The sequence below is a fragment of the Erithacus rubecula genome (assembly GCF_903797595.1).
Source record: "Erithacus rubecula genome assembly, chromosome: 5".
NCBI classification, from domain to species: domain Eukaryota; kingdom Metazoa; phylum Chordata; class Aves; order Passeriformes; family Muscicapidae; genus Erithacus; species Erithacus rubecula.
In genome coordinates, this window is record NC_136687.1 from 19,996,503 (window position 1) to 20,119,389 (window position 122,887).

At 35.0% G+C, this 122,887-nt stretch overlaps 1 protein-coding gene across 1 annotated transcript; it reads right to left on the minus strand.

Moving 5' to 3' along the window:
* Positions 1-1,910: 1,910 nt before the first annotated feature.
* Positions 1,911-118,876, minus strand: ARAP2 (ArfGAP with RhoGAP domain, ankyrin repeat and PH domain 2). Its single transcript, XM_079305527.1, has 34 exons — positions 118,735-118,876; positions 117,764-117,829; positions 112,111-113,143; positions 106,238-106,308; positions 105,225-105,304; positions 99,988-100,070; positions 98,840-99,196; positions 95,708-95,777; positions 89,928-90,048; positions 87,118-87,299; positions 61,972-62,087; positions 60,614-60,813; positions 59,808-59,893; positions 58,947-59,129; positions 57,047-57,221; positions 55,458-55,592; positions 51,801-51,945; positions 49,495-49,597; positions 48,654-48,852; positions 46,565-46,628; positions 39,127-39,290; positions 36,917-37,129; positions 35,145-35,250; positions 33,154-33,301; positions 32,392-32,460; positions 30,075-30,149; positions 28,974-29,091; positions 24,398-24,526; positions 18,774-18,913; positions 14,386-14,468; positions 12,950-12,985; positions 12,404-12,467; positions 7,965-8,093; positions 1,911-4,751 (listed from the first exon to the last, which is right to left on the minus strand). The coding sequence occupies exons 3-34, from the start codon at positions 112,971-112,973 to the stop codon at positions 4,401-4,403; spliced, it is 5,058 nt and encodes a 1,685-aa protein (XP_079161653.1). The 5' UTR covers positions 112,974-113,143; positions 117,764-117,829; positions 118,735-118,876; the 3' UTR covers positions 1,911-4,400.
* Positions 118,877-122,887: the final 4,011 nt, after the last annotated feature.

Consider the following 122,887-nt stretch of genomic DNA (forward strand, 5'->3'; position numbering starts at 1 on the left):
GATGGTGGTTACCTGGCAGCACTCAAAGGAACTGTGCCAGCACTGTACCAGGGTGTCCAAGTTTGGGACAAATTTTAGGAAAAAGACCTCCAAAGGGTCCCCTCCCCCCCTTACAATTCCTTCCTCCACCAAGCTCGGAAAGAATTTTCTTCAGGGAAAAGTGGAAAAAACTTTTTTATTAACAAAATACAAAAGAAACACTTCCCAGCACAGACCCAGATTGCGATGAACTCGGCAGATCTTCGCCGGGAAGGGCAGCAGAGCTTCTTTGGCAGACTTCCAGAGGTGGTCTCCGAAGTTCAGATCCGTTTCCTCTGGAGCCGGTGCAAATCCTAGGGATGGGGGGGGGAAAGGGAGAGGGGCAGTTTAGGCAGCCGGGGGGGGGAAAAGCAGCTGAAGCAGCGGAGGGGAGGGGGGCAGGGGGGCAGCAGAAGCAGCAGCCAAAGCAGCAGAAGCAGCAGCCAAAGCAGCGGCAAAAAGCCCCGAAAGCCGAAAAACACCCGGCTAGATAAAACAGCCCGGGGGAGGGGCCGGCAGCTCCATGGTGGGGGGTAGGGAGAGGAGCTAGTCAAAACATAACCCATAACACAGGGGAGAGAAAAATCATAACAGTGAGATAAAATTCCTGTAAGTTTTACTCTCAGATAAACCTGTATCTCTAGAGCAGTCTAAAACTATCCCAAGACATGACAGCAAAAGGCACCCCAGGGGTGCTTCTGGCAGACAGGGCTGGAGGCATCCTAACAACTTGCCTTAGGCAGAACAGCCCAGAGCTCTTCCCAAGGAAGAAACAAAAATCAATGATATGGCCAACCCTTCCCCATTAACTGAAGAAATCTTTGGGGATATCTTTTCCCACTGGACAGATTCTCAGATAACGACTGCAAAATCTTTTAACTCAAAATTTGCATCTCAACCCAAGTCACACAGTAAAGATAAAGTCTGCATGAACACACTCTGTACATCCCAGCTGGTGAAATCAACCCCACACTAAAGCAGTCACTGCTGAGGCACAAAACCTACTAGTCAAACTGCTCTTTTGAAATGGCATCCCAAAATAGTACCTCAGAAAGAGATATGTTTTGAAGTAAAATTCTAAAATAGCAGATAATACCCAGCTCAAGTAAAGAAAAAGTAAACAAAGAATCTAGCTCATATTTCTTCTTGGGTTTTCGGTTGCTTCCCTCACAAACCCTAATAAATGTGAAAAAACCTACACACAAATAGAACAGAAGCATTATGTTAAATAACAAAAGCAATGGCTACATGTCAGCTTTACACCTACCTATCATGATTGCAGAAGTTGAACAAGGGAATGAACCTGAGATTTAGTAAGATTTATGAAGATATGAATCTCAGTCCTTTTACTGTTATAAACCAATATATAAAATATTGGTCTCCCATTTAACTTCATTTTGCAGATGAGAAAGTAAGCTCTTACCAGGTTATTCAAAAGCTTTCATATGGGCAGACAGAAATGTATTTTTTTTAACATTCTTACTGATTTTTTCTGAAAAAAATCCATCACCTAATCCTGACAAATAGCATTTATTCAATTACAATTCTCTAAAAATTACACTTTACCAGCCCTCAATATGGCATAGGAACAACAAAAGATCAGCAGCCACTAAGATATTGCAACAAACCACATTTATTCTGCAGGTCTTAGATCAATCCGAAACGTGTAGTGCAACAATAACCTGTTGGATATTTAGTTCAAAACTTTGATACCCACTTAAAATAATTAATTGCAAATTTAATTTCTACTACCCCAAAAAATTTTTATTTGTGTTAACACTGTAACCATTCAGTGTGCCTCTGTGAATGTGCACATAAATTTGTGCACACATATGTGTTTGCATATGTATACATACAATGCCAAATTTAAATACATTTCATTAAACATCTGGATTTTCATGGCCTGTTAGCAGCAGTTATACAGATATTTTACCTGTGACATGGTTCTGAAATAGAACAAGTGTTTCTGCATTCCTTGAAACCAATAAAAATACACAAACTATTTTCATCATGGATATATTCACTTCAATGCACAAAACCCTTCCACTGCTCCATTTATTCCATTAGTGTAGTGGCTTAAATTATGCATGAGGCTTTCAGCAGTGAAGTGAATGTCATTCTTAAGGTCCCAAAAAAAAGTTAAACAATATAAGAACCATAACTCAATACTGAGAAATATCTGCAAATAAAAGTACAACTGTAAATAGTACATTCAAGTCCAGCCTGACAGAAAAGAAAGCAATTTCTCCTGCTGGCATTAGGGCCCAATTCAAATCAGCATTTAAAAATGTGTTTATTAACATTAAGCACCAGCTTTAATCAATACAATTTTAGTTCAGGCTGATATGCTTTCTTGAGACAGGGCCTCAATGATTAGAAGAGGCTCAATTGCAAAGGCAGCAAAATAGTTAATAGTACACTGGGAAAATTAAAATCTACAAACTTGTTTCACTTTTAACAACTGGTCAAATAAGGTATGTGCAAATTCTGAAAGACTAGACTTGCTTTGTCAGTGCTACATTCCAGAATACTACTATAAAATATTTGAGTTTGATCTCATTTTCTCTGTGCTTCCTAGCAGAGTTTCCAGATACATTGAGTCACTCATCTAATTTCTTCAATCAAACAAATTATTTTTCCAATTAAGCTGCTCTATGTAATCAAGAATAGAAGTAAATGATGTGAGAAATGTTACAGCACCTGTGGCTACCAAAAATAGAAGAGGGAATAAGTGAGCACACTGCTTCTGTGCTTCCTCTCTCCTACTCCAAGAGATCTGGCCAATTCCAATCAAACACTAAAGGCATCAGTAAGTTCTTAAAAAACTGGTGAAAATTTGTGGCAATGTGACTAGCCAGACCACAAAAGGGACAGCAGCAAAAACAAGCAGATGCTCTCTTTAATGCCTCCCTTGAAGCAAAGGTGCCTTCTGAGCTCATTAGTGCTCTGGTCTGTTGGTCCTGCTGCTCACCCAGACAGCATCTACAACAGCTGGAAACAGCCTCAGCACAGCAGTGCCTGTTGCCATCCAGCTGTTATGGAACAAAGTAAAAGCAGAAATCTCAAGGGATAAGTGAAGATAAAACCTATAAAACAACTGAAAATTATTTTGTTCCTTGAACAGGTTTTGTTTTGAAAAGAACTGCTGAGTTATATATATGAGGAGCTCTGTGCCTAAAAATCGAACTAGCTGTTCACTACATCACTATCTTCAGGAACTGCCACCTACATACTCAGAAGGCAGCAAGGGAGGCTATTCTCTCAACCCTGGGACCAGCCCTCATGCTCAGAAGAGCAGTGGTAAAGTTGTAGGACAAGCATTTCCTAGTTTCTGCAATAGAATACTATTTACCTTTGTTCTCGTGGTAAAGCAAGGGATAAATCTCTTCCCCCATTTAGGATTTGGCACTTCTTAATAGAGTGTGTTGGTACCATTCTCATTTGTTTGCATGGGAACCATTTTTTCTTAAAGGAATTAATTTCTCATTTAAATATAAATATTCATGGGAGGTCAGCAACTGTGTTAGCACCAAGCAAGCTCTATCCAAAGAGCAATAAAAAGCCTGCCTTTGTCACCCTGAGCTGAGCAAGGCCTGTTTAGAAAAGTACTTCAGCCCACTGAGATGGGCTGTTCTTCCAATTCACATACCCATTAGATGTTGAAGACCTTTTTTTTTTTGTCCTCCTCAACACTCTCATTACTTAGATGTGATAATCAGATGCACACCCTAGAGACACAGTTTCAAGATACAAGATTAATACATTGTCTCATCTACTACATTTTTCTTCCTTTTGATTCTTTTGCATGATGCCAAATCAGAGGACAAGTCTATGGAAGCAAATACTAATTATCTTTTTAAATAAAAACATACAAACAAAAACAACACAAAATCAATTTCAAATCAGATATTACTAATTTTTATAGTGTTAGACAATTAAAAATACTGCAGGCCAATAGTATGAATTTCAGAGTATATCTTGTCTTTTAAAAATATCTCTCCAGTATTTAAAAGGTGGTACAAAGTATAACCAAAGCAAAAGCTTATAGTTCTTAGAATCCTTATATTAAACAAAATCTGAAACAAACAAGAACAAATAGACAAAATCCTGGTGTCCTTGCACTGCACAGAAAAACTTCCAATCTGCAGGAGTTTCACATAATCAGTTCTCCCAGTTCAGTCTTAAATTACAACATGGGGCATACACATATACAAAAGCAATAGCTGCATATAAACAAACTATAGTTCCTTATTTCCTCTGCACTGTACAAACTACACATATCAAAACAGACTACTTTTGAATAGAAAATACATACATATATATACATATAAATAAAACACGAGAATATATATATATAAGGACTACACTTCGGGCTCAGGAAATCAGCTGGAGGTTTCATGAAGTGCTCTGTTCCTCTGCAGTACTGTGTTTAGTTCCTGGATCACATTTGATGGCAATTTACTATCTAGTTCCAAAGTAGTTTTGCTTGTTTTGTTTTTGTTTTTCTTCAGTGTCTTATGTGATTTTTGGTGTAATTCAGTCATCCCTGAGCCTGCATCATCCTCAGAAATAAAGTTTCGATGTTTTCTTGCATGAGTTCGGACTTTTTCCTCCTTTCTTTCCAAACACTGTGCCACAATAGATGCTTTTTCTTTTAAGTTTTTTCTTTCTTCCAGAAGTTCATTATCATGATGTTCACCAAATCTTGATTTTCCAGTCTGCAGTATGATATTCTTACCAAACAAGGAAAGAGAAATAGGTTCATTCACACCATATTAAAAACGTTTAGAATGCAATTTTTGCTCATTAGTTCACATATATTTTAAAGGAAAAAAAAAATTACTCAAGAGCTGAGACAGTAAAGTCAGTTTTAAATTACCACATTTGTCCTATTATCATTTAGTAAGCATTTTTAGTGAGCAAATTCTCAATTAGTGATACTTCTGAAATTTACATAATTTATGCACCATGCCAATGAAGAAATTTATTTTCATATAATCACAACTTGATTTTTTATTCTACCACACTAGACTAAATTTTAGTGTTTTACAGAAGATCCATATACTCTTAAAGACTTACAATTGTTTGATGGAATGAATACAACTGTGTATATTGCAGTTTTGATAATATAATGACTGAGCAACATGAATACATGAGAGATAATTTTAAACAATCACAAACATTTTCAGCAGCTATTAAATACTAACTGATATGTTAGAAAGACTGGCTTCTTTTTCAATTTACATATTGGGCTGTTTTCAAGTTCTTAAGCCATACAAATTAAAGGCAAACCAGATGCTACATCTAAATTTGCATTATTGTATTCTGGCTACTATGTTGGTGTGGCAGTGGATAGAATATTCCTTTTGTGCAAAAGTCTGGTAGTTCTAAAGGAAATTTAGGTCCTGGAATACTTCTTTAATATAAGGCATCTTTCTTGACAATCAGAAGGTGGAGAAAGCTGAGGGAGACTTTGGATCTTTTTGTATTTCCTGTGTGGAACTTGTTCAGTTTGACTGCATTTTTATAGCTTTATTTATCCACAACATATAAGCAGCTTGGTCCTTGGTATCTTAATACCTCCTATATGATAAAGCAAACATTAAAAACGACTCAAAGACTAGGAAGGAGCTAGTTTAGATACAAAGAATGGTTTGGGCCCTCTTGCAAGCATTTCTTGTATGATCTATTATTGTAAGTCAGTGAGCTATTTGATCATGCTTGAAATAAAAGTGTTTTCCTAATTCCTCAGTCTTCTTGTATTTTGAAATAAAATCAAATACTTACTGCAGATACACAGAAATACACTTCTATTTCAATTAAATAATTCAATATGAGAAATATGCATATTCTAAATCCACTATTGTCATGTGCAACAAGAGGTGCAGATATAACCAAAATGTTTAGGTTCTAGTTGATATATAGGATTCTCAGTTATTGAGTCTTTCAAACCTCTGGTATTACACATTTATCTTGCTAACACACAATAAAACTGCTTCCAATGGGGAAAAATCAGACATACATTTCAGCAAAAAATATTAATATTAAACTCAGTTTATGGGTATCTTTGAGCTTATAATGATCTGGGGCTTTTCCCCCCAGTCATCTTTCTCTCACAAAGATATCATTTTTTTCACTGTTTGGAAAATTTTCAGTCTTTTTTCCTGCCTGTATAAATTGATGACATTTCTACTACAAGTTTATACATTGATCTGCAAATAGACCTCCATTTTCCATAAACCAGCATCTTTCAGAAAATGCATCTTCCTGGTATTACTTTCTAATGCTTTAAAACAGATATTCTTGCATGTTGGAGGAGTACTAAGATTCTTGGAAAAACTGAAGGCATGGCCTCACAATGGTAGATCTTTTTTTTAACTGACTGTTAACTGCTGTGCAATATTTTTCTAAATAAACCATATCATACACATACTTTCTACCACTATTTTACTGTTCATTCCAGTTTTAGCTTTTGATATAAAAAAAGCTTTAGTTTTTATTTTTCATTATGTATTTTTGTGTTAACCTTCTTAAAGTATGCAAATACCTTTTGTATAAAAATTCTATAGATCTATCATGGCATAGATAATAAAGACTGTAGATTTCTGATTTTAAGTTTAAATGCAGCCCTCCTCAAAACTGCATTGTACAAAACATTAGAGTCCCCCTAATATAGTAAATTATCCATAAAAAAATAAGATATACATACAGTACTAAAAGGCATTAAGGATTTTTTATCATGAAGCTCAAAATCCAATAAAACTTTTGTCCTAGAATGTCTAAATTTGTAATCATCTCAAAGAATGTACTAGAGGTTTCAAGTGTACTTGCATAAAGAACAGGTAAGAAAGCCACCTAAGGGTTATGAAGTTTTTTGACTGACAAGACCTATGATTTACTTTCATCAAAGAAGTTTGAAAATACAAGCATTAGAAAGAATTCATTAAAAATTGTAAAAATACTTTTTGAGAGAAAATTTAAAAAAAAAAATTAAACACAATACAAAGGTTTGTAAACAAATTACAAAACTCATATATTCACATGATTTTATACTCTTTAGTTAGGCAGAGCAGAAATTCTTTCTGGAAGAAAGTGTAATACAAGATGGAGTTGTCTTTTTCATAAATCACTATGCATCAACATGTTCTAAAATGTGCAAGAAATTATACTGCTGCAGTCAGAGTACCAAGCTGTTGTTTCAACAGCTACTGCTGCAGTCAGGCTAGTTGCCACTACTGTTCCCAAGCAGGAAAGTGCCTCCACTGATTCATCTCAGCTGGGAGCAAGGCAACTAAGTTCTCCCCACAGGCATCAATATCTCTATGTGGATACCAGAAGATACTCTCAAGCTAATATGATAAGGTTCACACATATCACTTGTGCATGTAATGCAGCAACAAAGCTCAGCCTATTCAAAGAGCTGTAACTAAAACATCTTAATTCTTCTTTGAGACTAATAATGGTATAACTTAAATGTATCTAAGTTAGTTCCATCTGAGCTTTTCCATTATATTCACAGAGCAGATAATTAAAACAGTGCAGATATTTTAGATGGAAGATATTGTAAGATATGCATGCATGACAGTTTTCAAGGATCTTACTAAATAAAAAACTCATACTTTAATAATGTGCATAATATTTCTAGCTAAAAGTCTTATTTATTCCTAATGAACAATCTCTACTCAAAAAAAACCCAAGCACAAATATAAGTCCATTATTATTTACTGAAGAGCCAGAGAGGTTATACAAGTTGAGACTACAATAGCTTTTCTACATTAAATTGTCCTCAATGACAATTTTGTCCTTTAATGACAAAATATTGGAAGAGGCATTGATAATAAGAGCATCTGCATTTTACATTTATCCAGCTCTGACGAATTCATTACTGGACTACGTATCACAGCATTGTGGTTAGAAGTTCTACAGAAAGTTTAAATCCCACTTACTTCTGTATTCCCTCTGATTTTGTAAGTGTTCTTCTGATGAATGGGAATTAGTGGTAAGCCTCTGATCATTGGACTTTTAGTTATAGACTGTTTTCTTGCTTTTCCAACAGGTGGCCATATATCTGCATGCTGAAGAACAAAATGATTCCTTATTTTCCATGTGGAATTCCATAAATACACAAAATTCTTTGGTATGTAAAACTCCCTTGGAAAAAGCTATATACTGCACATTACCATGCCCTCCTCTTGTGGGAGAAGGGGAAAAAAGACTATGATGCTTAAAATTATGTTAATATTTCTTAAGTGCTGCATGATGTTGAATATCTCTACGTAATTGTCATGTATCAAACATTTTCCTTCCTTAATATTATTCTCATTATCCTCAAAAAAAAAGGAAAATATTATGAATGTGGCATCATATTGACTTGTTTCACAATTTCTAAAATCCACAGAAGCATGCTTGCAGGAATCCCAACAAATAAGATAAAATTACCTCAATGTGCAAGCGTTTCAAAATGTGTTTCTTGTTGAGGTTCAAGACAAAGTGCAAGGTACAACATCCGAGTCAAAACAACCCCAGGCAGTGCTGTAGGCTGGGGCAGAGTGGCTGGAATGTGGCCCAGTGGAAAAGGACCTGCTGAACAGGAGCCAGGGTGTGCCCAGGTGGCCAAGGAGGCCAATGGTCTCCTGACCTGTGTCAGAAATAGTGTGGCCAGCAGGACCAGGGCACGGATTGTCCCCCTGTATCTGGCACTGGTGAGACCACACCTCAAATCCTGCATCCAGTTCTGGGCCCCTCACTACCAGAAAGATGTTGAGGTGCTGGACCGTGTCCAGAGAAGGGCAGTGGAGCTGCTTGATTCCAGTTTTTTCCCAAAAAGGGTAATTAGACATAGGAATGTCACCTGTCACCATCTCTGGAGGTGTTTAAGAAAAGACTCCATGTTTCACCATGGTCTGGCTGACAAGGTGGTGTTAGGTTATAGCTTTGACTCAATGATCTCAAAGATCCTTTCCAAAGTAATTGATGCTGCAATTCTGTGAAAATTTGTATTAATAATTTAGAGAAAATAATTGCTGAACCTATGATAACAACATGTGTTATCCAAAACATAATCTACAAATATGCAGATCTGGTTTCAACAGTAGTCTTTGCTTTAGCTCGACTGAAATAGGTCAGTTTTAAGTTTCACTCTGAGTGAAAAAAAAGACTGGGAAGAAAAGGGAAGTAAAAAACCATAAATTACTTACTGAACATTTCAAATTTGAGCACATGAGCTCACAGTCCTGGGGTAATAATGGAAAGCAGGAGGACAGATTTAAGGACAAGGTATTTCCAGAATATTTTACTGAAAAATCATCAACATGAGATTCTGTGAATCAAAGAGAATATCCAAAGCCTACAGCTAAATCAGCACAACTTTGAAGGAAACTGGCAAGCCAGGACTGCAAATTCATGAAGCAAGTCTCTCCAAGTCTGTATTAAAAAAAAAAAACAGTTGTGGAGCTATGATCATACTTGCAGATGATCTGCAAGTAAAAACAGCATTACCATTAAAAAGCCATCAGAATCAGTGATCATTCACTCATGATGGCTGACTAGAAATTGGAAGCCTTGATTCCAAATTTAGAAAAAGTATTTTATAGACTTGTACCTAGATGGAGTAAAAAAATTCTCATGCATGGTGTGACCAGGGTGACGCAAAAGTCTGTGATAAGATTTCTCTCCAGTGACCATTAAGAACATTTTCTTCCAATGAAATGAGAAAGTATTATGTGAAAGAGCAGCTCTTGCCAACCAAAATCAGTTTATTGTGGATCAAGATACAGCAAACAAACGCAATCCAGAAAGTGATGGAGAAACTTTAATCAGCTTCTGAAGAAAACTGTCTGCCTTAATTCCCAGCAAGCCTAAGGAAACCATCCCTGTCAGTTAAGCAGCCTGATTTCCCTCTTGTGCCTGTAACATTTCTTAAAATAGAACTTTGAGAAAGTATATCAGAAATACTAGCAACGTATTAGACCACATAAAAAATGTATTTATTCATAGTTTTGACCCCTCTGTTCAACTGCACCTCAAGGTAGTATAATGTACCTCCAGCTCCAGCTGATCAAAGGCAAGGAAACTGGAAGAATACTGTTGTGTCCATCTTCATACTAATTAATTACTTCCAACTATATGCTATGCATGCTCTTAAGAGATTTTGTACAGAACTATTATAGAATTCAAGAATCATGCTTTTCAGGATAGGTTTTGCATAGAACTAAAAGAAACATTGGTCCTACTTCAAAACACTTAGTACATACCAGGTTGAAATGGAAGATTAATAACCTCTGGATTAATTTGATCCCCTGTATCAAAGTACTCTAGTCACTAGACTTCAGCAATATCTACACTTTGTTATTTATTGTTATTATTCTGCAATATTTATACTCCAGGAATAAATACTATCAGAAAACAGGAAAAAATAGCAAGAGTACTACAATCTTACTGATATTAATAAAGTTTTATTCTGCTCAAGCACTGAGGAGCACAGTAATATTGGATTATGTCCCTTTTAATGGCACAAGATCATGAAATGTCAATTTCTTAATACTTCAAAACCAATTTTACACTATTTTTCAATTTCCAATCTAAGTTATTCCACTGGAAAAGATGTGCTGCCTGCAGTCTCCAACGTATTTTCAAATACAGTGACAACATATACAGTAAAAAAACAAACTGACTTCCCTGAAGATGATCTCAACTTGAAAATTCTAACTAGAAATAACCTCAGTTGACATTTACAGTTTTCCAGTTTAGAAATGGGATAATGTGGCAATAATTGTCTGCTGCTGTATGCTACAAGACTTTAGAGCTCTTATGGCAAGCTTTACTAATATGAGGCATGGAATTTTTAAGGAGATTTTTTCCATAAGGAACTGGTAGATTGCAATAAGGACAATACACTAAATCTGCATTATTACCACATAATTTCTCATGTAGTTTATAGACAGACAACTTTGCTGATATCCAGAACACTGGCAAAAAATAAAGAAAAAATTAAAAAAAATCTACTATTTCCACAAAAAAATCAAGCCAAACCAAAAATCCCTTTCAATGTTGTATTGTTAATTCACTGCACTATTCATTCATTAAGAAAAAATGAAAATTTTTAAAAATAATAGTATGATTTCGTAGCACATTTCTTTAATGTACATGAAATGATTTTTTTTTTTTTTTTTCTGTTAGGAAGAATTATCCTGGACATTGAGCAATGGCTCCCAGTTTTTTATCTATATTGTCAAAGGAACATTCTACATCTGTCTGAGCAGAATCCTAACAGACTGTCCTTCATTGTGATTTTATGTCAAAAGGACTTCAACAGTTACCAAGCTTGCATGAGTTACTTCTAAGTTTCCTATATCAATAACCTCTGAGCCTATTTGCTGTGACACTGCTCATGTTATGCCCATGAGATGTATGCCAGCAGTTTCCATAGAAACAACAATAGTCACTTCAGTTAGGGGAGCTGAATAAGACAAGAATTTGGAAGTCTTTCTTTCAAGGTATCCATTATACTTCTAGCACTGCTATCTATGAAAGTCAGATTCTGTTTTAAAAAGCTGCTAAGTCTGTATTTCAATAGTCTTATGCTCAGCCTACCTTATACAACACAAAGCACCCAGGTAATCATAAATCTAGCAATGTTTATTCACAGTGATATCTTGCAAAGCTCCTTGAATATCATGGGAAAAAGGAAAATATGACAGAGATACAAAATCCTATTAAAACCTTAAACTATGTTCCAGTCTCCTGTCAAGCTGAATTCTTCCCATCTCGCTTACTTCCACTTCTCCAGTGTAAATATTAAACTGCATTTCTTTGAATGTATTGTATGCCACTCAAACATATACCCTCCTTACAATGCAGCAAGCAGAAGAATACTTAATTTAGGATAAAACCTACCCACACAATGAATAGTCAGTGTTAACTAAGCTAACCTGGATACCAGAGAAATAGAGCCATATTGGCACAGCTCTTCAACAGTCTAGTTCCACTGAGCTTTTAAATATGATGCCCTTCTTTCATGACTATTTTAGCAGCATCCAAACTGGTGAGCAGAGAAATAGCACTCAGGTATTGTGGCACACAGAAACACCCTTTAGGCCAGAATTTCACCCACAAGAGCTTTCTGCAAAGGAAATTATTGTCCTTCCTTACTAAGCTTCTCTACAATACAGCAGGGTGGGGTGGGGTGGGGAGATGATGCCAGAATCTAATATTCTTGCTCACTCTCAAGGCACTCAGTCTTCATGGGCTAAGACACATATTTTGGCCTTTTTTTTGCATGAAGTATTCCAGAAACTTTGGCACTGAACCTTATATATAACGCATGCATATTCAATGGGATTTTCATAACAGCAGAATATGCTACATTTTTCGATCAGATTAATACCTGTGCCATAAAAATACTGATCATCCACTCCATCTGCACATCTTGTCCATCACAGCATATATACCTAGAATACAATACATAATTAATATCAAAAACAATGGAGACTCCTGTTACAGATAAACATACTAAAGAATAGGCCTCTAAACTATCTCAAATATTGCTTATATTAATTTATGCTGTCTATATTTATCATTAATAATCCCCCAAAAAATAGGAATATATAAACACTTCAAATTATCACTTTACCTACTTTGAAGACAATGACTGTGCTTTATTTTAAGCACATGAACATGATTAAAATCTGACTATATGACTATGACTATAGTTTGCTCTTTGTTCACAAAAGGAAACCAGACTCCTAAACCCAAAATACGAACCAAACGTATCAATTAAGTAAGTTTCTTTACTTAAAAAAGCAGAAATAAAATTCAACATGAAAGCAAAATAATGCCCATTAGTTTTCAAACATTCTTATTTTGCAATTGAGTATTTCAACAAATATTAGACATTGAAGTTAAATCAAGTGTGTGTTTCATGTTTACCTACCACTGGTGTTTTTCAGAAAATACTGCAAGTCCCCAGCTAAAAGAAAGAAGATTTTCAAAAATTAGTTCAATAAACAGGGACATATTTCTCAAACTGCAGAGATTAATTACCTGTATATAGTCCTTTTAATTAGAAAAAATAAATTTAAGTTGCAAAGTGTAAACGTGTACTGCAAATCCAGAATAAAGTTGTGGTTTTGAGGATGGATTTTGTTCATTTTCTCACAATTGATTCACAGTTAATGAACTTTCTGTTCTAGAGAAAGGGTTATAGCAAAGCACTGCAGATGACAGCTGACTATTGCCTCATTTTTGCCGTGGTTGTGCTTTCTAAAAGGTGCTGAAAATAAAACTGCCTGGTAAAGAGCCCACTAGAGTGTGGAAGTCACAGAGAGAAAAGAGCTATGCTGGTATTATAAACAAAGGGAATTGCATGGTTTTATAGGGATTTAATAATTGCTAGGGTAACGAAAAGGGAGTGGGTGCACAATGAAGCCTCTGAGGTGAAACAGACACTTCTGGAGATCCAGAAGAGACTTGGTAAACTCTGCTTTTGAAAGTAGATTAAAAATAAACCTCAAGGCAAAAAAAAAAAAACAAAACAACCCTGCAAAAACTTATTTACATAATCTTTTTATTTCTATTTTGGAGTAATATTTTACTCATTCTGCACTTGAATTAAAAAAAAATAAAACAAAAACTACACAAAAAAGCCACCAATTTTTTCTTTAAAATGGCTAAGCTTTGAAATTCACAGACCTTTTCGAGGTGTTTTGATTTGGCATCTGTAAAGGAAAAGTTCGAACAGATCTGTTTAAAGGCTACAGCCAACCTAGTCTCCCTCTGGGATAAGATCCTATGTGCATTGTCTCAGTATCTCAAAGCTTTGACCGAACAAGAACTGGAAACATCTGAGAAAAACAGGTGTCATTTTTCACTGCTCTTTTCCTGAGAGATAGTCACTGATGTTTGCAAAGGGCACTGTAGTCTTCAGCTAGCAGAAACATCAAAATAACAAAGATCCTGAAAAAGGAAAATCCTTTGCTGAACAACAGGAACTGCCAGTAAGGGCCATGACTAGCTGTTTTTTTCTTCTCTCATTTTACTTGGTGCAAGGAAAGTGTATCCACCAATGACATGCAGGACATATACCACAAAACTAAGTGAACTAGGAATGACCATATCCACAAGAGATAATAAATGCACTTTAGATTACAAAAAGCCAATCAATAAAGTAATTTCCTAACACAGATTAGTTAACATGGAACATGAAAACAGATATAGGGACAGAACAAATAATATTACAGGGGATAATTTAATTCAGCACACTGCTATAGGCTTCTTAACTTTTGCTTGTTCCACAATGTTAAGTGCTACTCTTTACTGATGATACCACAATACTTTTTACACAGTGATTATTTTCTTTTCCATTCTTACTTTGTTGGTGGCTTCATTTTCTTTTTCACTCCAAGATAAAGCTTCAGAGAATTGACAGGCAACACTTTTTCAGGTTTGTTAGCCTGCAAATAAAGTAAGATTCAAAATATTGTATCAGGAATGTGCCAAAGAGAAAATGCCACATAACTGATTACACAGATCTGTTTCCTCCATGGAGTGCACCCCTCTTTTCTAGCAGATCATTAAAATACTTTGTCTCTTTCTTTGCCATTAACAGTGTACCAATTACTATTGCAGGAAGCAGACTGATTAAGAACTTAAGGTTTGCGTGAAATCACAAAACTGAATAAAGAAGATGTGGTGCTATATATGAACAAAAACTCTTGAAAGAAATACAGGAAGATAGGAAATGGGATTTCCTTCTGTTAAATAAACTGTTCTATGGAGTCATGAGAATTTTCTTCAGAGAATGGTTTGGGTTGGAAGGGACTTTAAAGATTATCTAATTCCAATCCCTCTGCCATGAATAGGAATATCTTTCACTAGTCTAGGTTGCTCAGAGCCTAATCCAGCCTGGCCATGAACACTTCCAGTGATAGGGCATCCACAGCTTTTCTGGGCAACTTGTTCCAGTGCCTCACCACCCTCACAGAAAAGAATTTTTCCTAATACCCAATCTAAACCTACTCTCAGTTTGAAGACATTCCTTGTTGTCCTCTTGCATTACACTTTTCTAAAACATCCCTTTCTGTCTTTCTTCTAGGTTCCTTTCAGGCACTAGAAGGCCACAAGTAGGTCTCTTCCAGGTGGAACAAACCCACTTTTCTCAGCCTTCCTTTGTAGATAAGGTGCTCCATCCCTCTCATTGACCTGGTAGATTCCCTTGGACTCACTCCCACAGGTCCATGTCCTCCTTCCTGTGCTGGACCCCAGAGCTGATGCAGCACTGCAGTGGGGTCTCTCAAGAGCAGGGCAGAGGCACAGAAACCTCCCTCCCCTGCTGCCCACGGTGCTCTGGATGCAGCCAGGACACGTTTGGCTTTCTGCTCTGTGAGTGCCCATGGCTGGGTCATGTCCAGCTTCTCATCCAGCAGCTCTCCTGAGTCCTTCTCAGCCAGGCTGCTCTTGACCTGTTTATCCCCCAGCCTGTGTGGATATCATGAGTTGACCTACACAAGATGCAACATCCTGCACTTGATCTTGTTAAACCTTCTGAGATTCTCATGGGCTTACTTTTCATGCTTGTCAAGCCCTTCTGGATGTCATCCTGTCCCCCAGGTGCATCAACCACACCGCCACCTTGGTGCCATCTGCAAATTTGCTGAAGATGCACTGAATCCCTCATTTTGTGTCATTAATGAAGCTATTAAGTAGCACTAGTCCCAGTAAGGACCTCTGAAGGACACCACATGTCACAGATGGCCATCAGGACTCTGAGCCACTGATCACTACCCTCTGGATGTGACCATCCAACCACTTTCTTATCCATCTAACAGTCCACTCATCAATTCCTCCCCTTTCCAATTTAGAGAAAAGAATATTGTGAGTGATCATGTCAAAGGCTTTACAGAATTTCAGATAAATGGCACCTGAAACTCTTTCCTTGTCCACTGGCATAGTGAATTCATCATAGAAGACCACAAGGTTGGTTAGACAGGACTTGCTCTTGGTGAAGCTGTGCTGACAGACTCAAACCTACAATCCCTGGTTTAGTTAGTGCTTCATACATTAGGCCACTGGGATCACTAAATCAGGATGAAACGGAAGAAAATTATGTCTTTGAACAACCCACAGAAATCTCTGGATAACATATCCTGACTCTTAGGGGACAGGGAATGGAGAAAGCAAGGCTTTGTTCTTCCTGGTATCTTCAGAAAGGGCAGCCCAGTGAGACAGAAGGAATCCACCTGGTTTCTGGAGAACACCAGTATTGGGACTTTAAGAGAAAGCTATATAGGACAAAAAAATGGGACAAGAGGAATCTCATTAAATTTAACAATCATCTATCAAAGTCCTGCATAGGTGTAGAAAAAATCCCTTCAATGACAGAGAGTGGGAGGCAGTTCTGCTGATAGGCACTGAGCACATTGGTAGGAGTCAAGCTGGGCATAAACCAGCAAAGTATCCTAACAGCAAAGCTGCTCTCCTTTTCCTGAGTTAGCAGAAGCACAGTGAGTAGATGGAGGAGAGTGATTCTCCTCCTTTCCTCATTACTTGTGTGACCACATCTTTTGGGTCCTTGAGAGAAAAAAGAGAATAGGTAATTGGGAGGGGGTTCAGCAGGGGCCCACCAAGACAGCTGACCTAAGAGCAGCCCCCCAGCTCCTACAGGACAGTAATGAAGCAGACCGAGTGAGGCTTTTTATATTGTGAAAAGAATATATCTAAGGACAGACAAACTTTCCTCCATGAGGACAGTCAGGTACTGCAACAGGTGCCCAGAAGTGTTGTACAATCAGCCCTTGGGGTTTTGGTGACTTTAATTGATTAAAGCCATGCACAACATGTCCTGACCTTGGCTGCTATTCCTGCTGTGCACAGGAAGTTGGACAAGGATCTCCTGAGGTTCATTGCTTGCTCTTTCTTGAGCAAACTACCTTTAGTCAATCTGCAGCAGACATACACCCACCCCAGGTATGAGAACTGAATGTGACTGGAAGATGAAGTGCTGAAAGGAAACAATAAATGTACACTATTACAGAGAAAAACTAATATTTAACACAACACAAAAGCATTCCTTTAGTACTTTCAGGTCGAGTGTTTTAGCTTTCAATTTAGAAAAAGATACACCAAACAACTTAACAAATCTTATCATTCCAGTACACAAAGCTACTCCCCAGTGTTTACTGTCCCTGGATTCTCAATTTCCCATTCTGCAGCATTCAATTTCTAACACTCTAGTGTGGGAAAAAAGACACTTAAGAGAACTTAAGAAAACAACAAAACACAGAACAGTTTTATGGTTGGTATTCTTGTGTAACTTCCTGCTGAAAAGAAGGGTACTGCCAGGATGAAAAAATACCACTGCAGAATATACTATTAAGTTAAACAACTGCATACTTCTCACAATAATGCACCTTAAGGGAGCCATTCCTTTGTCTGTGAGCTTATCTCTTAGCAACAGGACATTAAAGGGGTAAATTATTTCAGTCAATTAGCACAATACAGTAGTTTAGCATACACTATTCATGGAAACTTTCTATGTTTTTGATAATTGCTCTTGAACAAGAGAAACACTGAACAGAATGTATCTCCACCTGCTTATACAAAGTTAATTTGCTATTAAGGAGAATTTATAAATTAATTAGTACATGTGGTCCTATTAACTACAATTTTCCATCTGCAATGTCAATCTTTCCTACTATTAATTTCTAAATATGACTAAAATAAAACCAAGATTATTAATGATAGATTAATATCTCTCAAAAGAAAACAAACTCATACACTATTTGATCAGAAAGGTATTGCCATTTGCATAAAAAAAAGGAAAGTAATTTAAAAGTAAGTGTTCAAAGTACCTCCTGAGTTGGGGAATTCAATTTTTTATAAATTAGAATGGCTGAAAAAAGGAGATTATAAAGTAGTACTATCCTGTCATAAATTCTTTCTAAGATACTTATTAAGGTTTATGGGCATAATAATTTATTCTCACATATGTGCCAATTTGAGTTTTAGCACTAAATTATAAGACACTATTTTTGACATTCTGGGGTCATTCTAATTAAGATTGTATCCACAGCTTCACAAGAAGACACAGTGCATTAGCTTACCTTAAATACAAATTGCATACATGGAAACACACTGTTTTAAGAAAACCCCCAATAAATATTTAAAACTGAATCCTTCCTGCTATGAATCATGACTAAATTCACTTCTATGGAATTCTGAGGTATATCTAACCTAATTATCAATACCAGTTTTTAAGAGGACTGAGAATACATCTGAAAATTGTTGTTGGGAAGCAGGGAAATATTTTCCCAGTGTACTGAGAGGTACTTTTCCTATAATCTCTTCTATCATGAGATGTGCATGTATAAAAGGCCTATTGCTTGAATTTTTAAGGCGTTTGTGTAAAATACCAAGAAAAAAACGGCATGCACTCACTTAAGTTCCATATTACTTCTGCTGCAGCCCTCTATAGCAGACTTTCAAATAATTTAGTGTCAGCACAAAGCACCCAAACATTGTTCTTATTTTAATTTTTAAAGCTTATAGTAACACATAACTACAATAGCTAAATGGCAAACATGCACAAACTCCTTTTACTAACACACCTGTGAAACAGCAAGACAAAAATCTTATAGGTCAAAACCAGATTCTAGAAGTTGCCATTTAATATGAGAAATGTTGATCTGTTTGCCTTCTTTCTCTTTTCATACAAAAAAGAAAGCTCAATGCAAAGTTTGTTGGAAGTTTGTCTGCTGTACCTTCATATCCTTATACAGAAGCAAGTTTCCTTCCCGTAACACAAAATAACGGTCCTGAAATTTGTTTCCAGACAGTAGTTTTGATGGTTCTTCCTTGTACTTCAGATTGCCTGCTTTCACACTACCTTTCTCATTTTTCTCTATCAAGGAAAAAAAAAAGCATTTTGTTAGAAGAAGTTACAAGAGTGGAAGCATTAAGTATTAATGCATATCAAAAAGCTATAATTACAAATTGATTTGGTATTACGCTATATATATAAAAATAATGATATTAATTTTATAAATACACACACATATATATTCACTATATTACATTTCAATACATAGTGCATATTAATATATTCTGTGTTCATAAGGAAGGCATTCTTAAATATGCACACCATTATTGTTTTAATTACTGGTGTGAAATAAGTCTTTTGTGTTTCACTTCTATGATAACATGAAGAATCTACCAATAAAATTTAATTCAAATAATGTTTTCAGAATATAATGTGTAGTTTTCAGCATATAATGTGTATAGTATGACATGGATACTTTTAATCTCTGTGCTTAAGAGAGGCAAAATATTTCAATAAAGATCTGGTTTTGTCATGAGTCTGTCCGGATTTTTTTTTTGTGTGTGTTAAAATACACACAAATTTGCATATATTTGGTAAAATTAATAAAAAACTCAAACAAAATACCACCTCCTGTAGTTAGTTTTATAAAGCATTCAACTTTGCACTGAGAGTGTTTTTTATTTAAAAAAGAAAAATAACAGAGCTATCAAAGGCTTTTAGTGTCAAAGATCAGATTTCTCAGTGCACTCTCAGCAATTTAAAATCCTAAATAAAATAATTGCAAAAAAGTATTACTAGCACATATAAACTACTTCACCACCACTTCTAGGTATTTTTAGGTTTCCTATTCTGCTCAGTACACATACATTTTTTCATTACTTTGTCCTCTTTTTCCAGCAAGTACCCTTCCCCAGCAAAACCTTCTGAGCACTAATTACAGTCATTGCCATGCTGCTATGACTCATGTATATAAAGTGAAATTCAAACTAAAATGGCACATTAATAATTAAAGTGAGGAAGAATAAAAGAAAAGACAATAATTCCTACTGTCTTTACTACAGAATACAGAATTCAGGAGAATTCTGAAGTATTCTTTTCTTCCTGAGGTAAAGAGTGCTGGAATCAGATTGAGGACATGAAAAGAGAGCAGGTGGGCAGACACAGCCTTCTCCTCCATTCCACTCAATATCATTTCACATTGAAGAGGCAGCCAGATTAACAGGGCTAATAATTCCTTTACCCCCAAACACAACAAGCCTATTATTATGCCATATGTTGGCTTTCACCAGCCATTATTTTCAACTAAGCATAGGTACTTCCTGTAAATCACTCATTTATTAGGAAATACAGAACCAACTTGTTTAGGAGCCAAAAGCCAAGTACTCCATAGGCGTTTTTAGACTTTAGACTTAGATCATCTGATATCAATACTGTATTATTATGAAGCAGTACATGATAAAATATCAGAGTAATAATCTAAATCCAGAATCAATACCTTTCAACAACTAAAACAAGAAATTACTTAGAAGTCCTCAGTTATAAGTGTTAATATACATGCACAGTTAAAAAACACTGATGTAGTCCCTCTTTGCCAACAAGAATATTTATTTCATGGTCAGCATAGAATATGAATCCTTATCCACACAAGCACTTTTTTCCTTTTTTTTTTTTTTTTTTTTTTTAACTATACAAAATGAGAGTAGCAGGATATTTCCATATCTGTACCAAGTTGGAAGATTTTAATTTTTTTTCTGCATACAGCTCAAAACATGACAAAAACTCATACTAAACTTTACAACACTCCTATGGTAGCAAATCTGGCAAACACTTGATATTTACAAAGATATCAGAATAGCCTGAAGGAGGAAAAAAATAATTCACTAAACTAATCAGAATGCATTTTTCAGACAGAAACTTTACAAAATATGCTAAACTTGCTAGAACTTTACAACTAGGCAGTAGGAACACTTAATCCATGCAGAATTGATCCAGCAATGTTTTAGAAGCTTGCATTTCAAAGAATATCTCTGAATAATAGACCCTGTTCGCAGAAATCAATACTTACCACTCAAATTATACAACACTCTATTGGAAAAATTTCAAGGACCTACATACACAGACTTTATAGTAAATTTAGCAAACAAATAGTATTTGGTTTTCTAACAAATAAAACTTTAATATGAGAAATTTTTAGTTAAGGAGAAGAAAAAGGTTCTTGAAATCAAATTAAGCTGTCCTCTGTGAGCTGTGTAGCTCTTACACCAAAATACAGTGCACACCTTGCCCTAGTGACAGCACTTAAAAGAGTGTGCCTACAACAAGCATGAAAAGCTATGCAATAAATTGTCAAGAATGAGTAACTAAAGAGCTGGAATAAAGTAGAAAACTCACCACAAATTTGCTGAAACATATCAACACAAATAAATTAAGTCTTTTTATCTTGAAAAGTTGGTTTCAAGAAAACTTACATCTAGACCTCAGTACAAGGGTTGGATCATAGAATCACAGAATAGTCTGAGTTGGAAGGGACTCACTAGGATCATAGAGTCCAACTCTGGGTGAATGTCCTACATGGGGCTCAAATCCACAACTTGGTGTTATTAAACAATTCTAAACAACTGAGCTCATCTTAGTTGCAGAGCACGAAAAAATAATTTAAAATTGACAAGATGATAGTAAGTATCAAAATTAAGAATGTACTATGAATAAAGGGCATGGGAAAAGTTGCACTGACAGAGAAGACTATGATAAATTGCCAAAATGAAATGAGGCTAAAAGAACTGTTTCTTAGGCTAGCTATTGAACCAACATTATTTCAAACAACACTACAGGCTCAGGAAGAAAAAGAAGAAAAGTTCTGAGACCAGAAATCTCTCATGTAATATTAACAGAAAAAAAAAAGAATCAGGAATATAATAATTAGTCTTTAAGATTATTATAAATTATTATTTATATATATAAATATTATATATAAATATTATATATATTATATATATTAATAATATATAAATATTATTTAGATTATTATAAATCAGAGAAGCATGGAATATTCATGGAATTAAATTATAAACATTATATGATCACAGTCCTATTAATTTTACTGAAAAGTAGAAAGACATCCATTCATTAAGCTGCCTATTTGTATGGGCTGAATCCACTTAAAAAACTTCAAATCACAGTGACTGGACATCTGGCCCCAGTCCTATTATTCAGTAACAAGGAGTTGTCCACATACAGAGTGTAACAGACAGAAAAGACTTCTTCCTTCAAGCTAGCAGTTATTTCTTGTGCACTTGGAGATGGAGAGGCCCACCATAACCATAAGTGCCTTGTACCCTAAACACTGGGAGCATCCCTTCCCCAGTGACTTAATTCTGTATATTTTCTCATTCTGACACTATGTAGTAATGGATTCACAAGATTACTCTTCCCAAGTGCAGTTTGCAGACATCAACACAGTAAGTCTGCAATATGGCAAAAATTTTCCTTTTCAAACCACTGAGAAAACCAATATAATTTATTTGATAAGGTTTTACTTATTTTAAAACAAATATAAAAAACATCAATAAATGTAAACACCTAGAAAACAGTGTGTCTACACCAAGATCAAAATGAATGGAACTGATGCAGACAACTACTGTGACAGGTTGGGAGAACAAATTTATGTAAAATCTAGCAGACAGGAATGAGTGCAAATAGCAGCAGATCTCTGCTTTACTACATTCTGTAAATTGACACTGACCTAATACTTATGTGTTCCTTAGAGCAGTGATTCACACAATCCTGATGACCCATTGCCTTTTCTGATTATATCTCAACACATACCTAGTAACTTGATGGGAGTTCATGTATCGAGCTTTTAATGAAATCATTCATGAAGGCCTTTTCTCTCCATTCATGATCTGCTCTCACACATTTATTGATAGTGAAACCCAACCATAAAAGTCATGAACAGCAAACTCGTTCACATTTGTGAAATATGCTTTTACAGGAACAAAGCATGCTGGAAGAAGATCATTACTTTCAAAATAAGCCAAATACCATAAATTTTACTTCTTGAAATAAAGGTGAGATATATAGAATGGAATTAACATTTTCACATAGGAGAAAGAGAGGAAAAGATAGATATATTTGAATGAGTCATTAGATGAAATAAGATGAACACTAAATCAGGCATCATGTGTTACCATCACGTATTATTTAGTGATAGCACATAGGACTTCAACTGCTTGAAAACAGGATATAATTCTTGAATTCCTAAACTTCCACTTCTCACAAATTACACAGGAGACTTAAAGCCAGGTATAATGTAGGGAAAAAAATAGACTGCAGCAATGTGTAAACCATATATTTTCATTATATACTTGATCTATATTTAAAATGTCAGTTCCCTTTTAAAGGCCACATACTCTGCAAATTATTCAGTTGCCTGAGTATGCCTGAGGATTCAAACAAGTACATAACTCAAATGAGTATGTCACTTGGGAAGGGGCAACCCTGGATGTACAGACAGAGTGGGGAATGAGATGCTGGAAAGCAGTGCCATGGAAAGGCACCTGGGGGTCTCTTTCCTCCACTAGCCAGCAGTGCCCTAGACCAGGGAGGGCCAACCCTGTCCTGGAGGCATCGGGCACAGCATGGCCAGCAGGGCAAGGGAAGGGATTGTCCCACTCTGCACTGCACTGGGGCAGTCTCACCTTGAATATTGTGTGCAGTTTTGTGCACCACAGTGTAAGAAGGATCTAAAGTTGTTAGAAAGTGCCCAAAGGAGGGCAACAAAGATGGGGAAGGGCCTTGAGGGGAAGCCCTCAAGGGGTGGCTGAAGGCACTTGGTGTCTTCAGCCAGGAGGAGACTGCAGTCTGCAGTCCCTTTGTGATGGGAAAGGAGGGGCAAACACTGATCCTTGCTGTGAGGTGATCAGTGTCAGCATAACAGAATGGTCTGTAGTTGTATAATGGAAGTTTAGGCTGGACATCAGGAAAGCTTCCACCAGAGGGTGGTTGGGCACTGGAAAAGGCTCCCCAGGGAAGTGGTCACAGAACCAGCCTGAGAATTCAACAAGCATTTGGACACCATATGCACTCTCAGGCATATGGTGTTATTCCTGGGGCTGTCCTGTGTAAGGTGAGGAGTTGGACTTCGATGATCCTTCTGGGTCCCTTCCAACTTGGAAAAGTCCGTGATTCTGTGAAATTAGCTTTGCAGCTTAGAGGCATCAAATTAGATAATATAAATTTCTATTAGCATACCATAGTTATATAAATATATTCAAACAATATGTTTGGATAAGAGCAGTTTCAAGCTTCACAGCAGAAGTTCACAAAGGGTGAAGTGACTGCAGACTCTGTACACTTTTATATTTCAATGAGAGAGCTTATAGCCTGTTGAAACAAACATCCATAATCTCTGTGTTTTCATAGGGAGTCACCACAACCTTCTGTAAATCTGTAATTTTTATGAAGTAGCTGTAATTTATTTGCTCTGGGACACTTTGCTCTATGGAAAACAATTGCCATGGTCATATTTCCATGTAAAATAACTAAGTAAAGAAAGAAATTACATACCACTGTAGAGATTCACCATGTCTGCTGTTAGAAATCTCTTTATTATTAGATATGCAGTGCCAGGTTCTGGTAGTGAACTCCAGTGAAGAACTTGCTCTAGTACATTCTCTGTATAATGCAGAGGACGTTCTGAAAAATGCCAAAGAAACAAACCACACAAAATAGAATTCAAATAAAAGAGAAAACCCAACATTATTGGAGGCCCTCAAGTTACATTTGCCTGTACACAACAAGGTCTCATTGACTTTGAGTTATAGATAAACACTGCTTTGAAAATAAGACAATTAGGCACTTCATTGACAATACTTTTCCTGGTGGTGTTTGCACAGGTAATTAATATAAAATTAAACAAGCAGTAGCCAAATGTTCAGCAACTCTTTTGTATTGTTACATATGTAATGTTAAGACACTAAAGCACTGCTTTCAAACTAAATACAAAAGTTAGGACCTATTACAGGGCATGCCTAAATATGATCAAACAGAACTGAGGCCTTCAGCTATACTGTGCCTTATTGGCCTATGCTCAATACAAAAATGAAACATCACAGCTACCAATTCTCTGCAGTCAAAGAACCAAAGAATTTGGAGTGATCACAGTGAAAAAAAAATGCCTCCAACTGGTATGGATTATACTGTCTGTTATTGATCAATGCATACTGAAACAGACTCCTGGTTTCATCAGATTCTTGTTACTAGAGGGGAAAAGCTTGTGGTCTTACTAGTTCTTCTCCCTGTTGCTGTGGTTAAGGAATATCCAAACTTGCACCTGTGTATTTCAATCTTGCACAAAAAGTGCAACAAGATTAAACTACCACTGAAGGCATGTATAGACTGTATGTGTGCCCTCCACAACTTCAGATGCTCAAACACATTTTTTGATAGGCATCATCTATCCTAGCAGAGAAACTCTGAGACCTAGCACAGAATTGAAAACTGCAGTGGTAAGAAAGCCCAGCCAGTTCTCCATACAAACAGCAGTTCACCTACCAAATGAAAGCAGAAAATATATAGAAAATAGTCCCTAAATCAGCATTACCAGATCTAGCTGAAGTGTGTCACATGAACAGCACAGCCTGACACAACACTGATGTGTGTGGGGGAAGACACACTCACGTCCCTAAAGGCTTTCTACTGCTCAGCAGCAAGCACCTGCTGTAATTCATGAACCCAAAAAAGCTTTAACAATGGCTTTGTGGATTCAAATGTAATTTTATCTCCAAAGAGATTTTTCCAAAATATCTGTGTTCCCATTTGCATGCCAATTTATGTGGGTCAGGCCTTGAGAAGAGCTGGGTATGGCTCCTGAAAAGTCACACCTCTGTGACACTGTCAAGTTGGGTCACACAGTCTAGCCATGTCCCTTGAGTACTGAGGGCAAAGTATGCAGCCATAATCTCATTTTTCATTCCTGCTACGGTAGATGAATATGAAATGTCAACAGCTGCTTTGGGACTCTCCAGCACTAGTGTCTAGCAGAAGGCATTTTCTAGAACACCTGAACACTAGAGCCTCAGAAAGCTCCAGCAACAAATAACACACTTAAGTGACAGAAAAAAACACCACTATTTTGGGATGCAAAAATACCTATGCTACCTGTAGAGCTGATACCTGATACCACCTATATAAAGATTTCATGATTCAGACACTAAACCAGCCTAACAAGAATATAATTCTGTACATAACAGCTCAACCCCAATTTTAGTAACACCACTTCTTCTGGCTCTTTTGTTTTAAATGGCCAAACTTCTAAATTTTTGGGAAACTGTGGACTCTGATGTGATAAAACTTAAACACTTTAAAGAGAAGAACTTTAAAAATCAAAGGCAGGAGACTGCCAAATCACCACATCTTCCTAGAACACTAGCACTCCCACAGCAAACACCTACTGTTTTATTTATAGTTACATTTAAGACCATCTGTCATCATGGATTACATGGTACATAAATCATCATGCAGAAAACCATTAGCTATTTTACTGGTAATACACCTCATTTACAAACTATCCATCAATCACATATTATTAAAAAAAAATATATACACCCTATTTTGCAAAAGCATATGGTATTAAATATTCTGCATTAGGTTTCAAAAAAACATCAGTTATTGCAACTTTTCTATATGCAAATAATTTAGCTGATTTTTTAATATTGCAATTCTAGTATTTTGAACAGCAAGCAGGCAACACACACATTCAATTACCCTTTTTTTCACTTAGGTCATCTATGCCAGTAAATATCCTAAACCAGTCATTTTCATCTTAAATGACATTAACTATTAGTAGAAAATCACTTTCTAGAAAATATGATTCTAATTTCCTTGCCTTCTCAGGAGTTGTTTTCCTGACAGTATATATTTAAAAGTAAAATAAAAACTTGAAAAGTAAAAAAATTCAGAGTTGAGTGTACCAAGCAGAATACCACCATGCACTGGACAGGTAGCAGACCATAGCAGGAAGAAAAGCATAAAATTATTTTTTATCAGAAAGACACTGTGATTACTGACGTACATTTGAAACAAATATGCAAACTATTCTCTGTCATTATGTTTCAGAATCTCAACTAATTTGTAAACCCCTCAGATGGTGTTTGTCAAATGACACTAGCAGAATCAACTTGGAGCAGCAAAGACCCAAGTAGTCTTTTGGTTTTTCAGTGCCACATTTGGACCAAAGATGTTATAGAACTTTTTCTCTGTGTTCCCACCCTCTGCAAACCTGTTAGGTTCAGCTATAGGATCTACCTAAGTGGATCTACAGGAGTCTACCTGAGTGTCTCTTTACTACAACATTTTATTTTGAAACAATAATTCACTTGTTCTGATGCACTGATTCTTCCAGAAAGGGATCCATGAAAAAGCCATTACATCAACACAATCTCTACTGAGAGGAGTCAGGTGATGAATTAGGACTTAATTTAGTTGACTTTTTGGTGTACCAAAAATTTCATTTCCACTTTGTTTTGGAAACTCCCAGTAGAATACACTCATATAAGATACACTCTTCCATATTTATTGTGTTATGCAGGGACTCTAGTGTCTCACTCAGCTTAACTTTTGTTTGTCTTCCATAGTCATTTTGATGCCCCACTAAAATATCAGTTGTTGCACCTAAATACTTCAAGAAGCTGTTTTGTGGTGGGGGGTCTGTCTGTTTATTTAGTTTTATGTTTTCTTGGCCATATATGGTTTAGTTTACATGTTCCTGTAAGCACCATATATCAAATTTAAGAAAATAAAATTCATTTTTTTTCCTATTATTCAGTCTAAAGAAATAGAATTTGTACTGCACTTGTAGGAATTATCAGGACTCTTCTAAAGATAACAGATGCTAGCATTCTTTGTCTGCTGTCACCCACATCTATGAATTTTTGGAAATGAATTCTGTATTACAATTCTATAAAGCATCACCAACAGACTAAGATGTGAAGAGGGCTCAGGATAATTTATTTTAAGTTGAAAGTGAGAATACACTTCCATTCTAGTTTTTTATACTGCCAGGCTCAAGACTAAGTAAATATTAGTAAAACTGAAGGAATTATTGTAAGCACATCTGAAAACTAACTACAATGAAACTAATAAAAAATATTACAACAATATTAAGTAATCTTCTTTAGTCCTTTTTTTCCTTGACTTGAAAATAGGTATAATCTTCTTTAGTCTTTTTTTTCCTTGACTTGAAAATAGGTATCTACACTAGAGAAATAAACAGATCCACAGTCCTCCTCTATAACATGAAAATAGTTAAGAGCAGAAACTTACTAGGAAATGCAAATAAATGTTTCATTTTTCCCCATGTGTTCTTCAAAAATTCCCTAAGATTACCTTAGGGAACATTCATCAAAATATGTTTTAATTTTAAAAATCCTCATGACTTTACATTATTTTAGGTATCTCTAACAATAAAATTCTCCAGCATTTTAAACATGCTCCAGCATGTATAAAGTATTCCCAACATTAAAACCTTTTCACCATTCACAAATATTGTGGCCATGTGACATTTGCTTTTGTTGGCAGCAGAAACATATTTCAAACAAATTTTTCAAGATTCTGCTAGATACACTACAATGCCACTTGCCAAAAACACACTTTAAAATGCGTAAATTATAGACTTTATATCACCTTTCTTCAGCTACTCACATTAAGTATTTGAATAAACAAAACAGAAGAGATCCTTTCTCCTAAGTATGACATGTATTTTCTCATTAAATTTTTTTAAAAGCATTGTTGCTTATAAAATCAAGTGCTGATATGCTTATGAAAACAGGGTTTTCCTCTAAGATTTACTGGCAAGACCTACTTTTCCATAGCTGATGATTAATGAACTGCAAAGCACTGTAATGTAAAGAACTTCATCTCAGCCCCTAATTTATAAGCAGTTTACAACAATTCATAACATCATTTCTGGCAAAGTGAAGAAAGAAAGAAATGCAGGTGCCACAACAAACAAATTTAAAACATTGGCATGAAGGCTATTTTTTTTTTTGTTTCCATAGTCTTCAACTAGGCTTTTGATGATATTGAGTATTGAAAAAAATCAAATAAAAACTGATTAACATGCATAAATTTAAGTGTCACTAACCTAATTCTCCATTTTCAAGTACTTCAAAAGCAGTCCAGACATCATCTTTGCTGGGAATAATATTTTTGATTCCTAAAACATCATTAGTTAATTCCTCTGCTTCCATCAAAGGTGATATCTGTAATACAAATTGAGTCCGTTTATAATACATGTCCATTACTGATTTCTGATATATTTTTTCAAAGTCTTCCTCCCTGATATTTCCCTAAGGGGAAAAAAAAAAAAAAAAAAAAAAAAAAAAAAAAAAAAAAAAAGGAAGCAGTAAACATATGATATATGAGCTGGAAATCCACAAAGTATCTATCAGATTCCAGCAGCTTCCTTATTTTGTTCCATGAGACTGAAGTTATGTTTCTAAGATAACTCTTAACTTGGTAGCTTTAAATTCCTTTTCTCTACCCCAGAAAAATTTGGAAAAAAACCCCTTTGATATATTTTCTTGGGTGTGGGACGATAAATATTAGAGAAACACCATTTTTTTAATCTTTGTGATGCATATTCCCATTTTTATTCCCATTTTAAAAAGCATGTCTCATGAGAATATGTCTATCTATGTATACCACATACCAGTCATATGCTGAACAGAAGAAAAAGGGAACAATACCAGACAGATGTAATAAAAAAACCCAGAGCACTACTACATGGAGATGCAGGTATTTAAATTTCTGTTATGGTTAGTAACAAGTTTGGTTTCTTAACACTCAAAGAAAGAAGAAAGTCACAGATAAAAATAAAGGAGGAATGACATTTTCATGACCTGAACTATCAAATTAAACCAACATTCATTATGTACTTGTTAATGTTCTCATGTGTTGCACATGTAGAGTTGGTAAAATTTATATTGCTGTATACTACAGTAAAACTAAAGTAGAACATCTCTGCTTTAAAATTGTACATTTTTCTTAAATTTTTTTAAAATTATTATAATCAGTCTTTACATAATTTAGAACAACACAGCAAATTCTAAAAAAAATATTTTAAATAATTTTGATAAATATAAATTCATACTTCATTGTGTACTTATACAAAAACATATTTAAATCTGATATACTTCAAGAAAAAGCACTTTGTAAAATACTGCATCATTTTTTATACACTAACCCTGATTATAATACTACAGTCTGGATCCTTCCTTTCCACATAAACTTCAATAAGCAAATCTCCAGCCTGGGAAACCTAAAAAGAAAGAATTTTTTTAAAAAATTGTTAAAAAATAACATTTTAAATAATGGAAGTACAATTATTTAATTAGTATAAGGAAAAAAAAATATAAAAGATTCACAGATGCAGGAGAAAAATACAAACCCTGAATAAATCTAACAAAATAATTTCAAACAAAATTAACATTAATTTACATATATACATTCAAGAACAGGAAACTAAGGGTGACATGCCATAAGTGGAAATTTTATATTTAAGATTACAAAGCCTAAGATATGAATGTATCTCAGTATCTTAAACTGCCAGAACCCAAACTCTGATTTGAAGGTTAGTCAGGCTCACTTCAGAATCAAAACAGATTAATAGAATTTAAAATCATGAAAAAGGACTGTAGCCCCAAAATGACTTAATTAAAAGTGAAATGAAAACTTATAAATAACAGACTATTTCAGCCACAAGTCATATGCACATATCAAGAAAATAAATATTTATTGCTAAAAATATCTTATTTATAATTCTTAAACACAATGAAACTTGCCATTACCTAATTAAAGAAGGAATTAAAACAAATGCTCTTGGTTCAACCTCTGCTAAATATAGCTCTTCAAATCTGTTGGAGTGAAGGCTAGACTTTACATACAATGCTAATGTGGAATAATCAGATAAATCAAATTTCTGACATATATAATAGTTTCATATACTCGATACTAACTAATGTTATTTAAGAATGTCTAACAACATAAAACTCAGAAAGAAATTAAAAAGGCAGTAAATCCAACATTGTATGATCATGAGGAAAAGTATGATTTATGAGAAGGGATGTAATATTTTCCATTGTAACTAGGTTTGCTCATCTATGGCAATAAAATCTTTATGGATGAGAAATTACTTTATTTTTCTAAAGTTAAAAATGTCTCATATTTTGCCTAATTCCCTAATTTTTGCTCTAATTCCCTTTTAGTATAGTCATAAGCCTCTTCAAAAGATTGCAATTCATCTCAGTCCAGAACCAAAAAATATTTCCTAAAAAATAAGTGATGATGAGAGCATAGGAAGAAAAATTAAGGCAGAAACAGGGACCTATCAGAAGGTGCACTATGCTATTAATAGGCAAATATAAAAAATTAATAATCAAATTAACACTAAGATAATAATTTGTGTCCTCATTTCTGAGAATGGTATTGATAGTGATGCTACTTATTTATACATTACTACAAGCAGAGGAAAAGGCTAATAAAATTATATAGAAATATATCTATAGATACATACATATAAGCAGCTGAGTTTTGGGATACGTTTTGACCAATTTGCAGAAGCTAAGATTGCATTTCTATAGAAAAATAACTGGGAGTGCTGAATTTTAAAGAACATTAACATTCTGAAAAACAGCAACTTTTAAGCTAGTTTAGCCTTTGAGAATAAAAAACTAATGGAAACATTTGTGAGGAAAAACATTACAAAGCTACTTTGAAGAAAGCTGCTTAATTATAGTGGCACAGACTCAAAAAAGCTCGTTTAGTAATAAAATTTGCTTTTCAGATGATATTACAGAAAAAAGTTGGAAATAAGAACGAAGCTGACACATGATTTCCACTGGGTTCATATAAACAACCGTATGGTTGGAGAAAATGTGATGTAAATTACTGCAACAGCTGGCATAAGTATATGGTGGACAGAAAATGAAAAGCAATTAATGAAGTGCCACCTGGAACAGAACTTCAGTGACATTTCATGTAAACTTTGAGTAATTCAGCAGAAATTCAGTTCAGTTGTTCTGTGAACATTCCACATCACCAGAGATAATGGTACTGTGGCAACCTATATATTCCAAAGTGTTAAGTATCTACATCACTGATTTTCCCACATATATGCACACATATCGATGCAATGTCAGACTATCAGTTGTTAAATGTAAAGAATTCTCACAATTCTTAATTGTAGCTGCTTGAGAGCTAAGTTGCCAATTACCCATGATGCTTACATGATAACAGCACTACTGTTACATCACTCAATTGCACCACACCATTAGGTTTCACCCTAACTGGAACCATGGGGAAAACTGCTGTGAACTAATGAGGGTGGCTGAGCAAGAACTTGAGCTGACCCACTTTATCTGACACTTGGATCAAGCATGACTTAGCAAGTGTGCAGTGCCTGGGGTGATGCTGTCTCAGTGATGAACAGAAGAGCACTCACACCTATGTACAGAGATGTTAAGGCCTCACCCTCTTTTATCCATGCCTAACTGAACACCTACCTGAGTGTCTTTCCACCTTGTAATAAAACTGTTCTCTATGTCCATTTGTTTGACTTGGTCTTCATTTATCTGTATAAATAAATAATTTTGGAGTGATTAATAATAATTATAGTAATGATTCCCAATACCATCAATCAGGTTCTTATAGAAGCAGATATACAAAATATTATATCAGACAGAAAAAACTCTTCATTGATGGGACTCATCATTATAAACTTCATAGACTACATATTGAAACAGAGATGAACTAATGAAAAACCACAAAACAATGTTATACTGTAAATGGTACTCCAACTCAACTCCAAAATGGCTAATGGCTAAAACTGCTACTAGTAGTAGCTTTTCTATCCAATTGGATTTAACATTATTTCTGGGCATAAGGAACAAAACAAATAGTAATCACAGCTCAGAGACTAAGAACACAAAAACCTTTCATGCTTCAGTTCTGAGCAGGCCCATAAAATGTGATTAGAAGCATTATTTTTAATAGTCATAATCATAAAATTTTCTTAATTTTAGTAAGCTTTTGATGACAAGGAGAAGGAGCATCATTTTGGAAAACAGTAGATCACAGCATCCCATAAACAGTCTTTCCTACATAGGCTAAACTAACTGGGAAATAAAATTTAAAGTAGGCTAAGAAACATATTCACTGAATTTGAGTTCAAAAACCCTGCAAATCCTCAGATTGTTGAGCTAGTACAAAGATATTTTTTTAATTATTAACATCTGAGCAATTAGGATACATATAAAGATACCTACATGAAAAAGTTGCACATAATTTTTAATTAGATCTTCAATTACATTGATTTCTTCACTAGTTTGGCCTTGAGTTTGAAATAAGCATGAGGAAAACACCACGGCTAAATTGTGAGGGTTCATTTGATTAATTTCAGAACACTTCTGCACCCTGTTGAAGGAAAAAACCCGTATTTAGACAGTTTCATTGTTCCTTTGATTCTCTAAGGCTTTTTTACAAAATATGGGGAGCACTTCAAAAAAGTTAACTCCAATTGCAATGAACTGAAATGAAAACATGTACTATTATTTATTTAATTTCTTTTATTCTTTATTTCCCATTACAGAAATGAAAACTTTTTAGTTCCATTTCAAGTGATAGGAAAATTATTTGGAATAGAAACAACAAAACCAGAATAGAATACCTGAGTTAGATGGGACCTACATCAAGTCCAGCTGCTGGGTCACTTAAGGGCTGACCAAAAGCTGCAGCATGCTGCTAAGGACCCTGTCCAACAGCACTGACAGGCTTGGGCATCCACCATCCCTCTACAAAGCCTGCTGCAATGTTTGACCACCCTTTCAGTATGGAAATGCTTCCTAATGACAAGTTGGTGCTTCTGTGGATGCAGTTTTGAAGCATTTCCATGCACCCTACCACTGGATATGAGGGAGAAGAGATCAGCCCCTCCCTGTCCCCTTCCCCTCCTCAGGAAGCCGTACAGAGCAATGAGGTCACCTCTCAGTCTGCTTTTCTCTGAAGCAGAAGAGCCCAGAGTCCTCAGCCACTCCCCACAGGTGATTCCTTCCAGCCCTTTCAGCAGCATTGTTGCCTTTCTCCGGGTACATTCAAACACCTTAACATCCTTTAATTGCAGACCCCAGAACTGCACACAGTGCTCCACCTGAGGCCAAACCAATGCTAAATACAGTTTCACTATATTATGGAATGTAAGTATATCCTACAAACTTAAGATCATAGATCAAACAAAATGTAGAAAGAAATTAAGTCCTTCTTAGTTCCTATCCCTATGCTTTCATACCAGTTCTGTTGTTGACATAACATGTTCTCTTTTAGAGGCAAACACTTTAAACAGCAACAGAATTTTGGCCGTTAAATGCATGAATTCACCCTACTTTCAGAACAGATGAAACATCATATTAATATCTCTGACTGGATATGCTTAGAAACTTCTTAAACACAATATGTAGTACAATCTTTGTCCAAATAATGGCACTAATCAATTTCATAATCACATAAATATTTTTAAATTACATCTGCTATGTACTTGGCAATGTAACATAATTTCTGAACACAGCATCCTGTAAAGAGATGTTTCTACACATTCTATACTCACTGCAACTCACCAAAGATATAATTTGACTTTTTTGATAAATGATATAATATAGAGCAGTACTAATTAACCATGACACCTCAGAATCATCCTGTCACATATTTTTTAGACATTTTCTTCCCCTTATTTGATCTAGGAATAAGTCACGACCTTTGGTGCTTACACAAGTTTGTATTTTGGATATTCTCTACCACTACCTCAGTTGTAAAATGAAGCACTGATGAAAAACAGAAAGGGTAGGTAATTCTCAAAGTTATTATGTGCAAAACAGATTGTGGAGAAGGACATTTTAACTGAAAAAAATATTTTAATTTCAAGAACCATTTGCAACAATCCTTTGGAAGACTAGCAGACTGGAGTAAAATGAAATTGCAGAAAGAAGCTACATCAAAAATTACCCTACTTGGAGACATACACTGGCAACCTTCTCTCCCTCTAAGGCTGTTCCAATCCATTGATTTTTATAGATACCTACTGCTAAAAACACAACCGAAGAAAAAACACATTATCAATTAAAGGAATTCAACTGTAATTAATTGCTGTAACTAGATAAGCTTTTTTGATTACTAGTTAATGAAACAAGCCACATTTCATATACTGTAGAGTTAGACTGAACACATTACAAGAATTTCTCTGCTACAATGCATTATTTGCAATGACCTGTAAAGATGTTCAATTAAGGCAGCCAAAGTTGCTCTATTGACTGGTGGAAGACTCCGAATAAAAGCTCTGTACTTCCTCACACGTTCCTTTTCATTCTGGGTATCTGCCAGAAAATAATAATCATTGAGCATTAATAACAATGCACACTAAAAACCAACACCAGTTCTCATTAACTATATCAGTATCATCTAGTCTTTTAAAATTACTATTTACCAAATCAACCTCTTCTTCATAAAGGCAATGCTGACAATATACTATTTAAAAAGTCTGTTACTGTACACCAGTTCAGGGAAGTACCAATAACAAGGGACAATTCTATATTCAAGCATCATTTGCCACCATTTAAGACTAAAGCCCAAAACTGCAATTGCATTTTCTCTCAGAGCAAATTTCATCTGTAGTTTGTGCATGTACACATGTGAGCGCAACTGCATAGGCACAAGTGCACATGTACTTATAAGAGTTCCAAGAAATGAGAAAGGAAAATACCTTTTCATATTTTAAATATTTACTGGAAAAGTGTCTGAAGGCACAAAGTAGTTTAAGGATATAACTGCATATATATACATACATACATATATATATATACACACACACACACACTATATATATATATATATATATATATGACTGATTAGAGGACAGCAAGGGGAAGGGGCTGGTAAATAAGTTGTACCAAGTGACAAACACCTGAACAATGGCAAGGCAAATGGAAGGAATTCCAGTTTTGGGAATGACAGATCCTGAAACACAACTACAGCTCTCTACCTTAAATCTGCCCTGTGGTGCTTATTCCCCCTTATGCTCAGGGCATAAACAAAGTTAATGCAGCTTTTCCCTCTCAGTCCCTTGCTTCTCTCAAGTTTCTGAAAAGAAAGCACAGAACTCTTCTGGCTGACTGATGGTGCTCTCCACCGACCAATGACAATGTTTTGGTTCCTCTGGTAATTGGAAGAAAAAGTAAATAACAAAACAACAGTTTAAAGGTCTTCTACTCTTTTTATTAAGTGCTTTCAACTTCCTAGAAGTACCTTCTGTATCACTTAAGAGGGCACGATTCTTTGTTGTAAAACTCAAGTAGAATTTTAGCCATGTGTACATATCAGGAAGGGAATCACTGTAACACTGTTACAAAGAGCTGACTTAAATCTAAACTGCCTCAGAACTTTTTCAGGTTTCTGGTGAGATTAAACATGTGGTAAGTGAACAAACTTAATATTTTTCCCTCTAGTTTTAGAAATTGAGTTTAAAGGTCAAAAATGGGTAATATTGATAATATTTTATTTTCTTGAAAGTCTAGAGGCCCATATTAAAGCATATTTAAACTTAAATAAAATCAGAGAAGAATATGCTTTTAATAGATTTTTTAAGACAAAATGTGCCACACAGTGAATATGCCTATGTGACTTTTATGCATTAAGACAGAAATTAATGTTTTGTCAGCATTTCCCATGCATCTCTTACTGCTGTGCCTGCAACTTCATAGCACAGTTTGGCAGGGAAACCACTTCTTTCTTGAAGTTTTGAAAATATTGCAATACAGAAACTAATATTTTCAAAGAACATTATAAAAATAATTATAAAAATCATCTCTGATAAAATGCATCTATTGCAGCCATATCCCAAATATTTTTTCCTCACTACATTGTTTTGCCAGTTATGAAATAACAGAGGTTGACACAGAGTAAGTAATTTAACAAACCTCTTAAAATTTATATTGAAAATGTACATATAACCTTTATTGTATTGAATGTTATTGAATACATTACCTAATGCAGAGATCCAGAATGGATAAAGTTCTTTAGTGAGAAGTGCATCATCTATTTGAGAAAGAAAACTTTTCAGTACATCAGTCACATCTTCAAGCTGATGTTTTCCTGCTCTTAGTTTAACACTTCTTGCATCTTTTTTGAAGCTTTCCAGCAGTTCAGCCACATTGGAAGAATCACCATTCTTAAGATAGATTTGCTTGCTACCTAAACCTAGGGCAGAAAAATACAGGAGAGAAAAATAAATGAATGCAAAATTAGGTATTCTTTTAAAAATTCCAGACATCATCATATGAAAATTATATGTGCCCACCAAACATGTTGTATTTTCTAACAAAATCTTTCTGATCTTTTACTCACTTTATTAGTAAAAACACTGCCAAGTCTTCTTACACCTAACTAGACCTCTTTGCAAAAACACTCATCATCATAGTAAGCAAGCCTGGGATCACTATTTCAAGTGTACTTTACAGGCATTTCAAATCCCCAAATCTCTTCAGGACTTTCTCAAACAGTACTTTCAAAAGGTACAGAAAAGCGAAGTAATTTTGATGATAAGTATTATATTACACATAAAACACAGCTGTTTTCATGAGAAAAGTCATTTTATTTTATTACTCTATGGATGAACTCAGCTTAAGACTCAAAGTATTATTGCATTCATCCAGCCTGAAATATTTTATTCTTAAAAGCCTCAAGATTAGTAGATAACATCCTTTTTTCTGGCTTTTCTTATGTTCTGGAAGACACCAGTCAGCTACTATTTTTATATGTAAAAACAAAAACCACTAAAGTCAACTTAAAAAGAGAATGTATAGTGAAATATAGTCATGACTACCTTCAATCACTGCATATGTTATTGTAGTCAAAACTTTTGTTTTTTTGAAACTTGAGGAAGCTTGGCATAGGTGCACAGTGCTATTTATCTTTGTGGAGTGATTTCTGCATTCATCTATCTAGAAAGAGGATGGTACTTTATGCAAAACCCTGCTTTTCTTACACACCTGTCAAATGAAATACTCTCTCAAAACCTGTGAAATTATGCCTAATGTTTTTACAGTTCACCTTTCCTGAAATGGCCACAAGCACTTCTATTTGGTACAGCCTTTGTGGTGTTACTGTCAGGAACAGCCCTGGACCACAGCAGCATCTGTCCTCTGTAGACTACAGCTAAAGACAGAATCTTTACAATGATGATACAAAAGATGTATGCATGCAAGTGATGCATACAAATAATTCCTTCAGCTTTCAATTGAGCATTTTAACTGCTACTAATGTTGATCCTGAAAACCAAAGCATATTTTTGATACAGATTTAATAGATTTAAACGACATTAGGAAAATGAATTTTAATTAAGACTACCCAATTTGTTCTAAGTGGCAGACATAATTACCCTGCTTTAACAATTCAGTGCATGAAACTGTATAGTTTACACTTGGAATAATTTCTATTGCTATTGATTAAAAATAATTCAGCAAAAGCTTTTTTTTCTTACCTTTAGATACTAGGTCTAACTCCATACAATTATTTACAGTAATACGGTTTTGTCATATCCAAATATTTTTTAGATAAACTTTAATGACTCAAATAGAAATTAGGTGCTCTCATACTGACAGAGATTACAGACACATTTATACCAAAGACAGATTTGTACAGGGTTGATATGCATGTAGCAACCTCACAAGAAAACTCATGAATTTGCAGTAGTAAAAGGACACAAACATCATTTGCATATAATCTAATGCCACAGAGAGTTATGCTGGCAAAATTTACTTAAATAAATGGTAGCCAACTATACATCCTTAGGTTGTTTCACTGAATAAACAGCAGCTTAAGACTGAACTCAACTCCACAGTTAATGCCAGCTTCCATAATGTGTTCAGACCACAGCTTTTCCATGTTTGCAGAGTTTATATTTTGGGCTGTCTGCACTGGGGCAGTGGACTCCAAGGTTCAGTTTCAAAAGGCAAACAACACAATATTTAAAATATCAAAGTATCTATACAGGACATTTACCAAATTGTATTTCTCCAAACTGGCCTTTCTCATATGTGTGGGAGTGTATTGCACCATCTCATTAAAGAATGGTTAGGCTAATGAGGGGCATGGTTTTACTTTTAATATATAAACTCATTCAATAGGATCTGGTACTTGGGGAGCTTAGGTATTATACAAATGATCTTAGCTTGAATAAAATCCACTCTACTTACCATACTGTGTAACAAACGCTATGCAGCTGTTCACTATAATAGGAACATCATTTTTGCTGAGCTGCTGATCTTGTAATGCATTACCATCTGTACCTGCTGCTTTTTCAATTGCAGTATACCAGACCATGAAATCCAGCTTTGTGTGGCCATGGATGTATAGCGTTCTGAAAAGTATAAAAATATTTTGAGTTCAGGAAAGAAATAAAAAACTGATGCTATTGTACCACAGCAACAAAGCAGATGTTCATAAAAGTAAAACAAAAAAAGCTCAAAAAACCCATACTTGGAGTAAGATATCAAGGCACCTTTCACCACTTAAAGCTGTGAAGGTGGTCTATTGTTCCAGCATCTTTTCTTTTTCCAAATTCATTTGTATTACCAGTGCCATAAAAAATGAAAGAAGATCCACAAACACTGTCACAAGCCTTTGAAAGAACCTGCCAACATTTTAATTACTCCTCTTCAGTCTTGCTCCTACATTATGCAGTCATATGTCGAAGCCATGGCTAAGCAGGAAACAAATTTAGAGACAACTTGCAGCACTGTAAAAAACTTTCCTTCTTTTGTATTTACTCCTAAACACCCCACATACCCATCAGCCTCTTCTATAGAGTAGCTGAGACATACTGAATTCCCTCCTACACAAGTACCAAAATGATCACCCACTACCACAAAGCCAAGGAACATACATGAAAAAGCAAGTTGAGGCAGAATAAGCTAAAGCAACATTTTGCCTGTATGTCAAAGCACAGCCTTGTTCTGACTCTTCCATTTAAGCATGCTATAGTAATCTCCTGTGTGCCACCCTGACAAGCAAACTTCTGAAAAAGAATACCAAAGTTGAAAAGTTTAAGGGGTTATGTCCAACCATACGCACATGTGCAATAAACAACTGTTCAAAATGTTAAAATAGAAAGCAAACTTTTCTACATAAGTTCTCTTATCTCCTACTAAAGACATGTAAGGGATCAATTTTCTCTGATGACCATTTATTTGCTAATCAGAAAAAGTCAACATGTCCTAGTGAACTTCTATTAAAACAGTTTCATCAAAATAGAAAATAAATTTATTTTGATTATTTCGTTTTTGGAGTGGGGAAGAAGTACTTATTAGGATGAGGGAATACTTAATTTCATTTATTTTTGTTAGTATCTTTCAATTTTGCTTTTATAAATGTTTCCATTCTAGCATTCCTATCTTGGTAGGAAGTGGGGATGCAGACAATGTATTACATATACACAGCCAGGATCTGAACTCTTCTCAAGATCCACCATACAGACTGAGCCATTCAGCACCAGAGTAGATGACACTAAAATATTTCATCCCACTGAATCACGTTTTTAGGAAGTCTTTACTTCCTGACTTCAAAAGTTACACTAACTACCATAGATGCCTGTATAGTAGAAACACAGTTTCTCTCTTCCACTAAGGAAAAAAAAAAAAAAAATTTGCATATGTTCTCCTATTTTTGCACCAAAATGAGCGAGCCTAACTCAATGCTGTCAAAAGTTTCCTTAAGACTAGTCAATGCCTTCCAAAGCATACATCACCATATTTTCTGGTATTGCTACTGCCATACATATATAAGGAAAGTAAAAAGTTTGAAGCGAGTAGAAAAAAAAGTTTGACAGTGGATGATACTCCACTCATTTCTTACTATTATTCACAGATCAGAAGAGGTTAGGACAATGATTTATAAAAGATTTATGGTGCTTTCCAACACCAACAAGAAATGTACATATATATGCATATTACTGTGTGTTTATTTCCCCTGCAGAACAGCAGGATTCACATTATGGTATTATGCAAAAGGATAAATGGAAATCTCAACAGATTATTTTTTATCCAAAGAATTACGATATATACAGGAAGCAGCATACTGTAAAGTGAAAATATTATTACTTCTAAACAAGAAAAGGGCAACTCTGCTGCATATCAATGAATTGATACCAGAGGAGGAGAGAAAAAAATACCATACTGAACTTCAAAGGTCGTATAAACTTATCAACATTTTTGACAGAGATACGAAAGTCTAAATCATGTGCCTGTCAATCAATTGTTGTGATATATGAAATACCTAAACTATGTGGAAAAGATCACCTTGTATTTCATGTACTTTCCATCTTCCCATCAATGCATCACATTAGAAAAAAGATATCAGAAGCACAAAGTGCTGTTATCATTGTTTTCTAAAATTTGAGAAGTTGTTGAGTTTAATTCAGTTACAGAGGAAGAGGCTACTTAATAATTAGTAAAGAAAATGTGGTATTTGTTTAACTTGCAGTCCCAAAGGACCAACACAGTCATGAAAATGAAGTTGCTGGTAAGAAATATAAATGTGAAAATCTGGCTGCTATCATAGAACCTGGATTGTTCATAGAAGGCAACTAATTATTTTGGAAAAAATTACAGTTGCCTAGTCAAAAATCTCCAGAGAGGCGGGATTAAAAAATAAGATAAATCAGAGATGCATTTTCACTGTGATACCACAAAAGTGAAGAAGGGAGAAAAGGAAATTAAACCAGTGCCAGACACATTTCAGAACTCAGTCAATTTCCCATGGAAGTGGCTTAAAAAGCTCATCTCAAACCTCAATAATGTTTGGCTGAGAGAGAACACACCTGGAGTAAATTTAAATCAGAAAAACATAAAACAATTTAAAAATAAGTTGTTTAAAGCAGTCTTTCTCAGTTTAGTCCTTTTGGACAAACTTAATAATATTTTTTCTTTTTTTTTTTTCCCCAATTGGAAATGATTTTTTTAATCTCCTTCAACCTGGTAGTAATGAAAAGGAAAGGAGAAAAGCAGAACTTTCCTCAAGTACAGTATAAGTCTACAGAACTTAATGAAGCAATGGAGATAAATTTGCAGATTTAACCTCTGTGTTCAACACTTTCACAAAGTTTTCAGACAATTAATAGCCAATGCATTTCTCACTGAATTAATTGTAACTATAAAAATATAAAGTTATGTTAAATCCAAGGTTGAAGACTAAGCATAAACACAAGCTGAAACATAGTGATGTCTCATGTAGCACAAAACCAAGGAATTAAAAGAGTTTCTAGAAGTAATCACATTTGAAGGAATTTGTACTTAATGTTTATGAAAATCTACCATGCTAATTGCCAACTATTTTCCACAGACTCAAGCAAAATGCATTCCTTCAATACAAATGCACTGCCTTCTATAGTATGTTTATTTATGTGCTATTTTTCAGTTCTAAGAATTGATAAAGATCTCACATTTTATAACAAATAGCAACAACGAGAAAATGGTGAAAAATTGCAGAATTTTTGCTATGTTGTGTGAAATACATACAGTCCATAGCCAAGAAATTAATAATTTAAGTTCTCAAACAAACAAGGCAGCCTGCCAACGTAGATTTCTGCACATCCTTCTGCCCCAGCAGTCAAGACAGACAACATACATGACCACACTTCATCCACAAGAGTGCAAAGGCTTCTTTTTAACCCAACCTGCAAAGTCCACTAGCTTTAGCTATATCAGCTTTGCTGCACAGCTGTGCAATGGGAAAGCAGTGGTACTAGGTGATTTTGGGTAAGGTGGGCAGGGAAAATGAGAAACAGACATCAGCACTACTCAGTGCCTCTGGTAATTCCCACATGATTTTAATCATTTACCTATCTGAAAACAGAGTTACTAAGAATGTAAATATTGATATTAGGTTATTTTGGAAAATAAAATTGCAACTGAAGCATGCATGTTCCATTAAAAATTACTGTTAGATGTGACCAAGCAATATTTCCTCAAGGGACCCTTCAAAAGGTCTTGCATCCAGCATGTAGTATTAAAGCAATATAGTATTAAAACAAGTCATTTTACCTGACTCTTAAGTTTCTATTAATTCTGGATTTTAGAATTTTGTGCCCATAACTGCATTTTATGAGAAAACTTACTGCTATCATCAAAGGGTGAAGAAGAAAGAATCAGCCTAAAGAACTTGTTCCAGTGTGAAGGGAAGGTTTATTGTCCATAATAAGAGCTAACTACATCAGAAGCATAACAGGTGAAAAAAAGCACCATCTGGATTACATTATGGCCTGGAAGTATTCACTGACACCTAAGAGAGAGCTTAAATTATTTCACAAAAATATAAGAAATGTGCGAAACTGAATTATCTGCACAACTGTTTATTTAAAGTGTAGCACTGAAGATTTTGCATTAAATTCTGCATATAGAAGATATATTTCAAAACTACTGTATACAGATGTTTTCAGACAAATTTCCTCTTTTTATTGGGCAGATCCCGCTGTTGGTCTCGGTTGAACTACACAGGAGTAGCTGTTTCACCAATATGCTACACAACTTCTGTTTGGATAGCAACAGGAGGTCAAGTATCACCAGTCACTTCAAGCATTTTAAAAATACAGAGATCAAAGGAAAAAATCCAAACTGAATATGGATCAAATCAGGGGACACCTCTGTATAACAAAGCGAAGCCTCAAACACAGAAAACTTTAAAATGGTTTGCCATTTCTAGTAAGAAGTCAAGAGGTATTTTAACTATGAAACTAGAATATTTGAACTGAAAGTAAAAAGCAAGAAGAGGCAAATAGCCATCTGATTAGGGTGTAAAACTATACACCACAGTGTTGTGAGAAGTCAAGATTTCCAGCTGAGTTAGATACAGTTCTAGCAGCCCCGACAATATGCTCCAATAGAAACCAGAATGCAACAAAATTCTAGTAGGTGATTTACTTTAGCAAAGATACACAAACACAAATGTCTGAGATCTGAAAAAATAGTAAGTTAGAATTAAAAGTCATTTAGAATTATCGTGAAATTTACATTGAGCTTTAAAACACTGAGTACATTGAGCTTCAAAAAAGACAACCATCTTCAAAAGAGAAGCAATCTTGTGATTCAGTTTCTGATGATATGCTATTACCTGGTATGATTGCCACCTCTTATTTCTGAGCTGATAGATGTCATCAGCTGACCATGTCATACAGATAAAAAATGAACAGCAGGGTGCCAAGCAGAAAGCAGGGTAAAGGAAGAGGGGGCAAAAAAAGAAGAGGTAGGAGTGGATTTAATTAATATCTAAGACATTTTGGGAAAATCTCACATGCCTTTTTTGGTAGTATTGTATCTAAATTATTATATTTAATACAAGCTAGAAAGTATTATGTACATTACAGTCCAAAATCAATTGCAAATTCTTCTTCTGAGTAGATACGTATCAGATGTATGCTAATTTTTTTGTATTCCAAGTTGATTATGTTTTTAAGAATAAGAATTCATAGATTCATTACATTGTAATATGAAGTTTTTATAGTTTCTAAAAATATTTACTTGCATATGCAATCATTCTTAAGTAAAAAGTCCATTTGTAACAACTGAATTAATACTTTTACCTACAGTAATTAAAAAAAAGGTGTGAAAAAGAAAGATATATGAAACATGTAAACATGTGACTTTTCCTAATTAATCAGCCCAAAGACTGAGACTTGAAAAAGTATCATAAGTATAGGGCATAAGTATTTGTAAGAAACAGAAAGTCAGTAGAAAAATACTTCAATGAATTTAGATAATATTTTCTAATAAAATCTAACCAGTTACTTTAAGACATTGACCACATTTATTTTTTCTGCAAAAGATGGTGGCTTTTTTTGGTTTGGTTTATGGTCACTGGGTTGTTTTATCCTCCTAAACTTTTCCTAATTCTGGGAAAAATCTTACTTGTTTTATTTAATTCTTTCGATACTACTTTTTATTTATTTTGTAATTTATCCCACATTTAAGTGACAATAAATTAAGAAGAAAGTCATCAGCTACACAGAGGCTCTTCCAAGTGATCAGTCTGTGCCAAAGTTGACATTAGATACACATATAAAATAAGAGACAGAACAGGAATTCCTAGAAACTTTGACATTTCATTTAGTTGATGCTGATGACATCTCAAGGATATTAATTTATCTAGATCTTAGAGGAGCACAAAGTAGATGAGTGACTTTACTTCCATTTACAGTAATTGAGTCTAAAGACAAAACTGATTTTATATTTAATCATTTTACACACAGTTTAAATTGCTTATCACTTTAAGATGCAATCTTATACAACTGTACTGCACACCTGGATAGTTTTGAAGAAATATCCTAAACAATAATCATCATGGCAATGCCTATACACCTACATGGCTTTCAATGTTGAACATAATTTGAAGATCACACATTTAAATTCTTTACAGATTAAATTAAAATATATTCATATCCACCTTAAATCAGAAAGTGTGTCCCTGTTGGAATTATTTTCAAATAGTTCAGAATTTCCCTTAAACTATTAAAGTGGTTCAGGGAAAACCTAGTCTCACTTGACAGAAATATTATGATGAAATAAATATTAAACCCTGACTTGGAGCTAAAAGTTTTGCTCAGCATTAATACCTATAAAATTATATGCATAGTTTATATCCATCTTTTGGACAGCTCCTTGAATAGATACCTCAGGCTGCATAGTTGTTGTATGTAGCTTACTTAACACTGCATATTTCAATATGCTTTTTCTAAAAAATCAAACAAAACCAAAACAAATCAAACCAACAAACAAACAAAAAACCAAAAAAAAACCCCCATAACAAACCAGAACCCCTCCCAAAAAAGACAACAAAAACCATTTCCTGCTAACCTGTATAGCCTTACTCAGTTCTGAAACATACAATATCCTAGAAAGAGTTAAAACTCAAAACTCACAAGTTACAATGCATTTCTGACAAGTTATTTCAACTCTGAATAGATGTCAAAGGTGTCTATTTCCTTTGCCAAAGAGAGAAACACTCTCCAGTTATTAACCCATCATTGGCTTTTCAAAAGACTGTATAAATACTGCACCACTTAAGAAAATATTCTTTCTTTTCCCCCTATCACTACAAATATGACACAGTTATCTCTGCCAAATATTACCTACTTGGAAGCAGATATGGATGATGCTTGTTTCGTAAGTATTGCTTTTTCCTAGATAGGATATTGTTAGCTGAGAGCAGGTTATTACAATAAGATTAACCAGAGGTCTCATTCATATTCTCTCAAACCTGACCTAGGCAGATTGAGACACAGAATTCTGAGACATAAGAATGATTAAAAAATCAAGGCGGTTTGTAGTAAATGCTCCAAAGGGGTATTTTTTTTCTACAGGGTAAAAGGAGTTAGTTCTTTTTGAAGAAATCATTATTGGCAGACTAATCTGGGGATAATTTTCTCAGTGGGAAAACTGTTTTTAATTAAATAGTCCTTGTTAACATTTCGTGACACAGACATAAAATGTAATTAATGTACAAAGATATTCCATCCTTTAAAAAATCTGCAAATTCACTCTTTCACTAGCAACCCCAAGTGAAAAAACTGTTTAACTAATCAATTACAACTGTAAGATATCAATATAAAAACAGAAAAAAGATTTTTTCAAATAGGAACCTTACCTTCCTTTTTCAACAAGAAGCAGGACATCTATTCTCTCGCCATTTTGCATCACACTACTGGTTGCTGAAAACAAAACACATACACATTCATATAGTTTTCACAAACACATACTTATGACAAACATATACATGCATAGACATATAGACATGTTTTTTTCAAAATTATGTGCTATGGCAAAAGAAGTGTGAAATTCTTAAACTTTGCAAATAAAGAATGCTACTGATAATAGAAAAAACCTCCACAAAATAGCACACCACATTTCCATTAAAAAAAAAAAAGAAAAAAAAAACTAACACAAAACATCATCAAGAAAGTTTAAATATGTACTTTTTAATGTGAAAGTATTCTACAGTGGTTTATTATGCTAAACTTGTAAATACAAGTCATAGAAGACATGATGCAGAAGTAAGCTGGATTTTGGAATCCATTAACTTTTTACACCTTAGTGGCTGCACATATTTACAGTAAGATAATGCAAGTTATCTGTTTAGCATAAAGATCAGTGCCACCCTTGTTTATGTTGCTTTATGCTATCCCTGCTAATAAAAAGCACCCTTTAAAGCACCTACATTATACATAACACAGCAAATACACTGGATAGTTTCCAGTTGCACTGCTTAAAATACCATACTGTGTACTGTACTAAAACCAATATATTAAATGTAACCTGCTTACTAAATTGAAATTCTGAAAACTTAATTTCTAAAAGTGAGTGTCATAGATAATCCACACCTTATTTCAACTAATTCCCAAAGATAATAAAGTCCTAAATACCAATGAAACACAATAAACACGTTGCATGTTATATGATGTTTTTGTACCACACATACTCCTAGCCTCACCTTCATTTTGTGACTCAAATATCAAGAAGGCATGTTACTATACTTCCACAAATGATTCATTATTTTTCAAATTTCATTTATACAAATCAGTATTAATAGTGGAGAAGATATATTCTGGAGAAAGCAGAAATCAAAGAAAAGAGTATGGATATATAATACTTCCAAGAAATAAAACTAATATTAAAAATCCCAAGCAAAACAAATTCTCAACTGAAAGTCAAAAGTGTTTCATTTTTGTACATGAGATATAATATACACTAATTTTGCATGCTCTTATGTTTCTGGCAGAGGCAATTACTGTTGCATCATCAAGAAAAATATCAGGAACAGTTCTCTTCCTGTCTAATCCTTTAATTCTGAATTAGGATCAAAAGTATTCACAAGTTAAAAGACACCTAGAGGCATAAAAACATTACTGATTAAAAACCACCTTCTTGTTGTTATTCACACCAAATATAAGGTGGCAGTAAATAAACAGTAGAAAGCCCAATGGCATATATAGGCAAGCTCCTGCAAAACCATCCACAATCTGTCAGCATTTATAAAGAGGATCATCAATAAAGAGCAAAATTCTCTTCTCTATTTTACTATATTATAAACGTCAAATCATATGTATTTTTCTATATAACAGACTGCCTTGTTCAACAGAAAAACAAGCAGAGCAGACATACTTAAAAGAGGATTCAGAGCATAATTACAAATAATGATTGGTCATAGAAGATAATTTGTACAAATATTCTTATCTCTCTACATCATGATATTAAGATAATATATATTTATTTTTTTTTTTTTTCTGGGAAAAAAGTCTATTAGTCTGTGAAATAGCTTTCCAAGAGAATTATAATTTTCCAGTATGTTTGAGTATTTTAAAACTAGACCTGTCAATCATCTGAAGAATATGTTCTGCAGTGAGTATTTCTGCCCTGTCAAAAATATGAGACAATAATCCCAAAAGGTTATATAATATTATTCAATTCTGTACTCTTGTAAGAAAGATACTGCTGCAACTAGAATAAAAATTGTCATCATTCATTTTAAAGCTGTGAAAAATTTCTCTGGCATAGGCCAAAAAGTAGGAAAAAAACCCCAAGACAGAAATTAACCAACACCATATTTAGATAAGACTTGGAAGAACATCTGACATATGTGAAGAATAGTTACTGAGTTTCCCAATATTTATTATTTTGAAGTGTAATAGAAATGTCCTTAACAATGAATCCATTTTCTGAGTACTAGATGTTCTTACTTAGTTCTTGCAGCCTCCTTAGATATATGGATTCTTCTTCTGCATCCTCCATTTCAAGACAAAAGTAAAGGCTCGACTTCTCTATAGCAAACCAGCCTTTTCTCCACTGGTCCAGGTTATGGCAATCTTTGTAGTACAGCTGCCCAATAAGGTCAGAGTCTCGCTCTAACAGTGATTCAGCCGCCGGGGGAACAAAATGCTACCAAAGAAAATGGGGTGAGTCAGATGAAGAAAAAAACCCTCTGCCCCTAAAAACAAAATCAAAATATTGCAAATCTATAGGATTCTACTGGTCACAGTAAAAAAAACCAAAAAAAAAACCCCAAAAATTCCTTTGATTATAAAACCCCCACTCATAAACCCATAGATATACTAAACAAGTGCAACATTTTTCCATTCATGCTCTACAATTCAAATATTTTTGTTTTTGAACTACTATTGACTTAATTAGTAATGTGATTATTACCATTTCAAACAGTATAAAATACAGTATCGCTTTAAGAATTCCATTCCAGAAAATAAATTCAATAGAATTGCAACCATAAAAACTTAGCTGAAATATATTCATACAGTATATGTCTTTATACTAGAGCACATTTAATATATTCTTAGGGTTGGCATTAAAATGCTGCTTCAATTCCTTTCACATTTTATTTTATTATCTTGTTTCAAACACTAAATCACAGAAGTTATTTCTTCCTGCTGTACAAGAAACTTTCACACACAGGAGAGATCAGTATTCATCAATAATGGCTTCTCAGAGGTTTTAAGCTAACAATGGCACTTTATTATTTGTGCAGAGGTTCCTGGCCTAACTGAAAAAGATAATTATCAGTATTACCTTAGCTATTGCTGAAGTCCATTTTCTTTGTGAATATGCTGTTTCAGCTCCAAATAGAAAAACACGTTCTGACATTAAGTATATTTCAAATGTAAAGATGTCCCTAAAGCAAGCAAGAGAAGAAACACAGCTATATTTAGTCTTCAAAAGAGTAGACACACGAGTTTTATTTCACTATTTTTTCATTCTGTCATACATATAGAATGGAATCCATCTGCATTTATCCTCCAATATTACAAGTACAGTTCATCTAATAATAAAGCACTTTACAATATAACGGGATCATAGAACTTTGCAGGTCAATAATACATGTTTAAAGGGTATGGTATAATAGTTCTTTGAATAATTTCAAAATGCATTAAAATGTTTACATATAGTCATTAAAAATGCATAGGGATTTTTTTGCTTTTGCAAGCTCATGTTATTTGATCAAGTATATTTTTGTGAAAATATTTTCCTCTATGTTTAATAAAAGCAGAACAACTAGTTGAATAGGAAGTTGTAAGTTGAAATGTTGGCTCATAGGGACTTTTAGATGTCATTTGGTCTAATCTCCTGCTCAAAGAGGGATTATCACAATGAGAAGCTTTGAAAACAGTCAAGTATGGAGTGTACTAGTCTTGTCACTAACCTGCTCTTGCCCTGTACCTGCCCTCTAATTGAAGAAGCTTTTCCTGTCAGACAGCATCAATCTGCTGGGGTGAAATTTGTGGTCACTGTGTATCACCTGCTATCACCAAGATGAGTAGAAAGACTTTGAAGTTGCTGTAGCTCAAGAAGCTCTTAAAAGTTTTCTTAAGCGAGGTTCTTGTTTTTGGTTTGTTTTTTTTTTCTTTTAAAAACTGTACCGCTATTTAAGCAGATGAATCCTTTTTATTCAATTTTTAATAGACAAATAAGGACAGTCAAAGAAAAAGCAAACTAGTTTAAATTGGTGTGCAATTTGGAAAGTAAATATCACATTGAAGCTGGGGTTGGTCAGTCTTGAAATTACAAATGATGGTTCACCAATTTATAGTAAGATTTTGTCTGTGATCTCTCATTAGATGCCAAACAGACAGAGTATGATTTTCCTTTCAGTGCTGAAGACTGAGATTTATCTAAATGTGGAGAACTGAGCATGAATCACTTCTATCATTTTCAATAGCCACTTGGAAAATTATATAAACACTTAGTTCTGACTAACAGAATAGGCATTTTTAAGGACCAGCAGTTTCACTACATCAAATATCACATCTAAATAAAATTTCTCATAAAACTCCTCAATCACAGGTAAAGCACAACAGGAGGTTAGTAATTTCCAAAGAGTGAAGTATTCAGCCAACATGGTATTTTAATTTAGGTATTACCCTAAAATGGAACCATTTGGAAAAGCAGCAAGCAATAGGTTAGATTTGAAGACAGAAGAAAAAAGTGATTTTTTCTGGGTATCACAGAACCACTGCAGAATAGTGAAGGTCATTTCTCTATACTTGATAGCATATTGAGACATCACCATGTTCCAGATTTCACTCTCCTGTAGTAGTCTAAGTCTTTTATTCCCACTATTTTTTTCAGAAGCTTCCTGAATAGATTATGCTTTCTTTGCAGACAATTTTGTTTTGTAACTAAAACCATTACAGTATTATACTATAGAAAGTTATTTTTATTTTAGGTCCATATACATGTCAAAAAATATAAAGAATGTGTTATGCAGTCTGTTAGACAAATACAAAGTACATTTTAAACAAAAATGTTGCACTAAAAGTAATTGAGTATCACTGGAATCAGATGCAGGTCAATCTCCACGTGATGTTTTTCATGTACAAATGGGATGTGAGAGAATTATAAAAGAAAAAAACAAGACCCTATTAAAAAAAAATTGAAAAATTAAAAAAGCAAGCTGGTTTCTTGTAACTAAAAATGTTCATCAGTTACACTGCTGTCCTCAGCTACAGTACCTCTGTGACCAAATCCAGAAGCATCGTGAAGTGCTGTATCAAAAGGAAGAAGCAAAGCAAGAATTTTGGCTTGAGGCAGAGGTCAATCCCAGAAAGAAAAATGAGTAATAATTGTCCAATTTATGTAACCTTTCAAACACTGAGAGTGTACATTACAGATTTAATAAGAAACAGATGTATTGAATTTAAGCTGCTCTTTTAAATTATCCCAATATTTTCATTCTATCACTTTGAAAAAATCCCTAAATATCACATAGCACTAATTTCTTTATGTCAAATAAAATCAGCTTTTTTCCTAAATTTCCTATTCAAAATTCAAGAAAAAAGGAACAGTTTGTTTACTAAAACATTAATTCAGGAGCTTACCCTCTATTTAAAAAGAAGTCTGACTTGTGTATTACAAGACAGATAACTTCATTGATGTCAATCATACCATTAGGAGTGGTAGTTTTATCATTTTCATAGTAGCTCAGAAAGCCACTTTCCAAAGTGCACCATCTTTTGTTGCAATCTGTGATTAAACAAATAATTGAAAGGTCAGATTTTCTTACTTTAAAAAAAAAATATATAAGCAAATGCAAGATGGAGGAAAAAGTCTGCAGAGCAACTTCAATGAATTATTTGGCATATTTAATTCCAACTAAATGTTTACTCCCTCTTATGACCTAAAGTATAAATATAACACATTACATAGCATAGTAATGTCTATTTGCTACTGAAAGTAGTCATGAACTAATTCTAGCTTATGTCTAGATTTTAGAATAAAATTTGAGGCGCATCTCTTTCCACTACTGCAGAGAAGTAGATCCTAAAAGAAAATACTCTTTTTATTTTCCACAGTCTTAAAATTCCTATACAGCTGGCACAGTACTTCTAAGAATTTGGTAAAATAGATCAGGCAAAAAAAAATTCCACAAAAATCAAACAAATAAAGAGTTGCAATTTTCAAATACCAACAATGCTATCTGATATTCCATCCAATTACTTTTTCTGTTGTTTTCTATATGGTTTATATAAGTTTTATAAAATTTTGACACTATTTATTAATATTTATTTGTATCATACTATTTGCTGTCTAATACTATCTTGATTCTGTCTAAATACACATGTTAAGTACTAAAATAACAGATAGGTTGACAGGAGCTGAGCATTAAATTTTAAGGTTTTGAATGTTCCCCCAGCTTTCTCTCATCTTCCAAAAACCAATTCTACAGAACAGTTCACTACTTCAATATTCATTAAACTATTAAACTCTCAAGGACAATTTTGGAATATCAAGGCTTTTTAAAGGGCTCCATAAAACCTTTTACACTAGAAACAAAAGCAAAAAATCAAACTTGAGCCCCTAATCCTCTAAGCTTTTCTTTTAGTTCCACTACATCAGAATACCAACAACATTAGAGCTCTCTTCCTGCTGATATCAACAGCTGTTAATTAACAACAGCTGTCCTCAAAATTTATGCACCCCTGCTGAAAACACTGATGCTGCTGTCATGAGAAGTACACACAGAGTTGGCTCTCTCCTGTACTGAGATACACATAATGAAAAATGAGGCTGTGTTTCCAGGCATTCCACCTGGTTGGTATAAAACCTTGCTTAACTCACAGCACTGAATGATTTCTTCAGTGTCCTTTTCCCATTAGGGCCAAGTCTACAAAGGGGGAACAGTTTTCTGTGACAGCAAGCAAGCACTTTCAGCCCTTGGGGCTGAAGGCACGGCTGTCTGTCAATTGCCTCAGAGATTCCTAACACTGAAGAAGAATTTAATTCTGTCTACAGCTTCATAGGATTCTGAGTTGGAACCCTAACCACACACAGCATTATTAAAAAAAAAAAAAAAAGCCCTAAATTTGTCTAAAGGCTGTGAGAGAATAGTGGTGCTCCCTCTGTGGTCTGCAGAAGCCTCATTTAGTTCACAGCAAGTCAGAACTGCTGGAGAACAGAACTTCTCTTCTCTAGAACAAGATAGTTACGTCAGATTTTTCAGGTAATATAACCTTATTGGATATCTACGGGCAGAGGAGGAAACTAAAATTTTCTCCCACATATTCATACTGTAACCCTCAAATTGCTTCCTAAAGAGAGTATGAAGGAAAAATATTGCCACTTATTCAAAATAATTTGCAATATCAGTATTGCTCTATGTTAGTGAGATTTAGAAACAGTTCTGGATGTAGCCAAAGAAGAGAATAAGAAAGACTATATATTTTATGTTTTGAATAGCAAGAAGTATTTCTGTCATAATTCTTCTTAAATATAGCAGAGATAGATTAGATCCCTAAGGCAAGTTTCTCATTCAAAGTCTCAGGTTTTTTTATTCATTTTGAGAGGATGTCATTAAATCTCCCCCCCTTCTTCCACTGGTCTCCTTGAACTGCAAATGGTGAAGAAAACCTATCTTCCTATGTATGTGTAAAGAGCCCATCCCAGAAATATCAGCTCTGACAAACCCATGGGTAATTCAACATCAATACAAAACCAAAACAAACAAACTCTCACCCTCCAAAAAGCAAACAGTGGAAAGTCTACCATCAAGACACAATCACTTCAGAGAACAAAACTTGAGCTAAGAGAAATCTGGTTCTTTTCCATTTATTGTATGTTCCCTCAAGTAGCAAGTGCAGTGCTAAGCAACAGACTGCAAACTTTCAAAGCAGATTCATTTCTGTCCACTAAAGACTTGAAATGGAAGACAGTCAAAATTTCTTGCCTGAGGGCTTTCCTCATAAATTTTAAGACATCCTACCAACAATGCACAGTTGCAGTGCATCTTCCCCAAAAAAGGACTACAGAAGCCATTCTGTGAGCACTTACAGCCAAATCTTCAATCTATACAGGTATTTACAAACATACTGCTCTTCTAAAATGCCATTGTGTCAGAAGAGATTGCCTTCTATCTGCTCTCCACTTGGCTAAGCACTGACTTCTTGCGCTTTCAATAAGTTCTTTATGAAAATATACAGATACCCACAGCATGGGAGATCAGGCCTGAACTTGGAGCAAGTACTAATGAGGTTTGCAGTTATTACATTGTTTCCCTAATAAACTCAGTGCAATTCCAGAGCAATCCCAGAAACTGTGCTATCCTGTTAAAACAGGCATCTTTGTTAAGCACTGCAAAGTAGTTGGGAAATGCCTGTGATCAAGCATTAGCTCAGTCATCACCCAGTGCTTTCAAGCATTTGGGGCCACAAACATATGGATTATTCACAGGCATATTTAAACAGGAGTTCTATGCCTTAAAAATGCTTTTAATGTCCAATAAGGATCTTAAAGACATATGTCATGAGAATATGGACATAATCATACAGAATTATTTATACACCAGTGCAGGATGCCATATAAGGATTTTAGAAGCAATAAATTCAATCATCACATAAATCACCACAGATTTTAAAAATCCATGTTATTTTTATAGATGGAAGAAAAATATAGGAAGACAAATGGGAAGAAAAAGGGGAAAATTTATCTGATAACACCCCTCTCTCTCAGAAAAAAAAAGCAACAGAAGACTGATATGAACAGGAGAGCATGTATATCTACTGTGATATAGATGCATTATCATGCCACAAAGCTCAAGTTCTCATAGAGTTGTTGTAGTTGCTCATTTTTTCTTAGAAGATTCTGTAAACTGAGCTTGAGAAATACTCTACTAAAAAGTCAGTGTTACTTGTAAATGATTTCTGTAATAGAATCATTTTAGATGAAAATTAATTTTTGGCATTAATCTAAATATAATTAGAGCAAGTAGTATTTCTATTTGCCTTTTATTTATTAATTACTGTGTTAACTGAACAATTTTTCAGAAGTTCAGACTTCTTCCTCTGTCAACTACTGAATGAAGAAATCAAGACAAACAGTATTTTCTTTATCTGAAAGAGATCTACTGAATCAAAAGAGGACATGTCATATCAAATACATTTTATCTCAAAAAAGAAATGCAAGAAATTAAAAAAAATAAAATTTATCCAGATCATACATATTCATGTGTTATGCAAATACATAAATTAAAAGTTAAATACCTTCTTTTAATTTCTTCTCTGTAGGAAGCTTAGCTGCATTAGAAGAAACTTTGTACAAAAATTCACAAAGAAAGGTGGAATGTGAAGAAACTTCAGAGAAGCCACTTCCAAAACAAGGATCATAGTTTGGGAAATCTATTCAAAAGAATAAATAACATACAGATCTTGAGTTATATCTTCAGTTAAAGCCATTTTTCCACTTGTATTTCTAAATGCATGTCTGTAAATATGTAATTGCTCTGCAGTATCTTTACTATAGCACTGATAAAACTTACTGGTTTTATTCTTATAATTAGAAACATATTCATTTAAAAAAATTGCTTCACATTTTTACAATGTTGCCATTGTCTACCACTGCTTGCCAAGGTAATATAAAATATGGTTTCTCATGTACCAAACTTGGATTTTCATCCCTTGTGTAGCATACTTCAACAGAAGGAGATTGCCTCTCTTGAGGGCTATGTAGAGTTTACCAGCAACTCTGGGAGCAGATGGACAGTGACTCTGGGAATCATCATCAACATGCACTGATCTCCCTTTCCCTAAAGACAAAAGCATGATGCTGCTGCCCTGGCTGGAGGACCAAAAGTAGAAAAGACAGGGACAAGACAAAAAGTCTTCTCTCTCTTAGGACCAACTTGAGACCATGGCTAGCAAAAAAAAAACACCTGACTGAGCTCAACATCCTATGAGCGAGTGCATGGCACTGGCCTGAGCAATACTCAGGCAGAAGTTCAGGCACTGTATGTCCCCTTGGAAGCCTTAATTCATCCCTGTGTTTCCCACTAAACCTTTTTTTGCTCAGTATCACTTTGCAGAGTGACACAAGCCAATGGAAAGTTTGTCCAGGAGCACATCCACATAGCGGTTTTATTTTCAGTGTAGATCTGCATGTGAACTTTCAGCCCCTGATGGTTTCAGACACTTCCAGAGCTTTTAAAAGAAAAGCTCAGTAGTACCCATGCACTTTAATATATTTACTGTTAAGAGCAGCTTTCTGTTTTCAAGAGCCTTGTAGCAGCCACACACTGCAAACAGAACTGTTGACTTCCATGCCAAACTTTATGATTGACACCAAGCTGCAATGAACCTCTGATGGGAAAAAGGGGTTTCAGGGATAGATCATACTGCAGGTTCAAGAGGTGATTTTGGGAGGAGAGTTTGTGAAAAAAAACAGCTTGGTCTGTGTGCAATAGGATTAGATATAAATTTAAATAAACTTTAAGAAAAAAAAAGCACTAGATGAATTCTTCAGACATAAATTAAAGTACCCATTTTTTTTCTGGTAAAAGATTGATAATATTGGCAGAGAAGATGATGGGGTTTTTTCTGTGCTACAACTAAGGATATGAGATCTATGACTTATCACTGTGCATTCTGGGGATTTTATAAGTCCTAAACATGATGTCTGAGCAAAATAGCAAATCTGCACACAATTGAAACTGCACTAATAAAACACAGGTAATGCCATCACAACTGCCCCTTTGCTATACCACTATTTGTCAAAGCAAAGCCAATTTTGCTTTTGAATTTTTTCCTTCCCTTTTTCACAATATAAAATTAGATCAAAAGAAAGAAATGCATGATACCTGAGAACTTGTTATGGTACAGGAATTCCATTTGCAGTCTTTGCCCAGCTTTCTTGGCTAGTAAGTATGGGGTGCTGTAAACAGGGTCTCCAGTGGCACACATAGCATCAGCCCCACTGAAGAGCAACATCAGAGTTTCCAGCACATCTTGCTTGACCACAGCAGCACACAGGGCCTTATCATAGAGAGGGCAATTAGGAAGTCTGTCTAAATTAGAAAGTTACTGGCAACAAATACATGTAATACAGATGTAAATCTGTTCACCTCTGACATAGCTAAACCATAAGCATTGATAAGTATCACAAATCATGAAGTATGGTCTGAATCTAGAAAAATGCAGCAACAACAACAAAAATATCACAAAATATCAACCCAAACCCAGCAAAATGTTGCTTTTAAAAATTTCACTTGGAAAGGATAACATGAGTAAATACAGTTGAAGGGGAAGCTTGCTGTTTATTAATAATCAAACTACTAAAGAAAAACTATTACTATTTCAGACCTCAGAAGTTCAAGCAAAGAGATGACATTAGATTCTTAAATTCTGTTCCTAGGACACACACTGAAATTGTTCGGTAGTTTCCTTAAAAACCACAGTCAGTCAATAAGGCAAACTACTCTTTTTAATAAGACGTATGATTAAGATATATTAATATGATTATTATTACATACTAAGATTTTTAACTGTTTTTATTAAGATGTATCTTGATATACTTGCTCATCTTCCTTGAAATTTAAACATCTCACCACATTCTAAAACATGATTCTCCTTTTATTTTTATATACACAAACATAAACATAATATACTTCCTTTCTTCTTTTACACAATTGGTCCAAAACCAAAAATAGCTACACACTTACAGTAACCTTCTCCATTAAAATTTCTATTTAGTTAATGATTGAGTTTTTCTTAAGTGATTAAAGCAAATATCACTCAAAAATAGGAAGATTTACTCCTATAAAATTTAGCTGTTCCAATAAAAGTGTAAGTATCCAGGAAGCACAAGATAACAGAGAAAACAGTTCAGCAAAAATTCTGGAATTACTTGGCAATTAATGTCTTATTATATGGTAATTTCATGTCTCTATGGAGAATTTGATAACTTTTTCAAGTATTTAAATTATTATTTGACATATATCCTTCCCCACAAAAAACAAACCCCACAATCTCTGCAAATCCTTTGAGACAATTTGACTCCTGTAATTGATTGCATTAAAATTGCACAATGCATTAATAGTCTTCTTAATATTCATTATCCCTGAAAAATCATGACTCAAACCATCAGATCTTTAAATTTCAGTCAAATGGACATCACTTCATCTACTTCACAGAGATATAGATAACTAAAATTCTCCATTTTACAATTGTAAAGAATTTGTTATTTTTGGAATTTTTTTTTTTTTGTAAAAAAAGTAGAGAACACACATTTTCCATCATTAATTTTATCTTTTTCATTTCCAGTAAGATACAAGCTACTATGTAAGTGTATGAGCTATTTGCACAATTGATAACAATGAATCATCTACTGTATTTAAATGTTAAATGTCATACATGTGGGATATAAAATAAACTCATGTAAACAAGTAATCTAAAGAAGTGATGTGGAACTTTGCATTCCTAGACTACAGCTGAATTAAAAGTCAATATCCATATTTTGATGGCTAAGGAAAACATAGAAAGAGCTACAATAACCTTCTTCAAACAAACTAACAGGAAAAACAATAAACTAAGTAGTCATGCAGTGACTTCTGCAAAGGCTCCTAAATAACCCTTTTCAACTGTGTCAGAATGTCACTCAGGATGCTGAATTAATTTCTCACTAGTTTAACAAGATGATCAAGTTGCACACAGATACAATACAATCCAGAACATAGTATGGGCTTCATCATGCTATATTACCTTATTTAACTGTTCCTTGGTTTTGTAGTGAAAAGGTGTTTTCCTGAATTTTCCCTCCTTGTATTTTTGTGTAATGAATGCTATCCTTTTTTCTGCAGGGTCATCAATGTGCAATTCTTCATCTGGAGGAAGATTTCCAGCCCAAAAACTATTTGCCCTCTTATTTCCAATGACGATAAAGAGCTGGTTGAGATGCAGGGAAATAAATTAGTAAAATAGTATGAAGGACATGAAGCTAGCCTCTAAACAGTTTTCAGCTGCTAAAAGTTGAAAAAAGTTATTAAAGAAAAGAAAATTTCCTGCAGGAGACAGAAGCCTCTCTCAGTCACTGACTATGGTCATCTATAAATGAATAAAAAACCTGCAGTCATCATTTACCATCAATAGCAACTAAGTTTTACAAGGCTAATCAGTTATAACACTTCATTACATATTTAGTAGTTAAAATTTAGAGAAGAGTAGCATGTGTTTTAAAAAAATCACTGATGGCTCCTATCCTCTCTATCAGGACCACTTTTTACTACCATCACTTCTTAGCATCCCAAGCAGCTAAGCAGGCAGTGACAAGTTTCCTCTCTTTTCCACTTTCTTCATCATGAGTGCTCTTCAAAAGCATTTTTTCCCCCCAGAATATTAGATACTTGGATAAATAACAAGAGAAATTGTCCATTTTGTCAGAAAAACAAATGAATATTTGGAATTACATAGAGGTACATGATGCACAGAAAGGTCAAGCTTACTGTAACAACACCACATTGCTTAGCAGTTATATGTTGATTTCTTGTGAGTAAAGCACTAAATACCTCCTTTCCATGCAATAGGTTTCAAGATGAAAAAGAGAGTTAGAATATCACAACATACCTCAATAAGTTCATTGCTCCAAATGCTGGCATCCATTTTTAGACTCCGGACTTTTGAATCTCTTGGTCCTAAAGATCTATGCTGTCCTGAAAATCCAAGAGCATTACTTAACTAAGGCACTTAAACAGGGTTTCTCTTCTACTGAGTAAAAAAACAGTGTTGAGGCCAGATTTATAGCATCAAAAATACACCTCTTTAAAAAAAAAAAAAAAGTTAATTTAATTTGACAGTAATGAATAAACAAAGTACGCAGTTTCATATAGACTATTTCTGGAAGAGTTTGATTTGATGGTTTGAAAGAAAGCCTAGAATTATAAATTATTTCCTTGAATCTACCACTTAGGCACATATTTCAATATCAAACATGACAGAACTGTATTTTGAGTAGTATCTGAAAAAGCTATCCCTATTGGCAGTAAAATATGTGCAGATGTAACAAAATTAATAACCAAAATTTATATACTAAAAATTGTTATTCTTTGGCATCCAGCCTTCCAAAAGCCATTCCTTTACCATGAAGTATTATTGTGTCTTAATTTCCACTAATTGTAAAAGATGATTCATCTGAGAGAACTCAATCACCACATATATATCATTTATGTGTGGAAGTGCTTTAGAATACGGATGCTCTCAGTATTAAAAAAAAGTCATGCAAACATTTTGTTTCTCAAAACTTCCACAAGGACAACACTTTAAGAATTAAAAAAAAAAAAAAAAAAAAAAAAAGGTGCCAATTCAGGGACATACATAGATATGCAAATATGACATTTTGTAGAACCCACATAGGTTGCCATTAATTACTCTACCTGCACACTTCTTACAAATGACAACACAGAGATTGATGGATGCCCAGTCAGGACTGGGAGCTCTACAGTCAGCGCAGCTCCTGTTGGACTCATTGAACCAAATCTTCTCAGCTACTTCATAATCAGATAGAGTTTCTGCTATTGATTGCTGGAGTGCTTCAATCCAGTCTTGTTTCTCTTTTTCTGACTCTGCTGTAAAGCTGAAACAATTGACTTTTCTGTGTTATTGATCTTTATTTTAAAGCCCAATTAAACATGGTCTGTAGTATCCTTATTTATTACATTTACACCCGAAATCACCGTCAAAAATCTTCCTCCACACAGACATAAATCCTAAGATGAAATGTATTATTTTGTATTTTTAGTCAATGAAACTCCCTCTGTTTTAGTATTGTTTTCAACAATACCACTACTAGTATAAGCTACATAGCTTTTATAACATTCATTTAACATCCCTGAGTTAATTTATGTTACCAATTACCAAACTTAAAGACTGAAGTGTAACAAAAGCATAGAATGTCATAAGGAAACATGGAGAATTAAATGAGAATTCAAAAAAGACTGAGAATTAAAAAAAAAATACTTACTTTACATTTCAATTTATCTTTTTAAAAATTACATACTAAAAAAGCATCAGCATGGTCATATCTTAAGGAAAAAATCAAAGAACTAGCTATCTGCCAACTAGCAACAGATTGAAATTGCTGATCAAGACTAATTTACCTGCTAGTTGACTGAGAATGAAAGTATTTGCTAATGTTTAACAAGTCCAGGAGAAAAAAGAAATTTCTTTTTCTCCTTCATTACGACATTTTGTTTAAGAAACACTACAACACTTACAAAAAGGCTTTTATTAGCAGGTACTTTCATTTTCTTAAAAATCATTACAAGTCTCAACAATCAGCCGAAGTGAAACTTTCAACTGCTTTCAACCAAGGATTTCCACAAGGAATAGCACATTAAAGCTTCTTTTCAAATAAAATGCATAATACTAAATGGATGCAGCACTATTTCACTATTGCAGTTTATTATTCTTTAGGATGAAGTCGATTTGTGAAAGTGGAGGAATTCTCTTTTTTTTTCTTTTGCCCTTGCACAGAACAAAGAAAGAAGGCTACATAAAAGTACAAACCTGTGGGAATAATATGCCTAGCCAGGAGCTAACAGATGAAGCACTAAACAAATCAAACTACTAAACAAATCAAAGAATATCCTCCCATTTTTCTAAAAACTTGTGGAAAATCCTAAATAAAAGCATTACCTTTTCATCCAAACTAGCAATGGCTAGCATGAAACCAGTATTTCTTTAGTGCCTTAGTTAACTGCATATTTTGTAAAGTAAATATAAAAGTTCTTACCTAAAGCTTTTATAAGGAGTAATTATTTCAAAAGATTGCTTTGCAGCCCGATCCACTTGTTTTACATTTGCCACATTCATAGGGATTAAAGTGATACCAAATCCTGTTTTAAAGTCCTACAAAAATGATAAAAAAGTTTAGGAGGTTATCATTCAAGAATCAAACATGTAAAGAATTATTTCATCATGGTCCAAAAGAACAAGACCAGAAATAGATATCTTTGCCATAACATGTAAGCCACTTCTAATTTATTAATGGCTAAACAAATGTCTACTAAATTTTGTCCAACCACTAAGTTTCCAACAGCTAGAATGTCCTTACCTAATTATTGGTAGGAGGAAAAAATGTATGCTCAAACAATTAATAAGAGGAAGAATAAAAAAAAGTTTAAACAATAGATTGCATTTAAATGTGAATGTAAAATTATGGAAGGATCTAGCTTAAATCATGCTTTAGTGCCTAATAAAACTTTATACATCTAAATCCTTCTCACTGACAACAGTTTTTCTTGCCTTAAAACTGAGTTTTTAACAAACTAAACATGTATAAAATTCTTTCTTAAAACTTTGGTTCCTCATGATTCTGATGTAGCATATGAACTAAACATGTCTTTGAAAAAAGGTCCTACAGAGAAGCTAAAATAGGCCAAGGGTAAGTTGTGACTCAATTATAAGAAAGCATTTTTGCCTTAAACCAAGCAAAATTGTTCTCTGCTGCAAGGAAAAAATGCACTAAAAATAAAAATAAATTTTGTATTGACAGAATTGGGAAATAAAGTTTGAGCTCACGCTGAGCTCCTGTGAGGGTCTCTCAAATGTATAGATTTTGGAAAAGCAGATTAATACATATGTTATTTCTTATCTATTTGGAATACCATCAGCATTTCCTTCTTCAAATTTATTTACATGTTCATCTCAAGGCAGAGGCACTTCCAGAAATTTAATTTCTGGAAATATTAGCATACTTCTTGAAAACAGTAAATAAATCAGAAACAAAAGCAAACTATGTTACCCAAGCAAAAAGCAAAATTCACATATCACTTGCATGTTCACTGTTACCTTCAGGTAACAAATACTTGGGTACAGACTAATAAAAATAAAAGCACTGAAGGGTAAAAGCTTCAGAGTTGTCTGCCTCTGAAGAGAGGATTGTTTTTCTAGTTAATACATATTCAAACCTTCATCACTGACAATTTTCTCCTTTTAAGATTTACAAATTTTTGAGCACTAAAGCCTACATAGAGAAAATACTTCACAAAACTCTTTTAATTTTATTTCCCTGTTTCAGGTATAAGCAAATAAAAATATTGTTTTAGCCAGGATTGCTAAGGCTAAATCTGACAAAGGACACACATATATGTCTGTGTCTATGCACAAGCAGCAGTATCAATTGTATCACATGAGGCATTGAACAGAATAATGCCCCAAAAAGCACAACATCCATTACAAGATGAGATTTTTAGAATGACTGAATTCCCACTACTAAATATACTGTGAAATAAGGTAGCTAATGTTTCCTTGCCAAACTTCTTATAAAGAATTTTAGGGTTTTTTTTTACATGCCATTACCTCTGACAGTAACTGTGGGCAACTAGGTGTGGATTTCAACACAAACCTTTATGAAAAGTAGAAGCTTTTCAATAACTCACTTGGTTTATAATTCCTCATATAATTTATTTTAGAAAATTGAAAATAATAGAATTATTTTTAATTATTTATACTTCTACATTCTTATCCTGTAACCTAGACACTTTTGTCCTCTCCCCTCATATTCAGCCCCTGCTCCATTTTCCTATAAGTCAAGGGGTTTCATACTGGCACACCTGCCTCAGAAGAGAGCAGAAAGTTCTGTTAAGCCTACACAGTCCCTAATTCACCCTCTATGGTAAAAGAGTGGGCAGAATAACCTTTTTTTGAGTGAGAAGTTGACAGTATCCTCTGTAGCAGTGAAGCATTCTTAACTTCACATCACCAGTGAGAAAGAGTATGAAACAGTTAAAAAAAAAGAGACAAAGGATAGAAAAATACAAAATTATTTCTATCAATGAAATGGAAAAAAAAAAAAAGAGAAACCTAACCAAAACAACTCAAAACCATTAACTTTCTAAAATTAAATGGTTAATGCTTCTGAGATGTAAATTGGATGAAATTGTCATTTTTTGATTCAAATAGTTCAAATTATTTTAAATAATTGGCCTTAAGAAATCCCAATTTTCAAAGGAGAGGTAACAAGCCCATCCTCAAACCTGCACAGACCATTCTTCGTTTATTAAATAACAGCTGAATAAACACCAGAAGCCATTTGTTAGAAGGTGTTCAATATACTTCTAGGTCCAGATTAAAGTTCACTGAAGGTAGATGATTAACAAAGATGACCAAAATAATAACTACCTCATTGAGATAGATCAAAAGTTTCCCTGCAGAGTAGCTTCCCTTTAGGTACTTGCTACTGGTGAAAGTCATAAAAATAATGCAAATAAGAAAAGGTACATGCTCATCTTCTCAAATAAGCTTCCAGCAATCTAAGCACTTAAAAGGCCCCTAAAAAAAGTTGCAGCAAAGAGAATTATATTTAATAGCCACTGACAGACACATCCTCAAAGAATTAAAAAGCCCAACAACAACAACATGCTTTGAGGTCTCTGCAGGATCTTACTTCACAAATTTCCCAAATACTGGTTGTGAAAAAAGGAGGCCCTTTTGCATATGTATATTGACACCTGATAACTGAAAATTTTCAATTTTTTGCATGAAAACTGAGAATTTCATTACATAACCTAAGGGGAAAGAAATGCTAACTAAACTTCATTCACCTACTTATTCCATAATGTTCTTTCTTGAAAATATTTATAATATATTCCTTTCAGTCTCTTTCTTATGCCTTCAAACAGCTTGCTGCACTTCCTTTCCTTGGAGCAAAATGGAGCAAGCTGCATGGAAGCAACCTGCCACACAAAGATCACACACATAGTAATGTCTCTGAAAAAAGGCACCAAACTGTTGCACTACATTTAACAACACAGAGCCAAGAAAGCAGTCTAGAAACAAAGTACATTAATTTGAAAGCCTGTACCTCTAGGTGCAGCACCAGCCCTCCAAAATTTGCACACATGCCCAGTGTCTGAACAACCCCATTAAAGAAAGAATAACTCATTATGCCTTACATTCAGCAAGGGCATGAGAATTTACAATACAGAACTACAGTGGAATGTCAGCAACATTAAGAAATTAGAACCACTTTTCAGAACAGAATACGTGGCAAATTAAGCAATTTAATTGGTACATTGGAATGAAGTTATTTCCATAATGGTCCAAACAAACTCCTTAAGGAAACTGCACAACACTTGGCATAAATCTGGCTTTGTGAGTGACAGGTACACTAAAATCTAATTTTCAGACCTCAGAATTATATGCTTTCAAGAGTGCAGTCTTCTTCTCTACTTCAGAAACAGAAGTGGGAATTGGTATAGGGAAGAAAGAAGAGCTCCACTTTGAAAGATGAATTCATCCACTTTGAGTGCACAGAAGGACAATAGGGCTATTCAAGAACTATACAAAAAATACAGACAGCAAAAGCAAGCAGTATTTTTTCAGAATAAGAATTGTCTTGCTTCTACCCACTGAAAGCGCATTGTTTCTGATACACTGAACTGTGCTAGGTTTTCTGACAAAGGAAGAAAAGTTTAAGATTCAAAATGCACAGAGAGAGATGAGAGTTTGAGTTTTTTGGGATTTTTCTAAATTTAAATATAGATATGACTTAAATGTCTATAGTTAATACTATCTTCATGAATTCTAAAAAAGGTTGAAAAATGAGCTGACAATAGGAGCTTTAAAAAAACCGCAAAAAATTCTTTATAGATATAATAATAGATCAAAAGTATTCACTAAACATCACAGTTAACTGAAAGCTAAAAATACTAAGATGAGTACTGGCTTTCTGATTAGCTGTTGTTCCTTCCTGAAGGGTGAATAATTACAATGTGTGAGCATTCCTGTCATTATCACCCATCTGAAAAAGACAGAACCTATGAAAACCTGTCATCTGTCATATAAACCATAAAATTATTTAACTTGTGTTTTTAAACGTACCTTTAACATGTATCTATAAAGCACCTCTCAGTGTACAAAACTGCCTCCTCTATTATGCTTTATCTTTTCATAGGCAAAAGCTGCCCTGTGACAGGCTTTGCTAACATCTATTCTATTTTGGATGAAATTCAAGGAGATTCAAAACTAGTCCCATACCTTTTCCAATATTCCACCAAAGTTTTACAGGCACAAAAATGAACATCAGGGTTAAGTATATATGTACAAAATCATGCTATTATATCTGAACAAGTGAAATTTTCAGAGCTTCTGGATACCTAACTTTTGGCACGTTGTCTTAAAAAGACAGATTTGGGCACCTGTCTGCATACAAGTTATAAATAAATTTGTAATCAGAGGCTAAACCCTTGGACTCTCAGTGAATTTCTTCACAAAACAGAACTTCTAAAAAAATGTTCACCTATCTAATTATTTTTATTTCTATTTTTTCCCTTACACTTGATTTTATTCCAGTAACACTGGGGCTGGCACTCTTAATGGTTTAGTCAAACCAAAATTCATCTGCATGCAGGAATTCTAGAGATGCTACTTTTGTTCCTCAACTTTTACTGTTTCAGCAGTTATTATCATTTCTTTGGATGCACTGTCTTTCATGGATCTAACATTAGCTCCCCAATGTATAAAGTTGCTTAAAAAAAAATCCTTGCATCAGGAAAACACCTCCAAGAAATGAAACCAAAAAAATCCAGCCACAATTGTAACTTTACCCATACTCCTCAAATAAAAATAACTAAAAATAAAAGGTTAAGTAACTCTTATTTTCATATTAAAAATATCAATCCCTATTTCTATCTCTTTTGGTGAAGGACTAAGAGGATAACAGCAACAACAGAGAAAAAGGAAAATTGCTGACATGAGTTCAAGAGATTGTGCCTCTACATACTCACACATGCATATACACACAAAGTATACGCCTTAATACATAAATATATGTTCATAGCTTATTTTGAAGTTAAAAAAATTACAGAAGTACAAAACTCTGAAGTAAAGAAATAACACTGATATATGCTGGGAACAGAGCACTTTTGGAAATTCTACATCAACAGAGTAGTCTCACTGCCCATCAGTTTCCTTCCTGTGCATTTGCTTTTTTTGTCCTTGGCTGTCAGATCTTGAGGACATGCAATATTTAAGTGTGTGCGTGCACACACAGAGATATATAGATAGATATAAAATAAAACTCCATCAGTCTTAAGAGGTAACAGATCAAGAACATTATACTACATATAAAGATATACTACATATAAAGATATACACACATAAATCTCTATGTGCGTGTTTATAAATGCATACTTTTTTGTTTCCTTTTTAACAGCTATCTTTCATAACAGCCTGACACTAATTTATAAAGACTATTCATATTTCTGAAACTAATCTTGTCCTCCTACCCATACACAGAAAGTCTTGACCTTTAATCACAATATCTCTGATTAGAGTTCAAAAATAGGACTTTATATGTTCCTTGAATTTACCATTTAATTTGCATCAGCTCTTTAGATTTACCTTGGGGAAGTTAAAATTAAGCTTGTGACAATTACACTACTCCTGCAAGATCTGAAAATTCCCTTAACAATTTAGCATGATTTAGTCTTTTCCTTCATTCTTAACCCATGGCATTTGATTCCTTCCAAACAATCAAATTATTCCAGAGAGATGAAAAGCAGTAACTAGAATCATTCAGATGAAGTATTCATATTTTCTTTCCTCTACTCATTATTTGCAGGCATTATACTTCAGCCTTTTCAACTATTAAGGAAGGCTAATTTCTGCAACAAAAATATGTGAAAAAAATGGCTTATATATTAATGAAAAATTAAGACCTTTTTTTGTATTAAAGAGTTTGAGAAAGAGTGACTAGTAATGCTGCAATTGCTTTGATGATATTAAGTTTACACAAGTTTGTATTGGTTTCCTCTCCTTCTATACATACTGAGCTTAGCACCCCCAGTCATTTTTTATCAGGCTTCTCTACATCCCTCATCAGAGATCAAAACCTTTTAATATAGATTTCCAGTGATCTTTACATGTTGTGGATTGTAATACAAACCACAACATATGTACTCTGTCTCACAGAGTCTTCTAATGAGATAAATAAAATAACACAGTTAAGTATTCAATATATAATTACACACTCAAAAAAAAAATGTTACAATAACATGAAGGTTGCTAACTCAAACCCTGATGAGCAAGGAGATGCTAGAATTCCACTTGTCTGTGCATGTTAACTCTGTAGCTGGATGCTCATCTATTATGATACGTTAGGTAGTCACATCATCAGTTTTAAGTTCTTCACTTAACTAAGCAAAATTATTTCCCCTATTAGAGAACCACTTGAAAATAATTCACGCTATTTTTGAAAAAAAAAAATTGCAATGATAAGCTGTCATCCAAAATTTTGGAGGTTACAAAGAAGGAAGACAGCAAAAGACAAGAAGGCAACTTAGACGAGCTCTAGTCAGGGCCATGCAGTAAACTTGTCTGCAATGGAGTATTTTGCATATCCTGCTGGAGTACATCCCTCTCTGTATCATTCCACATAATTAGTTTATTTTAAAATGTAATATCTGTTCTTTGAATGATGAAATCAAATACAGAAAAAGTGGGAACAAGTAAGAGATTACTTTAAAAAATGCATTCCTGATGAACACTCTAAGGTAGTAACAACCTTAGACGTAACTTCTCATTTAAGTTACAGATCTCTCTATTCACTTACTACAGGAGCAATCCAGAATCCTCACTTCAGCAGCTATGTGTATGTGTTTAGCAATATCAATACAATTTTATATTGCTTGATTATGCACCATCAGGCCCATGCCTTGCTTTTTGTATGGGATGGATCTAGGACACATGAAGATGAAAGCTCCCTTCCTTTATGGGCTGCAAAATACAAAAAAAATAAAAAATAAAAAAAATGAGGAGGATCATATAATTAAAGTGACTGAACACTATACTGGAGAGTTAGCTCTTATCTTTACCTTTTCCAGTTTCTACTCAGTGTAAATCAAAGCCTTAGCATACAGTCATTTCACTGCACATTTTTCATTTCCTGGTATCTGACTTTATGCTCTAGGGTTTGATTTGCAGAATTGCTGAGCAATTGGACTTTCAGCCAAGACCTATGAAAGCAGTATTTTGAGCAGGTATAGTTTGACAGAGAACTGTTCCCTCCCAACCACCCATAAAAGACTGGAAAAACAGAGAATACAAAATATATGGATATTTGAATCCTTCATTCTATTTCTCAGAACTGTATGATCATACAGAGGAGACAATCCTGTTCGTTTATCTTACAGGAACTGATGAAAAATAAATTCCTCATAGCTTCACAAATAAAATTTCTTTTTCAGTGAAGGAATCATTTCAATGTAGGGCACTTTTCAACAGTGTGGTATAAAAAAGTAGCATGGGCTATGTCATGAAAAGAAATTAAAATTTGCAAACAATTGCTAAACAGACAATGCACTGAAAGAGGTAATGATCCTGTGAAAGGAAATATATTATAATACTGTGGAGTAGATACTTTAATCAGGTGAAATTAAGAAATAAGACTTGGAAATAAGACCAGTTTTCCCAAGATTAGTAGGTGCAAAAATCTGTAATTGAGGTAATGTTATCAAAGGTTTTTAGCTGAGTTCTTAAAAAAAAATAGGTTTACAGAACACAGGAACATCTGTCTCCCCATGTAAGACCAAGTAAGCTCTTACTCTAGACAGATCCTTGGCTTCAATCAATTTCACCATAATACCAGCAATGAATCTTCAGGTCTTAGCAAGATTTAGGGAAATCAGAGATCAGAACAAAGAAGACAGAGTCTATATTTCCCCACTTCTTTACTGCCCAGTTCCATAAGAAAGGCTTTAGTGCATGGTCTCAGTGAATTGAGACAAGAATTGAGACAATCTGGAAGAAGATTTCAAAGTCAACAGCTACAAACACATAAATTCTAATCTTCTATTTCTTAGTCTTCAAAAACAAAGAGAGAAGAAGACAACGGAGTAGAGAAAAGATCATAATTCCAAATATTTATAAGTTACTCACTTGTGCTGAAACACGCTAAAAGGGAAGGGGAAGAAACACTCCATGCTGCAACCATGCCTTGCCATTACAAATAATTTGCATGTATGGAAATTACGTACTTAAGAAGCAACATGTGCAAGTTGGTGCATCAATATAAGAACCTGAATTATACATAAAGATGTCAATTTTAACACAAAGCAGGTAAAAATTATTAGTGGAAAGATTTCTTTACTTAAAGGTACCATAGTAATTTGCATTCCTGCTTTAGAAATATACCGAAGGACCTGAATTCTTCAACTATTCTACAATTCAGAGCTCAGCTTTCTGAATCACAGAAAGTGTGATTCAGACCATATTCCATTCTTCAGACAAATGCTTTCTTTTTCCTGTCACTCAACATACTAGGAAAGCAAGTGTCTTACATCTGAGGCACACAAGACAGAACCAAGCATCAAAAGCAAGCTGGTAATACTGCAGACAAAACTTTCCTTGCCATTTTCCCAAATGTCCTGACAGGTATCAAGCAAGAGAGACAAATCTGCTTTCTGTGTTGTGTCCCCCACTCCCCCACCACACACACAAAAGACAAATGAAGGCGAAGTTCCAATGTGAACAATAGCAGAAACTCCCAGCAGGGCTTCTCTGCAGCACGGAGCTCATTCAGAAATCAGCATCTTAAGAGCTACAGAGGCTGAAGCACTGCAGCTGCCTGGGCTATCATCTTTACTTTTGCTGCTTTATGAAAAATTGTGAGATGACATGAAGATCAAACAGCTAAATAAATATGTAAATAAAAGTCAGAGCCTGTCAGGAGCAAGTACCACCTATATTCGAGGCTTTCACCTTTACTTTTATTCCAATAGCTACTCATAACATTGTCTCCTATTTAGAGAGGCAATCATGTTCCTTAAGACCCACGACTTCTGACACACAGAAACTGATTCCATTATAGAGTCCATTTCTTGCTACTCAATTCATATCTTTTTCATGCCAAAGGGATACAATTTTAATATATGCAAATTCTAAAATTACATGGAAATGCCTTAATTTCCCTCACTTTTAGTGTTTGAACCCTTCTACCTTTTTTTAAATTTATCTGAAACAGTTATCCCTACAGTCACCATCTCAAATTCACACACCATTTTAAACATTTCCCTGCAATAAGCACCCAGAGAAACTCCTGTTCATTCAAGGATATTTTTAAGCACAGATATTACTATTACAATGTTAAGTAGCCATCTGGACTCTTCTTTGGAAGCGCTTCACAAATGGAAACCTTCTTAGATTTAGCACGACTGTTCTCTGGAGACCAGAAGGATCAGTGAATTTTAAGATACCACATATAGCTATAATTTCCTGAATTTATATTTTTATAATCTTCTTGCCAAAGCTTTACATACACACCAAAGATCTTGTTATGCATTCATAATCCAGAAAAACTGGTAAAAAAGCATTTGAGCTCTTACAGGATGGCCAGACTGTCAACATTTTTGCAATACCATAAAATCTACAACATGCATGTCATGCAAAAACGACAAAAATTTTTATAGGACTTCTAGTACAGTTGTCACTACATAAGAGAGAAAACTGTTATGACATCTCCACTTCCAAAATTTCCCTAATGAACCAAGAAATCCTCCAAATAATGGAGTGCCTGCTTTCCTCCAAAATTTGCCCATGGAGATAAACAAATATTATATTGACAATAAAGTATCATTGACCAAGCATAGTACTTATTGACTACAAACAGTAAAGTGTTAAGATAAATGCTCCTCACAGTAAATATGAAGACTTCTTATTTTATTTACTACCTACTTCTTTAACAAATTGAATTTTAATTCTATTATGTGATATCTCACATGGAATAGAATAATTAATAACTAGCATAATTCATAATATTTCAGTAACCACAAGGAAAAATAAAATTTCCTGATGGAGAAAATTTTCCAATGCTTTTTTTTTTTTTACTCACAAACTTAATTTCCAAGTAATTTGCATGACTTAAAATATTTACAAAGGGAAATTAATTTTAAAATAAAGTTTTAACAGTTTTTGAAGTACCATACAAATAGGACTACTTATTATGGACATTTTCATATCTTAAAAGAAAATGCATTTATGACTATCTGAATATATTACATTTTATCATAGCTAAATCTCTATGGGATTTTTCAGCTGATGTTGATAAAATGAACAGTTTAGATTTCTGATCCTATCAAACTGAATTACTCTTCTGAGAGTATATTGCAACAAAAGACACACACACACCCCTTATAAGAATAAATGAATGAATTACACGAATTGTAGAGAGCTCTGGATTGTGCTAACTACTTTTTCCAGCTTAGGAAATTTTGGACACCTTCTGCCTAGAGAGCCATGTTCTACTTTAACAGCTGACATTATGATCTTAGATTTAAAAGGAAAAAATAAGCTAAGGAGAGTACAGATCCTCACAAAAGTTTTTGGCCAGTCAGTATAAACTCTCATCTACTTAATAAATATTCACCTTTGCAGGAATGAAACCTCAAAAGCCATAAAATTTCAGATTTGCTTAAAATTTGACATTTAGAAATTTTTGGGCTACTTGAAACAAAAAGATAATGTTGGTTTTTTTTTTTTGTGAAATACATAACTACATAGCAGAAGATTTAAATTTTGAGAGTGTTCATACACATTCATTAACTTTGAAGAATATGTCAGGTATCAAAGAGGTTCAGGCCTTTTCTGAAAGCCAACATAAAGTATAAACTTCTCACTAATGCCTAGAAACAGAAACCTAAGGAGACCAAATTATGATTTGTAAATTCTTCCCACTTCTATAATACTTATTCTAAAACAGTGAGGGGACAGCAGCACCACCAGTTTTGCCATACATTCTCCTGTGCCTGGACCAAGAGAGAGCTGATGCCATAACAACAGCAACACTGCACCTCAGGTTTTTCATAAGACAAATCTTTCCTAACTCACTCAATTCAGTATTACCTCTCCTGGGAAGACATCCTCCTTACATTTAGTTCAGCCAAAAACAGAGTGGGGTAGGTCCGGGGTTTAGTTTGTTTGTTCTGATGGATTGGTTTCTTTATTTCTGTTTATAAAGAAAATATTTTCTTCTGCTGGTTTTAGATTCACTTATTATAATTTTCCTCTATGTGACAAAGTTAAAAATAAAAGATAAATGCAGAGAAACTGTTTTGCATTTTTGTAAAGCAAAATCACTTATGGATACACATACAGCTATTGCTTCGCAGCTATTCATTTTCATACTTGCCTAGGCTTCATGCCATGAAGGTAGTGATTTCACATAAAAAAAACAGGTAGTATGAAAGTAAACATATAAAAGAGAGTTTCAAGAATCAATACAGTTTACAAATAAGCAACTCTCACAACTTAAATACTGAAGTGGTTACAGTATTAAGTACATTCAGAGATTACTGAATTCCTAGTAAATCCATTGTAAGTAAGTTTTATCATGAGTAAATGTAAAAAGCTATTGCCATTGGATTTTAGTGATTAATTTTTTTTAAATTTTGATTTTACAATGATCAAAGAAAAGATGGGCAACTATCAGAGCTAAAGAAGGATCCAGTTGTAAAATATATGTACTATAAATATTTTTCATGACTGAATGTGGAATTAATATACACTTCCAAACAAACAAAATGCCTTTGTCATAATGAACACAATCTAATTTTTAATGAACATTGCCTCCCATCACAGATTATGAACTAGACGCACCTTATGTAAAATAAAGTAAATTCAAGCTTTCAATTAAATTATTTTCTGCTAATGAGGAGCAAAGGCTGATATCTAACAGAAAAAGATAAATGAATGCAAAAATATGGAGCAACCATTCTCTAAAAGATTTACTTCAACAGATCAGAAGTTAGAAGCCAAACAAAATCCTTAAAAAATCCTCTTCACATACATCTTTCAAACAACCTTTATACTCCATGTTACTATCTAGATAGCTATTTAATAGAAAGAACACTAAAAATTAAATCTTCAACAAATTATCTCCATTTACACATTTATCTTCTGCTTGTTTCATAAAGCTTCCAGTTATCATCCACCGAACAATACAGTAGGATCCACAACAAGCTACATGGCTCCTTTGTAGCATACTGATTCCATCTGTCTATCACATTCTTTTCATTTCTTCAGTCTATCACTTATGCCCAAATCCTTGCGAGCAAGAAATGATTCTCACTTACCTGAATTTAATGAGAAACTTAAAAAAAAAATGTTTGTCAACAGCAATGTTAACTCATGATTTAAAGCACATTCTTGGGTAGAGGCAACAGGCCTAGATTACAACTTATTTCTTTCCTGAATGTTGTGTAGAAAAGCCTTCAAAATCACAGTATTAAAAAAAAAATAATGATTTCTGAAACACATTGCTATGCTCGCATTAGTCAAGATGCTTTACAAATCAGTCATTAGTGAAGAGCAGCACTTATAGTGGCAATTTGTTCATGGAAAGTGACCACAGCAAACATGGAAGCACTGATTTGCAGGCTGATCATACAGCAACATCCTGACCTAGACAGCAGCAAACTGAACCCACTTCATGTCATGGGGAAGCACAATGATAAAAACACTATTCTGGCTCATAACTGAAACTATGCAGATGCATCTCACCACACACAAGTTGCACCAAAATTGCAATGACTCGATCAAGATAACACATAAAAGAGAATCTCACAAACAGTAAAAAATACCTCGAATTACAAAATCACTCCAATTTAGGGTATTCAGAAACCCAGCAGCAGCATTTTGTACCATTTGTGGGTGGGAAGGGCTGTAACATGCTACAATGATTTTTGAGAACAGGAAATCTACCAAAAAAGCCCTTCTATATTAGTAGAAATGGGCAGCTGCAATCTGGAAACACACTGAAGTTACAAGAAGGTATTTTTTCTCAGCATGAACATGTCATTTAAGAAACTAGGATGAAGAAGAATTCAGGAATGAAAGAAAATATCACACTAAAATGGAAAACTGGCAATTGACATGAATGGCAAAGCTCCAACTGACATTCAAAGAGATGGAAATTCACCCCAGGTATCTGTGTACAGATCCTACAAGAAACAGCTTTCCTTATACAGCCCTATAAATATTGAAAATGCACCACATCTTTAACTTTTCTATTTAGAAAGACAAGCAGCTGAAACAAAATCCATACATGTCTTTTCAGGTTCATTTTTAAATAGATCTACATGCAGTATAGGAGAATGAAATTCAGGTGTGAGGATAAAAGACCTGCACAATTAAAAGACCTGAACCACAGAATCACATAGAACTGTGATAACACCCTCTGGTTTTGTATCTACAGTGCACTCTATTAACCTTTACTTTTTCTTCTCCCTGTAAAATTCCCCCTACATCTCCACTTGCATATATTAAGAAATGTGTTGCTGATATTCCCTACCACATCAGTGAGAGATGGATGAAGAAACATTTTGTGTAGATGCAACCTTTTCATTCCTACATGTAACGCTGTCATTTCTACATCACCATTTATTGTTGAAAACACCAATAAAGACAAGCTTCACACTGCTAATTGTACATATCTACCATAAGCAAGTATCTAAGGATCATCCAACTGCATATTGTTGTTAAATAAAACCAAACAAGTCGTAGATCATCCCTTTTTTAGCTGCAGCACACAGAGAAAAAAGAACTGATGTACTTATTCAGGCTGAAATAAACCCTTTCTAGGTAAGTCCCGTAAAGAGGTTCCTGCCTTCTGTTGTGTGGTTGGCTTGTTTTTTTAAAAAATAAGATGAAAGATCATAGAACCCCATTGCTTCTCTTTGTGAAGAAAAATTAATTGCAAGGTGAAACAAACCAAGTCAGAAACCATCTCCCACATGGGCATCGGTGGTGACCAGTCATAGTACTGTCTCCTTCTCTTGTTTTATTGCTACTCAGGACTAATGAATTTTGCCTTGATCAGTTTCTCAACTTTTGCTATGACTCCCATCTCCTGTCTCATCAGTTTTCTTGCAGCCCAGTAAACTGGCAGCTGCTCAATTCCTTCAGGGGAAAGAAGCAAGATCCAATTGTAATAATGGGCTGCAATTACTCCTGTGTTGCAGGAACTGAGCTGCTGTTGCTGACTGCTGTCATTTTATCTGCCTTTGAACTTCTTTATTACCCCATGGCAAGGAATAACAGCCCTTGGCTGGAAAAAGCATCATACATGCAACATCCTGCAGAGCCTCTCAAATAAGTGCCAGACAGGCTAATTGTGAACCAGGAAGCAGGACACAAAGCCAGATCTATTATACCAATGCAGCCACTCTGCTTCAAATCTTTTTTAAACCTCACTCATATATCTCTAACACAGGTCTGTATACCGGTCATAAACCACAGACAAGGGTAAATGTGGGCAAATGCAGGACAGTGGATACAGACTCCTCCCTGCCTGCCTCCATCTACAATTTAGAAACATTGGCTGTCAAGACAAACAATTTTTGTGATAACTGAAACAGAGTCATATCCACAGACAGCAGGAGTTTTTGTACTATTTTTTTAAATAGCCTAACTCAAGTTAAACAACAAATGGACATATTGTCTATTTAATGTAATAATTAAATATTACATACCAGAATACCCAAAAGGATAAGCAAAGTCAACAATGAAAGTGTTTATCTCCAGAAGTAAAACACACTCTTCAGCCTTTACATTATTTCGCTCAGCCTTTTTTTAAAAGCAATTTTACTGAAAATGCCACGCAAGTACAATAAAAAGGTCTCCCAGGAGGAAAAAATGAACCAAGACAAACAAGGCAAACCAAATAAAAGTTGTTTGAAATGCTGAAAACATACTAATGTACATCACTAGGCATGACTCACAAAACAAGCAAGATTATTTCTACATTTATTTCCTGAATCATAGCTTTCCATATATTTTCCTGGATATGTTTTTCTTTCAACCATTGTCCTGTGCAAATGCTTCTCTGGATGCTCACAGCCAAGAGTTCTGACAACCTTCTATCCTAAGTGAAGTTAACAAAATTTGATTTTTTTCCTCTTCTACAATGCATGTAAGATTTTACATATGTTTTTTTTTAAAGCATGAAATATCAGTCAATCAATCAGTCAATCATTCTGATGAATCTCTGAGGGGTCCTGACCCATATGCTGAGATGGAAGTAACTTTTGAGTGAAGTTTTCTAAAAATACCCTTAAGATATTGATTTTTAAAGAATGAGATTTAAACATGCCATCCTTAAAAAATGTTACTTTGTATGCAAAATATTTAAGAGCAAGAATTTAATTTAATAACCATAATGTTAAAGTGTTTCATGTAGTACGAACTCAGTCTGAGTTTATTAAGTTCAAATTTGTTGGTCTAGCAATTTATTAACTAGGGACAGAAGTTATTGCTGGGAAAGCACACTGGGGTATTCCTCACATTCATACTAAGCTGTAAATAATAAATTAGCTTCCTTTTGCTATAAGGATGGTTCATTTATTTAGAATAAAATTTCCAGATATGAGATTGTGGAGTAGAGAAATATTGTTTATTACCTGAACAATACCCTACTTCTCCAAACAACATACAGAAACCAGCACAGATGAAGAAAAATGAAATATTTATGGCCCAAAACTATTAAAATGTCACTTGAGCTACAATGATATTAAAGATCTTAGTATTGTAAGGATCATCTCTATAATTCTTATTTTAAACCATTCATTTTGCGTAACTAATAAAAACTACAATAGCTTAATTATTTTAGTAGTCCAATGGCAACTCCAGTTCTCTCTGCACTGTCATCAAAGCTACTGTTCCCATTTTCAGCCCATGCTGTGCAGAAAAAAAACCAGTTTTGGAGCAAGTGTCAATTGCTGAATTAAGCATTTGTACAAAAAGGGGTGGAAGCTGAAAAAGTAGGAAGAGGAAAAAAGAGAGGGGGCACTACAAATTCTGCGTGTTTTCAAAGAGTTGCAATGGTCCTTACTCTGATGAACTCCAACAGAGACTGAAGTAAGAACACCCAATCTTGAAAATCACCACTGAGTAACTAGAGAAATCCATGAATGCCAAAACTGCTTTCTTTATGAACACTGTGCATTTCCTGCATGATCAGTTATTGCAAGCTAAATGCATTATGATCAATCACTTGCTTTTAAGTGCTTGGAGTTCTAAACATTAGTGTCAGCTACAAGGCACATTAATGAATTGCAGACATATTCTTTGGTCTCCTGCTGGTGCACACAAATCCATTTTATTTAGTTTTGCAGCCAAGGGGAAAATTTTAATCACCATAAAGTAACTGCCAATGCTCATCTGATGACACTTGTCATAGATTAGGCAAATCCTAGTCTTAAGCAATATTGCTTTTCTTCCCTTACACCCCTCAGACTGGACAAAAGAATAGCCCTACCTGTTACCTTGCACCAAAGAGTATCCATACAACTTAGCCCTTTATCATATAGGCAATGTACCAGAAGAGAAAAATATCCTTTTGTGACATTACTTGTCTGAGCTCTTACACAGAAGTATAGACTGAATTCTGAAACCACATCTACAGTGGAGCTGTAATGGATTTCAAACCTGGCAAATTGATAACAGAAGATATATACGAAACAAAAATTTGAAATAGCATATTATGGTATTTTTAACTAATTATGACATGTAATTCACATACAGTAGCATGGAAGTCTGGTGACAACAGATGAGAAGACTGAGATTTAAAACAGGCAGCTTGCCTTCATCAAGGGAAAATCTTGCCTAAGTAACCTAGTGGCTTTCTATGATGGAATGACTACATCAGTGAACAAGGGTGGAAGACACAGATATAATTTTTCTGAGTTTCTGTAAAGCCTTTGACACAGTCCCCCACAACACCACTTCTCTAAACTGCAGAGACCCTGATTTGATGAGTGGACTGTTCAGTGGATAAGGAATTGGTTGGAAAGTCAGTAAAAAGGTAATGAATAACCAGTAAATGAAACCAAATGTGGCAAATGCATAGAAATAGAGAATGGGAAAAATGTGTTTTACATTGTTTGCAATTTAAAATTAAAGCAATTAAGAGAAAAAAAACAGACCAAAACTACTGATGTTTTTCAGCATGTTTCCTATGAGAGCTGACTAATATGTTTACAATTAAACAGAAATCAAACCATGTTTCAGCTGTATTTAATTCTACAATTTAATTCTAAAACCCTAAATTGAGCTATGGAAAGACATTTTTCAAGTGTTCTTGAAAAATACTTTCTTTTTCAGTTTCATTGTTGCCTCAAACCTTCTTGTTGCACACACATACAAAAAAAGAGGACTTTGTTATTTAAGTGTGTGTATACATACACATATATGTTTATTATACAACTTTTAGGATTAACTGAATGCAGAAATAACCTTTTAATATTATTTAAAATAAAAAGATAAATGCAAACCCAGTCTACAATTATAAAAGGAAGTTCCCATAAAAATGCTCTGTTTCCTGTATTTAGGGCTTTTGATCCAATACATTATTTTGTCATGGGATTTGAAGCCAAGCTAGTAGTTCTTAAAATGAGCAATGTATATAGGGATGGACAATGGTCTTGGGAAATTCCAGTATTCCTAGAAGTAAATGGATTTCCCCAACATTGCACTAATAGTGCTAAAGCCTGAAACCTCCTTCAACTGCTAACGTGTGTGCTCTGCCACTATGTAAAATCTTCATGATATTCAAACAAATCCCACTTCACTGTTAATTTTTAAGTGATTAAGGTAGCTGGCTATATATGTATTAGTCATCCATAAAGTTTGATGGAGCATTACTGAAAAACTGACAACTTTACTCCCAATCAGATAAATCAGAAAGCTTTCTATCATTATGGAAGCAATAGGCTCTTTACCATGCTTTAGGTGTGCTTACATCTCAACAAGATTTTAGCATTAAAAAAATGAACAGGAAAAAATCCTCAAGGTATAGCTGCATATAGAAGAGTTTCACACTAACTCTTACATCTTTTTTGGGTTTTTTGATAAAAGTTCTGTTTATGCCCTTCTCTGTGCTCTTTAATATTTTCCATAACCTAGAACAATATCAACAAAATTATTTTTTAATATAAAATGCAGATCTTCCCAGTAAAGGTAGTCACTGACACATTTTTCTTCTTTGATTGAGTCACCTTACCAGCATATTATTTTAAATCTATTTTTTAATCTTTTTTGAAGTAGGGATGCAATTAGTTTAAAACTGAAGAAGTAACTGTCATAAAAAAACCAAACGTTATCCCCACTCAACATGATTTCTTGCAGTCATTAATTTTGCATTATAACAAGAAAAAACAAAGGATTTAAAGCTTTCTTACCCAATTCAAGTTATCTCCTGTTCAGTTGTTTCTTATGTCATGCACAGCAATTGATCATTGCTATGTTTTTGAGTGTGGAAAATTGGAATGAACTTCTTGAAAGGAACTGCTAGAAAATTAGGGATATGACCTTAATCTATCATCCCAACCACAGCTTGATGCAAAAAACTGTATTTAAAAAAGGCTGGATCATTTGATTCTACTACAAGTCACCAATGCAACAGTATATTTGCCTTAAATCACTTCTTCATATTAGTCTTTCCCCCTCCAATGTATTTGGTATGTTTTGGGGTTGTTCGGTTTTTGCTTTTTAACATTTGCTACAGATTCGTATTGTTATGAAGGAAGAGCAAAGCCAGAATGAATCAAACAACAAAGAGCAAATGTTATTTTGTTTTTCTGTTACCTCCACCTATTTAAGGAATTCCAGGATAAGCTCAGCTGTATGTTTGTAACCATGTTTGATCACAGTCTATATTAGCAATCAAGTACAGCACAGTTTCTTTAGAGTTTCCCAGCTATTACAAACAATAGTTTTTTATCATAAAATCTCTAAAAACACACATATTCATGGGGCAAGGGAGCTGAGGATGTGGGATGGGGAACTGGAGAAGTACAATTACAAGGATTGTGCTGCTTCTTGTTTTATCATTCTCAATAATTCCTCCTTCCACTGTCACATCCTATGCATATCAGGCACTTCTCTCTCCTCCTCTATCAACCATCTGAATGGTCTTGTTCCTCCTCCTGCTTTCTTTTGTTGCCTTTAGACCCCTATCTTATTCCCTAGCCTCCTTTTCAGAACTCAGTTGCTTTTCTCAGGGTTCCTCATTAGATCTCAAAACTTGTATTTTCCTTTCTGCTTAATTTGCATTCAACTCCACTCCCAAATTTTTTTTCATATTACCGTGTCCATCACCTTGCACTTATTATATTCACAAATATAATCATGATGATACACCAAAGAATCTACATACATTAAAAATAGTTTTTCATGATGCTTGAGCATGACAACCAATCATTACTACTCATCTTCAGGACTGCATTTAACTGCTCTTTGGTAACCTTCCATTGTTAAACACTTTTGACTGTTCTTAACAGATCCTTTTTTTTTCAAAGGATTTCTCTCCCATTCATCATGTTCTTGATTATTAATCAGAATTCCATTTTCTCCAGGTAAAACCAGAACATTTCCTAAAGAAAAATCCCCTTTTCAGAGTATCATTATAAATTCCCATTGCTGGATACCAAAAGACTTCCAAGTCTGCCCCTGAATCCCAACCACAATGTCTATGGCACTGCATTTCATAGTATCATAGAATGGTTTGGGTTAGAGGGTAACTTTAATCATGTAACCCAAACCCCCTGAAACACATATCCAACAGGGGCATCTTTCACTAGCCAGGTTGCTCAAAAATTCTCCCCTTTAAGCCTGTGTTTCTTAACAGAGATAAGAACATATCTCTGCTCTTACACAGAGACTCATGCACACATTCCTTCTGCTTCCTTCCACTGACATTCACACTCATAGTGTGAGTCTCACATGCAACAACCATAAAGTCAGTCAACTTCATTCTTTCTAAATGGAAGAGCACCTCAGTGAAATACAAGGTCTCAGAAAAGACGAGTGCTGTTTGTATCTTGATTTTGTTCCTCCTAAAAGATGAGTTGTGAACTCAAATAAACATGCTGACAGGTCACCTATTCATTACAATAACCAGGCCTGAGGATTTCAGTAGATGTAAAGAGTACTGTGCTCAGCTATGAAGACCAATTTCTCTCCTTGATGCTCATTCAGCAAAACACATGCTGCAGGCTTAAATTCAAATGACACTTTTGGTATCATATTAAAAATCTAAATCATTTATGGAGTTCTGTTATAGGTACAGAACATCATAAATCCATAAATGGTACCATGTTTGTGGTGGGTTGATCCTGGAGGGATGTCAGATGCCCACCAAAGCTTCTCTATCACTCAACCCCTCCCTCAACTGGACAGGGGAGAGAAAATATAACAGAAATATTGAGGGACGAGGTAAGGACAGGGTGAGATCACTCACTAATTACTGTCATAGGCAAAGCAGACTGCAGTTGGGCAAATAAGTTTAAACTTTATTTTATATTACAAATCCAATCAGAGCAGGATAATGATAAATAAAATTCACCTCTCTTTCAAGATGCCAGTCTCAAGCATCAGCTTTGGCTTGTCCTTTCAGCTATCCTTGTATCAGTTCTCAACATTATGCCACCCTTTGCCATTTTGTGCCTATTTAATATCCTTTCTCATGATGCATCCTTTGGTGTTGTCCAGTTTTGCTTTAAATGCACCATTAGCATTACAGAGGAAATTAAAATTACTAGGCACCCTTAACTGGTTCATTCAACATGAATAAACATTTCCATCTGCCACAGAGCAAATCATTTCAATCTTTGACAAAACAAAACACCCTCTGAAATCAATAGGAACATTGAGCCAAAATGAAACAAGAGGTTTTTAATAAGCAATGTATATTGTTGCCTATATATAACAGACAGAATACACATCACCATTCTAGCTTTAGCTTGCAGTCAGGCATGAAGAAAATGTCACAAATTATTAGGGCACACAGTCATACCAGACCCCTATCTTTATATTTGGCAAAGTTCCCACAAATATCCCAGGTAAATACATCTAGCCACCCAAACCAGTAAAAAGAAAAACCTGATTTTCTTTTCAAAGCCAAATTCTAGTACAAACACTCTGATACCAAGGCCCTCCCTGATATTAAATACCAGTAAATCTAACAAAGGATCCCCTTTATATTCAAGCAGACCAGACAAGTATTTGTCAGAGCCCTTCTGATGGTAACCAAGAAAAGGCTGACACAGGCACTGCCACTTCAGACTGACATTTCAAGCCAATGACTGAACTGCCATGAATGACCAGATTACATGTTTTTATTTAGGCATAAATGACTTTGAAACAGAAATGGGAATTTCAGCAAGCTGCAGGTTGAACAAATTGATTCTGTATGATTTACTTTTCACTTTTGCTCAAGAGAGGAAGTTTAAGAAATTTACACTACATGAGTCAAAGAAATTGATGGTTTCGTACTAGCACTATATCACTGCCACAAGTTCAAGCTAAACCAATCACTTTTTAACTAGAAAGAGGCCTGAGACATGATGTTCTGATCTCAATCTGAACTTCACAAAGTTCATGATGGTTATGTTACGATTTGGCATTTGGCTTAGGATCTTCTCCACTTTTAACACTGAAGAAATTTTTTTTTAAAGTAACAGCAGACTCTCCTCTATCAAGTTTATTAGAAATCAATGAATAAGCTCGATCCAATCTCATTTCAACATTGTAAGAAGTCTAAATAGGTGTCTTTTAGCACTGCAGTTATAATAAACCCCTCTAAGGCTCTCCGGGAGCCTGGTATGGATGTGAATTCCAATATGAACAGGATTTGAGGACATCCCTGGGCAGATTTGCTTGATAATTACTGGCTCAACTGCAAACTTGAGATAGGGAAGGATTTTTAGATCAACAGCGCCTTCTAATGGATTAGTGCTGTATTGTGATGATTTTCTTGAGTACTGCAGTAAAAATCATTCTGTTTTCCACTAGAAATTAAAACACAAATGTAGCCAAAGAATTGCATACTTCAAAAGCCTAAAGACAGAAGCTATTTCTTCTGATTCACAAACATCCAGAAATTGCATGAAGAAAGAATACTGTTTAAATGCAGAATTGGAAAAGAAACGTCTTAGGACCATTTCAATTTTCTGGGGGTTAGAAGAGTAAGCTTTGGGAAGAAAATTGCTTTGCACCATTATTTGCAATATTCATACACACAAGAGGAGTTAACAGGCTGAAAGCACATCTAAACATTCTCTTTCAGGGCTTGATTTCGGCTTGCCTTCTGCTGCACTGCAGTCAGGGATCTTTACAGAGCACCCACTTGATGTGAAAGAGGGTCCTTTGTTAGGGTATATTTAAGACATATTAAGATTTAAGATTTACTGGTATCTAACATCAGGGAGGGCCTCGGTGTCAGAGTGTTTGTGCTAGAATTTAGGATTGAAAAGAGAAGGGGACAAATATCTAGCAAAAGGGCTGTATAAGGATGTGCTTTCATGATCAGCTAAAGCAATTCTGAAATGCATGATGTTGAAGGGCAGAGCAGATATAACCTGCCACATTACAGCACAAAAATTAGAACCAACACACGTGTACATACCAAAAAAAAAAATTTAAAAATCTGTAAAAATATAAAGGGATGGGGGATGGGAGCAGTCTTAGAATATCTGAATCATATAATCTGTACACTGAAAATGCAGAAAAGAGCTATCAAGAGCCCTTCAGGAGTAAATGGCTCTGTTTTGTATCAACATACAGCCAGAAAACAGACTCAGCACAGTGGGCAGAGCTGCGAATGCCCCATATCAACACAGGAAGTTCAAACTCAAGGCAAGAAAAATGCTCACAACAGTTATATCGAAGTAGAGAAAAAACAAAAGAAAAAAGCAACAATTTGATGCCTAGTACTGCAGCTCTCAAGAGGGACATAACTAATTGCAAATGACCTATCACTCTGGAGAGAAATTCCTCCACAAGTCTGGATATCTATGCTCCTCAATCAAAAAGGTCAGAGCATCCACAAGTACCACTCAAAAATATTCAGAGACATAAGATTAAAAAAGCATAAGTTCTGAAAGGAAAAGTGGCTTGCTAACAATGAATATCCACAAAAAAGATGACGTTCATGGATGAAAATGCTCTCCATGGACCCCCACTAATAAAATACCTGGAAATTCCATGATGGAAGAGTAACATTGAGCACACTCACAGTCCTACTCTCACAAGCAACTACCATGAAGTCAATCAACTTCATTCTTTCTAAATGGAAAAGCACCTCAGTGAAATACAAGGTCTCAGAAAAGACGAGTGCTGTTTGTATCTTGGTTTTGTTCCTCCTAAAAGATGAGCTGTGAACTTAAATAAACATGCTAACTGACAGGTCACCTATTCATTACAATAACCAGGCCTGAGGATTTCAGTAGATGTAAAGAGTACTGTGCTCAGCTATGAAGACCAATTTCTCTCCTTGATGCTCATTCAGCAAAACACATGCTGCAGGCTTAAATTCAAATGACACTTTTGGTATCATATTAAAAATCTAAATAATTTATGGAGTTCTGTTATAGGTACAGAACATCATAAATCCATCATGTTTGTGGTCAGTTGATCCTGGATGGACGTCAGATGCCCACCAAAGCTTCTCTATCACTCAACCCCTCCCTCAACTGGACAGGGGAGAGAAAATATAAGTATTGAGGGACGAGGTAAGGACAGGGTGAGATCACTCACCAATTACTGTCACAGGCAAAGCAGACTCCACCTGGGCAAATCAGTTTAATCTTTATTTTATATTACCAATCTAATCAGAGTAGGATAATGAGAAATAAACCGAAATCTTAAAATACCTTTCCCCCTCTCTCGCTTCTTCCTGGTCTTAACTTTTTCTTGATTCTCTCTGCCCCATCCCCACTCAGCACCTCAGGGGGATGGTGAAGGGGTTTGTAGTCAGTTCACACTTTGCCTCTGCTGGTCCTCCCTCCTCAGGTTTTCCAACCAAACCCAATTACAACATTCTTGATTAGTTGGCTGTTGACTGACTTCAAAGAGTGTACCTAACAAGTAAAACTTCCCTGAAGTACAGTAAGTAGAAAGAAAAACAGATCTTCCTCAGTCTCTAATTTCCTGCCATACTCTGGGAAAGAATGATAAGATTTAATATCAAGCATTACGAGGACCTTCAAGCACACCAAAATAATTTCAAACAGAGGATAACAGGAGAGGAAGTGAGATCAACTCCAAGAGAGACCATTCACATTTGAGACAGGGATTTGCCTGTACACATCTTTGAAAGAAACAGAACAAGGCAAGCATGTAAAAACACTTCCCCCAATTCCACCTCAGGTTCCAGCTACTTCTGGGTAATCAATGGCCTCACAAAGAAATAGCACCTGCCATTTATTGCCCAGCAATAGATTTTTCTTCCACTAGTTCACACAATTATTCACTGAACCCAACTACCTCCATTTATTCCCTGCCCATGGCACTCTAGAGAGTTCCTCTTTATATTATCATATAATCAAAACAAAACTAAAAGCCCTGGATTTTGGAAGTTGAAAAGATAGACCTATTGCACATTTTTAATACTGGATTTGTTTAAAATATTACAGTGCACAACAGAATCCAGCCAGTCTCTTCTTGGAAACAAAAAAAATAATTTCTGAGCATTTCCCTGAAGTATCAGTCAAATATCATGATATGTTTCTGTATAGCACATTTTCCATGGCACTGTATTATAAAATACTGAAACCAGTGCACAAAATAAGCCTTCTGATTAAGTTGAGTGCTTATGGCCCACATTTTAAGAGTGAATTAATCCCAGCCCTAACACTAACATGTTTTGACACTCAGAGCTTTTCACTTCACCTCACTATATATTCACTTTTTTCTATTGTACAACAGACATAATGATTCTTTGCCTGCTTTGTGAAGCCCTCTGAGAATTGCAGCAATAAAGTATTACATATAAAGAGATATGCATTTATATTGAAATGCATCTATTCACAGAGCCATCAATTTCCAACTTGCTAGTTAAACTAGTTTTACAAGCCTTCATTCACAAAAAAGCACATGAAAAATTTACCTGCTCATTTTTGCAGATCCATACAGTACTCCCCTGAAGTAGAATAAAGATTTTGGTTTTGTATCCTTTCAGCTCAAGATATCCACTTTTCTCAGGGGTGGCAGAAGTTCGAGACTGGGAGTTATTATCAGACTGCAATTTCAAGGCATTGAGCATTGTATTAACCCAGTCATTTCTTTCTTCTAAACAAGAAAATAAAATTGTTCAAAGACAGTTAGTTAAGCAGCAGCATCATTCTTCTCTACACATTGGTTTTCCCAGTATTGTTGCTACATTGGTTGATGGTATCTATGCCAAATAAGAGAGACCATTCACATTGAGGAGGAGGTGTAAATAAAAATAATGAGAATCTGTATCAGTGGAGTTGTTAGAAGGACAGCCATCCAATTAAATCCCAAAATCAACACACCAATCCAAGCAAATTGATGATCAAGATTGTTAAAATCATGACTACTAGTTCTGAGATACTTTATTCCAGACAGCTTAAAGACTGAGGTGGCATGTTCACCTTCTGGAAGGCAGATCAATGGGAAAGAATTACAGCAGTTATGTAAGCAGAAACCAGGGAGCCTAAATATCATCAGTCACTGAAGAGGCAAACCATCACCAGTGCTATTCCATGCTCTGCCATGCTTTTAAGAAAAAAAAAACTTGGTAATTTACAATCCATTCCATTAAGGTGTGCTGGTTAATCTTGATATTGTCAAGGGTACTGAGTAATTAAGAAAATGCGTGTTTGAGCATCTTTGCATGCATTATTAATGTAACACCTTACAAATACATGAACACAAGGAGGTGAAGTAATAAAGTTTTGCTCAGTCTCATTCACTATGTTCAGACATTTCACGGGACTAAGATCAATATACTTTAATGCTGAGTAGTCCGAATGAATTCTGTTTGCCGTATGCCATTGGAATATCATTAATATTTCAATGCTTTGCTCTGAAAGAGTCAGATCACAAAAATATATTGGGGGGAGGAGGTGGGAGTGGGCGAGGGAGGGATTGGAAGTTCTATACACGGTATGTATAAAGATGAAAAATTAGAGTGGAAGACTGCAGGGACCACCACAGAAATAACATCGTGTTTATTTCATAAATGGCATATGTGCAACACGAAGGAACAAATACACAAATTTAGGTATCGTAAAATATTTTGCTGAAAAGCAAGATAGCAGCCTGACAGATTAGCACAGGGAATGTGATCCAAGTGTTCCTGTAAAAAATGTTGCTTTAAAATACATATATGCTGTCTTGACATACCCCAGTAATCTTTTTAAAGTACTTTAGTATAGCTGAGGGCATCAAATTACTCTAGAAGTGGTTTTTTTCAATGGTATTTCACTCTGGTGAAGCAAAATCTCACTGCATCTGAGCAAGTTATGCTCTAATTCACTGAAATCCCTTGTTTGGTTATTTATTTTGCCCCCAAAAGCCCTTAAACTTTCCAAACCATTATATATAGTGCTTTTCCCTTTAGATATTTAAGTCCATCCAAAAGAAATGCATTTCTGATATTTCAAAATACATATAAAAGTCTCCATTTCAACATCTTTGAAAAAAGTTAAGTACCCTTTGAATAGTCCCAGAACAATTCTCAACCACAAATCCACAGAAGTAATAGTATCAAGTAACAGTTTTGGGTTTTTGCACATAACAGAAATCAAGCACGGTTATTTACATACTTTTCTGGGAATACATCATTCAGTTCTGGATACAGTGAACAGCTTTACAGACAGGTTACTATGTCCAAAGATGGTTATACACTATATGAAAATGGAATTTCATGTATAACAAGTGGTTGCTCTGAATATATTTTATAAGTCAGTATAAGTTTTTAAATTTTTATAGTATCCAAGGCAAAGGTCCACAAAACAAATTTCAATCCTCCAAAATGTATTGTACCAAGATGGTCATATTCAAATTTATGAAAAAAAATTAAAAATAAATTGGGAAGAGAAATGCAAAAAATAATAAAGAAATACATACTTTTGAACTCAGCTAAGAGCATAAAAATGACTGAAATTATTTGAGCCAAACCTGATAAGAAGGATTTGTTCACTGATGCTGCACTCCTGTAACAGCCTGCAGCAAATGTTTACACCCAACTCTAACCCATAAAATTGGGATTTGATAATGGAAATGCTGAGAGACCCTTAGCTATAATAGCTCTGGCATGTACTGCTGTAAATACATACTGCACAATTCTTTTTTTCCTAGGCATTATTTTTCATTTTATTGTTTCCATAAATAAATCATACATGCACTGATATTGATTCCACATATTACAGCGGTAGGTTGATAAAGCATTCAATTAGAAGGCATACTAACTTCCTTGCTACAATTTACATTTTTAATCTCTATCAATACCTGAGTGAAAATACTGCATAGGACAGAAAAACCTCGGATTTCCTTTGAACACAGCATCACATCCCAGGCATCTTTCATTGTCTTTTTGTCAATTTTTTATCGAGTGGTGACTCATAGATGTCTGACAGCACACAGGCTGTAAGAGCTGCTAGTGAGATTTGAGAAATGTTCAGACAAATTAATCTTTGGGAAGGATGAGGAGGAGGCAGAAGAGTTGGGAAAATAGTCTTCTCATTTTGATATTTCAAAAAGCCATTGCCCAACAATTTCCATTGCTCTTACAAAGTTTAGAGTTATCTCCAGTTTCACAAAGGAGCTTAAAGTAACTGGATTCCAAAAATATTTCTCATAATATAACAAGTTAAATTTCACAAACAGAATTTATCAACAGTGGTTACACAGCTTTTTGGCAATTTTCAGAAACACACATCTTCTACTTACCTTCTTTATCCACACGGAAAACAAAAGTCCTATGGGATGTGACAACTTCAAACTTATTCTCCCCATGAACTCTTACTGTTGCTATTGCAGAGAGCAGTATTATTCCTTTTGAGAACACTTCCTGTAATAAAAAGGCAGCAAAAATATTTCATTCTCATGGAATTTTAAATTCCTCTGATGTAATATTACTTGTCATGATGTTTAGGAAGTTCACCACACTTAATAAAACTGAGTAAGTGAACCCTTTCACTATTTACCTATCATCAACTTCACTGTCCTGGATCCATGCACATCTACTATCTTCTATATCTTCCTGTAGAGTAAAATCCCATGATGAGATAGATTGTGCCTATTTGAGATGCAACTTCTTAAATTATCTCATGGCATTAATATTACAAAACACCACACTTTAATTTACAATTTCATGCCAAAGTAAATTATGTTTACAATCTCGCAGAAAAATAATTTTAAAATATATAATTATTATGTTTGCATGATAGAATCAGACATGGGAAAAATATTATACTTTCTTCAGTCAGAGAATTCCAAATACTTTTGCTGTTCCCCCTCCACCTCGCCACTTCAGTGGGGACCTAATAAGAAAAGTAAATTCACTGATTTTATCCCTAAGTTTGAAGAAAAGAAGGACATCACATTGGAAAAATACACTGTCCTGTCAGTGCTAACAAGAATGCCCTAGTTTGGATGAGGTATATGCTTTTCTGCAATATGTGTGTGCTGTTCTTGGCTGAGACACAGTTAATTCCCTTCCTAGAAGCTAGTATGGGGCTGTTTGGTGAGAAATAGGGCACAGGGATGTTTCAGCCATTGCTGAGCAGAGCTGACAGAGTCAAAGCCTTTTCTGCTCCTCGCCCCACCCCATCCCCGAGGAGGCTGGAGGTGCACAAGAAGATGGGAGGTGACACAGCCAGGACAGCTGGTCCCAGCAGACCTGAAGGATATCCATACCACATGGCATCATGCTCAGTACATAAAGGGGGGGGGGGGATGTTCTCAGAGATTGTCTTCTCAAGTAACCACTAAGCAGAATAGAGTCCAGCTCACGTGGGGATGGACAAACATCTGCCTGCCCATGAGAAGTGGTATATGAATTCCTTGGTTTGGTTGTGCACAGCTTGTGCTTTAACTCCTCAAGTGTCTCCATCTCAACCTACAAGTTCTCATGTTTATTCTGATTCTCACTCCATCCTGACTGGGAGAAAAGTGAGTGGGTGTGGGGGATGGTTGCTGCTGAGATTAAACCACAATAATTGTGCTGCTGAGGTCACAACAAATTTTCCCAATATTTTTATATTTCCAACTAGGTATTAGGATAACTGAACAGAACACAACTGCAAGATAGGAAAAAGGGACTGCTACAAGCACAATTTTAACCTAATTAACCAAAAGGTTTGGGGTGGGAGTTGGCAGGAAGGAAAGCTGAAGCAGATGTGCACTTCAGAAACACATTTGCATTATTTCTGGATTCCACAGTTAATGCTGTTCTTGTCTCCACTGTGCTTTCGTCAATTCATCTTCTGACCAAGACAACTCAGATATAATGATAAAATTTATGATTCAGACACAGTAGAGTCCAAGAGTCAGCTGCCCATAAAGAAATTGTGCTGTAATAACTTCCCTCCCAAAGTATAAATTATTATAACAGACTTCATACAAGCACTCGAGGAACATTGTAAATGTAAAGCAGGAAGAATCATTTTTTTGTTTACTGAGTTTAATATACTAATGTTGTTTCACTTTGAGGTACTAATACATGTCCATAAAGGTAGTTTAGTGGGCAAAAAATAAAAATATTGAAATATAGCTGATGCAAGCATGTCACTACAGTTACACACAAGGAATAGTCAGAATGACCATAGATAGAATTCCATAGCTATCTCCATTATGGCTATACTTGTTAAAGAGTGATTTTAACACACATTAACTTCTGATCCTTCCATGGTAAAACATAATTTTTACATATACTGTTTCTGTAGGTGCTCAGTTACAAATATGTTACGGTGTTTGCAGGCATCTACTGGCTGTATTTGGTACTACCATGAGAGAGTAACTGCTGGAAGTTACAATTTTAATTTGCTCAAAAAAATAAAAAGTCAGTTTTCTTTTCAGCTGAGCATAGTTTTGCTTTGCTATTTAAACAACCATCCATCATCCTTTTTAAAGCTTTGTTCTCCAAGGCATACATATTTTCAAATACAGTTTAAAACATAATAATTTATCAATCTATCTTTCTTGTGCAGCAGCTTTTCTTTCATGTGCAAAAATAATGCCTGTTAAAAAGCTCTTGTGGATCAAGATACAATATCACTCTTTGAAATACTCCAGATTAGAAATTAGGTGAATTATTTAAGAACATAAAAAACAAACCCAAACAAATGCAGCCAAGAACTTCACAGCTATTTATTCTGTTACTGACTGGTGTAAACTACTTTGAGAGCTGCTAAGAATTCTCTGACAAAAAAATTTTCTAGCAGGGAAAGCAAAATGTTTGGGTGGGTTTTTTTATATCAGCTGGTTCAACATAAACATTTATTTTTAAACAGAGCATCACTTCTTGACAGTTGTGATTCAGAGATTACCTAAATGATCCTGAAATATACCATTTTAAACTACTTTGGTTTTACTTCCACAACAGATTAAGTATGACCTATTTCAAGAATGACATCTGTTTTGCAGTGAATTTTGCTCTTTGTAATGTTTACTTGTACTGTGACACAAAATACTGAAGTTCTCCACTTGAAGAGTAAAATCTTTTTCCTAAATCAAAAATATATTTCTGAGGAATGCTAAGCTGTTTTAAATAAAAACCTTCAACACAACTAGAAGCTTTTGACTTACTATAAAGTGCATGGCAAAACAGTTCTGCCAAAAGTAGGAAGAAATTTGAAAAAAAACCTTGTGCATATAGGGTAGCTGAAAAAAATTCTCCAATTCTACCTTCCCCTCTTCAGTTAACCCTCCTCTCTGTTGAGACAAAGCTACATGGGATGTTGCTCTGATTACAGCAGCTTTCTCAGGACCAGGAACAGAGAAGAAATGGGAGCAACACAGATTCAACCCAAAACCTTCCCTAGGTCAGATGCTGCTTGTTAAGAGCTGAATCTTTTTTCAAGTATGCAGATACAAAGTAAAGAAGAGATCTCCATCAGCTGATACACAACTAAAACAAGGTTAGAGAAATAGTTATAAAATTGGTGTTTAAATCATTCAAAGAAGCATTCATATGGGCATTTTCAGGAATAACATTCTGTGTCTCTCCTCTATAGTCTCCGGTTATTTCACTCTTCATTAGCCATGTGGTACACTTCCCCTTCTTGAGAACCTCACTCCTCTCTAGTTCCTAATTTGAATGACAAATAGAGCTATTTAATATTGGCAGTGTTTCTGGGTAAAATAAACAGTTCCATTCCACTGCGTCTAACCTTCTCTGCTTCTAATAATAAGAAAAATATCAAGTATGGTTTCCTCCTGAGAACTTACTTTAATTGATACATGAAACCAAAAGTATAATTTCTTTATAAAATGCTTGTCTGTGTAGAAACATCCTAAAACAAACACAGATTAGAACAGACAGAATATACCATTAAGTTTTAAAATTAAAACAACTTCCCCACTTAAATATACAAGTGTCCAGCTATGTAGGTAGGAAGGGGAATATGCAAGGCCTTGCAAGGAGCTCAAGTTGCATGCAGGTCTTGATGGGTCTGCAAATAGTTATTTATAATGTCAAGGTAACAATACACAAGCAATAGAAGGAAAATGCTGATATCTATCTCGCATGAAATATGAACACCCAAACACCATAGGTGTGGAGATGGTGATATAGCAGAGACCACTGCACCAAAAACTCATTTTCCTCATTCAACACAGTCCCATTGGACACAAAGAAATACTGTTTTCCACCTATCTGCAAGCCAATTTGAATTTCACCAATTCCTCAGTCCCCAGAATTTGCTTCCAGCCTTGCAATTCTCAAATATAACATTTCTTCATGTACATGACTCATTCACCAAGTTAACAAGTCAGATTTAGTTAAACTGTACAAGCAGCATCTCCTTCAATAACCAGTGAGGCTTGGACTCAGATTCCAGGAAAAGTGAGACAAAGAGACTTCAACACAAGTGTTTGCCAAGCCTCTGATAGCCTAACCTACCACACAGACCTTTTAAATAGAGGATGCAGAACTGGCAGCTTCCTACGCATCGTGACACACTAAACACTCATTTCAGGAGAAGGGAAGACTTTTGGAATCTCTTATGACAAACAGATGCATAGCAAGTGCTATTCTAGCACAATTGACCTCCAAGTAACAGTTTCAGTGATTTCAAAAAGGGGGGAAAAATATTCCCAGCGCAAATACAAGACTTTAAATTCTTCTTTCCCTAATTATTCTATGGATAGTGTTAAGGAAATCCCATTGCTGTATTTTTTTTTCAAGTCTTTCTTAATGATTAACCCTGCTTTTCTGTTCCTCTGAAGTTGTGGGATCAGTAATGCAAAGGGGTACCATTTTTTGTCACTGCAATCAAAACATTACTTATTCTACTGTTCACCTACAAAATCATGTCTTCTACTATAAGTGAAGCAAAGTAAGCAAGTAAAAACAAATTGTTTCAAGTTTGCAATCAGCAGGCACAAAAATCAATGTAAATAATTTTTGAGCTTGTTCTTAGCTCCCCAGCCCCTCAGAAAACAGTCTCATCCTATTTCAGTTCTTACATCCTGACCCCATCATAAGACATCTACAAGTCTCTCACCACCAATCAGCAGACTGTTGCAGAACTTTTACCTGAAACCATATTTTCTTCCGAATGCAATATGCAACTTCAATAGGAAATGGTTTCCAGCATTTAAAATAACACATATTCATGTGAAAGGAAACCTCAACTTCCCTTAACACACATACTGTACTATCATTTATCACTTTTAAGTCTAAGAAGAGGAAAAGTCCAGAAGGAAAAATTAATTAATAAACCACAGAGCAATAGAAAAAGAATTTTGCAATGCTCTGAAGAGTAATTACATGGAATTACAAGAGAATTACAAGGAATACACGCTTTGTTGAAAACCATGATTTACAAATGCATTTCTGTATCACATCTATGAAGTGGACTACTTGAATCAAGGCAGCTCATGAGTCTGCAAATGTTTCAGCAAGATGCAATCCTCAGGTACAGAAACAAAAACAACCACATACATTGTAGTACTGTGCTGTTTTTGAACACTCCCATTCAGACCTAACCTAGTTCCATGACATGCAATTATTCATAGAAGACAAACAGGAAAAAGACATTTTTAATCAAACAGTCAACAAGCATATAGGTTTGGGTTGTTTTTGTTTTTTTACATGGTCTTCCACGCTACTTTTAATTTCTCTCTCACAATCTCCAGCATGCTAGGTTCTCATGACGAGACACGTTGCAAACACCATCAAAATAACCTCCCTCAAAAGTGTTTAGCATGATCCTGTTCTGAAGGCAACAGCAGTGTCAGTCTCTTACTAAAGTAAAAAAAAAAAAGCTGATGAAATCTACCTGGAAATGTGAATAATACAAGCCCTTTAGGAAACAAAATAATGAAACAACACATGAATATAAGGACACCTTAAAATATTTAGTTTCATCTCACTCTAGTATTTTTTAATTGAAAACTAACTTAAGATGAATATTCATTCGTAATTATTGAATAATTTCTTTAAAGTACCTTGTGTATTACATAGATGCATACTGTTCCAAACATGACCAAAACAAGCCCCTTACCTTTTCATTGTTGTAATAAGAAATGCTGTCTCCATCAAATTTAACCCAGCGCTTCTGAAACACACATTTGCTGTGAATCAAAAATTAACACAATTAATGCACAGCTAACACCCGTTCTAAGAATGTCTCGATCACAAATTTACAGAAAGGTCAAATCTTGTTGAGCTTTCTTTTCAAATGAATATTTTGAACACAGAGCATAACTGTAAATGCTACAAGCTCTATTAAGATATTTTCCAAAATTGCAAGCTGAGAACCTTCAAATGACCTTCTTACTGTCATGCTTATGACAAGGACATCTCTGTTTACAGGTTATGGTCCCTTCAGTCATTCAACACATCCCCCCTAGACTCTGTTTTCTGGCCAATGAACTGATAGCAGCACACCACATCTCCCAACAAGTACAACATGAAATTTAATTTTCAATGTGTGTTATCAGCTGGACATCATTAATGAGAAACTTTCAGTGTGCCATTAACTCAAGCTCTATAAAGATCTAAAAATATATTTCTACATCAACCTGAAGTAGTCCATTACACTCATTAAAAATGCTGACAGCTTGTTAGTTATCTATAAATGTCTCAGTTCTAAAATCTATTAAACAAGTTAATTAAGCAAGAACAAGACCCCACTAATATCTTCTCCCAATATTATTTCCTTTCCTTTTAAATGAGTGCTCTTCTTTAGGATTAGTAGACTGTGATAGCTTATCAAAACTTTAATCAAATAGCAGCTCTGGCTTAATTAACTTATATTATATGACTACAATAAATCATCATTTTTCATAACCTGGAAGGGCCAATGCACCATCTATTTTGCATTAAAATGTCAATAAACTTCAAGACTATACAGGGACAAGTACAGGGAAAAGTACCACATATAATGGGAGCAAACTGAATGGCTGTACAATTTACAGTGAATTAACTAAAAAAAAAAAAAAGAGAGGCCCTACTCTAATGCATGATTTGTAGCAGTTTAAGAAAACAGTATATATTCTTTTCCCCAAGGAGCCACAAACAGTTGGGTGTAAATTGGAGCTTTATAAAAAGAATGTGAGGAGTAGAACAGAATGAAATATTCTGTTGATGGCAGCTGAAATAAAATATGACAGTGCTTCAATAGATTGGAAAAAAAAATCTTTTTAAATTTTGGTTGGCTTTTTTTCATTTTTCAGATGCTTGTAAAGTGGTATTGTAAGAAAATAAACAAAAATGTATCATTCACTGAACTGCCCCTGAGAAGAAGTCCTTGAAATGTAGCAGTGGAGTGTCACTGGATCAAGGATAAAGACCATGCAACTGTTCTACTCAGTACTAAACACTACTAATTTTGTGGTCAACTCATTATCTTTTCCAAATAATACATTCTCACACAGCTTTTTCTTGAAGTTTTCATAGCTTGTTTTCAACTCTATCCTTTCAAATAGAGCAAGACAAGCCAGCTGGATCAAGAACTATACTTTTCATCACTGCTAGCTAACTGCCAGAAGTGTTGTTTAAAAAAAATTCCTGTAAGTAAAATAGAACAAAAAGTTACAACTGTCTGCAGCTCTCCAAGAAGTCAGTACCCTAATAATTCTGAAAAAAAAAAAAAAAAAAAAAAAAAAAAAAAGAGAAAGATAGAGACAGACAGAGAGAGAGAGAGAGAGAGAGAGATATGTGGAAATACATTGTGTATAATTATTCTTTGATTCTTTAGAAAAGGTGATCAATGGCAATCCACAAATTGGATGAAACTTTCAAAATAACTTAAAAAGGAAAGAAAATAGTTTTGAGCACATTGAAATTCTGCAATGGTGAAAGTTTGATTCAGCCTATTATTTCAACTTGCTAATTACTTTCAATAACGTATCACTGCATCAACACAAAACTAAAATTCAAAAAAAGGTATCCTGTCAAATCAGATTCCCTAGAAAGGAGAAAGAAAAAAAATGGAAATTGCTATACGACAGAGCTGATTCCAGTGAGTTCAAATCAGATTGTATTCTAAAATAATTTAATCACATAAATTTCTCACTAAAAAATATGTATATATACTAAATCATGTTGCTGGTGACTATTATGGCAACAAATAATTACAGGAAAGGCCAAATGCTTTAATACCTTTCAGCATAGCTTGATATACAGTCCTAAGAACAAAGAACACAGCTCTACTAAGGCATGAATACAAGTGCAGTAGATGTATTACAGCACTAACAAGTACAACAGCTTTAATTTCTAGATGCTAAGTCCTAGTGAAGATTACAAACAGACTTAAAAAGCAAAACTGTGCCACTTTCAATACAAAAAAGGATTTATAGACTTCATAAGAACTTAAGTCATAAGAACAAAGTGAAACTGAAAACTACAATTTAAAAGGAGGAAGTCAGAAGAATTTCATCAGAGTTTTATGATGGATGATCTGCTAATGAAGCATTCTTTAGTGAAAAACAGTTTAATAACTGCTGGAGTTTAAAATCAGTTAAAATAAACCAAAAAAGTTATAACAGAAATTAAATGTAATATTTGTTGTTGTTATAGTTGTTGCCATCTAACATCCAAATGTGACAGAGAGAATTCACTTTCTGTTGTGGCCCCTTTCTCTTCAGTATTTGGAATCTTAAACTTGAGCTCGGATTTCTCACATCAAATTTTAGACATAAAAATAAATTAAACTAGGAGGAATTCACCCCAGGTGAATTCTAAACTCAAAGCTCAAGTAACACGAACAGAAAGCAACAGGGCTTCCCGTCACACTAATTATTAAATTATAATCCATGGTCAAATTAGTAAAGTAGTTTTCAGAATCAGAGATTATTTTCACTTACTTTGTGGCCCATAAAATATCAGCAAAAATGTAGCTACTGGAAATACTGGTACAAATTCATTCTATATTTTGCCAGTATAGCTCACGAGTGGTGCTCAACAATTTCAAGAAAAATATTTTTCCTGAGCGCATCTCCTAAAGAAACTTTAGGATGGGTAACATCACTAAAACATTTTAAATTTCACAAAAGCTTGGTGCTCTTTCAATGAAAACAATTCCCTTTCCCCTTCCATTACAAATATTAAGCAGTGACTAAATACAAACTTAATATCTCTCATGCAAGCATACATTGCCACAATTACACAATAAGTACTGCAAATACCATACCCTTGAGGGGACAATTTATCCAGCCATCCTGCTTTAACCTTCTTCACTGATGGTCCATAAAAGCAAGCATATGGTGCAATTGATTCATTTCCAATCAAAGTTTGATCTCCACCAAATTGACAAGAGTTCATTTGTTCACTGGCCAAGAGATCAGAATCTCCACTCTGTATCACACTGCAAGATGCTGAGTGTGTTTTGGTTTTACTTTTCTTTTTCTTTAAAGACAAAGAATGTTGTTCCACAACAGAATATACAGATTCACTTTCAGATTCTTCTGGTGTTAATGATGGGTCTTCCTGAGACAAGGATTCAGTTTTTGAATATTCTTTTGTCTTGTCTTTCTGATTATTAAAGTAACTGGAAAAAAAAAAGTGAATTTTACTCTTACAATGTATTACAACAATGCACAAATACACAAAATTAGTAATTAGAACAAATACTGGTAAGGTATATTGTAAGTATGTTTATAACTTGTATAATCACAGTCATAACCACAGACATGCTAAACACAACGTATGCTAATAACTATGATCATCCTGAATCCTACTTTCTCCATTCACCAGGAATAGTACCAAGATAAGACTCCTTTGGAAGCCTGAACAGAAATTTAAGATTAATTTCTTCTTCCTCAGAAAACTAGCTTTGCTCTTTAGAATAACTTCAGTGACTTGCAGTATCACCTCAACAGGAGCCTGGTGCAGCTGGAAAACTAAGAAGCACATTAGCTCCCATTTCATCGAGCCACTGGCCACTGTCTCATGAAAGGAGTGGTGAATATGATTTAGTCTTGTGTTTGTTTGGATGGCTGGTTTTTTCCTAATGATGAAGTAAATTATGAGAGCACTCAGACACAGTTAGCTATGAGACATACAAAAATGGAATTTCAGCCCTCCTTATTCTGACTGGGGAAAAGAGGGACACTCAAATGCACAAGAGATTCTGAAACCTGATTTAAACAGTCTCAGAGCAGCCACAGTGCTCTGAGTCAGTGCACAGATTTGCCTCAAATAGGATGAGGTAAAACCTCAAATAGAAGAAAAAAAATTTAGTCATAGTTGTGCCCTCAGAGCTAGAGATCCACTTGTGCCATCGGTAAATAGCATTTTCTTCTTCACACTTTGAGTTTCTCAATAATTCTTATTTAATACCATAGATTCTTGGAAGAATATTCTTCATTCATTCCTAGATCCAATTTATTTTCACAAGCCAGGAATTCATTTCCATGAAGTTCCTAGAAAAGAAATATATTGTAACTAACATTTGTACTGAAGCAGTAAGTGATATTTAAATTACTGTAGATACGAATCACACAAACAGCCTAACTAGCAAAGCTGTTCTTTCCCACATTTTCAAACTTGCACTTGAAAGCTGATTTTTATATTCTAAAAATGTTACTTTGAACATTTAAACAAGGCCCAAAACACCTGATACAAACAAATCACAAAGAAATTCACTGCATAAAAACACCGCTGCTCTGATTTTTCTCAAGGCACCACTGCCACCCTGGTTTTGTCAGGGAGAGAGTTAACTTTCTTCCCAGTAGCTGGTACAGGGTTGGGTTTTGGATTTAGTCTGAGAATAATGCTGATAACACAGTGATGTTACTGGGCACAGTTTACTCTAAGTCAAGGACTTTTTAGGTTCCCATGCTCTGCCAGCAAGCACATGCACAGGAGGGTGCAGGGCCAGGACAGCTGACCCAAACTGGCCAAAGGGATGTTCTATCCCACAGACCATCATGCTCTCTCCTTTCCACTAGAGTTAGTATCAGCTCTAGTATTATTATTATATTTTGCTTTGTTGTAATTATTGAACTGGTCTTATTCCCCCATCTAAGATGTCACCTGTTTTCCAGTTCTCCTCACTTTGGTGGGAGCAAGCAAGTAGCTGTGCTCTACTTACCAGCTGGTATTAAACCACAACAACTGCATATTTTTTTAAGCTCAAGGGCCTCATGTTACATGCAGCTTCAGTATAATTTATGATTTGCCACTGCTAGCCTATCTTTTATAACAGTATTTCTTCTAGGAATAAATGTACAGCCTTCATAGAACACTAAAGATAAAATAATAGCAAATTCAAAATCCTAAAGCAACACTGAACTCAGCAATACTGAATGTATACCGTTGGGTTTGGGGGATTTTTTTGCCAAGATCTTTGTAAAAGGCTCATCTATTTATTAGCTTTTGCTTAGAAATCTTTATCACAAACTGCTTGAAGTGTACAAAATGTCAAGGTTAACACTGCTCATGAACACGACATTTCACACTTCCTAAAGTTAATCTGACAATCATATTGCACTACTAAGCTTTTCAATATGTCTTTCTTTGTAAAAAAACATAAAATTAAGCACTTCTGTCAGAAAGCATGAAGATGCTTCATTCATTTCAGATTTTATGTGTATGTAACAAAGGTGAACAAAAGCAGAAACAAAGTGGATAAGCTTTCACAACATTGCCATTTGTTTTCTGAGTAGCAGCAACTAATCTTGTACTTGAGGACTGTACCTTGGCAACGTGGAAAGACTAAAAAAAGGACTTAGTTCAAAGCAGAGGAAGTCTGCAGCAAAAATTTAGAAATCACAGTCTGATGCTAGGATATATCTGGGTCAATTGTGTCTTCCTCTGTCAACCAGACCCATTATAAAAATAAAAACCCCCCAAAACCTAACCACACATCACATCACACTTTGTGTGTATGGTGCTGCAGCAACAAGGGCTGAAAAAAAATTTACAAAAAAAAACTGAAACAAAACCTTCAAAAAAACACAATACCACTCCCCCACACATTAATAAAATCAACCAACCAAAACCAACAAAAAACTAAACAAAAAGCATCAATATACCTTGTAAATAAATTAAATAGAAAACTCAAAAGCAATCTATCCACTGCTTACCAAATACTTGCATTGCCTGGAATATTCCAAAAAAGGGGCAACGGCCACACCTCTGCACAATAGTCAAGAGGCTAATATCACAGTGTGTGAAACATCTTGAGAGTAAAAATAGTTAGCATTCTTTATCTTCTTTATCTTGTTTATCAGGATACAATTGCAAACCATAACCACTGAAGGTACATGGTAGTACCTCTTCCTGCCTGTCAGGAGCCACTATAATAACAGTTTGATGTCTGCTTATGCTCACTCTATAATCCTCAGTACCTGAGCAACAGAATTCAGAGAGCCAGATAACTTCCAAGCAATAACTAAGAAATTAGTTTATATTGTCAGTAGAATTTAAAATGCAGAAATCCACAAATGAAGACAGGTTGTGGGTAAAGAAAGTTCAATTTGCTCACAAAAATCTATTTCAAACAAATTAAAACCCAAACATTTGCATTGTCCTGTTTACAGATATACCCTGCAAGATGCTCAGGCTCAATACAAGACAAAATCCATACCTCCTGCAATACCTCCTGAGGTATTATACAAAGATAGCAGCATTTCTCATGCAGACACCTTTATAGAGAGAAGCATTTCTTCTCTGTAGGTACTGTTCTTATGCACAGGAAGCACCTATTGTTAAGGAAGAAATATGGCTTCTGGATGCCAGGCAGATGGAACTGCCTACTCTCAGGCCTGTAAAAAACCCTCTACTTTTGGTCAGGAATTATTCAGATATACTTATGGTTTTAGCTTTTTCTGACAGGTAAAAATCTTTCTGATTTCAACAGCAAGACAGGAAGCCTGAAAGCTAAAACAGAGACTGCACAAAGGGTACGAGCACTGAGCCTACATTAAATGAAGATACTGACATTGAGGAGAGGAATCTTCCTCAGGAGATACCACCTAAGTCTCCTATCAAAGATACTGTCACATAGTTCTCAGGTAGATTCTTGAATCATGGTCTGGCAATATAACTTTGTAATGGGTCCATGAAGATAAAGCCCTCCTTTTAAAATATTAAGGCTTCTCATGTTAAATTGGTAAGACTTGTAATGTGGTCAGCCTTCCACAGTATCCCAATGCTCAGGAGCTCACACAATTTACCAAGCTCAGCTTGCATGTTTAATTTAGTCCATCTACAGCAAGAAATAAAGCCAGTATTTAACTCGTGAGGCCTAAACTTATTAGAATTCAGTCTTGCTCTGGAGGAATTCTAATATATTTGACTCTTTTAGTTAGGCACAACAATGAAACGTCTCTAAAACACTTGGATTTTTGTGTTATTCTAAAATCAATATTAAAAAAAAAAAAATTGTTCCTTCTTCAGGTTGCCCTTCAGAGGTTTCTCTTTCTACTCATCTTTCTTCCTGACCCAAATTAAAGGCATATTTTCTTTATAACCTTCATTGCCCTGTTCTCTCATGCTCACTTACTTCCAGACTGTAGTGACTCATTACCTATTTCTACAGGCACTCCCTTCATAAAAGCCTACAGAAGCCTTTTCTTTACACCAGTGAAACAGAAACAAGGTTGATGGCTAACTTTCAAGCCCTTAGAACAAATTTCAGTCAGTAAGTATAGCAACTTGACACCTTTTATTCTATATGGACATACTATGCTCTCGTGACTCAACATGAAGCAGCAGCAACAAGCTTTAAAATCTTAGATATTTTACAGTGTTATCTAAATATTCTTATTTGTTCCTAGGATATTTGCTTCTGCTGAAAAAAAATCTGAAAGTGAAATATATCTCAATGCATGTTTGTTTTATAGTTCTTCTTTATGACCTTTGTCCACAATTAAGTGCTAATGGAACTAAAATCAGCTATGAGGTTTCCAACAGGTATGTGATAAACACAATGCAAGAAACTATTCACATATGTGTCAAAGTGATATTAAAATACTAATCTTCAGATCAGGTAAAGGATGTTATAAAATACTGCATTAAGCATGATTCTGCAACCAGCAAAATAGCAATTTAGTTTCAAGCAGTTAATCCAGTTTAACAGCATGGTGTTTCTGTACTTTGTGCCTTTGTAAGATAAGAAAGAATGCAGACAACCTTTCTGGGTATGCTTTTTCATAAACAACCATTTCAATGAATGATGCCAAGAAGTTATATGAGGGCTAGGAAACTTCTAGAAAATCAGCTTAAACCATTGAAATAATGACAAAGAAGTTAAATTTTGCATTTCTAAAGACATGGTCACAGACAGCAATAAATAGTACAAACAAGACATTGCATTCAAGGAAAGAAAAGGAACACTCAAAAGTCAGCTTTGCATGCATAAAACAAGAACAAGTAGGAAAGACACATATGATTTTATGTGTACTGTGTTAAAAGGTCAACAACAACAAAAAAGCACAGTATACTTCCAAAAGAAAGCATGCATCAAAAAGAGATTACTTTTACCCTATAAAACTACTCTCACTAGAAGATGAAATTTGAACGACTTACTTTTAATGATCAATTCTTAAGAAATTAGTATGGGAGAAAGAAAAACCTTTGACATCCATTTGAGTAGTTTTTATTTTATTCAATAGTTTACAATTGTTTAAAAATGAAACATTAGATTGAAGACCAGGACAGAAGAACTTTCTGTTATCTTTAATTCTGTGGCTTCAGCCTGGCTGGGAAAAGTATAAATAATCACAGAATCAAAAATTTCTGGTCTGCTTCCTGCTGAGACAGAAGTAGGAGCTGGAAATTCACAGCATTTGGCAGATTCCTCACTAAGCTAATTTACCTCCCATATCTCCCTCCACATGATTCAGAAGTCTGTCCACATGTCATCTGAGCATTCCCACCATCAACTAAACCCCAACAAAAACATTCAGTTCAGAGAATCTTAAAAGAAAAATGACATTCTGGGTATAGAGCAAATTTTGGAAATGCATGAAAAATATCATGCAAGAACTAAAAAATCCTGAGAACTTTCATAGACAGGAACTGAAAAAGGGTATGGCGAAATGTGACCATCATATCACCTAACCCAATGTGCAAGCTGCTTTCACAGGATATGCAAAAGTCTCTGCAGAGATGCCCAATCTTGAGCTGCAATTCTCAGACAAGAAAAAAGCCACTTTTACTCTTCTTAGTAGATTCTAACAGTGTCAAATTTCAACAGCTTAACCTCAGTAATGCACAAAGGATTGTACCTGAGAGCACTGAGAGCATAAATATGGCAGCTCTGACCAGTGGGGTTAAAAAAAAACAAAAACAAAAAGAGTTATCTGTCCTATGTGGATTTAAAAAAAAAAAAAAACCAACCAACACACACACTGCAGCTTCCTATTGAACATACAAAGTGTCTCTAAAGATTATTAAAATTCATTAGTCCTCATATATTTACATCATAAACCCTTCGCATATATCATATATAAAAAGACAGAAAGAGTACAGGCAACTAAAATTAAAAAAATAATTACGGACAGTATGAAATACCTAGCACAAATATTAAAGTGAAAACAGACTATGCACATTCTAGCTTCTCAACTTACTTTAGCATCTTTAGTGCTGTCACAAATAAAGGTTTCCCCATATGGAGAGATAACGGGTGGCTTTTCTTCCATGAAATTATCTTAAGGCAAATAAATAAATAAATAGATAAATAAATACGATCACACAGTGCTCTACTATGAGTCAAAAGTCATCATAAAATCAACAAGGGACACAGATTTTTCAGTTTGTAATTTCTCTTTCCTTCCCAGAAAAAAACTTTGAGGAACAAGGAGCAATGTTCTATTTCTATATGAACTCCAGATACCTTCTTTTCACCACAGACATTATCACTACTATTATGTAACTTGAATATAACTTGCATACAGGCAGTTTCTTCTTTTCTACCCTATATCACGCTAAAATAAAAAAAAAAAATTAAATTGTCTAGTCTAAGAAGAAATAGCTCCAAAGTGTTCTTTATTCTTACTTTAAAAAATCCCAAAAATAAACCACCATACAACACTTTTGTGGAAATCTTCATTTTGTCACCAAGTATTTGCTTAAAATAAATACACATAACTTCAAACAAGATATATTTTTCAAATATGAAAGAAGTTTCCTGCTGACTGCACAAGACTTCTAAACACTTCAGTAAACTATTTAATACAACAAATTTCCCGTTGTTTCTTGGAGCTATGACCACTTATAAACAAATTTAGCAGCATTAGACAGGAATACACTCCTTATATTTTTCAAAAAGTTAACTCTGCTTAAAAAATTCTGGATCTCGCATTAGAAACTTAGAACACTAGGCTAAAAAAAAAAAAAAAGTATATTAAAATCAATGGAGCTGAAAGATTAGATTTCCTAATTTTTACTTTATTTGATTATAATCAAAAAACAAGCAAAAATCCAGAGGATCCAGCAGTGATTAAATACTCTGCTATCACATAAATAAATTTTTCTAGATCTTTGAGATGCCTAATATTTCTTAAAATACATAAGTAATGCTTATTTTAGACAACTGGTCCAAGTTTTCTTTTTCCTTAATATTCAAGATGCAAAAACTCACTGTTTTGTGAAATTTGCCTCCCAGTGCAAGAAATATTTACAAGGTCCATATTTCTTCTTCTCTGAAGGGAACTTGAACAAAACAAAACAGAGAATTAAAACACTAATTGAAATTTCCCAGAAAATAAGCAAAGCAGTTAAACAATTAAAATTATATACAAATACAGAAACAATAGATTTTAAATCTTGTGATTTTTTTAAATTTATTTTAAAAGCCACACAACAATATGTTTTCCCTGCCTTATGACACTGAATACTTCTCTGATCTTAGCAGACATCCCAAAATCGGGGGGGGGGGGGGGGGGGGGGGGGGGGGGGGTTTGGGGGGGGGGAGGGGTTGCCCTAAATTAAACTTAAAACCATTTAGATTGCTTGAAGAATGGAGATCCCAGAGTTTTCCCCAAACTTTTCTTTCCTTTCTCCTTCACAATGATTACCAGTGACTGAATTTAAAAGTGGATGTACTATGAAAACCCACTTTAACATTAACTCGTAAAGGGCCTGAGAATCCAGCCAAAACATGCTCCCAACCACTAAAATAAAAACCACTGTAAAGTTTTGATTAGGTGAATTATTTCCCCCCAACAAAGTTTTAAAACCAAGAGGTAAATGGCATTGCACTGCAATTGCCTGGGACAACTCTTACACATTTTACACATGGGTCACAATGTAACTCCATGGACAGCAGAAAAATTATTTTATTACCCGTGTGCTGGCCCCATGTATTTCAGTAATCTCAAGTATAGTGCAATATTATTGCTATCAGTAATTTTTCAGGCAAAGACAGCTTTATAACCAGAAGGTAGGAAGAAAAATATGTGAATTAGAAAATTTCTAACCCACCTTCACTTGTCCAGCAGTATTAGAGGTCTTTTCAGTCAAGCCCTGAATTCTTCCATTAACACAATTAGCAATTTTTCCTCTTAATTTCATTTTCTTGGCTTAAAATAAGAGTACTAAAGGTTCTCATGTACCCTTATAGAATATTCCAAGGCTGCTAAAGCCATGTAAGAACCTTATCAGTTTTCCTAAGAGTTTGTAGGCCCTCCATCCTCTAAAGCCAAAGGCAATTATCTTCTACTAAAAATATCAATCTCCTAACGTTTGTTTCCCCATTTAACATATTGAGAAACTTTATTATTGTAAGATAAGCTTTATTTAGAACTTTAGAACTACTGTCCCACGAAGTCCAACTTGAATTACTCCTAAATACAAAAATGTTTCTTTGTGACAGTAGGCAGGCATTCATGAGCTACTACTACTGGAAGAGCTTTTAAAATTATGGAGGCTTTCCTTGTGTAAAACAGTGAGTCATTTGCTTAGTTTCAATGTGAATACATAATTTCACCATGAAAAATAACAAGTCAGTTTAAAAAAAAAAAAAATCCCAAGAAAGCAAAACAAAACAAAAGGAAAAAAAAATAAGAAAAACAAACAAAAAAAACCCAAAAAAACCCAAAAAAAAACACAAAGAAAAAAAACAAACCCACACAAAATACCCTCCACTTTTCTTTTAAAATCCATATACTTTTCAGGACTTGTGTATTCTTTTTGATCATGTACCTACATTTATGTACACATGGCACAAAATCTTGCTAAAAAGCAAACTACAGTCTTTTATTCCAGCCTTTAAAAATACAACTTCTTTGTCATTTTTGGAAAGCAAATTTGTAACTTATGTAGATTAAAAACTGACTTAAGATATAAAATAAATGAAATGAGCTCACTCTGAATGTCTGCTTGAAAGATTATGTGTCATTAAAAACCTACAGTGCAAGCTATAAAATTATAATAATTTGTGAATGCTTAGTAGAATAGTAAGATAGCAGCTGTACAAATTAAATATCTGGATTAAAAGAGAGAAAAATACTGAACATGTCTTTGGGAGGAAAAAAACTGAAAAAAATTCTTGTAACTATATCAATCTATGACTTCTTAGCCATTTCAGAAAGTAAATACCTCTTTAATTTTTTTCAATTCAAAAATTGAGTACCTCAAACAAAGAAATTGATGATGCTCTTTAATGAAAGGTTAGCGCAAGCAGTCTGCAAATCACAAAGTGCACCAATTTTTCAAATATATAATAATAATTTTAACTATTTTTCAATGTTGATTTTGTTACAACTGTGGTGATTAAGACTCCCTGATTTCATACATTAAGAGTACCGGATGCAGCTCAGGCTGCACACACTTCTCTAGCACCCCATATTACGCACAAACAGGATGAAAGGCTGTGATGAGGCAGTGACAGGTCTTGCTAAATGCTGAGAAGCTGGAAGGATAAAACTTCACACAGAACTTTGTACCAAGCTGGTTTATTCAATATACTCCTGTCACCTTGGAAATAAAGTGAGGGAAGGAGGTCAGTGCAAGCAGTCAGTGCCCCAAAGTCTTTACTGGCATTCATCTGCTGAGTGTTTTAAATGAAAGAAGTTTTTGTTTTCAGACTAATTCAAGACATGTTTTCTATCTATCTCAAGACACAACCCTCCCATAATGCAAACACATCAAAACTGCTGTAGCATGCTGTGTTAAAGCTTTGGGGTTCATAGACTCACAGCAGAGGTAAAGTTAATAGTGATACTTTACCACAGGAAAAAAAAGGGAGCAGCTTCTATCTTCTAAAAATTTTATTTTCTGTCACGGAACACAGTAGAGACACACAACAACACCAGCTTGGTACCTCATTAGCAATCTTGACCACTTGTAGGGTAAGAAATGGAGTACAAAGGATATCAGCATCAAGCAAGAAATTCCAACTATAGAACCTGCCAACTGCAGAACACAAATGGTGCCTGCTAGGGCCAAGCACCATTATCTATCTCATTTATTCATATTTTCCCCCATATGCAGGATGTTGCCCAGAATTTTGTTCTAGTTTTTCTTAGTTCTCTTAATAAAGAATCAGAACAATACCACTACTGCACAATACCAGAAACAAAGATGGGTGACACAAAAAAATCTAAAAAAGTATAGAACTCATCAGTCAGAAACTTTATCTGCATATTATTCTGTAAAAATCAGATCTACCATGTCATAAATCTGCTTCAGCTTTTTGTTTGAACAGATTGCTTCCCAGAATGATGCAATGGTAACTATGTCACCCAAGAGTGACTGCTGGTTGATCCAAAGTATCCAAAGCCACTAAAACTGTTTCAAAACTAATTATCTTTAATCTTGTCCTAAAGATACATTAGTGGTTAGTTCCATCCATTGTAATACTTTCACTATTTTGTCTTACAAAAACCTTCAATTTTCACTTTGTGATTTTAAACACCTTTTGACTGACCTTTACTAATTCTCTAACAAGAGAGAGCTCATGATGATATGATAAGGAAAAGTCTAGTGTGTATATATATAAATCTAGTATAACTACACATAATACTGAGCAACAAAATCCAGTACTAAAATCTGCAAAATAACTTCACTATTACGAAAATTGTGTAATTGTCACTTTTCTTTTTTCAAAATTGCACCCCCCAACACTACAGTGATGCCACACTGTAGTGCCATAATTCAAAAAAGAAATAAACCCAAGATATTTTCAACTTCTGAAATGCTATGGTGGCTTTCCAGATGCCAGCATGCTTTGTTACTGGCAAAACCCAGCAGCAGAAGTGAGACATGGGGAAGCAGCTAAAATTGCAAGGGAGGTAAGTGCATTATTAATAATAAAAAATTACATGATCACAGCCCTACCATGGGGCACTAGGAGACCCACTGCATGAACTTTTCGTGCTGAAGGCACACAGGAGGTGATGAGAAAAGTATTCCTTGCATAAAAATTTAATGACTCATATCCACAAATGACTAGAAGGAAATGTTGAGTTTCCCAGATTTCAGCAGGATTTCACTGCCTCTATGGAACAGTCTATGGACAATGTACTAAGGATGAAACTAGCATCTGTCAATAAGGCCAGTTGAGGCTGTTTGTCTGTACAATTCTGTGAGAAAGATACATTCTTTCCTGAGGTTAAAGATGTCTGCACAATGCCATTTTAACGTTCTGTATTAGTTCTCTTCCCCTATGAAAAGGTTGTCAGAAAGGTTATCAAGAATGTTTCTGCGAACTTTAAGTTCAACTGTGAAGTTCTTGTTTAACCTCGGTCTGGCAGACAGACTGGTCCCTCAGGATCTCAATATTGCTACAACTGGAGCATAAAGACCAAGAAAAGATACTGGAGTTCACAAATCAAAATAGTAGGTAATGAAGTTAGTGACCCAGTCCCATATCAATCACTAGCAGACTGGGATTTGGAGGATTCATTCCAACAGTGGGAAGACTACAAATACAGCATATTTTCTCAAATGGATGATTGTTTCTCTTTTCGTATGTAGTTATTATATTTTAGCTTAAGAATCCCACTTCGTGTCAGTATGAATTTATTAAATGAAGTAGGGATAATCACGCTACAAAAGTTAACATAAATCTGCTACTCACTGAAAGATATGTATATGTAAGTTTCAATGAGCACAATTTTTTTCTGTCATTTAGAAGAAACCAATGAAGCAGTTTTTAAGGCAAACAAAAAAATCACTGATTGTTGCAAAAAATCTACAACTGTATTACAAGATTAATTTTGACATCTTTCAGTAATGTAAAAAAATGTATAAATGCTGGGAAACCCCTGCATTTAGAGCATGTATAAACTCGATGGTGCTTCTAACTGCTGAGATATGCAGATGAAAAACTCCAGATAAATACACAACATTCTTAGACATGTCCCTTCCAGGCATAGCTTGTGAAAAAAAAAAAAAAAAAAAAAAAAAAAAAAAAAAAAAAAAAAAAAAAAAAAAAAATGCAACCTAATGATTTGGATATGGCTACACCAACAAAACTTTGCACATGCCTTTGCTGAGTTTTTCTTCTGCTTAAGACACTTAGCCAGCATGACAACTAAAACTTACTTAATAGATCCAACAATACTACAAATGAACCTGTGTGGTGATATTTTTTGCACACAGATTGCAATAACTACATATTCAGTGCCCATTATTTTTAACATTCCAACAATTATACTTTTATTAAGATAGGTCTTGAATAAATGCCCAACAGCAGATGTTTTTCTCAACATTCCATCATATTTTTCCAAGGCAAGTATACAAGTCTTGGTACAGGTTGTACAAGCCTACAACAACTAATGTTTATTCAAGAAAGTAAGTGTCACTCAGCAATTTGGGGATTCAAATTATGAACTCAACCATTTTGAAGGAAGAAAAACACAGTCACATCCCTTGAATACTTAGAAACAAATTCAAAGATTCCATAAACTCTGAAAACTTTCCACATCGATCATCTTTGTTCCCTCCTTTTTCCACTCTTGTTCTTCCCTGTTAGAATGTCTCAAAAATATCTTTATATTAGAAATACCATTAAAAGCTAAGGTTGTGTTGTTATAAGACTGCCAGCAGAAGCCAACACATAATATGAATAAATGGTTGCCTTCATTCTCCAAAGTTAACAATTAAATGACTACCAGTTCAGAAATTAACCCAAAAGCCATCTTGAAGTATGTTCTTGCTTATGCTTTATATAGTTGCTTTTAAGAGTTTTAGCTAAAGCAATCAAGATTCCTTTCTTTGTTAATAGGTAGATGCAGAGAAAACTGGCAAGGTTTTAAGGACACACTATTCTAAAATTTCCCTTTACACTCTCATTTTTGCTTTTAAATTACATTGAAGCTTAATCCTTTTTCAATTAATTTGGCAACATTTATATCAGATCCAGTGTATTTACAGTTCATATTAAAAAAATACACACTAAAAAAAAAAAAAAAAAAAAAAAAAAAGACAAAGTAGGAAAAAAACAAAGAAACCCCAGACTGTTAGTTCTACCATGACAGTAATTTCTCATTAGTAATGAATAGCAATTACCTTGATGAAGCTTGAACTTTACTTGATTCTGGAATTTCTGGTACAGGTCGATGCCTTAAGATAAAAGATCGGCTTGCCCTTGGAAATACTTTCATGCAGTTCAGTGTACAGGAATCATACAAGTCATTGTCTATCATTTCTCCTTTAAACTTATAGAATGGAGAATCTGGTTTACTATGAGATAGATCACCCTCATCTGCAAACCTCTGCTGTTTGTTTTCTTTGCATTTTGTCTCGCATGAACGAACAAATGAAGGAGGATCACGAAACACCAAAGTGCCAGTCAAGTGCTCATCAGCTTGGTATGCAGCAGCTTCTGTCAGTGATGCATCTGGCTGAGCATTCGTCTTGATATTTGTCCTCTGACTGACAGCTTCTAGTAGGCTGTCTGAATTCTGGTATAAACTGCAAAAATCCAAATTTGTAAAGCTATCATCATTTGCCTCCATTGAGTTTTGCTCTGCAAGCTCAAACTTTTCCTTATTGACGTAAGATTTTTTAAGAAGTTGTTCTGAGGATGTTGCAGGTATCAAGCCAGTCCCATCTGCACTTGAATTGCTTACAGGAGATTCCTGATCTGAGGATGAATATTGCTTCTCTTCTAAACCTTTCAAGTCTTTGAATTTTAGATTTTCATGGAAAAGAGAATTTCCTGGAATTTCCAAAAGACTGTCTAACTGCTTAAGAATCCTTCTGCGATGTCCTGTAGGCAACACTCCCATCTGCTGAAGCACACTATTATTTATTCCCACACAATCCATCACAGTGTCATAGCCATACTCTCTAAAGTTAGGAAGATACTGTGCAAGGTTAATGTTGACCAAAAATTCTTCAATATCAGTGCCATTGCCTGTAGATGACATGACTTAATTCCATATATTGCCCCACAAAGTCATGTAGAAATAGTCAGGTTGCATGCATGTTCACTAGCAAGAAAACTCTCTCAAATTTGGTGTCCACCAGCCAGCAGATAATACCCGTTTCCTTACGACACCTCAAGTTTCTTCAGTTCGGTCTGTTTTTTTTTTAAATACTGCAAACATACAGAAAACAAAAACAACATTAAAAAAAAATCTCACTTGAACCTCACAATTACCTTGAATAAAATTGCGAAAGACTCCTTGTCACTTGAACAGTAATATTTTAAACTACCTGTACACAACAATTTCAGCAATGATAAACCCAACCTTTTATCTTGGCATATATTAAAACAAATAGCAAAATCAAAGTCTCAGCACAAATAACACATCTTTAAAATACATATTCCTAGTAGTTAAACATTAAAATGAACAGTTAAGAGATGAACCACTTATCTACACACACACTCTCTTATTACACAGTACTTGGATATTGGGGAGAAAGAGTTATCCAAGATCACAACTGGAACCTAAAGCTTTTCTATTTCCACACTAGCACCAATAAATTATGGAAGAGGGCTTCTACTCCCTTACCTCCCAATCTCAAAATCCTTTTAGCATAGAAACACACTTGCAACTGAATGAAGGAAAAATGACTCTCTAGAGCATTCTACGTGATCTGTGCATTCAAGCCCTCTTCAACTGAGAATCCAACCAAACAAGTGCTATCCTCAAGAACATGGTTTGCAGCAGTCAGCCCTTTAAGCAAACTGCAGAACACAGGAAACAGGTAACCAGCATCTCAACTCTGACAAGGAAGCAGTTTTCCCTTGGTCACAAAGAGAAAAGGCATGAATCCACAGGCAAGTTCTGGCTGTCCATGAGTTTTTCCTTAGTATCTTCCATCTCAGCTGTTACACAGATTTCATATATTTGAGTAATTCTTTCTTTCAGGGCCATATCTCAATTCACAATTTGCAAAATCCAGATGCTACTCTTCTGAAGGTGTATGAAACAGCCTGAAATAATATTTCTTCAAAGAAGGTTTAAGATCAGCAACACTCAACAGGTTTTTTCACCTCTCTCTTTCAGTATAAAGAGTAATTTGGCCTTAGGGAAACCTGCTGACTGTAGCAGCTGTCCTGGCATGCAGGTACTAGCCTTAAGCAGCCTGGAAAAGAAAGAACAGCTTCAGTGGAAGAGCATTAAGATTTAAGTAGCATTTAGAAAAAGGAGAAATCTTATGACACAGAATTTGTCTGTGGTAGTAGGCATTGATACCTAATTCTTCAAAGTCATTCATCACAAAAAATGCAATATTTATGGTCTAGAATTGAAACTTAAAACATTGCCAACATTTTTACTGTATCAATTCCTAAATACAGGATAAACCCTCATCCTATAAGATTCCTCCAATGTTTTTTGAATAAGTCATTGTTCAGAAAGGTTGTAAAAATAAATAGATAAAATAATATTTATGCACCTCTTAATTACCCAAAGCCACATATAGATACACCTAAATTTAAAATAATGTACTGCATGAAGCACAGCTGTTATCACTGCTATTGGCAATTGTACCTGATTATGATTATGAAATAAATTATTAGGTAACTACCTCAATCACTGGACTTGTTTTCTTGCAAAATTTTGTAAATATCTTCATTACTCCCACACTTTTATAAAGTGGTAATCAAAACCAAGGAAAAAAGTAGATTCTTCATATTTACACCATGTAAACACGTATGTGGCATAATAAGAAGAAAAAAAGGAGATGAGCACACCTACATTATTCTGGAAGATGTAAAATTCAACATAGTATACTTACTAAAAATGTTCCTTTATTTAAAATAAATAATTGGATTCTGTCTAGTCTCTACCTTCATTTTTCTGGATATATTTTTGTCAGCTTTGATCACTACCCACAAGTCTAAGAAGTGACCTATCTTGAATATTAAATTGATACTATTAAAACCTTTTAGAGAGACAACTCCATAGGTCAATCAGATATCAACCTCTCAAGAGAAATTAACTTTATTATGGAGTTAACACTCAATTAAAGATTCTAAATTATTTAAATTCAAAAAGCCTTGGATTGATCTAAACTCATTAACAATCCACTTTCGTATTTACCTTTGTCCCGTCCTAACCTGCGTGCTTACATAAACTTCCATTGTTCCTTTAAAAAATTGAAAACTCAGCATTTCCTCAAAATTTTCATGGTAGCCTCCAGTCATAAAGGATAAAATTCAACAGTATGGCACCCATCTCTAAACCCTGGAAAATGTCAATGTATATTCTCTTAAGTAGTTGAATATACATTGTCAGATTCTGAGTGAAAAATTTCAGAATGAAAAAAAAATTAATACAGAAATTACATACTGGTGAAAAAATACCAGAGAGGTACTGCTTGGGCCAGAAAATAGTCTTTCAGATACTCAGTAATTAAATAAAAAACACAATCAAACAGACTGTAAACAAAAGGAAAAAAAAAAAGCAAACAAAAAATACCCCACCAAAAAACAACAACCAAATACACATATTCAGGTATATAAAACCCCTACAGTGTATGCATATCAGTCTAAGGCTTTTAAAGTTGCAGTTGCAGCTGGTTATCTCAGCAATTTCCACCTTCCTTGACAGTTCTGGGTTTCATGGAAGCATTTGGCTATTTTTTCCCTAAGGTGTTACTGTTCATTTTCAGACAGTATCATCATCTCAATCCTTCCATCTTTCATAATAACAAAAAATGCACCTGGGAACACAGCTTTAGATATATATTTATAAATAAACATACATATGTTATATATAAACGTATATATTTATACCCACACAGTCTCTCTTCTCTACCTTAATACTCTTTTTTCCATGCAATTGCTTCTCCTACACCTTTTTCTGGAACATCTCCAGTGTTGTTACTTCAAGAACTCAAACAGCCATGTGTTATCACCTGTTTGGATTCTAACCCATCTTTGTATAAACCATATATCAATTTAAAGGTTTACCTAGCAGAGAACAAACTTTACTTTCAAATCTGTAAGAAAGGTTACATTTTGACGTGTATTTTATGAACAAAGCATGTAGCAGAGGAAGGAAGTTACTGCTTGCTGAGAAGACATGTAGACCACAAAATGCCAACAGTGCTGGAAGATAAAGCACATGCCACTTTCTGTTTCTGTAGATGTCTATGGCAGAAGCTACCAGTGTATCCATCAAGATTTCTGAAGACATGCTATAGATCTAGCCTAGCTATGCAACTGGTTAAATACCACTAAGATCACATATTATTTTGTGGGTCTAAGCAGAAGTTTATACTAGCAACTGGTTTGGTTTCATTACTTACACAAAGATTAACATAACAAACAGCTAAACACACTGGTGAGCGTTTTGCAGGCTAGAACATAAATATGTTCATCTTCTTAGAATATTTTACAAGGGTTGAACTCAAGAAGTGTACAGAAATGCAGATCTCAAGGACCACCTTATTCAATACATCACTATGTTTCGATATGATTGTTACCAATTTTAAAAAGAATTTAATTTCCTCCTTAGCTTTTATTCCAAAGTAAGTAATAAAAAACCCTAAAGAATGTAAGGTACTAGAAATGGAGTGTCTTATACACATTTGTACAAATATATTCATTCTCTTTCACATCCATATTTCTACCATTACAAACTCAGCATTTGTAAACAACATTAGTGCACACGGTTGCATGCATTCCGTAGAACTAATCTCCTCTCAGAAGCAAGGCAAGATAGATTTTTCCTACTTAGAAGTAAATAGCAAAAAAGCCCCCAAAAACCAACAAAGAAACAACAAAAAAAAAGCACAAGGGAATTTTAAACTTGCTTAAATAAAACTGATTCTTGTTTTAATATGATATTCTCCTAAGTAGAGTAACCAAGACAAAAATCACCATTCTCAACACGATTACTAAAAATAGGAAAATGTTATAATGGCTATTTTTAAAAAGGAAAAAAAAAATCAAGCTTCTTGGAAGACACCTGACCATTCTATTATCAAAATAGGGATAAAACATCTAAATTGCTATGTGAAAAAAGCAATATAAGGAAAATCATTTGGGCTTTTCTTCTAAGAAAGAAGTTTCATCAGGGGATGAATGTGTGTTGCACATCCCTAGTCTTCTACGGCATCATCCAACTTTTTTTCATAGTAGATGTTTCTCACACTTCTTTACAAACTGATTGTCAATTTCTTCATTTTGCCATCTTATGGAAGAGACTTTGAGAAGGAGTGGCAACAAAAACTCAGAGTGGCCTAACAGTTCTTTCCTTTTACTGAAAGCAACAGCTCAATAGCATCCAAGAAAAATGGCAATTCTAACTCCAAGAACACTTCCTCACATGGAGGGTAAGCACCTGCATCTAGCATTCTGGAAAGCTACATCTATTAATTTTAAAATACTTTCTTCCTAAGATTTTTCAAATTGAAAAGTTCTGAAGACAAAATTGACAGGGAGATAGACAAATCTTAGTTGAAACAAGCAAGCAATCCAAACTTTAATAATAAAATGTGTGAACAGTAGGTTGTAGGTAAACTCAAGCGGGACTAGACTTTTTTTTTTTTTTTAATTTTTAATATCAATACAGATACAAGCCTGAAGAAACTGTCAAACTTTTAAGAGTACATGGTAAGATAATCATGCTGTGAGCAATCAGTTCAACAAACATAAGCAAGTTCAGGCTTGCTCCCAGCTTCTGCTAAACCACCTACTACATAAAGATCCTAATAAATATGTTAAAAAAAAAAAAAAATAAAACAGTACAACAGGTCTTACCACGAAGAAGAATGAAATCTGCTAGTAGTAAATTTCACCTTCACATTGTAATTGACTCCATACAAACTGACAAGATTAACATAGAAAACACTGTAACAATCTTTTCCAAAACCTACATTATACAATCAGCATATTGATTGCAAAAAAAAAAAATGAACCGACAAAAAACAAAACAACAACAACAAAACATTCCAATAGAACTATTGCCTTATTGCCTTTACCAATACAAGGAAGTTACGAAGCATAGGTCAACCTAGTGGATAATTACAAAATAACTATAATTACACCCTCTGTCAAACTGTTTGTCTTTTTTCTTTGTCTTTTTTTTTTTTTTCTTTTTTAAATTTCAGAGCACTTGCCTTCTAGAAAAAAAGTTCAGCAACCTTCGTTACCTCCAATTCAAACCTCATACTGCAAGAAATTCCAGTGGAACAACTTGCAGAGTCGCAGGAGTAAGGAACTGCATGGCATGAATAAACTGACTGAAGGTGGAACTGGACCTTTGGGAAGTTGCCGTGGTCAAACTAGGGTGCTGTATCCTTCACTTCGTATTCTCGATCCAGGACATACTAAAGCTTCTTTGACTTCCTTAAAATTTCTGATAAAATTTCGAGGTATATAATAGCAGCTAACACGAGGTCTGTTTATATCTGACTTCACAAAAGCAACTCATAGAGTAAATAAATACACAGCAATAAAGCACCATTCTTTAGCATGACATTTGCATACAAATCGTTAAAACAATCGAAGCTACAAAGAAAACGGAGAGCAATACACGCCTTATTTCCTACCTGCCTAGCTGCTACATCTCCCGGATCGCCACTCGGTCCCTGTCGCTCCCGCGGGACGTGTCCCGTCCCACCCCCCGTGCCCTCTCCAGCAGCTTTCCCAGCGCGGGGCGGCTGCCGGCGGCTCCGGGAGCGGAGCATCACCCCGGCCCGGCCCCGCACACCCCGCACACCCCGCCTTACCTCCGCTGGAGCCCGGCTGACGGGGACGGGCAGGCGGAGGAAGGAAGCGCAGGGCTTTAGCTCGTTCAACTTTCAGTTCTCCCTCCCCGCTGGCTCGCTCACTTTCTTGCTTTCTCTCCTTCCTTCCTTCCTGCCGGGCTGGCTCCACACCCCAGCCCAGCTGCCCCCGCGCCGCTCCCCGGCAGGCCGCGCCCGCGGAGCTCCCTCCTGCCGCCGGAGCAGGCCGCACCTGGGCGCGCCGGGGCTGCGGCTCGGGCCGGCCCGGCCCCGCGCATTTCCTGGGCAGTGCGGGCAGCCCGCGGGCAGGCTGCGGCTCCGCGCTCCGCGCCCGGCGCATCCCCGCACGGAGCCCCGCGCTGCCCAGCGGGACTCCCCTGCCGCGGGCAAGGGGCGGCCCGGCGCCACCGCTGACACCCGCTCCGGCCGCGGGGAGACACACACCTGCGGTCACTTGCGTAAAACAAACGGAGCTTGCAGTAATTCCCAGGAATTCCCCACTTCTTGCAAGTGCCTGTGTCTGTGAACAATGTGACCCAGATAAAACCAGCATTTTGTTACACGAAGTGATACAGAAAGGATTCTAACGTAGTCCGTTGGTGGATATCCCCATCTTTTAGTTGAAGTGTCAATTCTCGTCTTTTCTAATTAAGTCGAAGGAGGTTTCGGGAAGGGTTTACAGTGTTGCAGCTGAAGTCTGAGGTCTGCCATTCACTCTACCGCAGCAAAACAGAAAAAAATATATAGTGAGAAAAAAAGGCCGTTTATTAAATCGGTGATTTAGGAGCAAGCAAACCTGGGCACTTTTTAGGACTGCTTCCTACACACTAAATATAGCCTTACTAGTGGAGGGGCTGTTGAAAACTGTTGGTGACATGGTGAGGTCTCAGGATCACGATTTTGGATGGAAACAGCTTCTCCATTCTCCAGCTTTCAGTCAAAACTTCCAGATTAGAAGTTTGCAGTTCAGTATTACAGCACCAATTCCACCAGTGCCAAAACACTTCTGAAAATCCAGCCTCAAGTTCTAATTATCAGAAATGTAATTATTTGTTTACCTAAAGAAATGCAGTTAATTTTACCCCCTAAACTCTTATTTTGCAAGCAAATTTTTGGATTTGCCTTTTTTTGACAATCTAAAGAAATTTATTGTGCTCTCGCTTGTCTTTTTATTAATGCTTTTGCAGCGTCTATCTCAGACAAGGAATTGTCATTCCCAACTATTTGCTAAGGGGCTGATTTGTTTCCAAACCAAGTGAGTGCACAGATGTGATTCAGGTAAGTACACTAACACCCTTTTTTGTCATAGCCTTTCTGGATTGTAACCTCATGACTCACAGAGTCATCTGATCACAGATTTGCCTAACATTTCCAGCTAAGCCCAGCTTCCATTCAGAACAGTAGGAGTGCCAATGAATACTGACTTTGAAAAGGAATTTTAACCACAGTAACTTAAACTATTTGAAAGGTTCAGGCCCTGCAAACAACAAAAGATCGGCCTTCTTTGCAAGGCTTACCTCACCTTGCAAAAACTCAGTTAATTAGCAGTTTGTGGTGGGCTAGAATTTCTTTCTGCTCAAGTCTAAGACTACGGTCCTTGAGGAGCCCTTGTGCTCCTTTCTGTATCAAGAAGTTCCCAGGTCCTTCCATGAAGTTCACTTTTCTTCCTCTTCCAGGGACCCTAGTAATTTGCCCATGTAGATGGGGCAGTGGCAGAGACTACAGATAACAGTCTGCTCAGCATTTGTCTTTAAGAAATAGGTGTCAGACCCTGACACAGAACTCACATGGAAGGAGATTGCCCTCTGCACATTTATAGCTGTACAACAGTATCTTCCCTCAGAGCACAGCTTGACGCTGCACCCTGACACACTGTGTCTCAGCCAGAGTTTTATTTACTTCGTTTCCTTGACCACAATACTGTATCACAAGAACTGAAATAAATATTTTTTTTCCAGTGTGTTTCTTTGAGAGAGGGCAAGGAATGGGAGAAATAAGCATTAAACACATACCCAGTTGTGCTTACTTCTTTTTGTTTGCATTATGTCCAGAAAAATTGCAATATACATGAGCTCATTTCAAGTCACGTTGTGCTATTAATGGTTTAGGGACTTTTCTTGACATTTTTGTGTATCTAAATTACATTATCAGTACCACACAAATCCATATGTTGTTTTATTCCTTGTTAGAAATAAAGTAGTATAATTTGATATACAGTGTTTTGTTCTTTGTTAGAAATTAAGTAGCATACTATATCATCTTTTAAGAAAGCTCTCAGGTCTCTAATTTGTCTACAGCATATAGTTCTCTAATGAGCATGGAATGGCAGCTAACACTACAGTAACAAAAGAAGTCTTACAAAAATCTAGCAGGAAATTGCATTTTGCTAATTTTGGTGTAATTCAGATATGACGTAAGGAAGAGTACTATTCTAAGACTTGTTGATAAGACTGGGTTTTCAAAATCTGCTGATAGACCTGAAAACTGCAGATGTTTTGTTATCTGATAACTACCTTTGAGTTTCTATGTTGCTGTCATGAATAAGTGTTAGGTAGGCAGGTGTTTTTAGTAGATCAAGACAAAATTTCAGTCTAGTTATAAATAGGAGCTGCATGACTTCTGCTATATTCTCTGAAAGACATTCGAGCTTCTGTACCATAAAAAATGTTTAACCATATAAGGGCATTCATAGTGAATATGCTGATACCTTCCAGCTCATATTTGTCATCACAAAACCCTTTAAAAAGCCTATTTTCCAGTGATTGATAGCGACCTGATTTTTTTTTTTAACAACAATAAGAATAACCCTGTAAGTTTGTGTTTAAGTAAAGATGGAATAATATAAACTGTACAAAAACTAATCCTTAAGATATAAATATATATCAGATTTCCACACTCTTTGTGGTTAGTCATACACCAGAATAGGTGTTGGCCACATTTCTTATTGTTAATTAAGCTTACAATGAAACTGATTCAACCTAGACAGACATTTTCCAAATTCATATATTGTAATTTTTAGATGCATATATTTTTAAAATTACAGATCTGTTCTACTTGCTGCATATTTATTATATTTAAGAACTCCAAATCCAGCTGCACAAACAGCCAATTGATAAGATAAAATAGGAGAAACAACTTCTCCTTCCTTTATGGGTGGCTTACAAGTAGCTCTGATATTTGCATGAAGTTTGTCAGCTACCTAAAAATGCACAGGAGACCTGAGTTTATTTGTGACTTTAAATTAGATTGTTTCACTTTCTCCTGGGGAAAAAAAAAAAACCAAAACAATATTCTTATCGAACACAGTGCAAGCAAGGTTAAGTTCTGAACTTGTTCTTCTGTGATTGGTTCTGTCTCATTTGCTCCTCTTCAAAGCAGAGGTAATAAAATTCATCCATCAGTCTCCTCAAGGTGTTGAGAAAGTTAAATATTTAGATTTTGGAGCTTATGAAGTATCATAAGAAATGAAATGTTAGCTACACCTCAATCAACCAGCAGGTGAATATCTAGGCCTTTTATGATTTGAGCCTCTCTATTACTGTTATGATATAATATTGATGTTATTGTTAATAAAATATCAGGAAAACTAACCTTGGAAATTAAATAATGCATTACAGTTTTCACAAGCAGTGTTCTACCCCAAGGTAATATTTTTCACTCAGGGTAAAAAAAAATAATACAGAGTTTCAGAAGAATGATAGGACTGCAGATAAGAATAATCAATAGAGTTAAATTCAGGTTTGCATTTTATGTCAGCAGTTTATGTGTCCTTGGAATTCCTCTCATCAACTTACTCAATGTGTTATAAGTCAGTTACTTTTGTATGTCACACTGGATAACAGCCTCCATCTTTACTCAGACAGACCTGTAAGCCAGTTTGACCCATACCCCATATTTTAATGTAATTAATAGTCAGTTTGATTTCCAGGAAGCTTTGTAAGATAGTTCCCTGTACCATATGATGGATTTTTAAACTATCATTTTATAAGCTATTAATGTAATTTATACAGGTATGATAACACAATTATATTCAGTTTTGCCATCTTCTTTTAATGGCTGTAAGTTTGACCTTAATGCAGTCTATGTTTTGTTAAAACTACTGATGGACTCATGAAGTAGTTCCTTTAGCTACTTTGATATTGATATATGACTTTTG

Coding starts and splice junctions, on each gene's coding strand:
- ARAP2 (XM_079305527.1), bottom strand. CDS start 112,973: ATGTCATCTACAGGCAATGGCACTGATATTGAAGAATTTTTGGTCAAC. Junction 46,629..48,653: donor AAGGAGGCTGCAAGAACTAA/GTAAGAACATCT, acceptor TTTTGTTTTCAG/CAACCAGTAGTGTGATGCAA. Junction 4,752..7,964: donor AAATCAGAGGGAATACAGAA/GTAAGTGGGATT, acceptor TTGTTTGGTAAG/AATATCATACTGCAGACTGG.